This window comes from Heteronotia binoei, chromosome 2 (assembly GCF_032191835.1).
Source record: "Heteronotia binoei isolate CCM8104 ecotype False Entrance Well chromosome 2, APGP_CSIRO_Hbin_v1, whole genome shotgun sequence".
NCBI lineage: Eukaryota > Metazoa > Chordata > Lepidosauria > Squamata > Gekkonidae > Heteronotia > Heteronotia binoei.
This window is the reverse complement of record NC_083224.1, coordinates 144715093-144848896: the sequence shown is the minus strand read 5'-3', so window position 1 is coordinate 144848896 and position 133804 is coordinate 144715093. Positions and strand designations below refer to the sequence as shown.

General features: G+C 39.9%; 2 protein-coding genes across 3 annotated transcripts; one reads left to right on the top strand and one right to left on the bottom strand.

Annotated features, from left to right (window-relative positions):
* The first annotated feature begins 2803 nt into the window (after window positions 1-2803).
* On the top strand, window positions 2804-33739 carry GTF2B (general transcription factor IIB). Its single transcript, XM_060232172.1, has 7 exons — window positions 2804-2954; window positions 9149-9255; window positions 21703-21836; window positions 25696-25842; window positions 25979-26108; window positions 31259-31540; window positions 33274-33739. The coding sequence occupies exons 1-7, from the start codon at window positions 2938-2940 to the stop codon at window positions 33405-33407; spliced, it is 951 nt and encodes a 316-aa protein (XP_060088155.1). The 5' UTR covers window positions 2804-2937; the 3' UTR covers window positions 33408-33739.
* Window positions 33740-45772: 12033 nt separating this feature from the next.
* On the bottom strand, window positions 45773-107782 carry PKN2 (protein kinase N2). Of its 2 annotated transcripts, none has more exons than XM_060232159.1 (22): window positions 107420-107782; window positions 80115-80415; window positions 71610-71761; window positions 69647-69764; window positions 68760-68905; window positions 68443-68656; window positions 66708-66893; window positions 64256-64365; window positions 59667-59810; window positions 59492-59567; window positions 59023-59197; window positions 58705-58834; window positions 57346-57503; window positions 57180-57255; window positions 56823-56914; window positions 54695-54871; window positions 53720-53782; window positions 52788-52864; window positions 49910-50052; window positions 48839-48946; window positions 48263-48343; window positions 45773-48184 (listed from the first exon to the last, which is right to left on the bottom strand). In XM_060232159.1, the coding sequence occupies exons 1-22, from the start codon at window positions 107468-107470 to the stop codon at window positions 47981-47983; spliced, it is 2982 nt and encodes a 993-aa protein (XP_060088142.1). In that variant the 5' UTR covers window positions 107471-107782; the 3' UTR covers window positions 45773-47980. The 2 variants fall into 2 exon arrangements, with proteins under 2 accessions (XP_060088142.1, XP_060088143.1); XM_060232160.1 differs by having other exon boundaries at window positions 57346-57476.
* Window positions 107783-133804: the final 26022 nt, after the last annotated feature.

The following is a 133804-nucleotide window of genomic DNA, read 5'->3' as shown; positions in this document are numbered from 1 at the left end:
GTATGGCAGCTTTTGTAACATGTAGATGGGCAGCCCAATCCAGATATAAGTCGTGGCTGGCCATGGCGTAGCTGCTGTGCCGCTAGTAGACTTCCTGAGAACTTCGGCACGCTGGAGCATGGGGAGGGGAGAGGTGTAGCTTGCCATGAGGGAGATGGTCGCCATGACAACGCTGCTGGCGTAGGCACGCAAGGGAGGTGGAGGCAGCCGAAGGGGAGGGCCAGCCCACCCCCCCCATTGGTCAGTCCTGGTGCATGCACCATGGCTCATGACAGGAATGGGGAGAGGCTGATAGCCATCCCCAACCTGCCCCCAAACAGAACGGAGCCAATGATGGGCAGACCCTCAAAGGCAAAGGAGAGACATCCCACCAACAGGAATGAGGCTGGGTATGTGCGCACAAGAAGCCTGGCTTGGTGGTGAGGTGGGGGCGGGGGCGAGACAGGCCCGCACAGGACCACGGAGAAGTTGTCAATCCCCTCACACCCTCCCGCTGTCAGAGACTCTGCCGATGGCAGGCAGACAAGCAGGAACTACCATGTACAGGAGTTTGTTGTCATAGACAGCAGTTGGAATGTGTGTCTGGGAGTGAGCAGCCCAGCAGCAGACACCCTCCCCCAGCAAGAGACCCCCTGTGTTGCCCTGACGCCCCCTGCCATATGCATGGAACACCTCCCTCAGGGGCTGCAGAACTCAAGAGTGCTAGTGCATCAGCCACAGAACTCTGAGTCCACTTCATCAGCCCCCCCTTAGTTCCCTGCGCACAACAGCCCTGTGGGGTCAAGTAGGCTGTCAGCCCGGGCAGGCTGAGGGGCAGCACTCCCCTCCCCTGTCCAGCCACTCGGGGCAGCGTGGCAGCTCATAGACTGTCCCCCCCTCATAAACAACGTCTGCCCACCCTCCCAGGCATTCCCTTGGAGAGGCCACTGATGGGGGGGGGGGTTGCCCAGGGAATGTGCAGCAGATGCCAAGCAGAAGAGACAACAGAGGGCACAGCTCAGACTTTATTTTTCCGAAACAGAGTGCAACAGTCTCTCTGGCGCGCGCTGGGTAGTCTCACCGTGGGCGGGGCTCCATTATGAGTGGCGGGCAGAAACAGCTGAGGGAGTGGGGGGGCGGTGGAGTGACACACGTGGAAGCCTCTGTGTTGGAGTCCCACCTGCAAAACGGAGATAGAGATCAAGAGCGTCTGCAGGAGTGGCGGCTGGAAGAGCAGGCTGCGTTTCAGCTGGGCGTTCTCTTAAAGGGATAGTCTCTGACCCACCTCCCCACAATGGGACAGCTGTCACACACACACACCGTGCCCTGCCAGGGGTTGGGAACGCGGCAGAGGGCAGACCAAGGGAAGGGAGCAGGCAGCAGCACAGGGGAGCGCGGTCAGCAAATGCCCCCTGCTGGAGCCCAATGCCTGGTTCAAGTGCCAGAGATGCTCACACACCAAGTGGTCGAGAGCGAGGGGAGGGGGAAGCTGGGGAGGGCAGTGGAACTTACCCAGCCATGGGTGACAGTCCTCGCATGCAGAGCCTCCGCGAGCCTGGAACCTGTGGAAAGCTGGAAACGAGCAGTTAGCCCCAGGGGAGAGACCTCTCTCTCCGCCTCGCAAGTCAAAAGATACTGTCAAAGTAACTGCAGTGCAAAACCCGTCACCAACATGCCTGCCTGTCTCTCACTCTAAGTTTGTCTGGCCAAGAGCTCGCTGGCAGAACTTCCTGCCACGCGCTCCTGTCTCTAACAACTGAGTTGTGCGAGGCCAGAGCAGAAATATTTCTAGGAGGGGGGAGACTGTGATTGGGTGCTGGGGAAGGGGCTCATCAGCCCGAGGCGCGAAGGGATTGGCGAGGCAATCACGCCGCTCCCTAAGGGGTTTGCAAGCTTCTGCAGCGTTGGAGGTGACCTTTGTTTTTGGTTTCAATGAGTGCCTATGGGACATGCTGCTATTTTTGCCGGTGTAATGTTGCGCCTCTTGGTGGGGGGTGTGTCATGGGCTAAACTGCTCAGGAAGCTGCCTAAGCCTGGTCGTGCCCCCAACTCCACCCCCTCCTCCGCCTGAACGCCACGCTCCACCTCACTTCTGTCCACACCTGGGCACAGCCCTCAGGCGCCACTGCCCTTGGGCGGAATGGCACTCGGGTGCCCCCCCGCCCACGTAACTCCCTTCCGCTGTGGTGGTGCCAGTCGTATGTTGGTGCAAACCCTTCCTGCACCCATGTAGCGGCTCGTCTGCTCCCAAAAGACTTTCCGCCTCCCCCCCTCCGGATTGTGCTATTGGAATGCCCCTGCTAAATAACTGTCAATTAGCTAGAGATTAAAGGTAAAAAGCAGTTCCCTGTGCAAGCACCACTCGTTTTCGACTCTGGGGCAAGGTCGCACCATGACGTTTTTACGGCAGACTTTTTACAAGTCTGTATGTTCAGCTCCTATTTAGCTCTGCATAGCACAGCAAACGATACGGAACCGGCCAATTATATTTATGGGAGGCAGAACACAAAGACCCCTGTTGTACACACAATATCCATCCAGTTATATCACTTCGTGTATTGAGAATGGGTGCAACTTTAGGCGACCTAGCTTTATTTTGAAGCATCCATCCAAGTTTAAAATTAAGACGCGACCAGGAACAAACAACTGATCAGCTCTTGATGACACCTATGCAATGCAACCCTACAGCGGTGCAATCTAAGACATTACCCCAGCGTCTCACGGCCTACCACGTGCCTTTCTTTCTACAAACTGCGCAGAACTATCGGCCACAACAGGAAATAGTCACGCCCGTGGACGAAAAGAGGAAGTGTCGTTCTATTTACGCCGTTTTGGCCTGTTTCTCTCGCCGTAGCGGAGCTCTGCTAAGTCCCTCCCACTAGAGCATAAGGCATAAAAGGGAGTGAGCGTGCGCGGGGGCCTAACCCTGAGCAGACGCCACTGCGAAGAGGAAGAAAGATGGCGTCGACGAGCCGGTCAGTAGGCGGTTGGGAAACGCTTATGTGTGCGGGGATTTCTCAGACCGGGCATAGCAGGTTTCTGGGGCGAGGCAGAGAGGCCGCTGGGGAAGCTGTTTCTTCCTTCCCTTAAGGCTCCAGCCTTTCCGAGCGCCTCTGCATATCTCCCTAACAACATCCTCGCCCGTTTGTGGCTGCTGCCTACCCTGGACCCACTTCCGTTTACCTTCCGGCGGTCTCCTTGTCCCCCTTCTTCGACTGGACCGCGTCTTTGTAGCTCCGTTTCCCCAATCGTTGTCCCCCTTCGCTCGGCCTTACGTCACCTCTCTGGCGCTTGGTAGGATCGTGATGACATCTCCCAGTAGGCTGAAAAAGCCTGTGTTTGCTGGATCGCACCTCCTTCCCTTTTAAGCCAAAGTAATACGAATTCTGGAACACCGTGTTCGCGTTCTGTGTCGGTCATCTTGTGTTCTAGTTCTGTCCCGTGTATATATTGTAAATACAGGGTTTCGAAAGCTTTCTTTTTGCCAGAAACGGTGTGTCGTAAAGTTGCTTCATTGGTCGATACGTGGCTCCTCTGGGCCTTCTCACCATGGGCCACCTTAGTTGTGGAATAATTTTCTCACAGCTATTAATCCATCATGCAAGTTCTATGCTTTTAATGCAAAATAGGACCATTTGCGGTTATCCAGAAATTAGAGTGTTTTCCTCCACACCCACGCTTTGTTTCTTTATATTTTTCATGATTTTTTTAAATATACTTTTAAAATTTTGCTAATTTTATAAATATATATCTTGGCTCTATATATTTTAATTTTTTCTTGTTAGCTGTCTAGTGAGCCTTTGGGGAGAAGGTTAGGATGCTCATCTTTTAAATAAGTAAATAAAAAGGGCTGTGCAGGGGAGTCCTGGGAGGATGACTAGGACTGAGTAGAAAGTGCCTTTGGTTGTCAGTTGACCAGAAAAAAAATAACCAGCCTATCCTGCTGTTCTGGTTTAAACAGCATCTTGATGGGTAGAAGTCATAGGTCAATTGGACAGCTGGCAACTCTGAGTCTGTTCAGTCCTTTTGGTGCTTCCTGCTCCTAGAGCAGTGCTGTGGGTTGCTGCACTGGTTGTTCTGCCATAGGTATGACCCTGTTGTGTGAGGGGAAATCATTTGTTTTGCTGAAGAGTTCTTTGGCAGAGCTATAAAGAACTGGCTCTGGAGTTGTGGAGTTTTAAATGTCATATTATAGGAAGGAGCAGTTGATTTGTGTGATGCTTTGCATTTGGCCAGCTTTGGCACTGGAATAAGGGTAGGGAAACCATTTTAGCCCACAACTGTATTCTGTAGGTCAGAGCACTCTCCTGTGTCACATCTTGTTTATAATTTATGTAATTAAGGTATTATGGTAGAGAAGATGTTCATACATGCTGTAAACATGCAATATTGCGATTTTTAAAGAGACCAGACAGTTTGGTGGTTGGGGAAAATGTGGCTGTGTTCAGTTGAAATGAAGAAAGGGAGACTGAATGATATTAGATGGATGACATTAATTCAGCTCATATTGATTTCTGTAAAATAAATCTATTAAGCCTGACAAAATAGAAAAAGGAATATACATATAAACAACGTGTTTTCATGATGACATGAAGACAAAAGGCTGTGTTCATCTTTCAAGTGAAGCTTCAGTTAACACCGATTTGCTACAGTGGTCATGAATGGGACCTTTTTATTGTATCCATTCTCTCCATTGTCCTTCCTTATGAAAACAAACTCCAAGTGCCTGTGACACTAGCGTGCAGGCACATGTGTACATTAGAGCTTTGTTGCTGCTACAAGCTGGGGTTCTAAATTGTTGTTTAATCCTGGCAGGGGAGGGGCAAACAAACTAAAGCTATCCTGGGAACCTGCATCCTGGCGTTATGGGTGATGGGAGTTTTTCATGCAAAAAGAGAGAAGGGGGCATGACAAACAAGCTGGGATCATGCCTTATGATGTCATACTGTGGCTTAATTATGGCTTCATGTGATCACTGAATACAGCAAAAGTTAAACTAGGTAAACAGAATTCAGATTTACAGCACTTAATATGCTGAGGGATTAATTAGTAATTTTTGTAAGAGAATTTATATGTATGGTACATACTCAAGTTCTTCAATGAGGTAATTCTTAGAAGATTACCACCTTAAATAATACAGATAGCTAAATATAAGGATCTTTTAATCTTTCTGTTCTGTGAAAACAAAACTCCACACCCACTCTTCTTAATTTTATCCTTACAGTAAGCACCCACTGAGGCAGGTTAGGCTGAGAGAGTGTGACTAGTCCAAAGTCACGCAGGGAACTTCGATGGCAGAGTTGTCTGACACTCTAACCACTACACCACACTAACAGAAGATCTTAAAAAAATAGTTCATATAAAGTTCATGTTTAAGGATCTTTTGAAGAGCAACTGTAGAAACAAAAGTGGTGAATTGATGAGGAAGCTCCCCAGTTCAAATCTTGCCTCTGCTGTGAACTCACAAAGTGGCATTAGGCAAGCAAGCCACCCTATCACAGTCTTAAATTACCACCATCTCCAACATGAAGAAAGGATTGGTTGTCTTCCATAGGTATTATAACAGCTATGTGTGTGAAATACTTTTAAGTGCTGAAAGCACTATATAAATATTAAATTTAGTAACGTGCAAACAATATATTAATGCTAATTAAAAGAGAAATAATTTAATACATAGATGACTTCATAAATGTCATAATACACTGTTGATAAATGTCATTTTTTCTTTGGCATAATTAAACTGGTTGAGCTAAAATTGTGTGTATTTTATATTAAATTACAAAAAAAAGGTGATGTAATGTTGCTGCTTTTTAACTACGGTATTTGGAATAGGAGTGAGTTGGTGAAACTGAAAATTTGGCAGTGATGGAGGATACTATGAGATCTTTAGTCTGAAATATTTAAATCTCTTCAGTTAAATTTTTATATATTTTTTTGCCTTCAGCAGATTTATGTTTGGTTTTAGATGCAGTATATCCTGCTATACTGGTTTACTCTAACAAGATTGTTTTTCCCTTAAACTACCATTCTTCCCTGTTAAAGATCTTGTATGCTTCTGGAAAACCAAAAAGGCAAATAAGTTTAGATGATGGCCATGAGAGAAGTAGTACACTGTTTAAGATTTTAGAGGAATTACTTTTAAGTAAGAGTGAATAGAATTCACAGCCTGGAAGAGGTTCAGTCTGCTTGGATGAGACACTATATATTTGTGGTGGAAGTGGAGAACTTCAGCCTTTTCCTTTAAAAATATGTCATGCTGATCAAGTCAGTAAAGCCAAGTTTGAGCCCAGGGCACATTTAAGACCAACAAAGTTTTAGTCTGGCCATAAGCTTTCTGTGCGCATGCTAATGGAGAATGCATTAAAAGTTAAAACTGCTTTCTTTCCACCTCCCTCCCCCCATCTATTTGCCTTCTTTCCTTCTGGCTCTGAAACATCTGACGTTTATTCTATGTGGCTCTTACGTTAAGCAAGTTTGGTTACCCCTGGTTATTATTTTAGCTATTTAAATCCTGCCTTTTCATCAAAGGCAGTTTACAACAGATATGCAGATAAACATAACAGAATTGCATTTATCAGTGAAAACTACCAAAATGAACAACATGGCCCCTTCAGTGTAAGTCGTTACAGTAAGCCCTTCAGTATCTGAAACAAAACTTGTCGAGTTGATCGACACAATATCCTCTCTGAAGTAGAACTGCTGTTCATTTCTTGCTAAAAGGCTAGTAATAATGACATCCTCTTGAACTCCTTGGGCAGGCCATTTTGCAAAGCCAGAGTTGCAACTGAAAGTGCCCAGACCTGGGCTGAAGAAGAGTGAACATTTTTAGCTGGTGCCATGGTGGGAACTGCCAGGAGGTATGCAATTAGTGTATGGAGAGAGATGGTCCTTCATATAATATCACACAAGCAATCTATAATCCTTAGCCCCATGTGGCAACAAATAGGAGAAAATCCTCTCAAAAGAGTTAGGCACTGTCTGAAATGCTAATTCTTTTATGAGATGCACAGAACTAAAGATCCCTTGGCAGGAATCTATTTACAGGTTTGACTTTGCAAGAGAAAATTAAATTACAACAAGCAATGTACTTTATTCAGCATCCATTTAGTTGCTGTACAGTATTTGTATTGCTTAGCCACAGCCATTACAAAACAATATACAGAACAAACATACATTACAGTGAACCAGGGTACACATATATTAGTTAGAATAGTTTTTAAATCAAAGCTAATCTAATTTAAATCCCAGTGACTTCACTGCATTGTAGTGGCAAGTTGAAGTAGGAAGCTCCCATCATGCCCACTTGCATCTTCATAATTTTTAAAAAGAAAAGTAGCATATTTCTTTCATGCTTTGCATACAAATAAAATACCTTTGAAACTCAGCAATAGCAAAGTGAGATGTGAGGTTACTGTTTAAACAGAAATATCCCACAGGAAATGCCCCATTGGGTATGTTATAATGCTCTAGACTGAATATATATTTTGTAATTTGAGTTGTGTTACTTTACCATTATGGGTACGTGTGTGTGCTTTAATTTTTAGGCTGTCGGGGCATTAGTTGTATGTGTTAGAGCAGGGCTGTGGAATTCATTTGTTACGAGGGCTGGATCTGACACAAATGTTACTTTGTTGGACTGGGCCATGTGTGCCATAAGATTTAACGTGAGGTACCAGGGATATAAACTTTATAAAGATTATTTAACATGGTGAATGACAATAGCAGGATTGATTGGATTAGGTCTGATATGCAGAGGGGCAGAAGGCATGGTGATATCAGTATTGGTAATGAGTCAGGAAACCTAGGTCTCAGTTTAATACAGGAGGATGCAAAGAATAAGTGAAAATAAGTCATAATTCAGTTGCTGACCTAAGAGTAGCAGTTGTTTTACAAAGGAATTTCAAAGGGAGATTAGAAAGAGAATGCTGAATTGCAGCTGACAGTGAGGCTCAAGGCAATGGACTGAATTGAAACTTAGGCTTCTTCTCTCATTACCAATGCCTGCTATTGTCATTTGGCATCTGAAATCACTTCACTTTCCAAGATATAAGGACAGATGGACTCACATTCTAGCTATATCTGAAGAAGTGAACAGTGACTCATGAAATCTCATGCCCTGCCACAAATTTCATTAGTCATTAAGATGATGCTGAGCTCTTCCACTAACAAAGAATGCAAGATATGCTGTTAGACTTCTCCCCCCCTCCCATCTGTAAGAAATGGAAAAGGAGGGGGGTCTCTCTCTGGCTTGCTCTCTTTGGCTCTTTCCTCCCCGCCCCCCCAAGAAGAAGTGTACTTGCACACAAAAGCTAATACCTGGAATGGAATCTAGGTTTGCTGTCATGGGACATCATTTTTTCTCTCTCTCTTTCATGTTCTTTTCCTCCCCCCCTCCCCGGGGAGGAAGGGGGAGGAGCCCTAGCCAGTCCAGGGAAGGGTTTCTTTCTCTCTACAAAGTAGGAAATAGAAGAGACTGGGCAAAAGGAGCTGTGATGCAAGAAACAGGAAGTAGGAAGCAGCAGAGGCCCAGAACATTAACAATAAGTAGATCTCAGCAGGTAGATGAGGGTATCGTCTCCTTAAATAAAAGTTTTTATCATTCTTCACAATAGCATCTGCTGGGCTATTAGTTTTTGATTACTTACATTTCCCATATTTCTTATATTTTCTTTCTGAATTTAATGAAATATATATGTGGTAGTACTGGCTCTATAGCCATGAACTTTATGCTTACAGATTTTGTTATGAAAAGTATTTCATCAGATCATGTTATGCAGTTCTTTAACTGAATGTGTGCTTTACTTTTTAGGATGTTTTTTAAAAAAAACATATAATTGGGAAATTTTCTTATATCATGTAGGATCTTATATTAAAGAACTAAGTTGTGCCATGTTAATTTTATGTTTATTAAGCTGAAATTATATGTTTATTAAACTGAAATTAGGAGGAAGGGCTCATTCAAGTGTTTTTAATGCAGTATATGCAAAAGGGAGCACTGGTGCGAGCAGAAAGTGTTTTCTGAAATAATGCATGTTTAGGAATGGAAATTTTCTGCAGGAAAGTAGTTGTGGATTTTCCCCCAGAAAATTATCAATTCCAAAAATCTACCATAAATCACTGCTATATGATTTGATATACAGAATTAAAATATTTAAATTTATTTTCAAAGCTTGGATGTGCTTCCAAGAGTGACATGTCCAAACCATCCGGATTCCATTTTGGTGGAAGATTACAGAGCTGGAGATATGATCTGCCCAGAATGTGGGTTAGTAGTAGGTGAGTAACTTTACAATGCTTCCAAAATGAAGATAGATCTTTTTGAGTTTCTCTTAAATTCAAAATAATCACTTTTAACAGTTTTATTCATCACTTGTATTTTTACTGCTATAAATAATTACCATTTTGACAGCCTTTAGCCTTTGAGCTATTATCCTACAGGTATTCATACTGTTAACTATGTGGTCATATTTACTCCATTATACTGAAAGCATGAAGGGAGATATGCTAAACTTTGGTTGCAAAAAAGAAGGCTGGGTTGTCCTTCCTGAAAGCTCCTTCTCCCCCGTTCCATCTTGTTTATGGTTTTTGAAGCCAGCCAAGTAGTAGCTGATTTATATATTTACTTTATTTCTGGTCTGTCTTTCTCAATGAAACTTGAGATGGGTTAGAAAATGTAAAGGCAATGAAATAGGAACAGTATAAGACACACAATAAGAGATGTAGTAAGATTGGATTACAAAATTGAAGAATAGTGCAGTAAAAGTGTAAGGCATGTTATACCATAATCCGTGCAAAACTTGGTTGCTGAAAATCAACAGCAGTGTAGCAATAAGAAAATAATATATGCAATAAGTTGCATCCCTAGTCTCGTTATAAAAATGATCTCCTGAACACTTTTTTTACACATTCTGCAGAATTATAGATGTGTGAGAACCTTTTGACCACCTCAGGCGCAGGCAGTTCTGCAAATTGTAAACCACAGCAGAGAATTCTTGGGAACCAGCAGCTGCTGATCATATCCATTTGTAGGGTGACAGCTTCAAAAGCGTTTGCTCAGATGAACACAGCTCTTGCAGTGGGGCATATCAGGAGAGATGGTTCTCTGTGTCATCAGTACCTTGATTTGAATCCAAAACTTCTTGGCAGCTAACGGAGTGACTACAAAATAGGGATGGGCATGAACCAGAAAAATGCAGTTGGTGTCACTTTGTGGTTCATGGCTGAAGCATGGGCTGAACTGGGAGGTTTGTTTATTCCTTGAAGAAACATTGCATATCTTTCAGAGCTCCAAGTGAGCATCCCAGCCCCAGTATAAAGACTGTTCTAGGGAAGCTTACAAATCAGAAATAAATTAATTCAGCTGTTCAGAATTCTTTCTTGTCTTCAATTAGCCTAATAGCTTATAAGAGGTCTTCCATTCTAGATTGGGCCTATTTGACCACATGGATCCAAGCCAAGATACATTCTAAGCTGCAGTGTTGTAATGCGCTCTACATGGGTCTGTCCTTGAGGTCAACCTGGAAACTCCAGCTGGTCCAGAACACCACAGCTCAATTAATATAGTAAGCAAGGCAGAGTATACATATTATACCTGCTCTGCAGGAGAGAGAGGCACAAACCAAACCATGAAGCAAAATTCATTACAAATTTTGCCGTGTTCATTGTTTGTGAACCCGAAGTTCATAACATGTCTACCATCACAAACTTCCACAGATTTTTAAAGCTGTTTGTGACAGTTTCTGGATAGAGCAAAAAGCAGTTTAAAGGGATTCCACATCCCTTTAAACCCCTGCTTTCTGTTTCCTGCAAAAGCTGGAAGAACAGCTGAGTGGCGGGAAGCTCCTGCATGCCACTCAGCTGGGTTTTTTTGGACTTTCTTCAGTTTCTTTAAAGTGACTGCACAAGAAAGCAAAACCCCTGAGTGGTGCGAACGCCTTGCCACTGCTCAGCTGTTTTTTGGGCTTACTGTGTAAACCCCATTTGAAGGGACTGCAGTCCCTTTCAATGGGGCTTGGCGGGGGGGGGGGGCACGAACCAGCTCAGTTTGCAGAGCTCGCTAACAGCTTCTAGAGAATCTTTTGACCAGCCCCATTATCCCAAGAGAACTCTGAATAGGAATATTAATCTGTATGCTATCTTCACTTACAGTTGGCTGTTTTTTTTTTTAATGACTGAGGAATAGGGTGGGGCTGATGGCTGACCGATGAAGATGGTTTTGGAAAAACGTTGAAGTTTTTAAAAAGAGAGTGTTGTGACCAGCATAAGAAGATACTGTGAACGAAATAATTGTATCCTCTTAATCTTTAACAACTTTCCCATTTACTGGTACAAATTTTCTAGTAGCTCATTCTCCAACTAACCAGTCAGAAAATAGGCCACCCATGTTTACCCAAATCAAGATAACAATTTTGGACCTTTTTGGCCAGTTATTTGTTTGTTTTGGAATCATCTGTGTAACACAGAGTTGCTTCCAGTCTTCAGTATGCAGAATTTAAAAATGGACATAGTTTAGAGCTTTTATGCTAATGAGCTGTCTGAACTGTTATTGTAGCAGACAAAGCATTTTAGCTGATCTTTAGCAAGTTGTACATGATTACGTACTTTAATGTGAAGAGAGAGAGATTCTATAATTTGACTGATAAGTACACCGTTCTCATTTTCTGGTCAGATGTAATAGTTTCAGGCAGGGGTCGTTTATAGAAAAATAGGTGGTGGAGCTCATCCAGGGATTGTTATGCAGCTGCAATACTATTCAATGGACAAGGAGATGGAACTCTCAGAAGGAGGAGGTGGAACTCTCAGAAAGGTTCAAGAGCTCTGCTTCTGTGAGCTCCTACTGAATCTGAGGCCTGGTTTCAGGTTGTCTAAAAGGTAGCCCAAATTCCTCCCTTTCTGAAAGAGACTCATATATACTTCAGGCCAGTGTTGAACAGATCAAAATGGATCCTGAATCCATTTTATAAAATAATTCTTGAAATTAGCTTTAAGTGTCAAATGGTGCCAGCTATCACATTTAGCTTTGTTTGTTTATTACTGAACAGTAGCAAAAGATCCCTTGACGCTTATGACTAGTGAGTATTTTGTATAGTTGAAAGTGAAATCGGGCTGTGCTGTACAGAGCAGACTACAACCATGACTAAATTAATATTAACCTGTTTTATGTGATGGCAGTGTAGGAAGGCCTCCATTGGCTGTTTCCCCTCTTCCTATACATTATATGGTGCAGTTGTGCCATTAGTGTAAACACTGGACTGATGCGGTATATCTTGTGTAGGTGTGGTGTCTTAGACTGATGTGTTTTTATTAGAATTCTCAGCCATGAATAAAAGTGGTTGAATCTAATTTGCATGTGGAACACGTTCATTATATTTAGATTTAAACAGTATTACAGTGGCGGAGAGTGGGGTAGGTAGCTTAGGCAAACCTCTCTGTGCAATGCTCGCAGTAAGACACTGCTGGCCTACCTTATGTGGCTGTTGTAAGAGTTACTCAGGATTTATGTGAAGGGCTTTGTTCAGGATATGAATGTGCATATTGTAAATTTGTGAAATTGCCATTATTTTTTTTTTTGCATTTTCTTATTTTATTAAAGGAAGAATTTAAAATTTAACAACTCCAACAAAAACTTTTACACTATACAAACTTAATATCACATAAACATTATATCTTCATGTTTTTTTCATCTTCATCTTCTTCCTTCATTCTTCTCTCAAAGATTAAATAATAAGATTTATAAAATCCACCAGTTAATCTTAGCTCCTTATATTAGCTTTACATTATATATTTCAAATCAAGTTTGAGCTAAGTTATTCTACAAATAATATAATATAGCTTAGCCCTGGGAGACCTTAAAAATTAAGGACTGAAGGAGAACAAAACTCCACCTTCCATGGGCTGATTATACCTTGGGGGAACATGCCCAGACACTTACAACAGTCCCACCACTCTAATATCCGTGAGTTATGCTTCCATTATAAATTGTACTCAAAACCTCGTTTATTAAAAGGAGTCAACACTTTCCTCAAAATCTCCATGATTTTCAGAAGTGCATACCCAACTTGCTTTAACTGGAGTAGGAGGAGAGCGCTCCGTCCTCTTGTTTGCTCTCGATGCAGGGGGGGAGGGATTTAAAGCAGTCAGCAATAATTCACCAGAGGTAGAGTCATGAGCAGTATAATAAGTTGAGCCTTGTTGCACACAAAGTTTGCCTGTTTGGAGTCAACGATATCTTATTCCTAAGTCCCGCAGTTTAGCTGTTGTTCCTTTAAGATCTCTTCTGATCTTTAAGAACTCAGGAGGGAGATGAGGATACACCTGGATCTTTAACCCCTGATAGTCCAAACCGCCCCTCTCTCTGGCCTCTGCAAAAATTCTGCGTCGTGTTTGAAAATCCTTGAATTCTGCCAATATATTTCTGTTATATGATAATGAAGTGGATTCCTCACATACCTTGCCAATGCGATAAGCTCGCTGCTGGAGGGGTGCAATTTCAGCTTCAAGACCCAGCGTAGCTGCAAACCGGTTTGCCATAAATATAATCAGCTCTGTTCCAGCCTCAGAGTTTGATGTGAACCCCCTGAACTTTAGTCACAACTCACGGCTTCGATAGTCCAAAGTAAGAATACGTTGCCTCACCCAAGTATCTGAAGTTGTCTCATATTTTTTTCTCGAGCTCAGTAACTTTCTGAAAAGCTGTCTCTGCTTTTTGGCATGTCTGTTTATGAAGCTCTTCTAATTCATCCAGGCGTTGCGTCACAGGTTATAGCAGTTCTATTATATCATTTCTCAGTTCTTGCCTCTGTTTGGTTAGTGCCTGCATTAAAAAAATTGCAGTGAGAGGAGTCTCTTCAGCCATTGACTCACCCCTCCCCAGCATTGTGGAGAAGGTGGATGGTATGTCTGGAGCTGGAAAAAGGTCTGTTAAACACTGCATTTTTCTTCTTTGTTTTTGTCTCTTTCCTCCCCTTGGAGCCATCTTTTAAACTTTAAATTTTGGTTTTATAGGGGATAAAAATATTTATTTTTTAAGCAGGCTGAGTAAGAGCTGGGCAATGGTTCCCAATCCGGAAATGGGTCAAAGCCAATCCCCCCAAATTGCTGTTATAATTGATTTGATTTTGATGTATGTTTTAACTGAGAAGCAATCTTTGGTGAGGCTTTTCTTAACAATTATCTGTTTGTAAAAAAATTATTGACTGCTTCTTTAGGACTAGCTCAGTACTTTTCATATTTAAATGTCATTCCCATTTTCAGCATCTGTTCTGTTCATTATCAAAATGAGAACTAAGGGTGCCAAATAATACTACTAATCCTGGCCCAAAATTAATGACTGATGACATATTCTGACTGATATTTACCCATGCCTGATAAGATAAGATGTGTAGAGCAAATAGTGTAGGGGAGGTGCAAAAGTTCTGCAGAAAAAGACATTCTTTGCACATAGGAGGTCTTCCAATTCCTGGCATTGCCTGTTAACAGAAGAGTTGAAGATTAAAAGTTAAGACTACATGTCTCATCGGGTCCCATTATTTAATATCTTGAGTTTAATACAGTAGAGAAAGATTTTAAATCTTTCTTAAACCTGTTTTCCAGAATAGAGGGAATGGAGCATTTCTCTTCTCCAAGGAATATTACAATACAGAACTGATGATTAAGTACTGGCTGGGAAATAGCATCTCTTCCCTGGTTGCTTATTCTGAGTAATAAATAAATAAGTGCTTTCTATGAACTACAGGAATCTTTTTAGGCATTTGATAAACAGAAATGACCTAGATGTGTATGAGGTCTCAGTTGAGGACTCTAAACCTACTGTATTTTGAAAAGAATCAACAACTTTGACACCCTGTTTAGCTGCTGAGAACATCAGTGCATCTCAGAACTCGGCATAACTTAATATGGTGCCATTTTTTGGGTATCACTGCAAACTCTTGGCTTTTTATATGCATTTTATATCACTTACTGATTTATTATTTCTGGTATTATCTATTTTCTGCTTGTTAATTTTTATTTATTTTAGGTTTTACTCTTCATTGTTTTATACTATTGAACTCACTGAGTGCTTTCTAAGAAAGGCAGAGCTTAATGTTCTTAAGTCACAGGTGGAAGCATTCGCCATTGGATGAAGCTTACAGTTTGAGTATCTAATTTGTATACAGCAAATCAGCTTTCCAGTCCATGTACCTATTCTTGATGACAGCTTTACAAAGTGCATCTTTTTTCTTATATGATGAAATAGCCCTTGACAGAATGCCGTCAGTCCTCAAAATCTCTTAGTTTTTTACTATAATAAGAACAATTTTTAAATAGGATAGCAACTATAGAATGTCTTCTTACCAGTTGCGTTGTGTTGCTCTATTCCTTAATATCTGTATGGTAACCAAGATGTTCGTGAAAAAATGCTAGCAGTTTCTCAACTCAAAATGTGTTACTGTATGTTCGTGTGGGTGTGTGACTCTTTTAAGTCAAATTCTTTAAGACACCTTCATGAAATTTGTTTTTAAAAGTTTTCTCTGTCAAATTCTTTGACAGAGGATGTTCCTGTGATGGCCACCCATGTTATGAATGGTTGCAATTATTGTAAATTTAAAAAATGTTAATTTGATGTCTGCATCAAGCTTGTTTTGCATGCAGTAAGCTCCTTGTAGGGGAGGGTGAGGAGCAGTCTGAGGCCCTTCCACTATGCCTGGATCTCGATCATCTGTGAATCATCCTCCCCATGGAAAAGTTGTAGATAATGCTGCTTCTTTTGTGGGCTTTTTAAAGAGTGAGTTTTGCTGTAAAGTAGGAGGAGTAAATAAAATGTCAGTAGTATATGGCAGAACTGAAGCTACTGTTTAGAATTCTCACCTCTCTGTCTCTTGGAAGAAAACTTACTGCTAGAAAACAAAATGATGCTGTGATTTCATTTTATTCTTGTCTCCCTTTGTACAGTTAGTGTCATAATCTTTTGAAAGAGAAATGATAATTTGATCAGTCACTAGATGGCAGCACATTCCCTAATTAACTGTTCAAAGAAATGTGAAGCTTTGGGCTTCTTTCTAACAAACCTAGAATTTAGTTCTGCTTTTGTACAGATAGGAGTAAAATGCTATCACAGAAATCCACAGTGTAAGACTTTGACCTGCTGGCTTGAGCATGTGCTATATTTCTAGGGTGCTGTATTTCATTGTATGTGCTGTTACCAGAAAAGTAATTGATGGTCTGAGGTTTCCTCTCCTGGATAACATTTCTGTTTAGTGCTAAATAACAGAGTTGTGTTCTGTTAATTAAGCCTTAGAGATTGTGTGTATTGAAGGCACAACTATGGGTACTCTGCCTCTAGCTAGCTCTAATTGATTTCAGTACTGTAAGAAGGTGACTGAAAGGGCAAATACCCTCTTTGAAAACAGCACTTTCTCTTGGACAACATTCCATCAAAAAGTAAATCAAAGTCTTGATTTAAAACTGCCACTGACATTTCAGCCTGAATGATGGAGCAATACTTCAAGCTCAACATGCTTAAAAATAGAAGGTCTCGGCTATCCTCCCAAACTGCCTCATTCTCTATCCCTAGGAATGCTGTACACAATGTTGCTCAGGAGTTTGTCTTCTTTGCCCTCCCCCCCAAAATGAATTCATTCCAGGATCTTCACTCTTTCTTCTCAATTATATGAATGTCTATTTGTATTTGTAATATTCTATTTCAAGTGTTTTGCTTTGTTTGCATCGACCATTATTACTTATTGTTTTGTGGCCTCTTTTATCACACTTAGATTCACTTCACTCTCTAAGAGTACATCTAGAATTATCTGGCTTGCTTCTTGCACCATCAGATTTCTCTTTAACTTCATTTGAGTCAGTACAGACAGGTTGTCCTCCAAGTTTTGTTGTACTCTTGTTCTTTTATTTAATATTTTGTTTCTTTTAAATTAAGCATATCTTTTTTATCTCCCCAAATCTTCATTTAAACTGTTGTCACAAATTTCTCGTATAATGTGGGAGGCCATAAATTGGATGTGGTAATATGCAGCCCATGTATTTTCTGAGGGCTATGAATAACAACAAAAAATATTCTAGGGGAGCCTTGAGAATTTGATGACAAATGGTGATTCCCCATATTCACATTTTTCCAGTTGCTGACAGTGTCTATGTTTAAAAAACAGTTATGCTTGTTTTAAATATTGTTGTCCTCAAGAGTTGGATCTATCTATTTATGTCCTGCCTGCAGTGGTGTACTTTACCAGTGTATAAAAGAGATGATTCTTGTTGATTTCTGATAGTTATTTCCCTGTTCCCCCCAAAACAGCATTTCATGGAGGACAGTAGATTGTGGTGGAAGCAGGGAAGCAGAAAATGTTCCATGTGCTGACCTCCACTCACTGTACTGTTCTCCATTTTAGTACCTTCTTTGTTCATGAAAGTATGCTAATCAGGTTAAGTATACACAGTTAATATATGTAAAAATGTTCAACTGCCTGCACATAGCGCACATAGTCTGAAGATACAAAACAAGTTCCCTACCTCTGCTTTTTAGCTCTTCTCCCTGTCTCCTCCTTTGTCATACAGCTAAGGTAACCATGTAACAGCTTTCTTCTGAAAGTGTTGACAGAAATTGACTGATCAGAAATTGATCAGTCCCCAACTTACCTTTCTTCCAGTAGCACCCTGTGACCTCTAAAAAGCTGGTGTTAGGAGTTTGCAGTACAGATGAGAAATCAAGATTCTTAAAGGTTTAGTGTGGTACCTCAAGTCAAGAAGGGGGAAAAAACCCTGTACTTCCCCAGGTGACAGAAAGGAAGCTGTTCAATGGATGACTTTAGAGCTGAAAGCCAGAAAATAGAATGACAAGATAATAGACTACATAGTATTTTTGTGATCATGAGAACGTAAGTGCTTCTGTTTTCTAAGTCTGCTACTGGGAGAACTAGGGTTGTGTGTAATTGGTAGGTATAATTCTACTTAATCAACTGGACATGTTCTCTGGAATCTACCAGTGATGGTCTCTTACTGAATTTTGTCGTTGACACCCTTGTTTAATAGAGTACATCTACCATGTCTGCTTGCTTCTAGAATGTTATTTTCCCATGATAAACAGTGGAGCAAAGTAATCCATTCTGAATAAGTATATTCGGAGTATTACACGGACTGCTTATTTTAGTCAGTGTCTTCTTTTGGCATCTCACAGCCACAATTTTTGCCAGTGTTGTCAGTGATAGGCCACTCTTTTCATTAGAGCAAGGATTCACAATCACATAATTCACAAGAGGGCAGATCCTTGTGAGTCATATAGGACATTCCCACTTGTGTGGAAAAATATGACGACATTGCTGTGCTCAGTGTTCTATTTATAGGCCAGCAAGAATTTCAAGTACGTTTTGCTTTTTTTAGATGCAGTGAACAGAAACGGGAGTTTGCCTTCAAGTGAAGTTACTGCTAGGCCTTAGAAGGAACAATACTTAATCAAATATTTACACAAAAGGCCAGAAGCCAGAGGGGGAGCATGCTGTCTCCAGATTTAAATTTGCAAGGGAATGATAGGATGTGGAGGATGATCCCCTGCTCTCATTGGCATTTACAGTGTGGGCTCCTAGGGAGAAAATCTTCCTTCTTTGTAAAGCTTTAAAATACAACAATGATTCAACCACAGGAACAAATGAAACAAAATAAAATTATGTCAAATGGGATTTCAGTGGTTGCAGTGTCTCCACCATTCCACTTCCTCATTTGACTCCCCCTTAATTGCTGTAATCCTGCTTCGGAGTAAAAAAAAATTAACCTACACTTTTGTCAATAAAATATGTCTGTTTAATTTATGGTCTCAAATATTTGCAGCCAGTACCCATCTTGAATCCTACAGCTGTTGAACATTTTGGTATTTCATTGTATACAATTTTAAGTCTTAATACCATTGTCTATATACCATAGGTCTAAATATTATCTGTTTTATTTATGTAAGGAGCAACTTCAAAGGTAGGGTGTATTCATATGAATACCCAAATCAAACCCTGGGACTGTTGAGAAACCCCTTGGCCATTATTTTTTGGGTTAGCAACCCGGTATTGAACAAAGCTTATAAAGAGGTACATTTTCCATTTAAGGCTCACTGTAATGTCCAGCATGATCAGTCCTTACTGTATTAATTGTTTCTTGACTGATCTCTTAGGGGGGAAGCCTTTCTGAGTCATAATTGGAAAAATAGCTGCTACATCGTAATGCCAGTATCTTTGGCATACTTGTGGCGTATGAAATCACAGCTATATCTGGATTCTTTTCTAATGACTGATTATTTCCTTTTGCTACAGTCTTGATAACAAGCCAGCGGCTGTATATCTGAGTGCACTTCATTAGCAGCAAATCAGTCTTCACAGTTTATGCTAAGCAGATTATTTTATACTAGGGATTTGTTGGGCAACCAGAACTTTCTCTGTTATTCTGCATAAATAGTTTCTCAACTTAAAATGCTTTTAGGAAGGTCATTATTGCAGAATTATATTTCTGTGAATTTTAACTTGCTGTTAAAATCAATTTTGTTTAAAAAATCCTCAGATTGCTATAGCAACAAAACGGCTAAGTGAACAAGTTTATGGACAATTATAGTGTAACAGTTAGAGTCATAACTCAAATATCTTCCCTTAGTCAAAAGGTGTATTTCAAAGGTCTTCAGGTTCTGAACTTGCAGTGAGAAGTTCGTATGATTATTTTTAAAAAGCTGTGAAATTTGTGTATTTTATAATCCACCTTTCTCCTAAAGATTCAAGACTGATTTTAAAAATTGATTTTATTAACAATCTATCTTTTAAACAGACTGATTAAATGAAATTTACATTTTAGGTTGCTGATTTCTGAATAGGAACAGTGGTGCGGTATATTAACAGTATGTCCATCATTTGCAACTGGCCATCTGTCAGGGCTCTGTGAAAACTGCATGCCAGCTTTTGTGGTATGTGCAACTGAAATAGGCAAATTATAAAGTTTCAGAAGTCAGTGATATATTTTAAAGGTGTTCCTGGGTGCCTAACAGTATTCCATTGTTAATAGGCTACTATATTATCTAAAAAGCAACAATTACAGATGAACTTGACTCAGAGCTCCACATGCACTTGAACAGCCCATTGCTGTCTGTGACACAACTTCATAAGCACAAAGACACTCTGTCCCCTGCCATAGCAAGTATGGGGAAAGTATCACAGGGAAGGTCTCAGACCTGCTTTTGCATTGCATTATGAAATAATGGTTTTTAGTGGTTGAGAGGTGTTAGGTTATTAGTATTGTGGTGGTAATTAACAGTTACCAAAAAACCTTCCTAAAATAAGTCTTTTATCCTATAGACTTGGAAAGTGACACAGATCTCCCAGAATGAAGACTTCAGATTGCCTGCAGACAGGCTACAAATATTAAGACTTTGAAATTATCTACTGCTTTTGGAAGATGAGTAGTGGTTGTGAATTCTTGCTCTGGGAGCTCTGCAAGCAGCTCATGAAGGCAAACTTTTCTCTTCTTAGGGTCAAGGCTTAGAATAGTGAAGTAGAAGAAAAGGATCTGATATTGCAAGTAATAGTTTCTATACTCACCTCACCTGGCTAAAAGATGTCTGGCTCTGACTTGGGATGATGAGTTGTGGAAACTGAACTCAAAGTTTGAGAAATATTTGTTGAGTCCTGTGGTGACACTGTTTTGGCAACTGTTGGGTTCTGGGTATGAGATAGTACAGAATATATTGGTATAATTACTGGGTCCTGGGTAGGAGTGTGCAAAAAAGTATTTTTTGGGGATATTGGGAAATACCAAAAACAAAAAACTGGTATTTCCCAATATCCCCAAATCCAAATACTGGTATGGTATTTAAATTTGGTAAATATTCAGGATTGTCAATTTTTTTGGCTCCATTATACCTACGGGGGACCATTATAGATTATGTATTTCCATAGGGTATAATGTAAAATCAGTCTGGGGGTATCTGGGGCATTGTAGGGGCTGTTTTTTGAGGTAGAGGCACCAAATTTGTGGCATAGCTGCTGGTGGCTCTCCTTAAACCCTCCCATTAGTTTCAAAAAGATTGGACTAGGATGTCCAATTTTGTGGGCCCCAGGAGAAGATGCCCCCCTCCTCCATTGTTTCCAACAGAAGGGGGGAAAGGCATTTAAAGGGTATGTGGTCCCTTTAAATGCATTTTGCAAGCCACATCTGAATCCAAAGGCATTAAAAGGGCTCACAGTCCCTTTCAATGCCTTTTCCAAGACAGGGCTTCACTCAGAAGGTGTTTAAAGGGACTGCAGTCTCTTTAAAACCCTTTAATGCCAGCTATCTGGCAGTTCCAAAAAATCCCCGATATTTTCAGGATTTTTGGACGCAGTCATTTTTGGATAGCCGGATAAATACCCTGACTGATATCCAGCTGTGAAAATACCTGAAAAATACTGGAAAAAGCATTTTGGTGGTTTTTTTTCCTGGCTTGGTTAAATTGAATGTACACCCCTAGTCCTGAGTATGATACTGTAGAATACAATATCCTCATTTGCTTGACTCAATTGTGTACTAATAACCTGCCAAGTGCCATCAGGATTGCTACCATATATTCTCTCTCTCTCTGGAATTCTTTTATATGTTATTTTCCCTACACTTCCTAAATTGTAATTATATCCTTGTGTCATTAAGTGGTTGCTGCTGAAGATTATGGAGTATTAATATTGGTTTATGCCTGAGATTTCAAAAGTCAGGAATGATATAAGCTTTTTATGTATTCAGGTGACAGAGTCATAGATGTAGGGTCAGAATGGCGAACGTTCAGCAATGATAAAGCAACGAAAGACCCATCTCGAGTTGGAGATACCCAGAATCCTCTCTTAAGTGATGGAGATTTGACTACAATGATTGGCAAGGTAATATTTAATCGTAAAATGTAATGTTTTAGTGCAATGAAAACATGTATATATCAGGTCCTATAAAATGCAAATTAAATAACCTTTAAAAGGTCATTTTATTACATCAGCAGACTATGCATAATAGCTGTTTCATGATGACTTCTTCATGTTCTTGGCATCTTTTGTGCATACAGACTAGGAGACAGCATTCATTGATCTTCCTTGATATTTTTGTGGTTCCTTTCTCAAATACTCAATAAATTGTGTAGCCTAGAATTGGAGGCTCCCCTTCCCGAAAAATAAAAAATATAACATGTAGGGAAATTAGGGTGCAGCTTTGCATTTCTTTACCTGCTGCTTTGTAGGGCATCCCAAAGCCCCACTGAGCTACTTAGGCAAATGCTTTCCTGACATTCTTTCTGGCACAAGTACTAGAGATTAACATTTGCAAGGACCATACTGTTTCCTTACAGTGCTTTATGTATCCACCTTTGGTTCTCAAATATTTATGAAAATTGATGCAACTGTATTGAACATACTGGGTGAAAGGAAAGGAGAAGTACTGCTAGATTTGGGCACATTTGGTCACTAAAGCTATTTTCAGCACTGGTGACAAGTTTTCCTTCTAGAACTAGTTAGTTTCCATAACTGGAAGAATATTATGGTTAGGTGTGTATAAAGCTGAGCTGCTGTTGAATCCATTTTGTATGTGTGTCACAGTTTAATTTTTCCTTAGTGTCTTAAACAACGTATTATTCTTTCTAAACAAGAGTTGATATATGCTCATACTAGTTTAATTGTTATTAAGACATTGTCAGATTAAATAACAATCAGAAATAAATAGGTGTACATTCTAGTACAATGTTGGATTTCATTTTTTCCAGGGATGTGTTCTCTTATTCTTAAAATGATGTGGGAACTTTTGCCTACTAGGTCAGCATAGAAGAGTTGGGTCCAATAAACAGTGGAGTGTTGTCTGTTGACTATTTTATGAAGCCAGAAATACCCTTCTGTAGGTGGTAGCCAACCTTTAAATTGCATTGCAGTATTATCTGATAAAAACTGGGGCAAACCGCCTTGGTTCACAGACTTTGCTGCTGTCCAGCGCAGAAAGGCAAACTTAACAGCTGAGTTCTGTCAGATGGCAGGATTTATAATGTTCTGGTATTTCAAAGTGAAGAGCTGTCCCAAATATCTGCTAATGAGAAAAGCAAGTTGTAAAATTTCTAGAACTTTTAAACTGCAGAAAAATTGGCTTTTTTCTTCCCCTGGGAAAACCCTCCAGAAATTTTGGGAAAATTTGGAATAAGTGCAATGCTTAACTTGCCTGTCAAACCAGGACAATTTTTACTGATTTGGCAACATAAAATGTATCATAAATAACTTAGAAAATAAAATTGTACTGTTTGTTATTGTGGAGTAACCAGGATTTTTTAAGGTTTGGGGGGGGGGGGGGCGCTTAAATTTTTAAAAAGCTCCCAAACCTAAAAAGTCAGGTCCGGCAGGCTGGGTCCTCCTGCTTCTTGCAGCCAGTGCTCTGCCAAAAGCATGGAAATCATTCCTTCACCTCTAACTTTCCTTTCCTGCTTGCTGAGCAGGAGGGGAGAAAGAGGCAGGGTCAGTAGGCCCGGTCTTCCTGCTGCTTGTAACCAGTGAGCTGCAAGAATCATGGAGTCTCTATCTCTTGCTGTCCTGTCCTGCTTGGCCAAGCAGGATGGAGGAGAGAGAGACAGGGCTTGCTCTGGAGTGCTGAGTTGATAAGGTCTCTGCTAGAGGTTGGGGGCGGGGCCCTCAGAGGGGGGATCTCCACAGCTATGGGACTGTTTGATATACTTACAAAATGTAATAGTAAAAAAAGCCAAAAACATTCTTGTAAGAGAAATTACCAGTATACCCAGTACTTGAAAAAGAGTTGGAAACTGCTGCACCCTATTCTGCCATAGTATACATATCTTTATTTTTGTCATAATTTTTGTTACATGGTACTTGATGTCCACTATAGCGATGTAGAATATGTGTTCTTAGTAATGGTCAATATTTGAACAAGTGAACTGAATAGTCATTATGTTCATGTAGTAAAATCAGTCCATGGCATCAGTGCAAATCAATTTTTGAAATGTTTTGTTTGCCATAAGTTCCATAATTTTGGCCACAAGCCATATTGCTCATTAAGCAAAACATGTATTTAAACTGAAATGCCTGCTGCTATGCCAGTCGGGGAGTACAGGACAGCTAATGCTCTATATTCCTAAATTGCTCATCTTTACCTACTTTGGTATGTGTGGTTCCCTATATGAACACTTTCTTGAATACATTAGGAGTTAAGGGGATTTTCTTCATATCTCACTGGATAACCTGTTGTCTAAGCAAATATATAATGGCACATTTTCTTACCAGAAATACAAAGTTTAATGCATCAGAAGGAAAACACTGAGTGGGTATACATAGAACATGTTCTAAGCTTGCCTATCTAGAAATCAACTGTTCGGGAACATAGTAAATAATTTCTTCCTTTTAAGGGAATTGTTGAAGGAACAGATCCACTTTAGTGAGATGAATATCAAAAATATTGTGGTGTCCTGCAATATACAACACAGTGCCAGGAGTTAAATGGAGTTCCTGCTAGTGTCCTAAGAACATGGATAGAGTAGGCAAGCAGGACTGGAGGTCTTCCCACCCACCCAGAGATGATTCACTGCTTTTATACATTCTATTATTGAATACCTCTTTTGCTGGTTTAGGTAAAATGGCTTGCTGTAAATTTTCCTTGTGTAATAGTGATGGGAAGGCAGCAAACCACACTCCGTTTGCGCACTGCAAGCTTCCTTGGAGCAGTTCTTTTGCATGCTCTGTTGGATGCTTAGCTATATCAGGTCCTCCTGAGCTTTCTCTTACTCCTTGGTGGTTCTCTTTCATTGACTAGTCTTAAGGGCAGCTTAACTGCCAAGAATTCTACAGGTTCTAAAAACCTGATCACACTTCGCCAGCTTGTCCTTCTATCACTAATACAGAAGACATATTCACAAGTCCATTTTCTTTTTAAGGAGCAGATGCTCTGACCAGTACCATAAAGGGAATCACAACTAATCTTGATTGGTGTGCTTCATTTAATGGCATTGTACTAAAGTCATACAGGTATCTCTGTCTCATGTAAAAGCCTAGTGCAAAAACAGATAAACTGTCCCTACTTCACTGAAGTAAGTGGAGAACTTTTTTTGGGTGTGGGGGGCGGGGGAGATTGGAAGGGATCTATCAGCTTCCTTCTTGTAAGCAAGAAGTCTTTTTCCACAGAAGCAAGGCATTCTTGTAAGTCTTTCTCCTTGCCAGCTTGGCTTTTCTATAAGGCAGAGACTTTGCCTTGTTGCTTCCTGTAAAAGACTATCATGACCAAAGCAAGCAGCCCTTTCATCCTCTTAAGTGCTTTCCGTACTGATGTGGGAGTTTCCCATGCAAGCAGGCTATTCTGGTAATGTGTAGTCACATGAAGGCTGGGGTGGAGAGTCTTGTAGCAGCCTCCCTTTAAATAGGGGAATAATCACGGGCTAGAAGATCTCAAGTATAAATGAAATGAAAATTTCTAAAAGCGTCATCATGTACAAAGTGCTTTACAAATGTTAAAATTTTAAAAATACCAACTACTAGAGAATGCAATAGTCTCATTATGAACAGCTTATTTAGCTTCTTCCAGGTGGAAACAGGTAAAACAATGATAGCTCCCTGCTGCAGAGTAAAGGCTATATAAACAATCCATTTTCTTAATTGCTAGGAAACTGTAAGAAAGTGCTGCCTATTGCAAGTAGTGAATTGTTCATTCCTCCCCTGCTCTGAATATTCTTAATACATACCAGAAGTATGATCATAAACCTTTCTTCTGCAGGGCACAGGTGCAGCCAGTTTTGACGAATTTGGGAATTCCAAGTATCAGAATCGCAGGACAATGAGCAGCTCTGACCGTGCAATGATGAATGCTTTTAAAGAAATCGCTAGCATGGCAGACAGAATCAACCTCCCCCGAAATATAGTTGTAAGTTCGTGTCTCCTTCTCTTAAATTGTTCTGGCATTTACTTAGTTAGCATAATATAATGAGTGCATGAATTTTTGATATTATTGCTAATTAAATGGCCCAGAGTTAATTAAATTTTGTCTGCTTGCTTTGAAGGATCGAACAAATAATTTATTCAAGCAAGTGTATGAGCAGAAGAGCCTAAAGGGAAGAAGTAACGATGCCATTGCTTCTGCTTGTCTCTATATTGCCTGCAGACAAGAGGGTGTTCCACGCACATTTAAAGGTAAACATCTAGCAGCACATGCTTCAGCTGCTGTTGGATGACCTCTGGCTAGAGTAGACCCACCTTGTGGTGTAGTATTCAGGAGTAAAATGAAGCTTCTAATTCCAGGTATCTTGTATGGGATTTTCCCCTTTTTCTGGTATGGATTATCTCTGGGCAAGGCTTAGATTGACTTAAATATAAATGTTGCAGAAGGTGAAGCAATTATTGGTCATGCTTAAAAGCTGTTGTGTGATATGAAGATGGCTGACTGTTTCATATCAGCAGGAATTCACTACATGGTCAAACCCACAGCAGTGCAATTTGGATTGTGCTACTTTCAAAGCAGAATAAACTGGGCAAAGTGATAAATTTTGACTCATACTTGTCCAGTAAAAGGCCTCTCGAAGCATATTTAGAATACAGGGTTGCCTCTTTCTGGAAAGTCAGGGAAATAGAAATTGATCTGAAGTCAGGGAAATTGTGATTAAAATATATTCAAGCAGTGGATTTTTGACCTGCTGCAAGAGCATGATTGTTTTTGTGGTAACTGGAATAGAGAAGTAGCAGAATACAAGTAAAACTTAATGATGCCCTTTCCCAGCTCCACCTTTTTCTCAGCTCCACCCCCAGCAACCAGCCTAATGTGTTTGTTTAGCTCTGTCTCTGCATGATTTCCAAGGTCTGCCTGTAGCATTTGCAAAGTAAGGCTAGTTTAAACATTTAGTGATATACAGACTTTAACCATCAGACTGTTTTCATCCCTACCTGCTAGTACTGCATTTAACTTACTTATAAAGATAAGCATGTTTTTGGGTCATGCTTGTGTATAGAATGCATGTTTTGTCTCCTGCTAAACCCAGCACAGAGTTGCAAATGAGTTTTGCCACTGTTCGATTTCACAGACAACTAGCACTTTCTACTCTGCACCATGCAGAGTAAATTTTGTGAATGTGATTGCTTGTTCCTGCTGGAGTTTACAGAGTACCAGCTCTCACCCTTTTTCCTGACTTCTCCCATGCATAAAGGTTGCAAATGAGGGTTGTCTGCTTCTCTAGATTGCAGAAACTCCCATCTCCTTTCTTGCTGCTTATCTGCTCATTACACTTTCAAGAACCTTTCCCAGTTTTGGAAAGTTCCTACTTGCCAGAAACAAAGGTGCTAACATCTTGGTGTCAGGCAGGTGGTCCTGTGTACAGCTGTATCTGAAACCACATTTTGAAGATGGCTTCTAAGAGGACAGTTTTTAATATGCAGTGGCTGGATTTCAAACTTCATCCTGACTTCGTTCCATGGCTATCACCAGTTGCGGGAGACAAATGCAAAGGTTATTGTAAAGTGCCAAAAAATCTTTGAACTAAATAATATGGGAATTAGAACTGTGGAGTCTCATGCACAAGGACCATTACATCAGAAGAACCTGAAAATTAAATCAAGTAAACAGTCCATCGCAATATGTTTAAGTTCAAAGTCATGTACAATTTCATATAGTAAAACCAGAGAGGGTGAAGGGACAGCCCCTGCAAAGACTGGAAAACTTGATCAGAGTGATTAAAATGGCAAAGAATTACCCACCACACAAACTAGTATAGCTGCCTATGTAATCAAGGACTGTCAGGATAGTAGAGTCCCTATGGGCTTTGCAACTGGTGATGAAGATGATGTCATTTAACTCTTGTAACAACATCAGTGAGTTATTCAAGCGAATGTTCTCAGCCAGATAGCTCAACAGTTTCATCTTGGAAGAACAAAACAATATATGTTGTTGCTTTTGGCTTGGCACCATATTTCTCTGATCTTTTACTGGAAGAGCTGAAACAATGCCAAACATTTGTTATCTGTTTTGATGAAACTTTGAATAAGGTGCTTCAATAGGAACAGATGGATTTAGTAGTTCGTTTTTGGGATGATTACTGTCATAAAGTTTCCACATGGTATCCAACCAGTCAGTGTTTTTCTTCAAACTGCTACTGCTGAAAACCTTCGGAAGTTTCAAGAAGGCATGTCTTCTTTATCAATTGCAAAATTATTACAAGTATCTGTGGATGGGCCAAATGTAAATCACCTTTTTCTGAGAAAACTAAAAGAAGAAATTTAGACCAACCTTGACTGTAAAGAAGAAGGAAAAGAACTGATTAACTTTGGAACTTGTAGCCTTTATGTTGTACATGGGTCTTTTAAAACAGGATTGCAAGCAGTGAAATGGGACTTGAATTCAGTCTTGCGCAACATGTACTCAGATTCCCCAGCTAGGAGGGCATCATACACTGATATGACTGGAAGCACACTATTTCCCCTGAAGTTTTGCACTACTAGGTGATTGAAAAATGTTGTGCCTTTATAGAGCTATGACTGTTTTGGACAACATCAAGAAATATGTGGAAGAAGCAAAACTCCCCCACAGTAAACTTGCAATTTGTATAAAAGCTGCAATGCAAGTTCCACTCATGAAGTGCAAAATGGCTTTCATGAAAACAATTGCTGGGGTTTGTGAGCCATTTCTACAAAGGTTTCAAAACCACAAACCATTGGCATCTTTTTTTGTACGAAGAACTTTGTAAACTAATCAAGAAGGTAATGAGTTGTTGCATAAAATCAGAAACACTGCAAAATGTGTCTTCTGGTTCCCAGTTGTTAACAGTTGATGTGAAATTGTCTGAGAACTTGCTGAGAAGGAGGTTGATATTGGCTTTGTAGCAAAGAAGCAGTTGAAAGAAACTAAACTGAGTGAACGTCAAGTGATCGAGTTTTGCCTAGGGTTGAAAAGTTGATTGAGAGAAGTTCTTTGAAGTTCAAGATGGTGAATGGCCTATCAGCATTAGATCCTACTATCACTTTATACAAGCCAAATCTTGGAATCACCAGAATAAGGGCTGTTCTTGAAGCTCTACATGCAGCAAATCAGATCAATGACACAGTAGTGGAAAAATCAAAAGCAACAATACACTACTTTAACCACAGCTGCCCACAATGAGTTCAAGGCTCAGTTTCAAGCATATGTTGCAAAACAAATGATTAAGTTGGACTGGATACGTTTTACAGTGGTATTTTGTAGTCAAAGAAAAGTTTCTTAGACATGTGGACTGTTGTCAAAATGTGCCTTATTCTGTGTCATGGTAATGCTTCTGTTGAAAGTGAATTTTCAGTTAATAAGTCAATGTTAATTGAGAACTTGAATGAAGAAACTGTTGTCTGTCAACGTCAAGTTTACGATGCTGTCTTGAACTGTGGACTTGAATCTATTGCAGTCAGTCATGCATGCTTATGCATGCTACACAGAGCACTTGGAGGATAAGCACCATAAGCAACAAGAAGAAATTCAGAAGAAAGAAAAAACTTGGACAAATTAAACGTCTTGAAAATGCCAAAAAAAAAGACTGAGAGAAGAAGCCAAAACGGAAGAGGAAACAATTGATGAGAAACTAAGTTACAAAATAATAAGAGAAAACTGTAGAAGTGATAGTTTTATATCTTAAATATTCATTCTTTAAAAACAGATTACTTGTATTCTAATTTCTAACTTACTACTGCAATTTCAAAACTATAAGTTTTGTAATGTGGCTTCACCATTTTAGTAAGAATGCCTACATAATTTTTGTGTACCTCTGAAGCAATAACAAAAATGTTATGTCATTTGTTAGCATTCAGAGTTTACTTGAGTTGAAATTTGTATTGGTGTAATTTTTGGTGCAATTGCAAAACAGAGGTTGCTGCAGTTAATGTTGAAAGAAGCTGATATTAAATCTCTTACTTTGACAAATATTTTTGCAGTTGAGACTTGTGTAGTCATAGAGTGGAACATTTCATTAAACCTTGCATTAATGCAACACAACCTATTCATTTTTTTAACTTGTGATTATAATGTTGGTCAGGGAAATTGACAAATGTTGGTCAGGGAAATAAAATTTTTTAGTGGCAACCCTGGAATATCTGGCTTTAGGGTGTGAGTGTATCTGAATTCATCATCTACCTCTCCCTGCTGTATCACAGGGCCTAATTGAAATATGTACTATTGGTAGAAACAGTTGACCCAGGAATGTAACTTGTAAGGTATACAGCTGTGATTGCCTCAAGTGGTACCAAATATATCTTCCTGGCTTCATAGAGAGCCCACTACTACCATGTATCTCTCTTTCTGATTTTGGGGCAGCAGTGTATGTGAAGGGGCAATTTGGGTCATGTGCCAGGTGTTCAGAAGCCACAATGGACTGCCTGTCCAGAAAGTGAAAATCTGACACATGGTTTTTAAGTTACTCTTGGTTGATTTAAGTCAGACTTTCTATCCAAGATGGTCTTGTTCTCTCTGTTGGCTGGTGCCAACCTTAAAGGGGAGCCACTGTGGTGTAGTGTTAAGACAGTTGGTCAAAAGACCCAGGTTCATATCCCAAGTCCTGCAATGGAAGCTTACTGGATGACTTTGGGCCAGTCACACACTCTCAGCCTAACCTCCCTTCAGGGTTGTTGTGAGATTAAAACAGAGGAGAATGGTATAAGCCACTTTGGGTCCTAGTCAGTGAATAAATGAGTTCAATAATAAAAAAGGTCATCACTGCTGTTTTGTTAATTATCAGTGGACCAAAATGTCTACATACAGTGTGTTGCTTTGATCTTGTGGGCAGGTTAGTGCTGGAGAGCATTATGGAGGATTTGATTAACCTTTCTTCTCATTGAGTCTCAAATACATACCTGTTCGTCAGATGAAGCAAAATAACAAGCTCGCCTCATGCATTCATTGTTCTGGCTAGCTGTGTTATTACTGTCCCTATTCAAGGCACAGTTGCAGGGAGTTGAGTTCCATAAGGAAGAACCGACATAATCTAGTCTTTTGTGCTTTCAGAAGGAGCAAATGAATTCTGTCTGTTCTGGGGAGCTGTCTAATTTTTGCCTTTATATATGGTGGTAGACAGACTCTGGTTCCGTAAACTTGAACAGCTGAAACAGTTGCTTTTGGATTGATGATTATTCCTCTGAGGTGTCTTCCAATGGAATGTTTCTTAAAGTGGATCTGAGTTCATTTGGTATGTAGACTGAATTATGGGACCTTGCTGTGAAATTTTAAGATGCTGATAGCACAGTAAGAAATTAGTAGTTTCAAAATTAAGATTTAATTTGCAGTGAGGACTAAAAGCATTGCCCTTATGTTAACATGTGAACATCTTGATTGTTTTTAGAAATATGTGCTGTATCCAGAATTTCCAAAAAAGAAATAGGCCGATGCTTCAAGCTTATTTTGAAGGCTCTGGAAACAAGTGTGGATTTGATCACAACTGGAGATTTCATGTCCAGGTTTTGTTCAAACCTTGGTCTTCCTAAGCAAGTTCAGATGGCAGCAACACACATTGCACGTAAAGCTGTGGAATTAGACTTGGTCCCTGGGAGGAGTCCCATTTCAGTCGCAGCTGCAGCAATTTATATGGCTTCACAAGCTTCTGCAGAGAAGAGGACCCAGAAAGGTAACCTTCCTTTTTTTTGCTAAATTTGATCTTTGTATCTGCAGGAGTAGTAATTCTTCTGAAATGAGGAGAGGCATTTATACAGATGCTTTTATTTTGGTCTTAGATGCATCTCTTCTTCAGTATAGTCACTGTGTCTTTCTTTGTCCTTTTGGGTTAATTTCTTGAGTGATGAAACTGCGCCACATTTTCCATACAATAATCACATGCAGTGAGTGTTCTGAACCTATATATGCTCATGCAGAATTAAGACTATAGTGTTTCAAGTGATCTGTTATAGTCCTATGCATTAGCAAGAGTGCCTCTTTAACTAAGACGCCAGACTGCATGTATCATTGGTTTTCTGAATCACCGTATATCTGTATGGCTTGGTTAGCATAAATTAGAATTTGCCCTAGTCTTGTGTTATAAGTTAGTCCTTATTAGGACTCCATTCTAATATTACAGTCTAGTTTATCTCTATGTAGCCAAGGAATTGGGTGGTACTTAGTTTGGCATTAATGAAATCTGTCTCCTTCAAAGGAGGCAGGGAGATGTTTTGTTTCTAACTAGGGAAAAAGAGTTGCCTATAACTGTAATCCAGAAAGATTAGCAGCACTGACTTCCTTTTCTGGCTAGGGGGATGCAGGCTGGGAAATATCCTCAGAATGAAGAGCTGCCTTCTACATAAAGACCTGGAAATATATTGATGTTACAGATCTTTTAAAAGATGTGTTGCAGCTATGCTTACAATTTATCATGTGATATTTGCCTAAGCCCACAAGGCAGGACCTATGAAACTCGTTTGGGAATCAAGGTCTTTCAGAAGGGAATAAACTTTGACAGAGATCACTAGTAAGAGACCACTCTTCTAGCTGCAGTTTACTAAGTAGGAAGGCTTTGCCTCCCTCACCCCTTTCTAGAGGGTACTGTCTATGTCCTGCACAATTGCAGCCCCCTATGTAGGACTGCACAAAATTCTGGAAGAGTTATCTCACTAGGAATCTTTAAATAGCTTCGAACTCCTCGTGTACTTTTTAGAAGAAATAAAGAATTTGTGCTGGCCAAAATGAAGTTTTCATAAAGCCTGGCTTCCTCTGCTAGTAGTCTTGCCTCTGTGTGGTGCAGTCTGAACTTTACAGCCTCACCCTAACGCCAGCACTTTGAGTTGACCTAGAAACTGACTAAATATAGGTACAATATGTTTTTATTGGTCACCACAACAAAATCTTCAAACTTACAGATTCCTGAGTTGATGTATTTCTTAAGAAATCTCCTGCTCAATGTATCTTTAATAGTCAGAAGTAGAACACCAAGAGAGCATGGGGCAAGTTTATAAGCTGTAAGGCCATAGTTGTGTTTTGAAAACTTCTTGTGTTGAAAGAATATTTCCTAGCACCCTGTTATTCATTCTCTGACCCCCCTCTTGAAGGTAGGGGTTGACCCTTGTGTATGCAAAACACATTACAGTATAAGGGGCCAGTGGAAGAGGGAACAGGAAGCGATTTTGCTCATTTTCCTCTCCTCGCTGCAGCATGTTTGCAGGGGTTCCTCCTGCCTTCAGAGGCTTTTTTTGATATAATGGTAGAATGCTGGGGGAAAGGGCAGCATGTGGTTCTTTTCCCATCTTCCAACTTTCTCTGAGTTTTTTGGCTATATCCAGCTCTTTAAAATTTGTAGGTGTACTTGTAACTTTAAGGATAGGTCTTCTAGTAGATACAACCTAATCTTGTCTGACTTGGTTTTTGTTTCAGAAATTGGCGACATTGCTGGTGTAGCTGATGTTACCATAAGGCAGTCATATAGACTGATCTACCCCAGAGCTCCAGATTTGTTCCCAGCAGATTTCAAATTCGACACCCCAGTGGATAAATTGCCACAGCTGTAAAACTCCAAAGGCTGCTTCTAGATCGTACAAGAGTTTGATTTTGACTTACAAAAGAGGTGTATAAGGAATTATTACTGAGCCTTCAAGTTGCAGAACTGGTTAAAGGATGTGAAAAATGCCTAGCAAAGGAAGGAGCAAACATTCCAGGTGTAAACAAGATCATTTTGTGGTATCTTTTTCTGTATATATTAGTGAAAGTAATTATTTATCAACCATTGCAACAAGCTTAATTTCCTATTATATGTACTTTGATTTCTTTCATAGAGATCTAGTAAAATGTATTTTGGAAAATATTCCAAATTCTGACTCCTGAATAAACTTTTCCAAAAACATTTACTGTCTTGGTTTCAGGGTTTTTTTCCCTTTTTTTTAGTTCAAAAATACTTTTATTAAGAAATTTCAAAAGAATACAGAGTAAAAAAGAGTCACCACATAAACTATTACAGCAACGATATGCAGGATCAACTATAGTTGCAAATATAAGCATAACAATCTAATTTATAATGCAGATGTAAGCATAACAATCTAATCATAACTGCATAATGTGGATTGAACTTACAGCAAACAATATTGCATAAAGGATACTGTTTAAAATGGAGGCTCTAAATGATGTATGAGACAGAAAAGCTTTAAAAATAATATAAATAAAGAAAAAGTAAATAATTACATAACTACAAAGACATAACTAAATCAACCACTCCTGTGCCCCAGAGAACAGAAGAAAGAAGTCAAGAGAAGTTAGAAGTACACTAGAGCAGGGGTGGCCAACGGTAGCTCTCCAGCTGTTTTTTGCCTACAACTCCCATTAGCCCCAGCCATTGGCCATGCTGGCTGGGGCTGATGGGAGTTGTAGGCAAAAAACATCTGGAGAGCTACCGTTGGGCACCCCTTCACTAGAGACATTTGTGAGGGTTTATATGGAGGAATTTCTTGGCATGTTGCATAACTCACAAAAGGAAACCACTTAGCAGAAAAATTGGAGGAATTAGATTGTTGAAGATTGGAATTGATTTTGACCATTATGAAGTACTCCCACATTTTGGAAAGCCAAGTGGTGATAGTTGGGAGCAGAGTTTTTCTGATTTTATTCTAAATAAATACAAACCTGGTGCAAGCAACTCTTTAAAAAAATACACCTCTTCCATTTCCTATTTAGCTGGATCCTGCCCATGGGATGTTTGTATTATTTCCTTCAAATTTTATTAAAGTATGGACAGCTGATGCAGAGAAATTACAGGTTGCTGCAGTGCTCTCTGACCATCAAAGGAAATAAGTCAGCTGTGTCAAGGATATGGCAATTCTTTTATAATCTTTTTTTCAGAAATTCATAAACAAATAGAGAACCTTCCAAGGACCAGGTATTGTTCAATAATAGTATTCACTTAATCAGAGCTAATCTAACTACCAAAGCAAAAAGCAGAAAGATGGATCTCTTGAGATCTGTGGAAGATAGAATTTACCTTTGGTCAAACGGTTAGATTGCCTCTTGGTGTCCCCTTATCCTTCTAGAAGATACAGCTTAGAATTGATGGAAAGCGTTCCAAGCTCTAACATCCTTATTGCCGAAATGATGACCACCAGGTATAGTTTTCATCCTCAGCCACTTCAATGGAATCTCTGATTGGCTCAAAGGGAGGCTTTGTGAGAGATGAAAGCACGGTATGTAATTTCCAGGTTGGAAATCTATGCATCCATTGAGGATCTTTTAGAGTTGTTCCCTTTATGAAGTATATGTGTAGATGCCTTGACTGACACCTTCAACTTGAGGTAACACTATAGGCAGCACTGCAACTTGAAATCTGAGTGTTACAGCTCTTAAATCTGTCAGTGCCTTGAAGGAAGTCTAGAAGTGACTTGAGTTGCAGGTTTAGGGTATCAACTCTCTTCCTCCAACACCATTGAACAAATACTCTCCAAGTAGTGTTATACTGTTGGTTTATTGCCTCCTAGAGGAAAGAATATCCCTGACTATAATGCTGTACTCTGGTTGGAAGATGTTAATCCTGCTCAAAATGGTCAAATTAAACCATTCCAGTTGTGGTTGCGAGATTGGTCCGTGCTGTAGCATGTCGAGTCTCATATGTGGATTGGTAGACATATGAAATAGTGTCAAGAACCATGGATGACGAGGCCAAAAGAGAACCACTAGGATGTTGATGTTTTGGATCAGTTTTGGTAGTATTGGGACCAGGGGGAAGGCATATAGCAAACCTCTGCCAGCTTGATGTTAAGGCATCTGTTCTTTCAGCCTGAGGATGATGGAACCTGGGGAAGAACTGATCTAATGGTTCATTGAGGATGCAGAGAGATCTACCAGTAGGGGGGCAAAGTGGATCAAAATTGAACAAATCCTTGTTGAGGGCCCATTTTTCCTCTTGGATTGCTTGTCTGCCGAGCCAGTCTGCTTAGAATTTTGCTGTTCCCTTGATGTGTGCCATAATAGAGGACATGTGCTTCTCTGCTTACATTAGGATCCTGGCCAGGGCTTTTTCTGCAGCAGCCAGGATCAGGGCTTTTTTATAGCAGGAACTCCTTTGCATATTAGGCCAGCCCCCCCAATGTTGCCAATCCTCCAGGAGCCTGTAGTAGGCCTGTAAGCTCTTGGAACATTGGCTACATCTGGGGTGTGTGACCTAATATACAAAGGAGTTCCTGCTATTAAAAAAGCCCTGATCCTGGCTGCTTCCCTGTGAAACACTGTGGACCTGGATCCCCTGTTTGAGGTAAGTTTTTGCCGCTATATTGTCTGTGCTTATCAAGATGTCAGACTGAGCTATTTTGATTCTAAAATAGAGAACAACTAGATGGATGGCCTGAAGCTCTAGCAGGTTGATTGGTTGGGTTGCTTCTTTCTTGTTCCACCAATGTTGTACTGGTTACTTGTCCAGATGGATTGGTGTCTGTGAATATGTTTTATTTATAGGATCCAAAAGCCCCGTAGAAGGTTGGACAGGTGAGACTGGACCTAACCCATAGTGGAATATGGATCAATAATCCTTCCTTCCTTAAGATCTGAACTTGAAAAGGTCTCAAGAGCTGTTGCAGATACCTGGAATGAAATCTGCCCCACTGTATCACATCTGTGCTTGAAACTGATAGAACTATCGACTTGATGAGGGTCATTAGCATTTTCCTTGCCTTCTTGTGTGAGAAAGGGACAGTTGGACATGGCGTCTATGAGTATAGCTAGGTGTTTCAAACCCTGTGTCAGTTCCAGGGAGATCTTGTGAAGGTTCACAAAGGAATCCATGGCCTAGTAAAGCACCAAATAGTTTTCTCTGTCCTTCCTTGACTTATGTTGGGAACTGGATCTGATTAGTAGGTTGTCCAGCTAAGGGTGGATGTGAACTCCCTTGTTCTCTTAACTTTATGACTCAATTGATCAGCAATTTTGAGAAAACCCTTGGGGGTTGTAGAGAGGTGAAAGAAGATCTCTGAACTGAAGATGGTTCTTTCTGACACAGAAGTGCAGAAATCTCCAGTGACCTTGAAAAATGGGTATGTGAAGGTAAGCCTCCATCAAATCTATCAATGTGAGGTAGTCTTCCAGTTGTAGGGATTTGGTGATTGACCATAGTGTTGTCATTCTGAAATGCCTCAATTTCACAAATACATTGTGGTATTTCAGATCGAGAATTCTTTTTTTTGGAATTGTAAAGAAAATAGAGTATGCTTCATATCTTGTTTCTTAGTGAGGGACAGGCTCTGGCTTGAATGCTGAAATTTTTGATTGCTTTTATGGTTTTGAGCTGTTTTTGTGAGTCCTGTTAAGGTTAATGCCTGCCTGCTCTGAGGACTTTCCTGCTATGAGCAGAGCCTCCAACTCTGCTCAGAGAGGAGACCATTGTTGTGCTCCCCATGGCTTGAGTGGCTAAAAGATGTACTATGCAAGTGGACAATTCAGATTGCTCCTTTAAGCTTCACTCTCTTCCTGAGCCAGGGAGCTGAAAAAGGAAAGAAGAGCCAGTAGGAAATAAGATTCAGTAAAGCTAAGAAGAGTTAAAAGTCTGAGTAGAGGTAAGCAAAATTAGAAGAGAAAGTAGAAGTAGGGACAGCCTGCTCTCTAACTGCTCTGCCTGAAGGGGCAGGAAAAGAACCGAAGGGTATGTGACTCCTACAAGAGATACAGGAAGGAGAAAAAAGTTGTTCTTGTCTCCCTGAATGGATGGTGGGAATCACTTACCAAGATGCCCACCTCAGGGAGAACCTGTAATAGTTATTCCTTTTACCAACTTGAGGCTGGATTTTAAAACAAGTTTTTTTCCTCTTGAAACTTTTTTGCTGCTCTCAAGAGTCCAAGACCACTTTCCTGGAATCAGTTGTACCTTATGAGGTTCCAGATTTACATACCTTTGAAACAACAAAGGAAATGATTAATTGCCTGAAATGTAAATATGATATGACCCCCATCAGCACAATTCATGATTTAAAGGGTGATATATTTGCTTTCCAAATTAGAGATGAGTGTGTGAGAAAGCGGTTGAAGGGGCTCATTAGCATGCAAGCCCAATTGAGGGAACTTGGGAAAAACATACCAGATGCAGATATGATTACAACAATTTTAAAAGGTTTACCACCAAGTTATAGACCTTTAAGAATGGTTTTAAGGTTGCAAGCAGATTTAAGTCTAGATGGTCTCTTAACGGCCATAAGGGAGGAAGCTGCATCTTGTGATACAAAGAAAGATGAATTGACTGATCCTATGTGTTAAGCTTGAAATCAGAAAGTAAAGGCAAGAAAGGAAATAACCTGTTTTAACTGTGGGGAAAAAAAATCATTAGCAAGATTTCGCTCAGTTAAGAATGCCAGACAACGGAATAGCTTTTCTGAAACACATTTAAACAATGAGGGAACAAGAGCTAACAAAAAGCCTTTAGAAGTTTTTTATGCAGGAAAAGTAAAACTTCAGTTACTTAGTACTAAACGAGATTTGATGACTCTAAGACTGGAGAATGTAACTTATGTACCTGAATCAGTTGAGAATTTGCTTTCAAGTTACGTGCTTATAAGGAATAAGCATGCAGTGTTTTTTATGAAGGAGATGTTAGCAAAATTATTGGGAAAAATTCTGGAATTAGTTTCAAAGTGACTGAGAGAAATGGAGCTCATTATATTGTGGATTTAAGTGAAAAGTCAGATGCTGTTGATGTTGTGGAAGAGACTGTTTACCAAAGAGCAGCAAGTGTGAGCGTAAGAGATGTGTTTACGCATGGCATGTAAAGTTAGCACACAGAAACATGTAAAGTGTTGAAAAGTTACCAAGGAATGTGGACTTGATGTTGTACATTGTGAGAAATCTAAAGAAAAATGTGATGTATGCCTTAAAGCTAAGGGAATTGCTATAGTGGGAAGTCCAATTGGCATGAGAAATTTTTTGAAAAAGTATACCTATGGTTGGGCCTATGCCACTCTCAATTGGCAAAAGTAAATTTTTTGTCACCTTCATAGGAAAAACAAAATACAGCACCATCTACATGGCTTAAAACAAAAGATGAGACTCTTGACAAGTTTTAAAAATACGTTGCCTTAGTTAAAACAGGTTTGGGCATGCACCACAAAGCCTATTGACAGATGGATGTGAGTTTTGCTATGCTGATTTTAAAGATTTTCTGAAGGCAGAAGGGATTGAGCATAAAGTGACTGTTCTATATATTCCACAGCAGAATGGGAGTTCAGAGTGACTTAACCGTACGTTGCAGGAAATTACAAGAGCAATATTGATGCATTCTGGACTATGGGCTGAGGCTTTAGATTCAGCAGTCTATATTCACAATAGAATACCTTCAAAAGTAACAAGTGTCATTCCATTTCAAGCATAGTTTGGCAACCTGGATTCCAGCACATTAAAACTTTTGGTTCTAAAGCTTATGCACATGTTCCTAGAGAAAATAGAGGAAAGCTTGATGCAAGAGCTAAAGTTGGATTCATAGTTGGATATCCCTCTGGGGGAAAAGGCTACAGAATCTATGATCCAAAATTGCATAGAACCAAACACTGTAGTGTTGTATTTGTCGATGACAGAAATTTGTCAAGTGCGCTCTAAATCTGATTATGGTTACTGAGGAAGCTTCTGAAGATTGGTTTGCTTGGTTACCTGCAGCGACTACCAGGAAACCAGCAGGCCTACCTTTTGAAGACTCTACTGAACCAGAAGGGGAAGTGGGGACTACATCACAGGAAGCAACAGAACCTTCACCCACTCTAAGACAATCAGAAAGGAGCACAAAAGGGCAACCACCACAGAAATATGGATATTGTGAGGCTGTGAAATCTATGGAAAATATGAAACCTATAGAGTAGGGTTTCCCAAACTTTCCCCCCTGTGGCCCATTTATTTTTAGACTTCTCCTTCGTGGCCCACTAAAATTTGGGGGTGGAGCTGGGAGACGGGAATTATGTAATTTCCCATGGTGTCACTTCCAGGTCAAGAGCCAAGTGATGTCACTTCCGGGGCACACTGAACCAAAACTCCCTCTTCCTGTGATGTCACTTCCAGGGTACTCCCCCAAATCTACCTTTTCTTCTGAAGTAACTTTGTTTTCAGAAAAATCTCATGCTGAGCCAAAATGGGGGTAAAAAGTGGGTGGTTGCAGCTTTTTTCATACATGCCCAGGGTCCTCTCTTTCCACCCCCACACCTGCATGTGTGTTCTTCTCTGGCTTGCAAACTCTCCTAATGCCCATGCTACATGCCCATGTTCAATTGCCTGCACCACTTACATACCCCTTCCTCAACAGCACTGATCAATGTATGCAGTTGGGAGTGATGTTGTCATTGCCATCAGGAATGCCAGCACTGTGTACCACCCACACTGGGCCCTGGCAGCTGCTCTACCTCAAAACACATTTAGTAGGCCCTTCCTTCAGCTGCTACTACTGGAACCCTGCCTCAAGCTACAACCAAGCTTGCTTGGTTTCAAGAAAACCTTTTGACGGCTATTTTTCATACTTTTCCTTGGCTGAAAAATTGAGAAACTGCTGTGAAAGGTAGCAGAGAATTGTAGTGGAATTAATGAATTAATTTAAAGTTATATGAAGTTCATACAAGCTTTTCTGCAGTTATCCCAAAAAGGATATTTATGAGGTGCTTGCAGCTTTTTACTGTGTTTCCTATGCCTTTAAAAGCAACCCGTTGTGCAGATATTTAGCCAGTGAACTTCTTTCATCCTTTTTAATATCTACAGAAGGAGTTTAATTTTGGTGTCAGACAGCTAGTAAAAGCAGTACCAGTAAAATGGTGCCAAGTTCATAGTACCATTACTTCCAGTGCTGTTGAGATATATGGCAGTAATCTCCAATGATCTTTCTGCTGCACACCTCACACTCGCACTCACACAGAGATCTCATAGAAAGGCCAGCTGGCTACAACTTGGGGTGCCAACTTTTCATTGGCAGAGCTCCTATGTCTGCAACAACAGTATGATGAACAGAAAAGTTTAATCCAGTAAAAACGGAAGGAAAGAAAGAAAAAGGGAAAGAATGAAATGGAAAGGAAAGGAAAAGAAAAGAAAAGAAAGACATAGAAAGACAGAACATAAGAGAAGCCATGTTGGATCAGCCCAGTGGACTATCCAGTCCAAAATTCTCTCACACAGTGCCCCAAAAGCACCAGAATGTCCACCAGTGGGGCCAGGGCACTAGAAGCCCTCCCATTGTTGCTCCCTCGCCCCCAGAATACAGACAGAGCATCACTTGCAGGGGAAAAAAGAAAAGGGGGAACAAAGAAAAAAAACCTTATTCACCATCAGATAACCCCAGCCGGCAACAATTCTGCCCAGGGGTCGCTTGGTTAAAAAAAAAAACACTACTGGAATGCTTCCCCCCCGCCCTTCTCAGCTGAAAAAACATCCCCCCCTTCTTTGCCACCCGGGCCTCTCAGGGAAATCTCGCCAAAAAACATACTACAAGGCACATGAACATTCATACCTTGAAGAAGACTTCATGGGTCTAAAGCACCAGTGGACTCCAGCTTTTCTCTCAAACATTGGGAGAAGGAAGGACAGGCAGCCCAGCTTCTCTCTGCACAACAAAGATGTTGGGAGATTGAAGGAAGGAAAACAGAGCTCAGGCTTTCAGCCTGTGTCAGACTTCAAGCCTAGATTTTTTCTGCACAACAGAGATGGGAGAGGAAGCAGAGCTCATGCTTTTCTGGGGCCTGGCTAGCTTTGGCTTTTCGTGTGACCCAGTATTGAGGCTTCCGTGGCCCAGTACCAGGTCATGACCCTGCAAATGGGAAACGCTGCTATAGAGGTACCCAAAACCTGGAAACAAGTATGTGATCTACCTAATGAGGAGAAGCAGAAATGGACTGAAACAATGGTACGGAAAATACTATCCATTTATGAAAAGGATGTATGGACTCTTACGAAGTTACTTGCAGATAGAAAACCTGTTCGATGCAAATGGGTGTTCAAGATAAAGTACAAAGCTGACAGGACTATAGACTTGTATAAAGCAAGGCTAGTAGCCAAAGGATGTTCACAAGAATTTGGAACTGACTATTCAGAGACTTTTGCGCCAGTTATCAATAGTACAATACTTAAATACTAAGTGTGGCAGCATCTCGAAACATGCTTGTAGAGTACCTAGACATTAGGACAGCATTCCTTAATGGTGAATTATCAGAAGAAAATCTACATGGGAAGTACCTAAAGGTTTTCAAGCAAAGAGAACCGTTTTCAAACTCAACAAAGGATTGTACGGCCTGAAACAGGCTGCAAAGAGTTGGTACAACAAAATCACTGGATTTCTGCAGAAGCAAGGATTTGAGCAAGGGTAGGCTGAACCCTGCTTTTACACCAGACTCAAAGACGGAGAATATAAATACATTCTGGTATATGTTGATGATTTGGTCGTGAGTTGCAAGAACAAAGAGGACATCAAAGACATTGTTGACAAGCTGAACAAAGAGATGGAAGTCAAAAGATTTAGACATATTAAGCACTATCTAGGGATACAAATAGAAAGACTTGAGAATGGAACTTCTCAACTGTGCCAAAAATGAAAGATTATGGACTTTATAGATTCTGTTGGCATGAGAGACTGCAAAGAATCCAAGATACCTCTTGAACCTGCATACCTGAAAGCTGAAGGTGGTCAACTACTCAAATACATTGGAGAATACAGAGGCAATACGAAAACTCCTGTACATAAGTAAAACTACCAGACCTGACATTACGGCTGCTGTTGAAATACTGAGCAGAAAAGTAAGCTCACCAAATCACCATGATTGGAATGCAGTGAAGAAACTTGCCAGATACTTAAAGGGAACCATGGACTTGAGACTGAGAATTGAGCCTTCTGAGAATCCTAGACTAGTTGGATACATGGATGCCAACTATGGAGAACAACCATGCAAATATAGATCTACTAGTGAATACCTATTTTTATGGAAATGGACTAATAGAATAGACCAGCAGAAAACAGACTATAGTGGCACAATCTACAGCAGAAGCTGTGTGTCATCAGCTAGATTCTGTAGTGAACTTGGATTTTTGATTTACTGAAATACTTCCAAGATAAAAGAACCTGTACTTATTATTATGTTTGAAGATAATCAAGCATGTATTGCTATATGTAAAGGGGAAAGTACAACAGCCAGAAGTAGATCTATTGTTATTAAATGTGAGCTAGTGAAAGATCTACATCAAAAGGGGCTGATTAAAATAGAATATTGTTGTACAGAGGGAATGGTGGCTGATATACTTACCAAGCCATTACCACATGCAAGATTTGAATGTTTACATGAAATGCTGAACCTAGTCGATGTAACTGTAACAGTGAACAGTAAGTAATGACTATTAAATGTATAATGACTTGCACATTAGGCACTGAGAAGGGGTGTTGGAATTCTGTATCTATCCTGCATGTCTTTAGCAATGTTCTAAGTTCCAGTCATTATAGGGTTAAAAGAAAGGTAATTCAAATTATGTAGCACAATATTTTTTAAAATTAAAAAATAGTTTGAGTTGAGGAATTCCTTGATAAAAATACCCATTGGAACCAATTTAATTTTAAAATATCACTAATCTATTTTGGGTAGGGATATCTGATTTGAAGAGAGATATGGAAAATCATTAAACTTAAGACAAAACCATACAAAATATACTAACTTGAAATAGCATAAATGTGTCCATGTTTAGTAATAATAATTTGGTTATATTTGCTGCATTTTGCCTTCCATTTACTGTGCAACCCCCCCCCCCCCTTAGAAATGCTTCGTCGTCCTGGAATCCAAGGTAGTCATCTCATTACTGCAGTTCTGAATGTTTAAGTGATGAAGGCCAAATATGAGGTTCTGACTGCTTTTAATAGCTTAGGTTTATTAAATATGTATTATTATTTATTAGATTTTAAATTCCCCTGCCTTGTAAAAGCAGGACTCAGGGCCATGTACAACATAAGGCAGAACAAAATGAATAAATAAAGATGCTAAAAATAATCAATTGTGTCACTGAGTTACAGGGGAGGCAGGGAGTAAGGAGAGTGGCAGTATATGAAACCAAGTGCCAGTGGATGGAACCATATAAAAAAGTGCAGAATTGATCACTCCATACTGTGGGAACTGATAGAAGAAAACAAAAAGGAAAGGTATACTGCACTTCAAATTCCAAAGCACCTCTTTGTCCCTAGATACTATCGATCGCAGACTGGTGCCTGCTTAATTCACATCCATTATCCCAGGATCATTCTTAAGGCACCACGGTTGAGAGAAGAAAAGATGAAGTACAAGTTTATCTAAAGCTTGGGCCAGCATAGCAGAAGGCCTAACAATACACACTCAAATACCAGCCACCAGCTATTATTAAATGTATTTATACTCATGGAATCTTCACTCTTACAGGAGAATATCTAACCTTAGAGCCAGGTTGCGGGGATGCTGCCAAAGCCAGCATTTTAGTAGCAAGTTCTGCATTACATCTTAATATTGTAAGAGTGTTTATCCCCTACTCAGGCCTATTGAGTATCTGTACCACAAATCTGGCTGCCACTGTCAAACTCTATGCTCAAGGCCAGGGATAACACAATATCCCTGTGGCAAATGAACCCAGCTCCAATTCATTCTGCTGTGCTAATGTGCCAGTTTTTAGCCAAGTTGTTCTCAAGCACGTGCACTTAAGCCACCCTTCCTTCTTACTAGGTTAGCAAGTGTTTCATATAACATCTAGTTCCTTCCTATGAGGTTACTTAATATTTAAATGCCAAGCAAGGGATCCAAACCAGTAGTTTGAACTTAGTGGCTAGGGCTTGCTCATTAATCTTGGCCATTACCTTCACAATGCAGATCTAAGAAAGCTTTCAGTATCTTTCACCCTTTCCTTCTTGCCCCTCCTACAAACAGCAATATAAGCTTCAGTAAAGCCTTTCCTTTAGGGGCCTCAGTTGCCCACTGCCATTTGGCAATGGTCTTGGTTTGCATATAGGAGTGGGCAACTGATGTTCATAATAGGAAAACTCCAAATTTGTCACTGCATCTGTCCATCTAGATCAGGGACTCCATATGAGTCCAAATCCACCCCCTAAGTGGCTTTCCCACTAAAGCATCTGCAGGCAAATTTTTATGCATATGCTCTATTTGATGAAGGACCAAGAGGGACAACAAGCAAAGCTTATATATGTGTAAACACAAGAAGCACATACTAGGTGAGGTTGCTTCTGATTTAATCTCTGCCTATAAGTGCAGGCAAAAGGGGCAACTTGAACCTCTTTCATTACAATGCTGAAGAATTTACTAGATGACTTTCACATTGCTTTGTCGCCTACATACATTTATCATAAATTCTAGATAGGCAAGGATAGTATCATAAAAATTTCAAGCGAAGAACCTTCTGTCCTGTCACCCCTAAGCTGCCATTAAATGCAACTTCTTTAGCAGTGGGACTCAAATTATTTGGACAAAGATACTGAAAAAAATGTTTTAGAAACTGGCTTTCTGACCCCAGAAAGAAAGCATAATGCAACCAAGCTCTCTTTTCTTTCTTTTTTTTTTGCTGGAAGATTGTATAATTTTATTCAGAACGAACAGAGAACTGAGGCCCATTTCAATATTCACCTTCACTTCTCTGTTGAAATGCTTCTGCAAAGAAAGGAGGGAGGGAGAGATGGAGGGGAAAGGAGCAGAAAACTAACATCAGCTACAAGGAAATATTTCTTTGGTATTCTTACTTCCCCACCCCCAAACATGCTGTCAGTTTCAGGGTGCCCACACTCAGCTATGTTGCCAGTCACAACCAAGTTCTGAAGACATTTTACGCTAGAGACTTTCACACTGCTTTGTCTCTTATGTGACTGGATCTGAGGGAATAAATTCATCTAAGGATCTGAGGGAATAAATCCACACAATTACAAGATTCAGTCAGCAAATCATTTTCATATACAAATTTCACTATTTAAACTTTAATTTGTGATAACTGCGAGACAGTTTGTAGTATGACAATGTTAAAGGCACATTTCATTTAATGCATAGTGTACCATTCTAAAATATCCTAATTTCTTTACAAAGTGCTTCAGCAGCCACATACAAGTACAGCAAAATATATTTACAATCTAGAGTTTAAAATCTTAATTTGCCTAAATAGTTTTAAAACTAGATAAAAATAGTGCTTTCTTTCAGCTTAAATGTGTGAACATACCCTGCCTCTAATATTTTTAGAGATTTATTTAGATTACAAACATTTCTGTACAAGGTGTTCTTACAAAAGTTATTTTCTGTAGGATTTTAAATTTGAAGCACCTTTTTGGGACCCAGCCACCTGTAGATCTATCATTTGCAAACAAAAGGGCTAACAGAGTATACCTCAGTGTGTAGTGTTTTGTTTTGTAATTAGACTATAGCTACTATATCAAATAGGGAACAGCAAACCAGCATCTTGAAAAAGCTAAATGTTTTGAAGTTATATTCCTGATTATTTTTAAGACAGTCTCTTACCATTGTCCTTTTTGGACAAACTTGCATGTACATTATTTTAGTGGCCCTATTATACCTTATATTCCAGTACTCTCTTTAAAGAAGTTATTAGAAACCTAGCAGATCACATTTTACTGGACAAATCTCAGAATGTAACACTTTTTGTGTTGCATTGTCTCCACTCAAAATCAACATGATTTGGCAATTATTTTTAATCTTTTTATGGAATGAAACTGTAGAAAAAGCAATTAATTTGAGTGAATTCAAACTTCACTCAACAACACACTCTGACTGTGAGCGAGTGGGGGATGAGGCTGATCACAAATGCTGATAAACAAAAGTGGAATGTTATTTTCCACAATGAGTTAAAATACTTCTACAGAATACCGGAAAAAGTAACAAAATCTGCAAGGAGTGCGCACAGTGTCTGGTCAAAGATAAGTTAACGTTTTGAGGTACAACATAGTGTTATGAGACTTAAAATATACACGTTTTATCAAAAATATTTATACACATCTTAAAACATTATTGCTTTTTACCCCTTTTCTCAGTAATTGCCAATGAAGGTTGTGGAATTCAGTGGCCTTATATAAAAGAGTGTTTCTTTTCCAGTAAATCTGGTTTTAAAAATACATTCACATGGCCACTGAACAAAAACCAATGGGGAGTGGTGCTTGAAACAAAAGTACATACATTGTGACTTCTAAATATACATGTATATCACATGTATACACTGAAGTTTCTCATTCTATAAAAATGATATGGTAACACCAAGTTAGCACATACAAAGTGAATGATATTATTAGCAAATTGGGGAGGGGGGGGATCTATCCTTGTAGTTAGTGAGAAAAAGCATGACTGAAAGAGTGCATAGAACAGTGACTGGATCTGAGGGAATAAATCCATCTAGAAAGTTTCCTGGTTAAGACCAAAGAGACACATTCTTATTCATTACATTCTTCATCTCTGCTGGTTATTTCTGAACAGTGTTTAAAGAGATTAAAGGCAAACAATGTTTGGCAAGTGACTTTGGTACTCTCTGTATTTTAAAAATCAGAAGCACTTACTCTGCTTTCACATAGCTAAGGCTTTAAACACATCCCCCACCCTTAATAAATACCATAGAAAGGTTACAAAAAAAAAAGGCATATGTTCTTAATCCTCATTATTTCTTAAAAACTCAAGTCAACAGTGTGCTTAATCATCTTCACATCAACATATTTGGGGAGACTGCAGTAATGTTTTTTCCCATTTTTAAAAGGGCCAGCTTTTGCCTTCTTTCAATAAAATCTAGGTAGATGGTCGTCAGTCTGGTTGCTGTCCCACTTTTTAAGGCATGTAATTTGCAATGTTGTCTGCTGCAAAATATTAAAAGGTACAGAGGATGTGTGTGCTCATATGAAAGTGAACACAAACTGTACCCAACAATTCAGTTTAAAAGCTGCAAAGAACTGCTTTCCAGTGCTCAATATTTTTTTTAAAAAAAAGGTATACAAGAGGGCACTCCTTGGGTGTATTAAAAACGGTACTTAAAAAAAAATCTTCATGTGGTTTAAAATCAGAAGCTACAGGCAGTAGAGACCGCTCCAAAGGCTGGTATTCTTAAGGGGGAGGGGACGATGTTGTTCTCATGAGACAGTCTGCAGGATTTCACAGTATCTATGAAATTAACACCAATCAGCAATGTAGTCAAAGTCTCTGAACATTTCCTGCTCATCTTCTGAAAGTATCCGTGGCTCCCGGGGTGGAGTGAGAATAGGCGCTTCTGAGGTAAATTCATCGTCAAAATTGCTGACATCTTCCCTTCCTCTTATGACTGGTACAAAAGGAGGCTTCACTTTCTTGGCAAGTAAGGCGGTCCAATCTATCAACTAAAAGCAGAGAGCTTGTTAAGGTTCCCCACTTCCAACTGCTACTGGATTTCACACACTTTTCTAGCTGGTACTCACTCGAAAAAAGTGATGTTTTTTGACATCTTCTGCATCTTTCTCACCAGCACCAAGACGCCGCTCTGGATTTCTCCTCAGAAGCTAAAAACAGTATTAAGAACTTGTGAATTAAATTTCTGTGAAAATTTCCAGCAATAAAATTTCAATACAGTTCAGAGTAACAATTCAAAGTTAAAATTCTAGAGTTAAATTCCACAGCTACAGAGAACACAAGAGAAACATTATATACATACTATGAATGACCATGATACATTTAACTAAGAATCTGATCTGTTTTAATGAGAAAATGACTAGCTTTTCAAAACCTTTGTTCAACAGTAAACAGAAAAATTGTATTCTTTATGATACTTAATTACAATTGTGTAAATTAAGTTAGTCTTTAAGAGGAGCGCTATAATTCCACATGATTAGTGAATAGTCTGCAAAAAACCCAATGCTTAATATTACATGAATTTGAGATAAGATAATATAGATAGCTTTAATATTAATTGTTTCCCCATTATATGTGTAGTCATGGATTAGACATACATTTGGCACTAATAAAACAAGAATATATGCACTTTAGAATGATCTTACCCTTCTCATTATGGAGATGGCTTCTGTAGAAAGGAACCGAGGATATCTTACTTCATCATTTACAATACTGTCAAAAACCTCCTCTTCATCATCTCCAGGAAAGGGAGACTGAGGGGTGGGGGGAGAGTCACAAATATGAACAATTACCAGAAATCTGATGGGAGACTGCCAAGGAAGTACAAGGTTGCTACGCAGAGGCAGGCAATGGCAAACCACCTCTGAATGTCTCTTGCCTTGAAAGCCTTAGAGTCACCATAAATTGGCTGCAACTTGATGGTGCTTTCCTCCACCATCAGTTTAGTGAAAGAACTTTTCAATTCTTAACCAACTGCAGAATTAAACTAGACCATCTATTTTACAGCAATTGCAGAGAAGATCATTTAAGATCTGCCCTACAGAGAACATCAACCTGAAACTTAAGATTATAGCACCAAAATGTCATTTTTAAAATTTTTTTAACTGTTTTATGGTTTTTATGTCATACTATATGTCTATACTCATGTACTTGCATGACCATGTAAGCCGCCCTGAGCCCGCCTAGGCGGGGAGGGCGGGATAAAAATAGAAATAAATAAATCAACAAACTGAAGGGAACTTCTGCCAGCAAAGAGGAATTTTTACAAATTCCATCCTATATGAACATATTTAGCTGCCTTATACTGAATCAGACCCTCGGTCCATCAAAGTCAGTATTGTCTACTCAAGACTGGCAGTGGCTCTCCGGGGTCTCAAACTGAGGTTTTTCACGCATACTTGCCTGGACCCTTTTTAGTTGGAGATGCCAGGGATTGAACCTGGAATCTTCTGCTTACCAAGCAGATGCTCTACCACTGAGCCACCGTCCCTCTCCGATCACATTCAGCACCATTTAGGGAAGGGGTAGTATAGTGAAAACCAGAGGTAATGTTGTAGGCACAAGGCAGGAAATTTCTATTCCCTTCTGGATATAATCCATATTGTAAATACGGAGTTTGCCTCTCCCAAACATGTCCACCCTATCCCTCACCTTCCTTAGTTCCTAAGACCTCCTAGATCAATAAGGGTAATACCTTTATATTTTATTACACTTACCTCACCAACCAGCATTTCATAGATGAGCACACCAAGACCCCACCAGTCCACAGCTCTTGTATAAGATGTTTCTGTCAACACTTCTGGAGCAAGAAATTCTGGAGTGCCACAGAATGTACTTGTCCGGTCACCAAATCCCATGCCTGAAACAGATAATTTCAGAAAACTGAAGCTTGCACTTTTGTCTCAAGGTGCTTTATTTTTTTTAGGGACTCATATACTACAATGGGAAAAACTATACATCATTTCCTTTGTCAACCCCTAATGACATGTCATTTATACAACCCTTTTGATCTTGTGGGCACTTTTGGAATTCAGATAGAGTGTCATGAATCCAGCCACAAAATAGTTGCTGCAGCTTACAATCTTCAACCGCACAGTGAAGTTCCTAATGCCAAAGCAATGTTTTTAAAACTCTACATAAACAATGAAATCTCCAGTGGCCAATCAGAAGCCTTGCTGGGCAACAGCCTCATGCGGTGCTGCCCCCTTAAAGCAAGGTTTGAGCTATGGTGCACACAGGTACCATGCTGGGTATCCCATTTATTCAAACAACTCAATGAGGCTGGGAATTTCTTGTTTACTCAAAGGAGGCCAGATTCCTCCTTTGAAGAACTGTTTAAACTAAAGCTGCAAGGAAGAAGGAAAACTGAGTGTATTTACTAAGACACTTATTAAAAGTGTGGATGATTTTATTCAGCAACATCAAATGAGAAAAGGACTAGATATTTAGTCCTGCCTAAGCAGGTTAAGCAACTTTTTCCAAATTTAGAAATCTAATAATAGAGCTCTTTCTCCAAAGTTTGGTCTAGCTGAGGTAATTACTCATGCTGGAAGATACTTTTTATCACAGTGACATCAATTCACAAGGAATGGTAACATGCAAATTTTGTACCAAAATTTTACAAGAGCGAGGGGGCAAGAAGAACATGTTGACGAATTTTTAATTATGGGCTGTCAGTATACTTTCTTATTAACAAAGATTACTACCGTAAGTTTAATAAAACTATTATAGTAGTTATCAGTTCTATAATAATTACTGTTTAGCAGGTGGGCAGGAAGCTAATTTTGCAAGTGAGGAAACTGGAATGTGGTTTATATTTAGCTGCGGAATTTTAGCTCTTCTAATCAGATTCATAAAGTTTTATACTTTACTATTGGCACTCCAGACAAATCAAATGAGAACACACATACATGCATGTAAAATTTTACTCTTATCCCTTTAAAATATGGATGGATATAATCCTTCCCTGATTATTTAATTACTTAGATGTCCGACTTCTCCAAGGAAGTATCTACAAGCTACCTTATATTTAAAAAAACCTCTTCCAATAAAATTAAAGCAAGAATAGCAGCAAAACTAAGACAGAAATAGCAGACAAAACAATTTACAATATCAGACTGAGAACAGAAGATGATGATATTGGATTTATATCCTGCCCTATACTCTTGAGTCTCAGAGCGGTCACAATCTCCTTTTACCTTCCCCCCTGCAGCACCACATACACCCTGTGTGGTAGGTGAGGCTAAGAGAACTCTTGCAGCAGCTGCCCTTTCAAGGACAACTACAAGAGCTATGGGTGACGCAAGGCCATTCCAGCAGCTGCAAGTGGAGGAGTGGAGAATCAAACCCAGTTCTCCCAGATAAGAGTCCGCGTATTTAACCACTACACCGAACTGGCTCTCATAGAGATTCTATAATAACCAGTATAGAAACCAAAAGCAAGCCTTCTAAAAACAGCAATGAAATAAAAAGCAAGAGAACTTTTAACAATAAAACGGAAGACTATTGGTGCCAGATAAGCCTATGTGGAAATCAACTTCTAGAGCCTGGGTGCCACCACTGGGAAGACTGTCCCTCATGCCAGTTTCTAGAAGTGAAAAGCATACAAAGCAAGGCTTCTGATGATGGTCTTAATTGGCAAAAAAGCCTTATAAGGGATAAGATGCTCCCAGTCTGAGAAACCAGCACTCATGCCCAAAAATGAGTTGGCAGGCAGTACAGAGCATTTAAACTGGTGAGATGCCTGGTCATTGCATTCTGACTTAGATGAGCCTTCCAAACACTTCAAAGGCATTCATAATTAGGGATGGGTACAAACCTAAAAACCCAGGTTTGGTTTGGGATTCAGAGTGGTCCCTGAAACCTGAATTGAGCCCCCCCCCCTTTGCCACAGCCAGGAGGGGGGAGTCTCCCAGGATGGGTTATATGGCTGGCAGCCATTTCATGGGGGGAAGTTAAACAGACTGGATAAATGGTTCAAAGCCATTTCAACCTAACAGCTCAGCTGCAGACCCCTGTGCTGCTCAGCTGTTAAGCTTAAATGGCCTGGAACAGCCAAACTGGACAATAGTATGGTAAATGCTCAGGGAAGGCACTTTCCCTGAATGTTGATTTTGGAGCTTTGAACTGGCCCAAATCCATGCCAAATTTTGGATCATGACCCAGTTCATGCCTATCCCTCTTCATAGTCACTGTTTACCAGTATCTGAAAGAAACCAGTTTTTCCCCAATCCACTTTCCACTCGTGTGCATTTTGTACTCTGATGCCTACATCTGCAGTCAGTCTTGTTCACAAGATGGTACACTTAGCAAAGACCACCTGAGAAGACACTATTTCCTTCCTCTCACACAGGAGTAAAAGTGGTAGCCAGAATGGAAATGGATAAAGGTTTTCCCCATCAGTCTTTCCAATGTCATCTGGGAATGCGGCAGGGCATTGTTTCCTCATAAAATCTAATCAGTCATTTCTAGTCTGAACAGAGAAGAAATGTCTATCATCTCTGTTCACTGGGGTGGGGGAGATGTAACTCTTTATTTGAGGGTGTAATTCAAAATAGTAGGCTATCATGTTTGCCACTGCCTGAAAAGGCTTACCTTCCTTGCAGAGGCCAAAGTCAGCTATCTTCACAAAGCCTTCTGTGTCCAGCAACAAGTTATCTAATTTCAAATCTCTGCAAATACAGAGAAGAACTCATGCTCTAGGCAGATCCAAAGTACTCAGTGCAACCATTTACAAACACTTAATCTAGTTCTTTTTCATACTAATAATACTTGGAAACAGCCTGCAGATTTGTGCAAATATCTCATGGCAAGACCTTTTACTAGTAAAGAAAATGTAACATTTTTATTAATCTGATTATACATGGAGGTGGGATACTGCCCTCAACTTTATAACTGTTGTTTCTTTGGCTCTAAAGATGCAACTTACTTAGCAAAAAATTATGCTTATAATACACTGCATAAATTGGTCTACTCTGAATTCTACTAAGATGTATTCAATGGGGTTTACTCCCAGGAAAGTGCTCTCAAGATTGTACTGTAAATGTCTAACTGGTGGCACTGTAACTTACAAGACATGTCTCTTAAATGTATGCTTTGGGCCTGTCCAGTTTTGGGGAGAAAGTAATGACATGTACCAATTTTGTACAACAATATTCACTGATCTTTGTTGACACTTGTGCTTTTAAACCAATTGCCTGTCTCCTGTGTCCTTAACTGTTGCTAAAAGACATACTACAGCAGAAAAATGCCCATTTCTTGTAATCAATGGATTTAAGACTTTACATCCTTATCAACATCTGAACGTATGGCATACAGATGACAACTGAGCATGGGCATATTTTGAGATATATTAAAACCTTTGCAGAAGCCTGTCTGTAGGTTTTCTACCACTGTTGTTACATTTTTTTTTTCAATTTCTTTTCTGTTTGAGGGTTGCAATTATTTAAAAACTGAAAAGTAATAAAAGGATATATAAGACGTAGGCAGCAGACAGAAATCCATACATTATGCTTTAATGTACTTACCTATAAACTATCTTATGCTCATGCAAATATTGCAGTCCAAGAACCACACAGGCAGCATAAAATCTGTGTAAAGATAACAGAATGTGTGAGTTCTCATTTTCCTTTATATTTCTACAAAAGGATAATTGCTGAAAACCAGATGAATAAAATAAAATCCCGAATACATCAGAGAGCCAAAGCTTAATATCACAGAAATAGCTCTGAGCATTTATTTAGAAGGTGGATTTACAGCCTATTAATCAAAACTATATGAGGGAGCTGAAGATACTCTTCTGCTTATGAAGGCATCTTCTGTTCATGGTGGAAGTGCTTTCAAGCACAGAAGATTATACTTGTGGTGCATGGGTCCTGTGGATACCACCCTATAAAACTGGCACCCTTAACTCCTAGATAGACACGTGGCTACTACTGATGCATACAGAAATATGTGCTGCCCCAACAAGAGCATGTGCCTTGAGCAGGCAAGGTGTGCTTTGCAATGTCTCATTACAGTACACAAGAAAGCCTAGACACAAGTTTGTGTTACAGTGCTCTAAATTCATCAAGATGATGCCCAGGTTCATCCCAATCACCACTTGGCTTGTCCAAAATTCTCCATCTCTACTGAAATCTCACAAGACAGTTGCACACAACTGCTCTTTTCCACATGGGGGAACACCATGGGTAGTTTTATAAAGTTGGCCAATGATGTCTCGCCTATCTCACAGGCTAGAATGCCACACTGCTGCAGTAATTATGTCTCATAAGTGCTTCTAAATCAGCCCAACATGAAAGAGTACATTTTTTCTTCCCAGTTTGTTACATTAAACATTGGTAGGGCTAATCGAGGTTTCCCTTAAATCAGGTTCTGAAACCTGAGGTGGAGCCAGTGTTATGCCTGGGCTGTTCCTTCACAAAACAGAAGCACCAAAACAAAGGTATTTATATTAATGACTACGTGTGTATTTTAAGCCAATATACAAGAACAACACTTACACTGCTCTTGGTTCAGAAAAGACATCGGTGTGAATATGCATCATGAGGTCTCCACCAGCAGCATACTCCATTACAAAGCACACATGATCTTTGGTTTGGAAACAAGCAAAGAGGTTGACCAGAAAGGGGTGCCTTACACTGTTCACAGTTTCAAAAATCCGCTTCTCACACATCAGACTGGAAAAAAGAAATGTTTTAGATCAATTGCAAGACAGCTAGAACTAATTTTAACCCAAATACAAGAGGTTCCAAAGAGTCCAATGTAACATTTCAAACCAACCTGCAGGGGAAAAAATTACTAATGTGATTGTGAAAAGTCACATGACAAACAACCCCTCAAAACCTTTCCAAAATTAATCAATATCCTGGTCCTAGGGTTGCCAGATTCCAGGTGGGGCCTAGAGGTCTCCCAGAATTGCAACTTATCTCCAGAGTACAGAGATCAGTTCTCTGGAGAAAATGGTTGATTTAGCATTACATTCTGGTGAGTTCCCTCTGCTCCCAAACCCCACCCTCTCCAGGTCCACACCCAAATCTCCAGGAATTTATCAGCCCAGAGTTGGCAACCCTTATGTATATGTTAAGTTTAGATGTGTTTTGTTTTTTTAAACATACTGCTTTCTTGCTATCTTAAAGGATTCCCCCCCACATCAAGTATGAGGAGTGTTAGCTTATAAACCTGTAGCACCATTCCAGTGGAAGCTGAAAAACTCATTTCCAAAAAATGTTCTATTAAACTGGAACCTTACAATATGATTCAGCTGAATAAAGTGTGACAAAGAAAGTCCATTTGTTCTGAAGTGCAAAGACACTCTCACAGTGCAAAGGAATTTGGAGGCCAGGATTTTCAAGTATGGGCACAGACTACTAGTTTGTTCGGATATTCCGGCAGACACATGGCATCTATCAAAGTCACATCCAATAGGAATATAAAGCAAACATTCACAATGCCATGGAGAAAATTAGCATGCCAAATTATCATAGAATTTATTAGGTGGAAAGCAAGAGATTCAACATGCCAATTAAAGGCAATATGCATTACAAACAGAACTGAATGTGGAAAGTGTACTATTTAAATGGGCCTTTATAAAACAGAATTTAAAACTTAGTCAACAAATACAATTAGACTACACTACTGAGGAACACTTTTTAAAATACTGTTATACAGAAGGGGGAAAGGATGACAATAGTCCCAGTTGCAAATGACAGCTGTATTAAAAAGCAGTAATTTTTCTCATGAGCTGTCTGGCAAGGAGCAGGAGTTGGGGCAGGAAGACAAAATCAGCCCTCCCTTCCCCCAGTTCTCACACAGGCATGGTTACTAATGTTTAAAGAGGGCTTCATATGCACTTTTCCAGCCACTAGACTGGGAGAATTGTTTTGGGCACAGTGTCCATTTGTGCAAGGCTGCTTGCTCATCCACTTGTGGTACACAGAAAGAGAGTTGCAACAGAGTTGTTGCAAATGCACCAAAAAGGCAGGATATAAGATGACATTTTTTGTTTAAAAAGACACAGCAGTTCTGAACTGTAAAACACCCTTGAACATGCCTATGTTCACGTGTTCAGGTATATGCACCAAACAAGCTGGAAGCCACACATTAATGGCAGGCAGATCACCACTATTCTATGCTAACAGAAGCTTATTTTACTTTATACTCTGAACCTACTTTTACTTCTAATTGATGCCTGTACTCAGATGTCACTAAAAAACAACACTGTTTTGTTAATCACAAGTATGAGCCTTGCTTATTCTTCAGCATGCATGTTCCTGTTCCTCTTGTACAGCCATGATTTCCTGAACCAGGAATTCTTCAACCTAAGCTGTTCATTATCACTCTGATTTGAAATGCTTTAACAAGTTGCAGTTTTTCTTGACTATGCATGAGGATTCTAAATAAGCAGTGTAGCAGAACAGCAGCCACATCCACACCCAATATGACATACTAGTTTTGAAGCTGTGGGAAATTTCAAGAGCAAGTCTGCAATATACCATTGTAGTTCGCTGCTCTGAGAGAAAAATATTCCACTGGATGCTTACAAGTCACTGGGTCTCCCTAAAGCAGTGTTTTACATCCCAGACCTCAAAAACTACGAGTATTCTGAATATTTCTCTTCTTCATACTGACCTGTCTACTTCATCACGAGCAACAATGTCTCCTTTCTTTAAGGCTTTAATAGCAAACATTTCGTTTGTATTTTTATACTCAGCCAAAAGGACCTGAAACAAAAAGACAACATTCAACGAGTGCGCTTTCCACTACATTGATGGACAAAATTCTATTATTCTGTGAACACCCCTGCTACTCAAATTTTTAAAAGCTGTTTTAGATTGATCAGCACACTGACTGAGCATCAGGAAACTGTTTTATCTTCTACAATCCAAGTTCCAAAATACAGCACGCTGCTGAAACGAAGAGAAGCTTAAGGCCAGGAAACAAAAAGATGGGGGAAAGAAGCAAATGTATTTTGTCCATACAACATACCTTTCCAAAGTGTCCTCTGCCCAGAACGACACAACATCGGAAGTCTTGTAAACTAAACTGAAATCTCTGTTGCATTCTGAAAGACAGCAATTTTTTTTTTTAAAGTGAGTAAGAATTTCTACTCAATATGAAGCCAGAGATGTAACGAAGTCAAAGGACAACGTACCTTCTATCTTCAGGTTCTCGTATAGTATACTCTATATCAGAGTTTGACATTTGAGTCTCACAAATAATTTCCGGCTGAAGTTTGGGGACAAAATTATTTCTGTCATGCTCAAACTCAAATGTTTCTGCATCCTGTGAAATGTGTAGAAGAAAAAAAATCTGAAGATTTAAAAAAATGAAAGTTGCTAGAAACTGGGAGGACTGAACTCTATCTAAAAGAATAATGCTATAGCAGTAGGTTTTTAATTTGAGATTATGGAATTCAGGATCTCATCTTGAAGCACTCGCAATTTTTTTAAAAAGAGCACTCTCATAATAAAGTGATTGAACAGGCTAAAAATTGTCAAAAGACTGCTTCTCCCATGTTGCACTCTCATCTCTCCTAGGCACATGCTTCTGATGAGGCCTGTACAAAATGCCCACTTTAAGAGAGATGAGAAAAGTGAAGGGACTGAATTTTTCTGTTGCTGGCCAAAGGTTCTGGAATGCTCTGCCTAAGGAGAAACATTAGGACATTTTCAGAAGGCTGTGTGAAGCTTTCTTGTTTTGGCAGGCTTTTCAGAGGATACAAGTGTTGTTGATAATTATGTCTTCACTGGTGATATGTAGTATTATTTTACCTTATTAGATTTTAACAGATTTTATTGCAACATGAATTTAAATTATGATTTAAAGAAGCAATCTACATGGCCAAATACCAAGTCAGACCACAGATCACCCAGGCTGAGTATCATTTTTGAAGACTGGCAGCAGTTCTTGGGGATCTCAGGGAGAGATCATGAAGAATATAAAGTTCTTCCAACAGCTGTATAAAACACACCACAGTCAAGACTATCAACCCTTAGACTGGAGTTGGATGGGAATATTCAGGACATTAAAGGTAGGGGTCCTAATACCTGTTCACCTGGTTCTATACAAAGAATGCTTTGAACTTTTATTTCTTGACAACATCTTCTCATGCTCTACCACAAAAGACTTTGGAAATGCAAATAAGCTGCAAACAGTCTGCAACCTGAAGCACGATACAAAAGTATGGCACATTTCCTATTCCAAGGAAAGTAGCAAAGAAGTTCCCTGTCTGAAGACAAAACCTCCAATTATTATTTGGATCATGGCCTAATTGTCTACTTTTAAAAAAATATATGAAGTGCTCCCCCCGCCTCCCTTTTGAAGTGGTCATACATTATGATCAGATCTTATAAACACTACTTATACATCTTGGCTGAGAGAACTGCACATAGAAAGCCTCACTAACAGTGAGCTCTATACAGAAGCCAAACAGAAGAAACATAATATTTAGGTGCAACATTTCTAACAACAAAGCAAAACCTATTCAGTTATTCTAAATGAGAAGCCTTGCCTGAGTGGGTGTAGCTGGAGCCTTCTGCTCAGGTGAAGGTTCACTTATTTCTCCGAGAGAAGAAGCACGCGGTGGAGTAAGTGGGGGCTCGGATTCAAGTTCAAATTCCAATTTGGCTACAGGGGAGTCGCTTAAAGAAAGCAATTTGCTTAGTGAGCATGGTGACAATTTTGGCAAACAACACTAGATATGCTAACGCACTCATTTACAATTACTATTCAAGGTAAGATAAAATAAGCTCATGCTTCCTTTTACATTACAGCAGTATCCACATCACTTTTACATGCAAAAGATGCTTAACATTTCTTTGCCATTTACCTAGCTGTTGATGCTAACTCCGAAATACGAGCATCAACCACTGGCACTGTGGCAGGCACAGAAGCTTGAGGGCTGAAAGTGCCAGTATGATTTACTGTAGGAATAGCTCTTCTCACCAGCCTTCCCCAAGTGGCAATATTAATATTCATTTGAGGAGCTCTGAGAAATGTTTTGCCTGTGGAGAAAGGAATCACAGTGCAAGTAATCTTGCTTATCACCAAAAGCGATAATTAAAAGAAAATTCATATTCATTAGTTTATTATTTTTGATGAATAAACTAAACATGTAACCTTCCACATTTTTCTTAAGTTTTAAAAACTGATTTTATTATTTGAATCTATAAATTGTAAATAAATATTTTACATGGACAGTGTAGATTAGCTTTCTATTCCGGTGGTTGGGCTCAGAAATACAAGTCCATTTCAATATTAATTTTATAACACAGTTAAATCCATAAAAATTGTGTTACCTTGCTGCTTTGAGAAAATTTTCTTCTGTCTTTGAAGTTTTGGTCTTCTTTCAATAACTGGATTAAAAAAAGTAACCTGCAGTTCAAACAAGTAATTTTAAAATTCATTTTCAAAGTACTGACTCTCACAACATTATTTATCTCTTAAAAATGCATGCTGTACTTGTGTCTTTACCTCAGCAAATAGAGTGCCCTGGGGCTCAAGATAGAGGCACATCCCATGTCGCTGGTTATCTAAGAAGTCTTCCAACCTTAGAAACTTCACTGCACACAGGGATCTCCAATCACGCCAGTAAACAGAAATTTCTAATTCTCGTGACTGAAAACACAATTTTTAATATTAAATACTGTGTAGTTACTAGATTTCTGAAAACTTTTTTTTTGGGGGGGGGGAGTTGAAGGCCAGTTTATAATCTATCATCACGGATCCACTTGAGCAGAACAACAACAAATAAATGACAAAATAATATGAAAGTGGAAAAAGATTACATTGGCAAGGCTTGTGATGTGGTTCCTCTCCTTGCCACTAATTGCACTCTGATGGTTTATAATTCTGGAATGTAAAAGTAGCTATATTGCTGTCCCTGCCTATGAGCCACTTCCTTGGACACCTCTGAAGCAGCTTGCAATGGCAGGTAAATTGTGAACTGGCCTTAAAGGTATGTCTACTAAGGCTTGGCACCCAAGTGGGAGGAGTTGCAGACGGAATCATAAGGAGCCACAGAGAGTATTTTCTCTTCCTCATTCACCCACGGTAACATTAACATTATGCTCAGGAAACTCCGTGTAACATATAATCTCTTCAGATGTTTTTACAAGTTCTTTTGTAAAGCTCAAGGAATATGTTCTTTGGCTATTTAAATCTGCTACTATAAAAACACACATATATAGATTCAATAACTTTTACTTTAAAGCAATTCATTTTATAAAAAGGTGAGTCATAAAAATACATGACTTTACAAGATAAATACAGCTTTAAAGAACCAGTTGTAGCAACTTCCAGAGAATCAGAAAAAACCAGCACAAGTACTCCAACCCGCAAAGGGCTGCCGGAACATCAAGAAGGCTTTAAGCACCAAGAAAGCTTGAAGCAAGCAATTTATCGTCTGCCTCTTCAATTGCAGATAAAAAAATAAACTATCATATGTTGATTTCAAAAGCAACTGTTATTCTATAGGCCAAGCTAAGATATGCATTTTTTATATCCTACTGTTGTTTCAAGCTTTCCTGGAGGATACTTCGACCCTCGATCCCTTCCAGTCTGGCTTCCACTCTGGACATGGGGTGGAGACTATTTTGGTCACTCTCACAGATGACCTTAGAAGGCATCTGGATCAAGGTGGGTCAGCGCTGCTATTGTTGTTAGATCTTTCAGCAGTATTTGACATGGTCGATTATGATCTAATGACCAATATTGGAGATCAGGGGGTAGCTTTACAGAGGCTCTCTTCCTTTCTCCATGGTCGGGGACAAAGTATGGCAATTGGTGAACAGACTTGAATGTGGTGTGCTGCAGGGAGCTATTCTCTCACCAATGATGCTTAACATCTATATGCGCCCCCTTGCCCAGATTGCCTGAGGTTTTGGGCTGGGCTGTCACCAATATGCAGATGACACTCAGCTCTATCTGTTGATGGATGGCCATCCAGATGCCGCCCCAGACCATCTGACCAGGGCATTAGAAGTTGTGGTGGGATGGTTGCAATTAAGCTGGCTGAAGCTTAATCCAGCTAAAACGGAGGTCCTGTACGGATTAGGATCAGGCATCCGACTTCCCACCCTAGATGGTGTCCCTTTGGTGCCAGCTCAAAAGGTGAAGAGTTTGGGGGTGATACTGAATGCCTCCCTATTCATGGAGGCCTAGGTCACAGCAGTTGCACGACCTGGCTTCTTCCGTCTTCGGCAGGACAAACAGCTGGTGCCCTATCTGACATCCCAGGACCTAGCTACAGTGATCCATGCAACCGTCACTTCAAGGTTGGACTACTGTAACTCGCTCTATGCAGGCTTGCCCTTGAGACTGATCCGGAAACTTCAACTGGTGCAAAATGCAGCAGCACGGCTCCTAATTGGATTGCCTGTACGGGCAAGCAGTCGTCCGATGCTGCACGCATTGCACTGGTTACCAGTTGAGTACTGGATCTGCTTCAGGGTTTTAGTATTGACATTTAAAGCCTTATGTGGCCTGGGACCGACATACCTGCGGGACCGCCTATCCCCATATGAGCCCCGAATGGTTGCTACAATCTGCCAACCAACATCTTCTGGTTATCCCTGGCCCAAAGGACGTCCATCTTGCCTTGACCAGGGCCCATACTGGTGGAATCAGCTTCCTGTGAAGATACAGGCCCTACGGGATTTGTTACCTTTCTATAGGGCCTGTAAGACGGAGCTGTTCCACCAGATGTTTGCTTGAGGCAAGCGGGCGTCCTTTTCCTTATGGCCTATACCATCAGCTATCCTCTCCCACAGTGGGCTGTCACCTGAACTATTTATTTGGGCCACTTATTACACTCCAACCTGCACTATGAACCCGCCCACCTTTGTTATACAGAGCTGTGTTGTATTGTTGTTTTAATGGTAATTTATTGGTTTTATTGTATGTGACTGGTTTTATCTGGATGTAATCCACCCTGAGCCCATCCGGGAAAGGGCAGAATATAAATTAACCAAAATAAATAAATTAAAAAGAAATTTCAAGTATAATTCTGGAATGGAAAGTAACTATATTGCTGTCCCACTACACAAAGAGAAAGCAATAATTATGTCCTGTCCACACAACACCCTCCCATCAAGAGGTTAAAATGGAAAAAACTACCGTATTTGCCGGTGTATAAGACGACCCCCCAACATTTCCACTCAAAATATAGTTTGTTATATACTTGCCGTATATGACCTCTCCGCACACCTTCCACACACCAAATAAAAGGTAAAAGAACATCCGGCCCGCCCCTTCATCTCCCTGTGACCGGCACTAGTGCGCAAGTGCGCATGTGCGAGCTCTGCGTAGACAAAGGGCGGGCCGGAGCGCCACTGCTTCCTGCCGAGCAGAACGGGCTGGTCACGCCGAAAAGGCTGGCACCTCTGTCTCGCTGCTGATGCTCGCCACAGCCACGCTGATGACCCGCCACGGCCACGCTGGATACCGCGTGATACTGGACGGTATGTAGAATGAGGTGGGCGGGCATCGGGAGGCCACTATGGGCACCGGGCGAGCATCAGAATGCCACTATGGCCAGCTATGTCTATCCCAACTGAAGTGCACCCGGCGTGTAAGACGACCCCCCCACTTGGAGGCATGTTTTTCAGGGCAAAAAAGTAGTCTTATACGCCAGCAAATACGGTAGGTATAACCTGCAGCCATTTCTATTATTACAGCAGCCATCTCCTTTTACCATTGAGATCATACTAAAACGTCTCCATGCAAATCTGTTCACATGCATTGGATAAAGAAAACCAAACCAGCAGGACTGATAACTTGCTGCATGTCTGAACAGATTCAACAGTCAGACTTTGCTCATGTCATGTATGCATTCCAAAGGAAGTTTCTAAAAATGAATAATCACAGAAATCTATGCAACCTGAGTTTCCAGTTCAGTGCTAAGGTACTTTAAAGTTAGTGAGATTTCTGTACATTTCCCATAATCCCATACAGGGCTTTTTTTTGTAGAAAAGGCCCATCAGGAACTCACTTGCATATTAGGCCACAACCCCTGGCATCACCATTGTTTCTCACAGGGCTTTTAAAAGAAACAGTACATCAGGAACTCATTTGCATATTAGGCCACACCTCCTGATGCCAAGCCAGCTGGAACTGTGTTCTGTGTGTTCTTGCTCAAAAAAAGCCGATCCCACACATGTGCTTCACAGAATACAATGTTATCTAAAAGGGAATCCCTAACCCTCCTTTGAACGAAGCATGCCAAAACGATTAGCTGGAATATTAACAACTTCCAATTTGTTTACATTTTGATCTTTTTCATTTAAAAAATCAACTAGCCTTAATTCAGACTAGGAATTTTTCAAAAAATCTGTCACATTTAACCTTGCCCTCTTATAGAACCCACCTGGAAAAATTATGAAAATAGAATTTTAAAATTTTTGGCTTTAAGCATATTAAGGTTAGCTTGAACCTTTTCAATTTCATAATTCCACCTGAACCTTTTCAATCTCATTATGCATGTATGAAATAAAAATGAAATGTATGAAAAATTTCATACATTTTTATTAAAGAAGGAAATACTTCCTCTCACTATGAATTCAAGCACAATAATATTGGCCTTCATAATCACATGTGCAATGAACACATCACAAGCCCTTCCTAAGTGTAATTCTGCCAAGCAGATGATCTGTATTGTAAAGTACTTCCACTTGTCTCCAGAAAGAGCTTATTTCTCAAAATCGTTGGTTTTAAATTTAATTTAGAACATGTCATATTGTAAGAGATTAAGTAACTCTCCCATGAGCTTTGCATTCAATTTACTATAGTTCACAAGAAACTGACACAAAAAAGAATACCAAAAGTTGTTGGTCAGTAGTTTGGAGTTCTGTGGCAAATGCAAATCATGTTTGGTTATTCTGAATTCAAATACAGCCCTGAATTAGTAAGAGATGGAGGGAAATCAAGACACATGAGGAGAGTAGGGAATGCATGAACAAGTCTCATTCATGTTAAAAGCCATGGTTTAGCATTACATATAAACTTCTTATACTGCACGTAAATTATTTAACTGGCAGTCACTGTTAAAATTAAAAGGTCCTTACTCTGTCTAGCTCCAGTGTAAACTTCTGATCCCATGACTGATTGGAAATAGGCTTCCAGCTAGTTTGATCAACCACAGTATTATCCAGTTTCAGAACAGCACAGACTTCATCTGTAAATAAATCCACAAACTCAGCTTAAAACTCTAAGAGGATTTTCCATACACAAAACATTTGAGTGTTAGAACTTCTCTCAAAAACACTGGCAAGGATCAATTATGTAATTGGATTTTTTTTTAAAAAAAATACCCAATACAACACTCAAGGATTTTTAACCACTGTTAAATATGAAGTCTATTTAAAATCATTCCAGCTCTCCAAACGCTACCATTGTTCTATAGCAACCTTATATATCGCTCCCACTGACATTTATATGCCTGGTTAGTTAACCTAACATCACCAGTGGCCTCTTTAATTACCTAGTCCTTGTTTATCTACCATTACTGATGGTGACAAATTCTGGAATGTCAGATGTGGCTTAAGAAACATGGCCACCATTTCAGAATACCCAAACTGAACTCCTCTTTGATTTTTGGTTCAAGCCTTCCCTACTACCAAAGCCACAGCTGCACCTTTCGCTTTCAAATTTACATAGCAAGGGAGAATGGCTGGCACTGGGGCTTCCATTATTTTATATAAAGGGTGGCCAAACGTGCGTAACATTAAGAACCACACAGAATAAACATCAGATAGGGAGGGAAGGCAGGCAGGCTTAGCTTGGAGAAGTGATTTAAAGAGACAAATACCTTCTCCATGTTGGCCGATGTGTTGGCAGGGGCTTCAAAACCACACAATGTGTGTGGAAGAGCCAAGCTGCACTCTGGCCACCCCTGTTCTATATAGGGTTACCACAGCAGCATCTCTGGGGAAATGTAATTTCCCCAGGTTCCCAAGTAATGCTGCATTACAGGGCAAAACAAAGTTCTGAAACCAGAACTCCAATCCCAAGAACACTTTCCTAAGAGTAAGCTCTACTCAGTAAACGTCATTAGAATTCTAGGCAGACTTGCTTAAGACTGCACTGCTAGTCTCCTTGTCATAAGATTACCTTATTGATGTTGCAAACCAGCAGAGAATTTCTGGAGAAAGGGAAGCACTAAGTTCTGTCATTTTCCCAGTTAGTCATTGAGAGTGTGATGGCACACAAACTTATTGTCAGAAATAATACCATTTATTTTACAATTTCTTTCTTTCTTTAATTAGTTTCAGCCAAACACGTTCCACATTTAGATGAGGGCCTTGAGCTTATGCATCACTAGTTACCATCAATGTTCCCACTAAGCTCCACAGTGTTGTGAGCAGAAATTCTACCTTAAGAATGAAAAGGCTAGTAGCATTAAAGTTGTGAGTGAGTCTATATTTAACTATCACATAAATTAGTTCTTTAGAAGATTACTTTCATAACCTTTTAAAGATCTCAGACTAAATTATTTTAAATTATGTTTAAACTATATTTTAAGAATAATTTAAACATTATAAGAGAAAACAGAATCAAGTCAAATTTCACCCTTTCCACTACATTGGTAGACCTGTCCTCTGGAAAACAGGTCTACCCATCCCAGCCACTATATTGGCAGGCCTGGCCTCCAGAGAACAGGTCTACCTGCCCCAGTCCATTATATTGGTAGATTTGGCCCTAAACCATCACCCTATGCTGAGCCTTAGAAAACATACCAGCATTTGGGGTGGGTGGGGGTGGGTTAACTCTTGCAGTCTTTCTTTTTTTTAAAGTAAAATATGACAACCAGAATTACAGGTCAAGTATAACAGGGCAGGAACAATCCCTGTCAGAACCCTGCCTACCCTAACAAATAGGAAATTGCTTTAATATTATCAACCTGCCCAAACTACTTCTTTATGCAAATATTTATATCCCACTTTTCCCTGTGACTCAAGGAAGCTTACAAATCATACTGAAAAGCATAAGAGGGTATGGAAAACAATAACATTTTTTCTGGCTCCATTATATGGGACCCATAGGCTATAATGGAGAATCAATCTGGGGGTATTTGGGGGGGGGGTATTTTGAGGTAGAGGCGCCAAATTTGCAGCACAGCTGCTAGTGCCTCTCCTCAAAATTTCTCCAATTTCAAAAAAATTGGACCACGGGATCTAATTTTAGGGGCAGCAGAAAGAGGGACCCTCATCCTCCATAGTTTCCAGTATTGTTGGCTAAAACAGAAATCACTGAGCTGCCTGTTAAAATTTTGTGCATGAGTGTCCCCTAGTGCAGCTAAGAGGGAACTTTGGTTACCATGACATCTAGGACCTTTTGCATCATTAAAACCTCTTACTACCACTTCCAGCAGCACTGTTCAAGCTGATCAATGCTGCAAAGTAGTCCAACATAAATATATGCATCTTTTCTGAAATTTTTACTGCATTTACTTTTACCAACATACTTCATAAAAGTCTTTCTGAGAATACATCCATTTTGAAAAAGGAAATACTCAACTGGACAGATCATCTGTTTTCAAAAGATTCCGGCTACTCCCGCTTTTGCTTTTACTGGTTCGGCTCATAAAAGATGATCTGGCTTCACTTGGACTCCATCCTGGAAGAGTAAGGGATGTGGCTTTTGATCGACCAGGTACGTTCTCCAAAATATCTTGGCATCCCATGAGTCTAACTTCCAATGTACCTGAAACAAGACAGCCTTAATTCAAATTCTTAGCAACTACAATCAATAAGAATACCAACTACAATCAATAAGAACACCTCATGAATGGTGGCAGTGCTGGCAGCTCAAAATCTTATAGAAGATGCTCTAAAACCCCTTACATGTACAAGCCTTACTTTTAACTAAAGAAGAAGGCTACAATGAAAGGGCTGCTTCACATATTATGAGACAAAGATTTTTTTTTAAACTGTATCATTTCCAAGAAACCCTATATCCTTTAAAAATATGAACCTGTGTCTCACACATTACCACTGCTAGCATTCATAGAGAAGAAATTAATTTAGTAACAATATGCAAATCCAGGATATGTGTACTGTAACTTGATGTATTCTATAAAATGTGAGGATGACAGAATGAGACCCTATATTTTTAGTGTGCTTGTGTAACCAACTAGTTTTGCCACAAGTTCAGTTTAAAAACTAAATTCATTTTGGAAGACACAAGCTAACAGCTGTGCTAGTGCTTCTAATTTGGTTGTTTATTAAATAATTTAGTAAACAACATATTAGGAACAGAGTTTTTATTCAACACCTGCTTCAAGTTAGCAAATAAAATCTGCAGGGATATATTTAAGATCTTCATTAAGCATATGAGATATCTTGGAACTTATTTCCTTTATGAAGTACTGCAATTACAGAAACATATACTGATTGTCAAGAGGAACGGCTGGACTATATAGTCTCAACTTTCACAACCCCTGTGCAGACGTTTATTCTTCTGGAATAGTGCCTCTTAATTTTTTGTATTTAATTACTTTAATCTAGAAAACTCATTAGCACAAGTAAATGGGAGATGCATTTTTATGCATTACTGCTACATGTAATTCTCTCTTCAGGCTATTAACAAGTCTTAATATTTTGTGGAAAGCTCTCCAGAAGTTTTTTTTTAAAAAAAACTTTCATCAAAACCCAGTAGCACTGAATGAAGATAACAGAGTTGTATGAATGCCGTATCTAATAGTTAAGTAGAAGGAACCCACTTATTCTAAGGAATAATGGCATTAATGTATTCAAAGCATTCTAAAAACTAAGTGCACTACATCAACTATTCCAAAATGTCAAGTCAGGACCCCCCAACAGATAATAGCAACTTGCTGACAGGACACTGAACTGCTAGTAGTTTTCAATTTGCAAACTGCACTGGAAGACAGACTTGGGGACATGATCTGTAAGTTATTCACTTGGTGGTTCTCAGTCTGAGTATGTTTGGGGACTGCTCAATTACAATCTTAAGACAGCCTCTTCTCAAAAACATTTTAAAATTAAAGTACATGGAAATCAACATTTAGGAACTTCAGATAGCAACTGAGACATGAATAATGGTACAATTAGTGCAAACAACAATTTCATCCCAAAATACACCCACATTGAGAAAATAAGTTAATTCAGTTTTGTTTTATTTCTATCCTTTTTCATGCTAGAAGATACTCAGCATAACCTACTGAATTATTCCCTTATGCTTTAAATAGAGAAGAGAAACACTTAAAGGTATATATATTATTCCAACAAACCTGTTAAAGCTGCTGGTTTGGATAATGTACTATACTGGTTCTGCGTAGATATCATGCTTTGCCGCGGACTTAATGTTGGTGATGACACAAGTGAAAGCTCTTCTATAATAATACTGCTTTTGGGATGGTTTTTAGGGAGTTCATTAAGTCTTTGTTCTAATGAATACTTTAAGAGGTCCAATTTCTGGCTTGATTCATTGAATCTTGCTTGAGCCTTGTTCAATAAAAAAGAAAAAACGAGTTAGGAAAAATACACTTAAAGACAATTGTTCAATTTATCTTAAAGTACTTAGATAGGGTTATCATTTTATAATTACTTCTGAGAGAGCTTTTCTGTCAGTAACTTTTCCTGATCCAAGTAGCTTCATAACATTTTTTGCTCCTTCTGCCACAGCGTACTCTATCCTAAAATGATGCCGCAGTTCCTCCATTCGAAGCTCAAGTGGGCTTATCACAGGCTTTGCTAGAAAAAAGGCACATAGATATTCAGTATGAATTGGTTCTTTTAACATTCAAAACTGTTAAAACAGAACATCATAGCACAATTATTGTCAGGCCTTGACAAATTAAAAATCAAGGAGCCCGTCTCATTTTTCAAGCCTTTGGTGTTTTATAGTTTAATGACCAAATTCTCTAATTATTGCTATTACAAAACCTAACCCTAACCTCTTCACAGAACCTGATCATTTTATCGTTATTACAATAACACTGTAGAATACTGATAAAAATTGGGCTAACCCTGGTTGTCACCATCACAACCCTCATTGTGTACAAGTTGTAGTGTTAAATAAAACAGTTTTAAAGACAGACTGATATTTTTACTGTATAAATGAATCTTTAAACTATCTGTGAGTTTTAGAAATGTACTACTTTGCAGTATTGGTTGTTTCTTTCCTTGCTTATATTGGGCAGTCATATAAGCCTTTAACATTTTCCTTACTAAAACTTGTAGCACTGAAATAGGACTAGCAAGATTTCCAATCTGCACTAAAGAAGCATGTGTCAAAAAGTTAAGTAAATTCTGAAGTGAAAATGACTCAAGTGTAAATATGACTAGAAATAATATCTGAGGAAAAAAATCTCTTATTTGTATGTACCCCCTTCCCCAGCATTCAATAATATTGAAACAAATAGATATATTCACACATACAATCCCATTCAAGACTATCCACAGTTTAGAGAAAACTCTATTCTAGTGCTTTACCGTTATCAAAAGCTAATTCGTTTGTCTGAGCCGCCTGAAGAATTTGCATCCTTATAACTTCAATCTTTGTTTTGCTGTCCTGCAGCATCTGTTGCGCTGTTGCAAGAAGCTTTCTATCCTAGAGAGAGAGAGAGAGAGAAAGAGAATTTTAAAAATGTGAATTCCTAAATAAGACCAAAGAAGCAGAAATCCAGGCTTTCTCTTGAGAACAAAAAAGTGAATTATGATATGAAAACTTCCAAGGGACATCACTTGTTGCCAACAAGCCTTGACTTTGGTTCATAGTTCTCCCCCCACCCCAATTATGACATGGAACCAGCTCTCTTCTCCGTATCTTTTGCACAGGCTGCTTAACTGTTTTGGATCTACTGCCACAAGAACAAGCAGACCAAGCAGGACCATGCTTAATTGCAGCACACTGAAGGAAACAGTTACTGGCTTTCCCAATACCAAGCTATCAGACCCACTAACATTGTGAACCCACATTTGCATTTCTCACAAACAGTGCAGAATGCCCAGTATTATACTTAAGGACTTCCTACTAAAGCCACATGCCACCAATCAAACAGTACTCCAAACACACACCCTGCCTTCCACCCCACCCCACCCCCAGTATTTTTGAAAAGGCAAAGTTTTAACAGAAAGATACAATCTATGTGGGAGCTCTCAATGTATTCCTGTTCTCCAGAGTAGTTCGTTTATTTATTTATTTATTTATTACTTTACATTTATATCCCGCCCTCTCCGCAAGCGGACTCAGGGCGGCTTACAGTATCATAAAAACAATCAATTCCATAAAACATATAAAACCATAAAACATTTATCAAGTTAAAAATTAGTACGCTATCTCAATCTAGTCTGGCGGTATTGGGTTCTGACTATGACCGCCAGTTCAAAAGTTCAGAGACTGAAAGTAAAATGGTAAACTATTGTATTTTAACACATTGTTTGTGACCAGAGCATCCTTGTGCTGATTTTTATGGCATGTGGTGCATATACACTCAAGGCTTAAATTCCAGCAAGTGCATTAAGTTATTAAACCCTTTAAGCGATTGCAGAAATCAGACAAAGTACAATTTATACCAGAATGTTATTTGCCGTTTTTGCAACCACTTAAAAGGAGAAGATAGCTTTTTAATATTTGAAGAAAGAAGACTGGAGGAAACAGCTCCCTCCCATGTCAGGAGTACTATATTAAGATCAACAGTGTAATTTAACATGTATAACTGAAACAGTTCCTCAAAAGTTACCAAATGAGTTTCAAAAAAGTCTGTGAGCCATCAGGAAACAATTCAAAATGCCAACTCTCAGTCTCTGCAACCCATTTGGCTCACTTGTAGCAATCTGTTTCTTTAGTCCTTTCTCCACATTCTAACTTCCATGTTCCAAATTATGGTTGTGGAGCGGTAATCTCTCTGGGTCTAATCCTTCCAAAATAAGCTTTCCTGATTAAGCATTCTGAGTGGCAATGTTGGGCACAGAATAATGTGGTTTTTTTTAAAACAAATAAGATGCAAACTAGTGTCATATGAATGATCTTATCTGACAGTTTCTTCTAAAAGATGAATGTACTTCATCAGTTCAAGTGCACTTTGTCAGTTGGCAACAAAAAGACATGTATAGGAGTACATTTTAATGTAGCATATTATAGAATCTCATACTGTAGTCATTCAAGACATTGTCAAACTACAGAAATCATCATCTTGTTAATAGCAGATGCTTTAAAAAGTACAAAACCATCACTCTGAACTGATTTATCAACATGTTCTGCAGATTTAGGATCAAACATGAATTATTCTTAATGGCTACACTATTCCAGATGCTGTACTTTGCAGAGGTACATATTTATTTTACATTGTTTGCCTTGCCAAATAAGCTTTCTTCACTCAAACAAAAAGCACAGTGTTGTTCATATGCAAGCTAGAAATGAAAAAGCATTTAACTAGATTTTCAAAAGTTGTACCTTTGAAGAACCATTTGAATACATCTGGATCATATTTTCTGCTCCTTGTTTCACTTTCAGTTCTATATCCAACTGTTTTTTTAAGGCCATCAACCTGTTATTTGTGGAAAAACGGGGATCACTGTTTGGTGTATCCGGAGTCCTGGGACAATCTGTGAATTACAGATAAATCAACTATGTGATGACAAGCCAACAACTAATTTTCTAACATGCGTGCACACACACACAAATATTAAAAAATGGAAAGAAAGAAAAAGACAGGCAAAATAAAATTCCTTTACTACACTGAGAGGCTGCTGAAGAAAGCATTAACACTTAATATCCTTGTCTGAGATTATAATTATGGCTGGTGTGATTATTTTTTCTTTTTTCAAATGGGGATTGTTACATACAAACTAGGCTGCCAGCTCCAGGTTGGAAAATTCCTGCAGAGTTAGAGGTGAAGCCTTGGGGAGGGGAGTGTGCTCAGCAGAGTATAATGCCATAGCATCCATCTTCCACGGCAGCCATTTTCTCCAGGGGACCTGCTTGCTATCATCTAGAGACCAGCTGTAATTCCAGGAGAGCTCCAGGTCCCACCTGGATGCTGGCAATCCTAATACAAACTGCAGCACACATGAAGATGTGGAGGCTTGTATGGGTTCTCTCTCACATCAAAAATGTAGTAATATGTAAATCATCCTTTTCTTTTGAGGACCGAAACTCACACATAGAAAATATTTCTTGGGTAATCAAAGCAAGATAAAGGGGTACTCATCATATTTCTGATATGAAATACTGGTGGAAATTCCCATTTCATTAATACTCTAAAAGATAAAAGCACTCCCAATATTTTAGGATTCCTGAAATTCAGCTCTCCCCCAATATCAGGAATGTTGGGATTGTTTCTATTTTTTTAATGGGCTGCAGACACAGAATTCAGAGACCAGGACTACTATTGTTGATACCCAATATTTCTGAAATCAAAATAATATTCCTGAAATAATATCTATACTCACAAAATTTTGTTAAAGCAATAATCATGCCCTTTCTGAAACTATAAAATGAAAACAAAAAATTTAGCACATCCCTAATGAGAGATCTTACCAAGAACAGAAAGAGATCTCAGAAAATGTCACTGTTACAGACCATCAAGGATTAATGCCTAACAGAGTATGATAACCTGAGTGATGCCTGTTCCAATGGAATTCTGCTCAGAGAGTGAGTTAAGGAATGACAGCTGGGAACTGACAGTTGAAGAAGAGTGAGTTAAGCACTGACTGTGGACTGGGAAGGAGGCTAAGAATGAGTGGATCAAGGAGGATTTTGGGAACTTTGTTGTATGTTACTGCCTTCTAAACTTTACATGTTGGTGAAACTCAGAAACCTATACTTGAATGTTTAAGCATGTAAAGAAAGCCTCTCTCCTCAGTGTTTTAAAGACCTTATTGAATAGCAGAAACACTTGCTGGCAACAAATTATCTGGTGCTTTTGTGAATACAAAATTACCTCAGTTTTATTATCTGTTTTATTATCTGTTCACCTCATGCATCCTACATCTGATTCCACCAGATCTTTTCTTCTTCAAGTTAAATAAAACAAATTTTGTTATTTTGAACTTTCAAAAGCCTCTCGTGTGCAATTTCAAACAGAGTATAAGAAGGTGATTTTGTCTTCCTGAGCTGGGCCAACATCTATCCATCCACTCACCCATCCACTAAAACAACTGGGTGGGACAGCCATAGACAAAAAGAAAACAGAGAAAAGGGGCTGCTCAGCAAGAAAGAAGACAGAAGGGATAATCCTGCATGAGAGGGAGGTAAGAGGGCAAGATCTTCACGGTCACCTACAAACATTTCACTTTGTTCAGTCTACCCTTTATGTGTTTTATGCTTACTGTGGGTTCTTGCTTGTACAAGACAAATACTAGATACCATTAAGTACTTGCTGCAGTTTTCAGCATCAAACACTTAAACCATTTGCTTATGTCAGGAGCACTGAGATAGCATTGGAGGATCATGCTTACTGCACTTCAAAGATGATGCTGTTAAGGTCACCTCCATGAGACAAATGGAGCAAATGGCAGGATCTCAATCACTCTCAGCATTCCACAATCAAGGATACATCTTTACAGAGAGCCAGTTTGGTGTAGGGGTTAAGTGTGTGGGCTCTTATCTGGGAGAACAGGGTTTGATTCCAGGTCCACCTGGACCTGCTGATGTGACCTTGAGTCAGTCACAAGTTCTCGCAGAGCTGTTCCTCTCAAGAGTAGTTTCTGTAAGAGCTCTCTCAGCTCCACTTACCTCAAAGGGTGTCTGTTGTAGTGAGGGAAGCGGAAAGGAGATTATAAGCTGCTCTGAGACTCCTTCAGGCAGTGAAGAATAGGGTGTAAATCCAATCTCCTCTTCTTCCATCCATCTCCAATTTTTATATATTTATTTCCTTCACTATGTTTTTCCTCAGAATTAAACCCAAACAAATGGTAACCATATAAGCTAAGCTTGTTATTCCTGTTTGGCCACTGAATCTGTTAAACATCTTCATTATGCTGTATGCTACTTTACTGCTCACCCTCTACCTATATGTATGAACTAATTTCCACTTCATTGTATCTGGAGAAGTGCGCATGCACACAAAATTTATGCCCTGAATAAACCTTTGTTGGTCTGAAAGGTGCCATGGGACTCAAACTTTGTTCTGTTGCTTCTGACCAACACGGCTCACCTGAATTGGCACCATTTTATGTAACAGTTAATTAATGGAATATATTGATTAATGTTAGCCAGCTAGCAAGAGAGGTATATGTACATACTGAAGTTCTAATTAAAGATACACATATATTTGTTAGTTAACATTATTGCCTTACACATTACTTTCAAGTCACTGAAGCAGAACAAGTTATGTGTTTCATATACTAAATATATAATATCTTCTATAAGGTGTCCAATAAACTATCCAATTCCTTTATAAGGTACTAGGTCCAGAAACATTTTTAGAAATTTACCGGTCTTTAATAACACCACATGAATAGCTTCACTGTTACTCCTTTGTATGGCAAGGGTTGGACCAGTTCTTTGATGATACCTGACTGCAGTGGAAATGTAAGAAGTCACTCAAGAAGGCGTTAAAGATATGAAATTCCAGCTCAGGGGCTAGAGTTGACATGACTACCTTAATTACATCAGGGACCTTGTTTAGAGAAACTCTTGGGCATTCAACTACCCACAACCAACAAGTGGGGTTACTTGTCTGCACACTTTGTTATTAATTTGAGTGCATTATATTTTCAAGATTCTTAAAAGGAAGATGGAATTCAGGTCAGTTTTTGAATTTTGATTTTCAGATGGCAAGACAGCATGATACAAAGCTTTCCAATAACCTGCAAACAAACTTTGCCAGTTAGTTAATCTTATTTATAATTATTATAATTATCTGATTGAATTAGTTGCATGCATGTTATGCCTGATGGAAGTGTCTGGAATACTCATAAGATTCTTCAGTAAATATTTTGAAGTTACATTGCTGGTTAACTTTCCCCAAGCTCTACTACTTTATTCCATTTCACTCATTAATTTTTCAAAGCAACATTACTACTGTTAACATTTATATTATAACTTATCTCCTTGCACTCAAATGACTAACACTGCAACACCAGTCCAATTAACCATTTTTTAATAAATGCAGATGAAAAACACATGGAATTATCACTTGATATATCACCATCAGCCCCATCTTCTGTTTCTTCTAAGTGGAATTCTCCCAGTTTCTTACCAGTTTTACTAGTATGCTCCTATTATTTTTAAACGCACATACACTTTTATACATACATAGATATTAAGCATATGAAATAAGAAATAAAACAAATAGTTTATTTCAAATACATTCCACTGTTGTATTTTTAGTTGCTTCAGTCGGATTTTTAGTTGTTTCACTCACTAAATGAAGCATGAAACAAATATTAATATCTCTTAGGAAGCATGTCTACATGTGAGTAATGTAGCAATATTAAACACAGAACGTAATCCTTAGAATTTAAAAAAATGTTTTAACTAATAAAGCCAGTTAACACTCCCCACATTTGTTGTAGCAATCTTTCTGATAAATGTTTAGCATTTATGAACTGGAGAGCCGCTGCCAGTCTGAGTAGACAGTACTGACTTTGATGGACCCAAAGTCTGATTCAGTATAAAGCCGATTAAAGTATGCATGTGTAAAAAGCATTTGGAGGTGTTTTTGGACCCAGCCCTGATATTGTAATGCAGGTCATTGCTGTTGCTCTTAGAGCCCTCTCCTTCAGTTACAGCTAACTTGTAAACTGTTTCTCAAATAGGGCTCTACTGACTTAACTTCACTTATCCATGCTACTGCAGCCCCTATACCGTACTACTATAATATGCTCTATATGGGGCTAACCTTATAAACAAGCAATCAGTTTCAATTATTATTTATTTTTATTTACTTCAACTATATCATAACTTCCTCCCTAATGGACCCAAGGCAGCTTATACTGCATACCTCTCCCCCATTTTATCCTCACAATAACCCAGTGAGGTAGGTAAAGTGCCCCAAGGTCCCTCAGCAAGCTTTTATGGCAGAGCAGGAATTTGAGCCAGGGTCCTCCAGATTTTAGTCCAATAACTGGCCCAAGGTCTCCTAGCAAGCATCCATGGCAGATAAGAATTTGATCACAATCCAACACTGTAGCTGCTAAGCTACACTGGCTCTCATACAGCAAGTCTGTTTGTTGAAACTCCTCTTCTCCTACACACCTCTCCCCCATTTTATCCTCACAACAATCCAGTTAAGTAGATTAACAGGCACAGGTCCCCCAGCAAGCTTTCATGGCAAAGCAGGTATCTGAACCAGGGTCCTGCAGATCAGTCCATTACACAACACTGGCTCTCATAGAGGTCTGTTAAAATTACTCCTCTTTGCAAACAACTACACCAGCTACCTACTTACCTATAAGGACCTTCATTTGATGGGATGCACATACAGAAAGGGTCAGATCACCCAATATGAACCCACACATGAATCAAGCTTCTGTGATTAGCTTCTGCTCACTTGCACTATAATTCTCTTGCATTATAATCCATTCTTCCTCCACTCAGGCTAGGTCTCCCCCCGCCCCAGCTGTAGAACCAATTCTTTGGAATGACCTCTTGGAGGCACTATGACTGCCCATTTTTAAGGAAGGCTTGCAAGACCAGGACTTGACAAATCCCAGGTGCCAGCTCAACATGGCACAAATTTCATTTTGGCACCTAGTATTTTCTGCAGTCTCTCTATGCAATCCTTAGTAGATGTACAATACTTGTTTATCATTTTACATCAGAATGTCTTTTGCTGTATGACATAAAATGCACATATATTTTTTTATCACTGCTTATCATTTCTTAGCCAGATGCTTTCTATATAGGCTCCAAGAGTAAATTAAACTGAGTTTTTTAAAGCACCAATAGAATGATAAGAAATAGGAGAGAAGTTAGGCTAGGGATAGGTTTTTGTTATTGTGATGACAGCCAGGGCTATTTTGACATTTACACACAACTCTTCTGTCATAGCTTTAATGAAATTATGAGGATAGGATTAGGCTCCATAATAACAATAGCTAAAAATATAACATTTGCAATTACTGCAATATAATCAGAAATTAAAAATATGGTCATTCAAATATGAAACTCTGAAGGCTGAAAAATAAACCATGCATGACTATTCTCTTTCAAAGGGATTTCTGCTCACGTTGTTTTTGTGATGCACTTTACAAGACAGCAATTATAATGGACTTCCTGCCCACAACTGGATTTACATGAATATGTGTGACTAATGTTCTTATGGCTTTACTGTATTTTCTGAGAACACTATCTGGTCCACCCATCCAAGTTGTATTATATCCTGGGAAGGGAAAAGAAAAGTACATGAATCTATGGTATCTTTCAGAATTTAAAGCCACTCAGTGGGACATTTTGATTGGAGTAACAGCTTGGTAAAGAAAAAAAGGAGTTACCCCTCCCCCAATCCCCCAAGCATACAGACCCAGTCCACACATACCCCCTCCATCTACAGTAGCTTTTAAGGAAACAACAGAACAGCTGGACTTCCTATAACAGAACTACAGTGTCACATGCAATTTGGCTCTCTTACATGGGGCCCAAAAAGCCAACTCTGCCACTTCAAAACTAGATCCAACAACACAAGCCTACTGTTTGACAGTAACTTTTATAATGGGATTCCAACAGACATGCGTCACAGCAGGATGAATCTGTCAAGCAAACCATGCAGACCACTGTTACAACTATGAACTACCAACAAGACGGAGTTGGCGTACTAATAACTGAAGTTAGATTTATCTAGACTAAACTTTTAAATTTTTTCAGGAAAAACAATGATGGTGGTGATAAGGAGGGTGACAGACAGCATCTCCATCCAACTCAGGCAATGGGAAAAAGGAAAAAAATGGCAAGCCTGAGGGAGGAGACAGACATCCCAAACCAGACACAGTCAGCAATATACTAATACAAGACACCATAAACTCCAATGGCAGTATTTGAGCACATTATCTCACTCTGACCAGCAAGTGTATTACCAGCACATGTATTGTAATCACATATGCTTGTTTAGAGCACAAAAGTCAGTTTGTCTTTTATTTATTCCCTATTTTGTCTGAATCTCTCTCCAGCACCTACTCCACGAGGGCTATCATTTGTCTCTCAGGTGTTAAGACCACTGACTTCTAACTAAAAAAGAGAAAAGGCAGCAATTCCTCTGCTAGTCCTAGAAAAACAAGCTCAGCCTTCTCACAGTATGTCAGGCTGTCTTAGCTACCAAAAGTGCTACCATACCTTTGAATAGAAAGTAAAAAAAACCACTCCCTGTTTAAGATGTACAATTTTAGTATTCTTTTTATAGATACCTGAATGGTATGCAACATTTATACAAACTTTTCTTAGCACAATTGTAATTATCATGCCCATTGTTTTTCATCAGCATTTCACAATACTCCTGGCAGCATTTGCTTTTGCACAGCTCCAAATCTGAACTAATGGGCAATTTCCACCAACTCTCCTTTCCTGCTGCAGCTCCTCATATCAATCCAGAGGGCTGAGGGACCCTCAGCAACAGTTTTTCAAAAGTTGCAACCAGGATGCAGAAGACAAAAGCCCTGTACTGTCTGCAGAATTTCTCTTGCAGTACAATGGAGTCAAGTTAATCACAATATTCCATTTTAAAAACAAGATGTAATGTCTTATTTCATTATACTAGTAGCAATGCAATAATAGCAGCAGTGCAGAACACAAAACATCAAACTATAACACAGCTTACATTACTACTAACTGTGGTACTTGTACACAGAAATCTGTAAACAGGTTACTACTGTTTTTGTTGCACAATCTGTTCTACTTTCTAAATAAGCCTCAAATATATGTTCCAACTATTTGAAGCATTAAAAAGTAGTATCGTAACTTATTGTGTTGTACTGTTGTGCCATTGTATTGGTGCAGGCCACTTTAACACAATAGGATAAACTGATGCTACTTCAGTACAAAACAGGGATAATACAAAACCAAATGTTTTCAATCTATGCAAAATTTCAGTGTTCTTTCCAAATGTCTGTGCTATTCTATTCCTACTTGATCTCTACTTCATTTTCCAAACAATCATCAGGAAACGGGAAATATCTCCTCAGAGTAGCAGCATTCCATTTCCATTACATTTTATCAGAAATGCAGCAATACAGACAACCCATTTTATAACAGACTTCTCATTTTCTGCCCTTTTGTTCAAAGGACAGCACTGCAGGATTAAGGTCCCTTTCCCTGAAAAATCACTAGGACCTGAGGGATAATCCCTTAAATACAGTCCAAGTATCTCTTTCATCATCTTCCAGAGGAGGAAGAGCTACTATTGTTAGACACAGGAAAGAATAGGTGGGCTAGAATGAGGATGCACTTGCCTACATGCCATTTGGGTCACTAACACACCATATAATTGGTTACAAAATGAAGATTACGACACAGCACAGCAAGAGGAATTTCTATTACTTGCCTCCCTTATGTTAATGCAATGGAACAACTAAGCATATTTTCCATGACCTGTAAACACAAATAAATTTATTTCCAAGTTACTCTCCAATATCTTAAAACAATATCTTAAAACAAAAAGCTATAGAAATATTAACGATGCAAATGAACAGACCACCTGAAATTCCTAGCATTGCTTTTCTACATGTTAGAAAATAGAGATGTTCTTTTCAGACACAGGCTAAAATACCTGTGAATTACACTTTCAGAAAATTAAAAATTGCAAGCCTAATTGTTAAGGAAGGCCTATATACTATGGGTTGCATCCAAAATTATTTTCCACAATGTACCTACGGTTCCCCAATCCCTGGGGAAAGCTTGGGGAGGGGGAGTTAGGTGGACGGAAAAGCAGTCAAGTTCCATTCTTCAAGAGTAATTCCACTCAAAGTACTCTTAATTTAACAAGAAAACCCACAAAATGTCAGTAACCTCGATGGACTTTACCTGTAACATCTTCAGGTTCTGTTACAACAATATGTGCATTTAATTCCTGTAATTTATGATGTAATTCTTCTAGTTTCTTATTTGATTTCTTCAAAATGTCATCCACATAAGCCAAGTTTTTTTTATCTGTAGTGACCTTCCTAAGGTTTTCTGCTCCTTCCTTGATTTTAAGTTCCTTCCTTATTTCCCGTTTAATTTGGTCCTTTACTTCATCCAACTTCTGCTGTACCATTATGTCTGAATAGTCCAGTTTTTGTCCAATGCTCACGCTGTCAGAGACAAGGATATTTCGCACATCTACCTATGGTAAGGGGAAAAAAGAGATTAAAAAAAATAAGAGATTTTATCCAAGCTAAAATTCATATACATTATGAGACCACTTTTACTAACCATTTGTCTGCATTGTAATGGATTAGACGGAGAGCTTTACCTATCGATTAACACTCACAAGTAACAGGTTTAAGTTAGTGACGCCTTTGCTATGCCTATTTTTAAACAGTGAGAGATTTAAGTTCCATTGGATTTGTCACACATATGGACTTTGCTCCGATATGCCTGGGAAATAACTGCCCACAATGATAGCTTTCACTTAGCTAAAAAGTGGAGCTAGACAGCTATACTTTGGCCACCAAATGAGAAGGGAGCACTCCCTGGAGAAGATCCTGATGCTAGGAAAGACAGAAGGCAAAAGAAGAAGGGGACTGCAAAAGATGAGATGGCTGGACAGTGTAACTGATGTAACAAACAGGAATCTGGGCAGACTTCGGAGGATGGTGGAAGACGGGAGGGCCTGGCGTGACTTTGTCCATGGGGTCGCGAAGAATCGGACTCAACTGTGCGACTGAACAACAAGACAGCTATGTTTAATACATACTTGTTAGTGACATTTCTGCATACTAACACATGTGTACCATGATGGGACACTAATACACTGAAAGTTATGTTAATATTTTCATGAATTTCGATCACAGGGATATTTAAAGCTCTGACTTAGATTATCATCTTGAATTGGCAATTCTTCTTAACACTGAGGAACCACAGTGCATTTCAGCCAGAATAACTCACATTTCCACACTCTATTTTACCGTCATGAGATTTTTACACATTCCAGTTCCCCTCTATATACCATTTTACATCTCTGCTGTTATTTAAAAACAGCAACAATTTATTCTAAAGTGACAGTTATTTTTTAGCCCAGTTATGGAGACATAGAATGGTATCATACACCCTGATCTTGTCAGATCTTGGAAGCTAAGTTGGGTCGGTACTTGGATGGGAGATCACCAAGGAAGACTTTGCAGAGGAAGACAATGGCAAACCACCTCTGCTTAATCACTTGCCTTTAAGAAGATGAAGAAGAAGATATTGGATTTATATCCCGCCCTCCACTCCGAAGAATTTCAGAGTGGCTCACAATCTCCTTTACCTTCCTCCCCCACAACAGACACCCTGTGAGGTGGGTGGGGTTGGAGAGGGCGCTCACAGCAGCTGCCCTTTCAAGGACAACCTCTGCCAGAGCTATGGCTGACCCAAGGCCATGCCAGCAGGTGCAAGTGGAGGAGTGGGGAATCAAACCCAGTTCTCTCAGATAAGAGTCCGTACACTTAACCACTACACCAAACTGGCTCTCCTTAAAACCCAAGAGGTCACTAAAAGTCAGCTGTACACACGCTATCAACACTAGATAAATGCTATCATAGCTTCTATAAAGATACTTTCAGAAATTATGTATTTATTTTTCTCTCAGTGCTCAAACAGCATCATAAACACAATAATTTAACTGTTAAACAGAAAGCAGCAATTCTAACTCCTATTTGAACAAAAACAAAAGTATAGATATAATTATGAATAACAGTAGGTGGGAGATTGAAAAGATAAAAGTATTTACTTGAGTAACCTTATATTACCTTAACTTTTACATTACCAACACATACAAAGCTACTATAACCTTAATTATTAGGGGAAATGATGAACTTTTTATATGGGGACATGACATTTTTTTGAGAGTTCTGTTGAATTCTGTATGTGACCATTATAAATTAGCAACGTGTTTTGCATGATATGAAGCAGAAAAAGGCTTATAAACTGCAAAAAGAAGATTAAAGAAGAGAAAAAAGAAAAGAAATATATGTTTAAGAACACATTTACCAAGATTAATGGGGTTCTTATGCCCTGAATATGGTCAAAAAGAAAAAAATTAACGGTTTTTATACCAAATGCTTTATTTCTAATGTTTAGATATTACATTTTTCCTTGGTATAAAAAGAATGGACAAAAAGGCAAAAAAGAACAGGGTGAAGAAGTTACTATAACTGTGTAAAATGAGCACTACAGACATGTATTTATTAATTAGACTTTTATAACACCATCCCCACACGCAGGTTTGGAAGAGAAGAAATTAATAAAAATAAACAGAATGGGGCATTACCAAATTTTTGGAAGCCAATTTTGATAGACAGACAGAAAAAAAATCAGGATAATGAAAAAGGGTCCAGAAATTGTGGCTCAGCATGGTAGTCAGCTGTATTTTGTCTTAAGCAGCTTAAATCCAATTTCAACAATACAATAATTCATATACTAATCAGATCTTATATTATCTATATTACTAAAAGTAAAACAATTCTTCAAACAATTAAACTCACTATCTTTAGTGCTTACTGTCTTCAATATTGCATAAATTATTTTTAAAATTAAATTTGATCAATTTTCCTTTTCAATTTGTCAACAAATACATATTTTACAACTAACTCAACTGCAATATTGTATGTACATTTTCGGATGAATAAAATTTCTTCCACATAATTTTTTCCATTGTCTGTATAGTATTTGGGACTGTATAAACACTACACATTTGCTGAAACAGGAACAGGCCAATGCTTTGTTTAAATTATTGTCAAAAAATGTATCACAAAAGTGAAGAGTACTGTTAAGTACAGAGAGTTCTGGATCAATTTAATATTAAGTCAAAAAAATAAAATATTTAAATACTAAGTATTTAATGGCTGGCCGCCATAGCACTAAACCGGAAGTGGAGAGCGATGGAGCAACACTAGGGGTCTGTGCCGTTGTAAATGGCACTTACACTGGTGTACCTTGGACTTATGCCCACATACAGGTCAGCTGGCTCCCAGAGCGCTTTTCAGCCCCCTTCCTTTTCAGCATTGTCCATTGGGTATTTATGAACTGGGCACAGATGTGGAACTTTCCTCACTTTCTCCCAGCAGCTCCAACCTTCCAGAAAGGCCAGTCCTAGATGTTTTATACAAAATGTCACCAGGCACAGAGAGATTGGGCTGCAATACCCACCACACACCAGAAGAGTAAGATACAGTGATTCCCATTCTTTACTACAGTCCCCTGTGGCTCATGGCTTTTTGACCAAAAGGTACCCTTGCCCTCCACCCATTAGCTTTTTGGAGAGTTGTAGTGGACTGCCAGAGGAAGGTGAAGGCATGGAAAGATCTCTGAATCCATCCCAATTACGCAAATAGCAAGAGTATGAACAAAATCTTGGTTCAAAAGACATTTTTATTACTGCATTGCTGGGCATCACAACTCTCACTGCTTTATGTCTGCTATCTTAAACAGTTTTCTTAGTCAGATTCAGAATGGACTTGTGCTTCACATACTGAAGAATAATGGCAATCTCCTACAGATACAACATTATATAGCCTTTCCAAAAACATTAAGGAAAAAAGAAAGGTCCCTGTGCAAGCACCAGTCGTTTCCGACTATGGGGTGACGTTGCTTTCACAACATTTTCATGGCAGACTTTTTACTGGGTGGTTTGCCATTGCCTTCCCCAGTCATCTACACTTCCTGGGTACTCATTTTACCGACCTCGGAAAGATGGAAGGCTGAGTCAACCTCGAGCCAGCTACCTGAAAACCCAGCTACCGCCAGGGATCAAACTCAGGTTGTGAGCAGAGTTTAGGACTGCAGTACTGCAGCTTTAACACTCTGCACCACAGGGCTCTTAAATACATTAAACCTCCTGTTTAAAAAGAATGTTGAAGCTATTTATTTTTTCCCTGAACCATATAAATACACCATCCACCAGCTGAGACAACTGAATTTTGTAGCTAATATGTAGCACAAAATGCATGAGGAGGGGTGGGAGACAGATCAAAGTCTAAGGTATTTCCCCTGCTGGAGAGAGATTAACATTGCGTTGAAAGCATCAGGATTCCAGTACCACAGCAGTAAACTGAATCAAGCTCTGTTTAAATCAGAGTCTCAAATTTCCACTTGCTGACAATACTACATAAACCTTGCATTCCTAGACTGCTCCTGGAGAATACAGCAGGGCTACTGTCTTGATAACTTGTTTATATCTAATATGATCAACACAGGGAACAGTCTAACAGAAATTATATATCTAAATTAATTTTTTTTAAATTCAGAGAAATAGTGTGAATTACGGAAGATATACTTACATTTTAACATTTCTAACTGTATAAACAGTTACTTTGCTATAGAATCTAGAGCAGGGGTAGTCAAACTGCAACTCAGGAGCCACAAGCAGCTCTTTCAAACATACTGTGTGGCTCTCGAAGCCCCCACCATCCTGTTGGCCAGCTTGGAGAATGCATTTGAAGTTGCTTTGTTTCTAGGTCTCCCTCCCCCCATATATTTCCTTCCTTCCTTCCTTCCCTCCTTACTTCTCTCAAACATCTGACTTTCATATCTTGCAGCTCTCAAGCATCTGATGTTTATTTTATGTGGCTCAAAAGTTTGGCCACCCCTGATCTAGAGCCTGGGTATGCTAGTGGTAACAGCTTTCCTCCTCTCCATTTTAAGTCCCTTTGAAAGATCGCCTTTCTGAGCCTTCGGTACACTTGCTTGCCAAGTCGTTCCCCTCATCTCCCTGACCCATTCTCTATCCCCATGCCATGGACTAGAGAAGAGGTGGCCAAACTTGCTTAACGTAAGAGCCACACAGAATAAACTTCAGATGTTTGAGAGCTGCAAGACATGAATGTTAGATGTTTGACAGCCACAAGACAGGCAGGCAGGCAGATAAATGGTGGGAGAGAGGGATGGAAAGAAAACAACTTTAACTAAATGCATTTTCCAAGTTGTCAGCTGGCTTGGCTTAGATATGTGATTTAAAGAAACTTTAAATGCTTTCTCTGCTGACCAGTGGGGTAGGAGGGGCTTTGAGAGCCACACAATATATGTGAAAGAGCCACATGTGGCTCCCAAGCTACAGTTTGGCCACCCCTGGACTAGAGTGCATACCATACCTCACACAGGCATTTGGAACAGAGGTGATTAAACACTGATGAATCCCATAATCCATGATTTCAAGGAGCTCAAAGGTTTGTCTTCCTTGCCTTCCTCTCCCCTCAGCAGCTCCCTGTAGCCTCTATATTTATTTATTAACATATTTATATCTTGTCTTTTCTCATGACTCAAGGCAGTCATCAGTCATTGTTAAAACATCACGATTAAAAATTATTACAATAAAACTCCAGACCCTTATCCACAAAAGCTTATCCATGAGGATTTCCATGAGAACCATCATGGACAAAAAAAAAATGTAGCAGTGGGAAGGGGGGGCTGAGGTAAGAAGAGGTAACTGGATAAAATTGTCCCTTTCCTCTTGAACTAGGAGGAGGAGGAGGAGATTTCTCTAACCCCTCCTACCTACATTATTCATTTGTCAGGCATTTACTCCTCCTTGGAGGTCCCAGAGAATAGCTGAGGAAGAAGGAAGATCCACCTCTGTGAATCTCTACTTGAGAACAACAGGATTCAACCCAATGACTTAAAAAAAACATTAAAACATAAAATACTTTTGAAGAATAAAGGTACAAACAATAATAGGAATTATGCCCTTCTACATCTATCTGTCTATATATGGGAGGAGTGGGACACAGACACTGAAATTAGAGTAGTTCTAGAAGGTACAATCCTGCTTTATTTATAGACTAAAAATGGACAGCTGCCAGATTCTACATTATTCTTTAGTCTTAATTTCAAATGCACTGGGAGACTTTATACACTGACAGATAATCATGACCTGTAAATGCCCTGCAATGAGTAAAACTCAAAATTAAAAGCTTCTAATTGGCCTAATGTTTTTTAAAGGGGAAGTTATATTTTAATTAACTTTTTAAAACTCTTTTAAAAAAATCAAGCACACCAAGGTAACTACATGACTGACCAACGTAATTTCAACATTACAAGACGTTAGACTGAAGTTTTAAGAACTGCAGCCCACAAAATGTATCCGTGTGAATATTACAACTACAAACATCTCGAAGCAAACAAGACATGGAAGAGATTAACTGTTCAATTAACCCATAATTCTATGGGCAAAGATTACAGTGCAGCCTAGCACTGCTTCTCTTTAGGTTTTGAAATCATAGAATCATAGAGCTTGAAGTGACTTCCAGCATCTAGTCCAACTCCCTGCACAATGCAGGAAATTCACAAATACCTCCCCCCCACCCCGCCTGCAGTGACACCTGCATCATGCCCGGAAGGTGACAAACAAACAAAAAACCTCTCCAGGATTCCTGGAAAAACTAGCCTGGATAAAAATTGCTTCCTGACCCCAAAGTGCTGAACAGCATTTCCATGGGTGTGTAAGAAAGGGCCACGAGAACTAAGCACGGATGCAAACCTTCCTGCCTTCCCTCTCATGACCTGCCTAAGTTCACAGAATCAGCATTGCTGTCAGGTGGCCATCTAACCTCTGTTAAAAAATGTTCAAAGGAGAGCCCCCCCCCCCCAAGGAAGCCTGTTCCATTGAGGAGCCACTACGTCAGGAAGTTTTTTTTTCTGATGTTTAGCCAAACACTCTTCTGATTTAATTTCAACCCATTGGTTCTGGTCTGACCTTCTGGAGCAACATATATCATAATCTATATGATAGCCCTTCAAGTACTTGAAGATGGTTATCATGCCACCTCTCACAGTTGTCTCCTTTCCAGACTAAACATACCCAACTCCTTCAACCTTTCCTCATAGGACTTTGTCTCCAGACCCCTCACCATCTTTGTTGCCCTCCTCTGGACATGTTCCAGCTTGTCTATATCCTTAAATTGCGGTGCCAAAAACTGAACACAATACTCTATGTGAGGTCTAACCAGAGGGAAGTAAAGTGATACCATCAATCACTTTGCGTGATCCGGACACTATACTTCTGTTGATACAGCTCTAAATTATATTTGCCTTTTTAGTTACTGCATCACACTGCTGATTCATGCATACACATACCACTGGCAATGTTTCCCTTTTAAAGCTGCCAGGGGAGATTTAATCACAGATCTTCCCACATGTTGTTTAGTTTGGTTGCCCTGACCTGGATAGCCCAGGTTAGCCCAATCCTGTCAGATCTCGGAAGCTAAACAGGGTCAGGGTCAGCCTGGCTAGTATTTAGATGGGATACCTCCAGAGAATCCCAGGGGCACGACGCAGGGACAGACAATGCCAAACCACCTCTGAAATGTCTCTTGCATAAAAACAAGCCTAGCTTGCCACCTAGTGGTGCCTAATGCTAAAAGAGCTAGTATTTCTGGCTGACAGACGATCTTAGGATCTCCTGGCTATACTACATATACTACCACACGATAATTAATTTAATTAAGTAATTTAGTCCATTTTTCACAGCTACCATGAACACTGAATACCTCAATATTTTCAAGTAGCAGAAAGTTATGCTATCATTGGCCCCACCTAATGGTAAGAACTTTTCCATTCCTTTCAAACAGTACGATGTGTGGAATATCACCCATGAATATTTCTACCTTCCCACTCCAAATTTAAAATTATAAAAATAAACGAAGTATTCAAAACAAAGTTGTGTGTGCTGGGACATCACATATAGTTATGTAGTAAAAAGTCTGCTATACACTAGTAAGATACTTCTAAATGATACTGCTTGAATCCAACAAGATCTACAGTCACTAATATTACATTCCACCCACACTGGATCATTCAGACAGAAAATGTTAAATCAAAGCCTGTAACATGGTCCAAAAGCAGTGCTGTTCTGCTTCCAAAAGTTGGAAATGTATTGCATTTTACAGTATCTCCTAAAATAAACAAGAATGCTTGAAAATCATCTCTAAATTGCCCCCCCCCGCAATTCCTGCAGTATGAAAATGTTACATTTTCCAATCTGAAAAAAACCCAGCCTTCCTTTATTCGTAGCCAATTCCCAACTTTAAAGGAATGATCTTGAGAAAGTAAAACAGTCACAATGGCTGTTACTAACAGAGCTATCACAATTTATACTCCCTCTGAAGCTTAGAGATTCAGCAGCTCCTAATTCTTTACATCCTGAAAAATATCTCTAGCTTCAATTACAATATGAAGCCAAATAACACACACCCTTATAAACACATGAAACTGCCTTATACTGAATCAGACCATTGGTCCACCAAAGTCAGCACTGTCTATTCAGACTGGCAGTGGTTCTCCGAGGTCTCAGGCAGAGATCTTTCATTTCATCTACTATGTGATCCTTTTAATTGGAGATGCCAGGGATTGAACCTGGGACTTTTGACATGCCAAGCAGATGCTCTACCATTGAGTTACAGTTCCTCCCCCGCAGTTTTATCTCCCTATTTGTGACAACATACAGGCTGATGGCGGCTGGACAGCTCTTTCTATATGGCTTCCCCTGTACCTCAGAAGCTTTGTTGGCAGCATTCCAGAGGTACCCCAGAAAAAGGTACCCCAGAGGTACCCCAGAAAATGTTGTCTACGAAGTACTGTTATCTAATATCTGGAATATATTTCCCCAGGTACCTGAAGTGTACTTAGCTGAAATAGTACCTACAGGGGAGGGGGGGTTGACACTGCTGAGTAAGCCACAGCTGCTGTTAGCCACAGCAGCTATTGTGACAATGCCACCACAAATTGAGGAAGGAAAGGAAAACTGGGGGAGAGGGGCAGGAGGCCAGACCTTCCAGATTCAATTCCAAACACAGCTCAGAAGCCCTCAGGAATTCCCTCCAATCCTTAATTTAAAAAAAAAAAACACACCAAGAGAAAGAAAAGAATTCTAAAATAAAGGTTGTTATGATGCTGATCTAGTTCATCTGCTGGAAGATCTTAGTATGCTGGAGATTTAGATTTATTTATTTGCAAGGAGGAAGCATTATTTGCATTGGTGGTAGAGCTAGTTCAGCTAGTTTACAAAAGAAAAAAAAGTGTGCATGATCCTGACCAATATTTATGCCATTATGAATACCACAGAAAATCTAATACAACAGTTTAGGTGTCTTAATGGCAGGAATGCAAAAACAGCATGTGGCAGAGGAAGCCCAAGCTAAAACACAAGTAGTCAATACTTGTGAACTGCCCTACAGTCAGGTTTCTAGTGGATTTTTTTTTTTTTAAATTCAGACCTGAGAACTGGGGTTCTTGTTTTTTATAGCAATGAGTGGATGCTCTATGCCAGGGGTGGCCAAACTGTGGCTCAGGAGACATATGTGGTTCTTTCACACATTGTATGGTTCTTGAAGCCCCCACTGCCCTGTTGGCCAGCTTGAAGAATGCACTTAAAGTTGCTTTCTTTCCATTTCTTCCTCCCCACTCCTTTCCCCATCTATTTGCTTTCTCTCCTTTCTTACCACCTTCCTTCCTTCCTTGTGGCTCTCAAACATCTGATGTTTATTCTATGTGGCTTATGTTAAGAAAGTCTGACCACCACTACTCTATGCTTAATCTGACACTGTTTCCATTTTTGAAAGCTTCCTTGTCAAAAACATCAGTTTTCTTTTCTGGTTCATATTTAACAGAATGGTAGGAAAATGCACGCATGTGAAGCTCAAAGCACCAGAGATGTAGAGTGGAAAGTTTTTTGGCTCTTTATTTTTCCATGGAAAATTATCCATTTCTAAAACATTGTTTTGTAAAATTAAAAACATGAAATATTAGGCACACTTTGCAATTTCAAGGCTGTAATTAATGTTTTTAAGGTGATTCCCCCTAGGAGCTGTGTGTGCATATATTCACTGATTTATAAATAACAAATTGGAAGGTAGGAATAAAACCACAAATTTATGCAATATAAATAATCAAGTTATAAATTCACCTGATTAGTTATGTAGATCAATCAAAACCAAAGGTATAATTCTTATTTAAATTACTTCCATCACATGATAGAAGGAATATTGTAATGATCAGGCATTATGTAACTGACAAATAATTCAAGTGATAAGATGTCCCAATGACCTCCATGGACAAGAGTTACATTCTGTTTAAACAGATTAGAGTACAACCATGCCTCCAACATATCACATCTGGTTCTCTAGGGAGCTAAAATTATTGTGTTAACAGTTGTTACATGCTTTTCTTAAATTTAAACAATGTAAGGAAAGTGCAGGCTATATTGTCTTTAATTTTTTACAAATATTATTCTAATAAAAATAAGTTCCATATAAAGCTTTGAATGTGTTTGAATATTTCCCCTAATAATCTAATAAAGCCAGTTTGGTGTAGTGGTTAAGTGCGTGGACTCTTATCTGGGAGAACCGGGTTTGATTCCCCACTTCTCCACTTCACCTGCTGGAATGGCCTTGGGTTAGCCATTAGCCCTGGCAGAGGTTGTCCTTGAAAGGGCAGCTGCTGTTAGAGCCCTCTCAGCCCCACCCCACCTCACAGGGTGTCTGTTGTGGGGGGAGAAGATATAGGAGATTGTAAGCCGCTCTGAGTCTCTGGTTCAGAGAGAAGGGCGGGGTATAAAGCTGCAATTCTTCTTCTACTTCTTCTTTATTTCCCCTAATAATCTATTTGCTACTTTCAGGACATAATGAATGCCAGTGTGGTTTAGTGACTAGAATGCCAGGTTCAAATCCCCACTCTCTCACAAAAGCTTGTTGGATGACTTGGGGCAGTTACAAACTCACAGCCTAAACTACTTCATAGGGTAGCTGTGAGGATTAAATGGAGAAGAGGATAATAATGTAAGTCACTTTGGCTTTCTATCCGGGAGAAAAGTGCAGTATAGTAGAAGTAAAATTAACATGAGAAATCAAACCATGGACTATTCAGGGCTTTGAATAATTTTATGGAAAGCTTTCCAGTTTTGATCTATCTGGAAAATACACCTCATTGCATAGCAGCACTATTTTTAATAGATACTTTAGGAAGAATAATTGTTTGGGAGGTGTAAACAGTATATTGTATGAACGGTACAGACATCTGCGGGAACTTTTTTTCCCAGCTGAAGAAAGACAACCAATGATTCTTTTAAATTGGATTAAAAAAAAAAGAACATATCCTAATAGTTCAATCCTATGTTAGGAAAAATATTTCTAAATTCTAAGCGCCAGCATGAAGCATTTCACCACTGTTATTTGTAATATTTCACATCCTGCCTCAGAATTTAGCAAACAGGATAAACTCTGTGGTATCTTTGATATCTTTGGTTACTGTGGTCAAAAGGAACAGATTATTAGATGGTCAAACCTGCTTAACAAGAGTCTGTTTTCCAGGCTGCACTTGTATTAGTGTTTTAAAACGAACAGTGACAAAATGTTTCCTAAATCAAGCATAAGAGGATCTACTTTTCTGCAAATTGTTTTGAGGAAAGCTAAAGACTTTTTTTGAAGTAAACCTCTTATACATTTGAGGCAGCTAACAACAATGATTTTAAAATGATGTTAAAAGGTAAATTAGTTGGACAGGAAAAACTTCTGGGAAAGAAATGCCTTGTTTTTGACCCAGGTTTATTAGCAATAGAATAATTAACAGGCATTCTCACATTCTGACATGTTACTATTTTATGATTTCCCACACTAATTATACCCAGATCAAAGGTTTTCTGAATTTGTTAATTTTACTATTCTGCTATTGGTTTTAACTTTGTACCACCTGGCATTCCAAACCCCACCAGCTATATGTGGTTCTGCTTACTGTACCTCATTTCTCGTCTGAGAAGTGTGCATGCACACGAAAGCTTATGTTCTGAATAAAACTAAGTTGGTCTTAAAGGTGAAACTGACTCCTATTTTGTTCTTAAACTACCAGCGTTTAATATTGTAAATATAACAAAGTCAGACTAAAAGCACCTTTACTGACCTACTGTGTCACACAAAAACATGAACTAAGGAGTAGATCTTTTAATATACAGATGACTATACTAGTGAAGGTAATGAAGAATATTCTATTGCCATGTCAGCAGCTCAGAGAACAAAGTTCATCATGGCAAGAATTGGAAGATATGTCTGGGGTAATAGCCAACAAATCTGAAGTACAAGTTCCCAAGCTAGAGATATTGTTAGCTGATTGCAAGGCAAACAGATTACTTTGGAGTAGGTTGGTGAAGTATACCCAGTCCTCTTTCAAAATCTACCAAAAGAGATTCCCTTATTACTTCTCTTCCACAGTCTTTTCATCTGAACTTAAAGGAGGGCATGCCTCCAGCTACCATCTGTCATGGTATGCTCTTCAAGCCACTATTATCATCCTGCAATGACAGAAGGGCATGCTGCCTGTTTTAAGGCATGAATTACTTCCTAGTTGTTCCTTTATCTCTGTGAAACATGCTCTATGCAGCTAACTAAGAGTCTCTAACATTATCATGCCTACCACCTCACCACAACAGGCATCAATGGCATAAACTTGAAATACATCTTATAGCTCTTCAGCCATGCCAGTTGGTTTTCAGTGTATGTGCAACAGTATAGCACTCCACCCCCTTAAAAATAAAGACATTGAAAAACAAAATCTGAGTACATATTCAGCTCCTTGATTTACCTGGAGAAAATTCTTTCAAAACTAATCTCAAAAAGACACATTGTTGAGCACCATATAGCTACATTTTTGTAATCCTAGAGATAGAACAGTGATTTCATTCACGTTTTTCTAAGTTGCTTACATCACATTATATTTGTAACATAACACCATAACAATGGTTTAGTGTAAAGAAAGAAGATTCCCTTGTTTGTTTCATGAAAGAACAACAATGGGACTGAAAGGCTGCAATGGATTATGTTCCTTGGACTACATCAATTGTTGCCTAAAAGGTGTACACTTAAGTTTGATATCAATAATCAGCCCCTAATTAGTGCTGATTTAGCAAAAGATTTTTTTTAAAGTCAGATGATTCCACTAGTAAAGCTGAGATCCAAAAAGCAGTTGAGAGAGAGGGATTCTGAAAATTACAACAGCAGAAGAAACTGAAATAATGTCCCCTCTCAAAAAACAGCAGTGAATTTGGAGCAATTAAGTGACTTTAACAGATATATTTTAATTGGTGAAAACAAATAATTTGCTCAATGGCTTTTTGAGAATTTGAGAATTAGCAGGGGTGTTATTTTGTATTATTTACTCAGAAAATGTATATGCCACCTCTTTAGATTATCCATTTTCCTCATCTTAGTCACAAAATCCATCCCTGAGTTGGTAAGTATGGTTTATATATTTTATCATTTTTAATTCAAATTGCTGGTTCTTACCTTTAAGGCCCTAAGTAGCTTAGGGTCAGGATACATGAAGAAAGGTCTCCTCCCATATAGTCTAACTCACCTACTAAAAACTTTCTTACAAGCCCTGATCTCCGTGTCCCCAACTTTCAGAAATGAGGTCAGGATGGTGGTGACCAGAGACTAGCTTTTTCAGTGGTGGCACTTCACTCTTGTAGCTCACTCAGCACCTACCATACTCTCTTTCAGGTGCTACCTGCCGCTCCCCCCACCCGGCCTGTTCTTAAAAATTGTTTTTACAATTTGTTTCTAGATTGAGAATTGTTTTATGAGACTGTTTTAAAACTGTTTTATGCTCTAGTTAGGTTCTTCATGTTCGATTTTAATTGTTAATAACTTTTATTATTTCTAGATTTTGGGGTTTTACCATGTAAGCTACCCCAAGCAGGTTCTCTGGAAGACAGTGTAGAATTTTTCTAAATAAATAAATATGACGGATTCTGTGATATGAATTGTTTTTACTTTTGTAAGCCACCTTGAACACATGATATATATTATTTAAGTAAACAAAGTTACATTAGCCACCATAATATTTAAAGATAAGAAAACCTTACGTCTCTCAAATTTCCAGCGATTGAGTAAGCAGCAGACAAGTATCAGTTTTACTAAAATATCTTCAAATAGAACCTTAAAATAGTATAATATTACTACTCTTTTAACAGTCATTCTACATTTCACAGGAGTTCTTGAAAGGTGGTGACCTTATTTGGCTTACAGAGGACTGACACCCACCTGGCTGTACAGTTCTCACCAATGATAGGGTAGTATTCACAGACTTCTCCAATGAGAGTTTCAAGAAGCCACATTAAATATTTCTTTAAAAGTGTTAATGCTCATTCAAATCTATATACTTAAAAATAGCTCAGCAACAATGCCTGACTTAAAACAAAAAATGAACTCAGTTGATGAAATCATAAGATAGTAAGAGAACTAAATCTGACTTGGCAATTTCAAAATTACAAAATTAGAAGAGGGAATTACCATTTTGGGGCTAAAATTCAGACTACCAAACAAACAAACTTGCTATCAAAAAAAACATGTCTCCATTAAAGGAGATTACAGAGCTCTAAATGGGCAACAGTTCAAGAATGCTACAGCAGTAGTCAGGCATGCTTGATTTACACTACTCTTACTTTTCCAGTGCTGCTTCTAACTTTAGAACATATCAAAAGCCAGTGCAAGTTTTAAAATATCAGTTAATTTATAATGAGCATTGTCATGAAGTTAAATTAGTTGCATAAGCAACTAAATATGTTTGTGCTATCCACAACCTTAAACTTTTCTATAATGTAACTTATATGTTCATTTAACTAAAATGAACATAAGCCACATTACAGAAAAGTTAAAGGTTGTGGATTGTGCAAACATGTTTAGTTCCTGCATTAAATAAATGTAGAAACATGACAACTCTCAAAATTACTTTTTCCCTTCTACATTAAGTTAATTTTTTCCAGCATACCTATCTTTTCTTTTATTCTTTAACAACAAAAAAGTACTTATATTTTTCACATTGTGATTGTGTGCTAGACAAGAAACTTTCAGTCTTTTAAGCCTCCCCTTTGTAGTATTGACAGATGTGGTCCACGTGAAGCCTGCATCTCATATTTAATACCATTTCCACAGACTTACTGTCTGGTACCTAATTCAAAATACTGCTTCTGAGTTTTTAAAATTTATATGGTTTGGGATGAAGTTATTTTCATTTTTTAAAACAAACAAACAAAACTTTTTAACTAGAGATTATCTAGTTTGGTGCAGTGGTTAAGTGTGTAGACTCTTATTTGGGAGAACCGGGTTTGATTCCCCACTCCTCCACTTGCAGCTTCTGGAATGGCCTTGAATCAGCCATAGCTCTCACAAGAGTTGTCCTTGAAAGGGCAGCTTCTGGGAGAGCTCTCTCAGCCCCACCCACATCACAGGGTGTCTTTTGTGGGGGGGAGGAAGATAAAGGAGATTGTGAGTCGCTCTGAGACTCTGAGATTTGGAGTGGAGGGCAGGATATAAATCCAATACCACTAATAATAATAATAATAATAATAATATCTTCTTCATGACACATTTTCTTTTTCATATGAACTTATATGCCCACTTAGTTTACTTACAAAGGGCCTTCTTCATGTCTCTTCCACCCGGTCTAAAATCCCCATGCTAGGGCATTTTCCCTAGTAATAGTTAGATTATTGGATTGTCCAAGGCAGGTCCACCTTTCCTCATTGTGACTAGCTTTATTAATTACAATTGATACCCCACCTTACTTCATCAAAGTACCCAAAGTTCTCAAGGTTCTCCATCCAATACTGACCATACTCATTGAACTTCAGCAAATTTGTGGCATTCTGTGCCTTCCAATCATACCCTAAGGCAGAAACCTTAAAGGCTCTCCCCCCCCCCCCCAAGCACAAAACTAAATTCTTGTTTGGGGGATTTTGGGACAGCGACTTGTATGTGATACTGTTAGCACATTTTAAATTTGCTGATTGTGTGAGGTTTTTTAAGTAGTTGTTTTAAATTTTGAATTCTTTCACTCCATGCCATTTGAGAAAGGGCAGAATACAAATGTCTTAGATATAATATTCAGCCCTAATCAGTCCTCACCTTTAAATTTCTGCTGTTCATATCAGTCACTATCTCTTCAATTTCCTCTAATTCTTTTTGCTGTAAAAATTAAAACCCTTCACAACAACAAAGAAGACAATGGTGGTGACTCAAGCTGGATCCTGACCATCAACTGAGAAACAAATTTGTCCCAGTGCAAAGCACCCAAAAAACCACTGAAAATTATGGACAGTACTGAAGATATGAAGCCACTTCCTATTGCCTAGTTACAGAAGTCAGCTTCCCTGTTTATGATCAGCTGCTCATGTTAGATTATGCTGGGTGCAGAGTTGCATATTCCCTCCAAGCAGCAACAAACTCCAGAGAAAGATTTCACTGTTGCACTGAATACTGTCCAAGGCCACAGATTAAAGGCATATCATGTACTGGATCCCAAAAGTAGACAATATGCAGCTTGTGTAACCATATTTTTCCAATATATACATTTTGACCAAAACTCTTCAGATGTTTACTGCATTCTCTGTTGCAATAGCCTTGACATCAACATCATATTTTAAGAAGCAGTAATACTCTGATGTGCTCCCTACATGACCTCAGGGAAGCTCCTGATGAAACCATTTTAGCTTTTATGGCCGCTAGAATTTAAGTGTAAGCTTAATCTTCTATAGCATCATCATACAACTCCTGTTTACTCCAGTTAACTAAAGAACAGTGAGCACTGACCAGGATGTTAACACACACATAAGCTTTTCTTATCAAACACAGAAACTTGAGTACTGAAGAATCAAAAGGGTAACACACTGTTTTGAAGTATCAGTTCCTATCAAGTCTTCATTCTGTTTAAAATTAACTTATATTCTCACTGGAAATGCCACATTAAGGATATACCAGATTTTATTTTTATGTGTAACCAGGTATCAGGGCTGGTTTGCCTATCACAGCTAGTTAGAGGTTAAGACCCAGTTTTCTAGCACCTGATGACTCCTTGGACCTGAGTACTGCCTTCAATTAAGGAAGAACCATGAAGTATCCTCCCTAACTTCAATGAAACTGGCCTTTTATGCCTGCTATTCATGCTCATTCCCCATGACACACAGACTCCAAGCCTTCCCATTCTTGTACCTCAGACTTGTTTGACAATTGCTCAGGAGACAGAGCTAATGTTCTTCACATGGTTGTACCAGAGATATGTGCACTCTTCTCTATTGAGTTGCTTGGATAGGGCTCATGCACATATATCAGATAAGACAAATGACCACATTACAGAAATAAAACCAGACAACTTTTGATAGTCACTGTTCTGTTAACAGCCTACATAAGGTGAGGTAGACCCTGGAAATGTACCTGCTACCATGTCTGGCAAATCATATGAGATATGGATATCTACACACATGGATATGTGGTGTTCCTGCTGTAAAGATCTTCCTTCCTGAGAAGGGAGAATGAAAGCAAAAATCAAAAGAATTGCACATACAACTTCCCTTGCATGGTGACCAGGGGTCCTGTTCTTTATAACCTAATATATGTATCTGGACAGGGTCAGCATCAGCTAAGATGGGGCCAGGGACTATGGCTTCTGGCAGGGCCTACAACCACTGCTCTCCCATCCATGCCACCTGCCTGCACATCATCCCTCTTCCTAACCAGCCATTCACATGCTATCCCACCACCCATGATACAGGCCACAAACACAGCACAGAATCACCATGGGAAAGACATTACCATGGTGCCTGCAGATGGGAGAGTTTGCAAGCAAAAAACTGGGTGAGAAGAACAGCATGGGTAGGTACTGGGCAAGAAGCATGCTGGTGGGTGACCATTAACTCAGTTGAAAATAGGGAAGATGATGGTGGGCAGAGGAAGTGGGCCAAGGTATCCTGGTCAGAGACCCCAGGCACTTTTAGCTTGCCCCCCCACACCAGCCATGCACCTAAACATTAATTAACTACCAAAAGGACCGTAGCCCTAAAATTATTTTTAACCCATTCAAACACCAAAACTATTATATTAGCATATGTTCACATATTCAGAATTTTATCCTTCAAGTCCAAAGTGACTTGGACCAATTCCCCACTTTGCTTGTTCTGACATTGGAGCTCCCCCCCCCAACATGCTTCTGTCCAATTTCACACAAGCTGCTGCAGGGCTGTGACTCATTTCACCTCTTTCTCGCAGCAAGCAGAAACTGGTTTTCAGAGGATCTTGCTTGCCACGGGAAAGAGGCAGAGTGAATTGCAGCCCCAAGGCAGCTTGTGTGAAATCAGCCAGAAGCACTGGGGGAAAAAGAGGTCCGACACCAGAACAAGCCTAGTGGGGAATTGGTCTTGGTCTTTAAGTCAGCAATCTCCTGGACTGTAAAATTCAGTAGAACAAAGCTGGAGTACAGTAGCACCTTTAAGACCAACAAAGTTTTGTAGAGAATGTGAGCCTTCATGTGCTAAAAGTGCACTTCATCAGACAACAGTAAATTCCATCACACACTAGGGTCTGATGAAGTGTGTTTTTTGCACACAAAGCTTACATTCTCAATAGAACTTTGTTGGTCTTAAAGGTGCTACTGGACTCCAACTTTGTTCTAGTCATGCCTCAGACCAACACGGCTGCCCACCTGGATCTATGTAAAATGCAGTGTTATTAGATCAGTGGACAGATTTACCGTACTGGGGTATGCATGTGGAAAAAGCTGATTCACATGTTTTGCACTCCTAATAAGCTGTTTTATTGCAAAGGAACTTCAGGAACAGACTAGAAAGCAAGATTGCTGAGTTACAAGTTAATTACAACACTAAGAACAACGGAACTCCTAGGACTTAGCAGGAATACTGGTTTCTTAGCTCACCACATGTGCTAACCTCATTCAGTCCTTACATCTGTATTTCCATCAATCTGAGAGGAACTAAATTGTCTTTATTTTATTTCTTATTTGGAATAGTCGATTAGAATAGTAAATTGTAATATAAAGAATAGTAGAATGCAAGCCTGCTTCAGTGGGAGAGTGGGATACAAATCTAGTAAAATAAACAAACAAACAATGTAATCTGGAACAAAAGAATGGAATGTATTTCTCCGGTCTAGGGACAGAGGAGATATACTGCACAACCAATCACCCCAACTCAAAGAAACAGATGCTATGAGGTTGCCTCCACACTTGAGAGGAAATGGGTGGAACATGATAGCAGGGTCTCAGATAATTACTCTCAGCATTCCATAATTAAGAAGGGCACATCTGCCCATCAATCTCTGATTTATTTCCTTCACTATATTTCCCCCCAGAATTAAACCCAAACAAAAATGACCATATAAACAAAGCTTGTTATTCCAGTTTGGTTCTTCCATCTGTCAAAAAAACCCATATTAAGCTGTATCCTCATTTGCTGCTCACTCTCTGCCTATATGTATGGACTGGCAACTTCCATTTCAATGTATTTGACATGTGTGTGCCCATAAAAGCTTATACTCTGAATAAAACTTTGCTGATCTTAAAGGTGTCACTGGACTTGAACTTTTTTCTACTGCTTCATACAAATACAGCTATCCACCTTAATAAGGATGTACTTGTTAAGATCCTGGCATGTAACTAGTTTCAGTTAAGGTCAATTCAGAAAGGACTGTAAAATGGTCTAATATCTGATTAGTCCAATGTAAGCCAAGATGCAGGCAAAAGTTTCTTCTTCCTCACAGCTAGCAGAAGCAACCAAGGCATTGCAGTTCTACCCTTTAAAGGAATCCCATTTGCCTTTTACATAACAGGAAGCAGCTACCATTCATGAGCAGAAAGCTCTGACTAAGCCTTTCCTCCTGTTCAAACTGGGAAAGACAGGAGGTTGAAGAGCATAATAGTGCTGTAGATCAGGGTAATTCTATGGGGTGGATGGGAAGCAAAGACATTTGGGGGGCTGCATTTAGTCCCCAGTTTCCTTCCCCTGCACTAAGATGACACGAATATTATTTTGCTCTAGAATTTGATTCCAAGCCAACACTTATCTTGATTGCTGAAGGAAGCAAGCCCTGCCTTCCTCCAGCAATCAAGATAAGCAGCACCTGCAGCTTTTCTATGCATTCTCTTAAATGACACTAAACCATCCTTAAGATATTCACCTTATCTAATAATTCAGTGGATCGGAGCAACTGATTTCTTCATTACCACTGATTTATTCCTGTTAATTTAATATTTGCACCAACAGCATTATACATACAAGTATGTGGCCATAATTTTTGCAGTGCTGCACAGGGAACAAGTTACAACTGTGTTCCCAATATTTAATTGTTGCCAATAAAAGCCACAGTATCACACCTGGTCGAAAGGATAGATGAGTTATGCCAATGGATGTGGTCAGTAAATATAGGGGAAGAAGGTTTTTTAGCAGGTGGCAATGACGCATCTAACTCAGAGGTGTCAAACATGCACTTTGGGGGCCGAATCAGGCCCCCAGAGGGCTCCTAACTGGCCCCTGAGCAACTGGCTGTCGTCTTCTTCCTTCTCCCTCTCTCTTACTTCCTTCTGCATCACAGCTTGCTTTGCAAGGCTTTTCTATCACAAAGGAACTACAGAGCAAAGTCTCTATTTTCTCCACTGGCTGAGACTCCCCCCTTGGGGAGGAATAGTTTGCTTTGCCAGGCTCTCTCAATTACACGGCTGTAAAATACAAGAAAAGCCCCAGGGTAACACTAGACTTAAACACTTAACAACACTTAAAAGTATTAAACATGTATAATTGAGAACAATATGGGAAATAGCAAAGCCCACTCTAACAAGGGAAATTCTACTTACAAATAATACAACAAAGTAATACAATATAACACAGTGCGATAATCAATACAAAAGCAGATTGCTCTTGAGAAGTAAATATCAAGCCAGTCCAAAAGTGCTGCTCAGACAACAATGTTCTTCTCTGGCCACTTGAGACTTGACCACTTGAAGAAGCAAAGCTGTAGCAGTGATCGATTATATCCGGTTTCAAGTAGCCTTAAACTTCAGCTTGCATAAATCACAGAGCAATGTCCCCATTCCTGAAATACATTCCAAAGGGGGAAAAATGTATCCTAGCTGTTGGGATGTCTATTGCCTTCCTCTGGATTGAAATATGATCCTTCTATTCCTAGGTTCAGGGTCCCTAGGAATAGAGTCTAGGAATAGAAAGACATATTTTGAAGGATATATTGTGCTTAATACACTGGTACCTATGCTATAGTATCTCTTCCTTCCGTTGGCTGAGGCTCCCCACCCCCAGTCCCCTGGGAAGGGAGGAAAGAGCCAGAGTTTCCTTTGCCCAGTTTCCTGGATCCAATGGGAAAGAAAGCACCTTTAAGACCAAAGAGCACTAACGTTTTAAGCATGTTTTAAGTTTAAAAATATATATATTTGTGTTGTCTGTGTTCTTTATAAAATTTATATTTCTGCTACATAATTTTAAATAAGGCCTGGTCCGACATGGCTCAGTCCAATCTGACATGGCCCGGCCCAACAAGGTCTCATTTAAGTCAGATCCGGCCCTCATAACAAATGAGTTTGACACCCATGATCTAACTAGTAGTAAAACAAGATGAACTGGAGCTGAAGGGAAGGACTCAGACTCATCAGTTTATATGTGATTATTTTATAAGGCTACCCTGGACAATGTATTGAGAATAGCAGTTGATGAACAAGAACAGAATTCTGAAAAATTTCATTGGAGAAAAAGGCGAAGGAGAACTTCCTCCAGTGAAAATGCTGAGTAACTGGTCTAACAGGTGAGAAGAAAACCAAGTCTCAATAACACGTATATGGAATCAAGGAGAAAAGGATGGTCATCCAGAAAGCCAAATTACCTTTTTTACTGTCTTACTGACAAGAGTTATTCTGTTAAGTAATATAGACACAAAATATAAAGAAAAGCATATTTTAGTAACTTTAATTCCATACTGATCTTGTGCCATGAGATAATAAAGAATAAAGAGCAATAAGATTTTGTAATATTAGCAATAATCTTGTGTAAGGTCAAGCAACTCGCAATCATATGAAGGACCAGCTTGCCTACAGTGTAAATGTATCCTTAAAAAAGGACAAACAAAATATCTGATTAATTGCAAGAAATATATAATCTAAAATGGGTACATTGTTCTTTAAAACCACATACCAAGATAATAAAAATATTTAATTAACAGCAGGTCAGTGTTCTAGAACAGAAGTTTCCATACCTGAATCAATACCATCACAAATGAGGCTCTCCCTCTTTCTGAGTGCTTTTAAACTAATCTTTATATATTAAAAAGATGTAGCAACAGTTCAAGATATTACTAATCTCTGATTCAGTATTATATGAATTGAAATAAATGGCATATTTGAGCCATTAAAAGTTCTCCAAAGTATGTGTGATCACACAAAAGCCAACTCGTTATAAGCTCCTAGCAATAAGGTCTGTTGTGGGAAGATACAATGGGCTCCAGAAAGAGCCTGTGGGCATGTGCCCTGGCCTTGGTGGGGGAATTGGGAGCTGGAAAGAAGAGAGAGACACAGACACAGATAGAGGTAGCCGGACCAAAATGTAGGTTGGTGGAGAGATGATACAGAGAAATGATAGGCCAAGACATAAAGAAGGAAAGAAAGATAGATGGGCAGACACAGATCCTCTAGATAGTCAGGCAAAGACACTTGTGAAACCACCAACAGCCCCTGAAAGAAAGAACCAGGTGTGACTAGGACAGTCCTCCAGGCAAGGAGAGTCCCAGTCAGCAAGGGTTCTTGTGGGCAGCAGTGGCCCAAGGGGGGCATGCTTGCAGGGCACATGGACTGCTCCATGGCCTGGATCTCCCAGGCCAGGGCAAGCAGCAGTGGTGGCACTGACACCCCCTGCATGGCCGAGTCTCCCATCTCCCCTCGAGGAGACTCACTGCTTCTAGAAGCAGCCTGGCAGGGGCTGGCTAACCTTTTTTGGGTTAAAGGGGGGATTGTGAGGGAGGCCAACATATCAGCTGCAGGATGCACTGACATGAGGAAAGCAGCAGCAGCATCGATGTTCACTGACTGGCCGAACCCTGTGGCTCCTTTTCCTCCCAAGCAGACCAGCAGGATGCTGGAGAAAGAGGCTGCAGCAGCCGCCTCCTCCTCTGGTTCCTCCTCCTCCAGGCCCTGTGGCAGATAGAGCTGTGCTCCTTTGCTGCTCACCACACCCTATCTGGCTCGGGAGAATAGTGGGTTTGCAAGGTGTGTGAGTGCTGGGTCTGGCGTCTCTTGAGGCCCTCTCAAAGGGTTGGGAGGTGGGGGCAGACTGTTGTGCACAGCGGTCTCAAGGCCTGTAGGAGGCCTGGGGCTTTAACAGGAGAGCTCAATTGGGCTGAGGAGGGGGAGCTCCGTGGGCAGCGGGGTCTCTCTGCTCCTGTGTGAGGGTTCTGAAGGCGGCAGGAGAGTGATGGGAGGGGGTACCAGCAGGCCAGGTGTGTGTGTGCTGTCAGGAAAGCACCAGAATGTTGCTGGCGGTGTCTCTGAGGCCCTTGTGGAGGCTGTGGTAGGGGGACATTGGAGGCCATGTGAGGGAGAAGAGAAAGTGAAGCATTGACAAAGGCATTGTAGCATGCTTTGAAACGTTCTCAATCCAGCAGTAGGCAGAGTAGCCAGTGAATATGAGGCATGAGGTGTAGATTGATGTGTGATGGGCCAATAGTTTATGGAGCATACCCCGCAGTCAATGGAAGTACCAGATTTGCCAAACCACTACACTTTTATTATAAAGGATTCTATCTCTTGGTAGCTTTTCATAATTTACTTCATTTATATCCCACTTTTTTCCCAACAGGACTCAAAGTACAATGTTATCCCCTTCTCCATTTTATCCTCAAAACAACTCTCTGGTAAGCTAGGCTGAACACATGTGACTGGTCCAAGGTCACCCACTGAGATGTCATGGCAGAGTGGGGATTTGAGCCTGGATCTCCTAGACCTTAATAATAATAATAATAAATTTATTTTTGTATCCCGCCCTCCCCTGCCAAAGGCAGGCCAACACTCTAACCCAGGGGTGTCAAATGTCCATCCCACAGGCCAGGACTTTAATCAGGCCTGTGGGGCTCTTTTCTCCCCCCTCCTGTCCTCACCCTCTGAAGCTCCAAGGCCGCCAAAATTCCCAGCTCCTTCATCCTTGGCTTTGCAGGCTGAAGTAGGAAGCAATTCTGGGCTTGCAAAGCTGCAAAGAAAATGCAGAATGGTCTCTGTACCGAGACAGACTAGGAGTAGCCTATCTGGACACAGAGACCTTCATGGAAAATCCATTCCGTGTTTTCCTTGCAGTTTTGTCTGTGCTGAAATGTATTTTAATGTGGTGGAGCTCAGTTTCACTTTTCCGTGTTTATATGGCCATTTAGAAGCTGCTCCTTGCTGGAGTTGTGTGACCTTGCAAAGAAATGGTTGATGCTTTGAGCCAGCATGTTTCTGCTGAATGGACCTTGGAACTTGTGCCAAAGGGGGATATTACACTGAAGAGCCATTGCCAATTTGAGTAGACCTGAGGGCAGGGGGGAGAAGCCTGCAATGTCCAGCCATTTGATGTTTTCCTAAGCCCAGAGCATTTTACATTTTTGGTTTATATTTTTAGTTTCTGCTGCAATCCCTGTGTTTTTTCTTGTTTTAGTTTTAAAATCGCATTGCTAAATCCCACTATTCCACACCTTTCAATTTTAAACAAAAACATAATAAGAGTTTTATGCATGTTTGTATTTTAAGTTTTTAAAACATCTTGAATTATGTTTCTCCGTATCCTTTATAAAGTTTATATTTCTGCTATCTGGCATTATATTTTGTGATACACATGGCTTGGCCCCACAAAATCCATCCCTTGTAACAAATGAGTTTGACACCCCTGCTCTAACCACTTTATCATTCGCCTCTTGGGCTGGAAAAAAAAGCAAGCTATATTCAGTTCTGCTAAGCTTACAATATACACAGAAAAACACAAGGATCTATTTCACAATCTGACTATCACTGCTCAGCAAAACAAACAAACAAACAACAATAGGGTGGAATGTTATTTCCTGCAAATTTTGAATTGTGTCCACATGCAGGACATCATGTAATACATGTTTAACACTGTTGAGGGTTCAGCATAAATATATAAAAAAGAATGTTATACTTAATTTATCGTTATGCTTACATTAAGATATATTACACTGGTTATTCATTTTAAGAATGTAACATGCTCACAGAACTGCACAGCCTTGATTCCAGTGACTTCTCTACAATCCTCAACATAACAAATCCATACATTACACTCAGTAAGTATATACAGATAGCTATGTTGACTGTATTTGTGGCTGATAAAATGCTGGTACAGATACATCCCTGGCTACACATGTAGCTCAAGAACGAGAGAGAAATGCCCAAAGAATAGGCTATGAGGAGTAAGTGAACACACAGGATGTTCCCAGTCTCCCAACTATTGTTAAGGAAACCATACTTCATTACACCTGCCTTGCTGTTTACATGGATCAACATTTCCTGCTCCTAATATCTACAGCAGCAAAAATGTCTCTAAGTGATACATATATGGTGATTGACAAGGTAGAAAAACACACTGCAAGACTCCCAGGCCAAGGCAGACTTTTAAAAAAAGGCACCAATAACTCAAGAAACACTAGAAGAATGTTCTACATAATTATTGTTCTTTTTCTGGAAAGGGCTATTTCAAATTAGGCTACTGCTAAATTTTGTAGAGCCTGGATTAATGTAAGTAGAACATCTTACAATTCTGCTTCTGGCTTTTTTGTTTTCACCCCTTCTCTTTCTGCCTTCTGTGCAATATCATATTTTGGAAACAGATAATGTATAAAATACACAATATGCTTCATTTTGTAACACCATGTGTTAGCAAGAAAGCTGGCATAGAATTCCCACACCAAATATTTTGACTTTTCTCAGGAAAATAAAACAAAACAAAAAGGGAAAGGCACAATTACAAAGGAAAGATACCAAGGAGGGCTTACTGGAACATAATATTCTATAAGGTGCACTATAAATCTCAGAATATATATATATATAAACTGAATATATAATCAAAATTATTTAATTATAGATACTATAACCTATTGTTACAGCATCCATAAAACCCGGCAATGGTTTAAAATAGATCTGACAGTTTACATAAGACCACAATTTCTCTACACTGAATATGTTCCTGATTAAACTTCAGTTCTCAGGCTATGCTTTCCCCTCCAGTCACTTTCCCATTATATGGTGTACTTAAGTAGGGAAGAACACTTGACCTTAACCTTTTATACATCCAATATGACAGTAGCAAATATATGGTTACACTTACCACTTATTATGTTACACCAGCTTATTATATGCACACACAGGAAATTGATGTATTCCAACCTGTGTAGTTGGCTTTTCATTTTCCACTTGCTTGTGGGAAATAATGTTTCAAAATGGGTGCATCTTTATTATGACAGATAACATCAGGTACAATTTGAAACATTAATCATAGTGTTAATACAAGTCAAAGATCATGGTAGAGTTTTGTAAAATTCATACTTCCCAAACCAGGGATTTGCTTTGAGAAGAAACCAAACATCATCAATATTTTGAATAGATGTCAATTATTAGCTTTTGATACATACTGCTGGCTTATGAGCCTCAGAAGCAGTATTATCCCTAAAGTGCATGTGTTTTAAGTACTACCTTCCAATATGGAACTTGAACCTTAAGCCTCTTTTGGGGGTGGGGGGGGATGTTTTGCTACCCTATATTCTATGCTCCAAAGAGACTGATAGAAATAAACTTTGTGAGAAATAGAGACAGGGGATTCTCTACAGTGAACATCTCAATCCTGTAAAGATTTTGGCACACCTAAATTCACTGATTTTAAAGGTCTCAAATAAGGAAAAAAAGTTACTGTGCCTCGATAGTTTTGTTCCTTTCCATAAGCAATGAATACAACTTTGACCTGAGCCCAATGGTCTAATATACCAAGAGAAAGAAAAAACATTCTAAGCAGGCAAGAGTCATTCCTGCTTGCCTACTTAACACACAGGCATAGATTCTCAGCATTCATATCTCAAGGACTTCCTTTACATCCCAGTTTTCTGTCCTATTTTCACGTAAAGAAACTGAGAAAGCAGGATGTGGAGCCCACCCGCCCCTTCCAAGGCAACTTAATCAGGGGAGGGGGAAAAGAAGCTTAATCTGGAGAGTGGGGAGGGACTCAGCCAAGCGAGGAAGGGGGCCTGGAGGGGGCAGCTCCACCTCCTCCGTAGGAAGGCCTGAAAAGATGAGGGAGGGAAGGACGAAGGAGCCAGGAAGTTAACAGCCACCACTTTTTTTTTCCTTGTTACCTGCTGCAGGTCTGTGAGGAAAATCTCCCTTTCCGCCGCGTTGGACGCCATTGCTCTTGGGTCTGGACCTCGCACCTGGGCGCTGCTTTCGCCGCCGCCAGTGGGGAGGCCGGTCCGGACCAAGGGGGGCGCTCTCGCTCTCTCCTCCTCCTCCTCCGGCGGCGGCGGCGGCAGCTGCCCCCTCCGCTCACATTCACATGAGGGGGGGGGGGTGTTCCGCCGCGTCGTGCTCGCTCCCGTGCGCGCCTCCTCCCGTTCCCCTCTCCGCCCGCCAGTCCCTCCGCCCGCCACCTTTCGCGGGTCCCGCCTCCTTCGCCGCCGCTCCTTGTCGCACCCTTTGGCTGTCACCCTGTCGCAAAAGCGGACCTGCTTTGCGGCTCCGCGAGCACGTGACTTGGGCAGGGCGGTGACTGGGGCTAAAGGGGGTCGAGATGCAATTCCCCCCCCCCCACCTTTGGAAGCGGCTGGGGGCGGGTGGATGGTGGAGAGGCCGGCCTCTTTCATGTCGAGCGCCGGGTTGTTGCGTTAGTTTGCTGCTGCAAAATTAAACAACCCAAATGGCACTTTACAGGGTGGAGGAAACTGATACCAGACTAAGCGTTCGTGAGTCAGAAAGCGAGGTCTGACTCATAAAAATTTATGTCGGCATAAATTATGTGAGTCTTTAGGGTGCTACTGGACTCCTTAAAGTGCTCAGAGAAGTTTATATACCTTGAATAAAACGTTGGTTTTAAAGGTGCCACTGACTGTAATTTCTGCTTACGCGTTTGTGGCGGCATTGAGTACTCTTTGCATCTAGTCCACTGTAGCCCACGGACTCGTATGGGGACTAATTAATTTTTAAAACTGCCGCCAGACTCCTCTTTCTTGAAGCCAGTAATATGTTGACTATAACATGACAATCCAGCTATAAAATAATCCCCTGAACATGTTTTAATCCTATTTTTTTTTTAAATAAAGGTATAGTTCAACCAGCCAGTTAAGATACAAGTTCTCACAAGCCCTGCTGTTTGTGCTCACCTGCAAAGGTCAGGGAGGTGGTGAGCAAAGATAGCTTCTTTCATTGGTGGCACCTCAGCTACTGAATAACTTTCCCCTTGAGGCTTACCTGGCACCTGCCCTTTGCCAAGCCAAAACATTTCCTTTTACGTAGGCTTTCAATTAAGATTTCATTTTTTAAAATTGTTTTATAGCCTCCTTTTAGCCTGAAAACTGTTTTTGAGACTCATGTGTTATGCTACTAAATGCCCTGGCTTTTTTATGCTTTTAAAAGTAGTTTAATAATTGGTGGGCTAGGTTTGGGGTTTCTTTTGCTGTTTTATTTCTTATTGTGTTTTACATTATAAGTTGCCTTCTGCAGGTTAAGCAGCACATAAATTTCCTTAATAAAAAAGTACTTTCTTTGGGAAGGCTTCTTTTGGTATTATTCTTTGAAAAGAATTGTCCTGTATACAGCCAAGAAAAACCCAGACAGAATTTAGGCTGCAATCTTGTGCATATTTACTTGGGAGCAAGTCTCCTAGAAGGCAGACATTTTTCTTAGCATAGGTCATGCTGCACTCATATGTATTTATTATGTACAGTGCTATCAGAAGCAGAGTTATGTTGCTCTAAGGTGGTTGAATGGGCTTAGAAGGATGTAACTCTGCTTAGGATCGCACTGCATATCTATTTGTTGCAATTTGAATGACCTACTTGTGAATCTTAGAGGGCTTAATAATTGCATCTTCTGTGGAAAAGACTCCCAGAAATTAGCTGCAATTATATTACTGTGGACTATCTTTGTGCTCCTTAGCCCTACTGAAATACAGTATGTTTGTGAAAGATGAAGGTGCAGTGCATTCAGTCTTTAGATTTTTTCTTATAATGCCATTTTCTTCCTTGCCCCAATCCAGTCAAGTAGATTCCAGAGGCAGAGTTCAATTGCATATCCTCTCATGTTCCAATCCTACAGAGGTCTCAAACAGCCTTTTTAAACCTTATCATCAGGTTTATCAGGTCAAACTATATACCTGACCTTAATCAATCTGATTAAGTGTATTCCATCCCACCTTCTTTCTTTTTATGTGATAAGTAACCTCAAAGGACCAGAGATTGATTCTTCATTTTAATGGAAGAGTATCTGGGATCTGCTGGCTTTAGACTCAAGTAAAACATTTTGTTGTTAGCTGTCCCTGAAACACTACTGATAATCTTCAGCAGGATTGTCTCTTTATATTATGGTATACAATTTGTTTACAGAGGGGATTTTTCTTCTGTGCTGTTTCTGCTTACAAAATTTCTGTGCTGTTCCTTGCCATGCAGTGTTGTATTCATGGTTCTTTTTCTGGATATAATAACGTAGTCCAGTGCTGCTGAACATTCTCTTGTGGAAAGAGGTGGCATAATAGTCCCAAGTGCCCCCCCCCCCGAAAAAGCAACATCTATCTGTGAAGATAGTGGTATGCCAGCAAACAAAAGGGGTGAGGCATGGATTGTACTTAGCCAGACACACTGGGAGCAAGTCAGGTGATACTGCCAGTTCCTTGGGGGTCTCACCTTGAATCCAGCAGGCAGCTGCATAAATCTGAGAGGTAATGATGGGCATAAAGAAAAACTGGGCTGCATTCAGCAATGCGCCAACAGAACAAAAAAGAAAAATGACAGGTGATAGATGACTGATTTATTATAGAAAGTTCTTACCCATTTTGCTATGCAGGTTTAATCAGGGGGAATTGGACCATTCACCTAGTGCTGGAACTGCCCACAATTAAATTTGTTCTGATGATGAACATAGCTATCAACTTAGCCCACTGCTGGTCCTAGTGGCACAGGGGTTTGACTGTTGTGAGGCCGCTAGCTCTGTGTGGTAAGCAAAATTCTTAGGCATGTCACTTGACACTCATCCTGGAGATTAGAAATCCTACAACACATGAGCACTGGGTGGGGGAGAAAATCCTCCCCCTTCCTTTCCATCACTTATTTTAGAGCTTTGTTAAATGGGACACTTAAGATTTTTTTAAAAAGATACTTGAAAAACCAACAACTGATAGAATGTTATCTAGTGAAGAACATTTAACTTTACCTTGAGATAAATTAAGTGTTTATTCCTTCTGGAAGTTCCTCGATTCCAAAGGCATCCTTCAGCAGCCTTCACTCCCATGGTGTCTCCTCAGGAGCTGGCTTGTGCTGAACAGCTTCAGTTTAAAATCAGTCAGTTGGAGCATGCTCGCTAAGGATGGAAAACAGGGTGGAGAATGTTGACTCAGCACCATGTTTTTTCCCCTCAGAATTTTTTTTTCTTAATTTAACTTAGTTTAAGGAGAGTGTGAGGCAAATGTTGATCTGGAAATATTTTGAAAGGAGAATGTGTTCTGGGAAGTTGTAGAGTTTTTCTAGATTTTGAAACTCTGGTATACGTTCAATCAAAAACACTATAAGAGCCTTTTTAGGTTGAAAAATTTAGGTCCTTTTGTAAAATAATTCAGTCTGATTATTGCTAGATTTTCTTCTTTTGAAGAAGAGGCTTTTAAAAGATGCATTTGAAACAAGGAATAAATTAAAGGAGCGCTTTCAGTTGCTTCTTTAACATTAGGAGGACTCTTATGTGTACAAAGTGTTTTCAGATGAAGGCAGTGGGCAAAACTGTGGCAGTGCTGAGCCAATGGAAATTTGGCACTCAGATGAGTTAAACCAGGAAGCTCTAATAGGTTGGAAACTGAACAGCAGCCTTTGTGAAACTTGTTTTGGTGAAATTGAGGAGAAACGATTGCAGAGCATCCCTAGAGCTGTTATCACTGAAATTGTAAAATAAAGTGTATTCAGATTATTTGGAATAAATACATCTTGAGTCCCTCCTTGTGGGTAAATGTTTAGCTTACTGGCTTCTGATTGGGCTGGATAGCCTTCTATTGCAATTCAGCATTTAAGGCAAGTAGAAATTTGACAAAAATATGCAGGCCTAATGGAAGAGGAACTTCCTACTCACACTAGAACCACTTTTTCCATTCTATTCAGTTTCTTGCATCTCCAAATTATTCTGGGGACTGGGCTAAGAAAAAGTGTGCCCAAGGGAGTGCTTGTATAGCAACAGATATATTGATAAACAAGGTGATAGTGTTAAATATAGTGTAAAGAGGGAGGCTACATATTGCACTCCTTTGCAGGTTGTTCCAGGGACTTATTTCAAAAGCCATTAAAGAAATGTGCTTAATGCATAGCTAAACTAAGACTGATATGTGGGGTTACCTGGAAGTTTCTCACATTGGGAAAGTCCGCCTGAGGGACTGGGCTCTAAACCAAATTATTTATGTTCCCTTGATGAATGCAACTGTGAAAGCAGTGGGTACCATGAAATATATATATATATATTTACAGAGGGGGTGTGTTTTTTAGAAAACAAAAATTCAATCTGATTTAGGGAGGTAGGAAGAAAAAACTTAAAAGGAACTGTTAGAGAAGCAGTGTGGTGAATAGGAAATATAATATGGCTTTGTATATTTTTAAAGTTATCTTTAACTCTGTTTTTATAATTGTTTTCATGATGTGTGTTTGGGGGCTGATTTTAATGGTTTTAAAATGTAATTTTCTTGTGCATGTTTTAGGTTGTTAGCTACTTTGGTGGCCCTTGGAAGGATGGAAAGGTGAAATACAAATTAAGTAAAAAATAAGTAAATGCATGTGGTATCCAATTCAGATCAGGACCACAGTGTGTGTGGAGAAGGGCCTTCACCTTTAAACCCCTATATGATCTTCCTGACCTAAAATATATTTGGGGAAACCCATGTGTATCTTGGGGAATATGTAGGTTTTCCCAGTTGGCCAAACTGGCTGTAGGTAAACATGCATAGGGTTGTTTTAGATATAACTTCAGCCTCTTCATGTTCAATCAAAATCTAGGCCTCAATGGTGGGGGTTTCAAGACCAACTTCACACCTCTAGCAGGACCAGTTTCAGGTTGCTTAAAGCTACTAGCTTTTGTACCTGAAGCAGGAATGACCCTCTCCTCTTCTCATTTTAATAGTGCACATCACTTATATTGAGGGTGCTGAATAGACAGTGGGGGTGTATCTGAAATACATGATGCAGGGAGATTGGACTCTTAAAGCTTATAACCTGGAAATCTTGTTGGTGTTTTAGATGCTATTGGGCTTGCATCGTGGTCTTGTACTGCAGATCAACATGGCTGCCCACCAGAAACTGCTTTTCAGCCAAAAGATATCTAGAGTTTGTCAGGGATGCGCAAATCCTTAGATATGCTCAAACGTGTTTCCTTGATTTTGACCCTATTGTAAAATTTCAACCCAAAGTGCTATTATTTTGAAATTTAATTTAAAGATAACCGGTATGTGTTCTTTGAAATATTCTTCTGTGGTCTTCCATTGGATTCCAAGGCACAAACAAGGAATCCAAAAAAGCAGTGAACATATTTTTCATAAATGTTTGTGGCTGTTTATTTGTATTCCCCTTCCTTTGATCATTCTTTGAATGGTCTGCATTTGAGATTAAGGCTATTTGGTGCTGCCTTATTCTTTTATTCTCAAACAAGTTAAGCTACCTCTACATTACCCACAGAACTAAAATTTGGTATATGTGAGCACCAAACAACCTAATTTAATACAGGGCATAGTTTATCTCATGATTGAAGCCAACTCCAGCTCAGAGCAAATAAAACGTTGAAACTTTACAGACAAGTGTGTTTGGACTTATTGGAACTCATTATGACAAGAAAAACTTTTGCAGAGCAGAAACTTTTTGAAATGTCACTGGTGGAGTTAATCAGAGAAGTACAATGTAACTTGAAAAAATTCTCTCCATTGCTTTAATGATTTCTGCAGAAATTAGTTCTTGTGTGCAAGTTCTCTCATTATATGTAATAAGGGTGTATGACATAGGCGAGAGTGGTTTGTAGTATTAATATTTTACTGGTTTTATTGTATACATGACTGTAATAAAGGTAGATTGAAAAACTGCACACAGGACATTGGACTACTGGGATTCCACTGAATCTTCATTGGCTTGCTGAGATTTTCTAAGCAGAATTACATCCTTCTAAACCCATTGACTTCAGTAGATTTGGAAGGGTATAACCTTTAGGACTACACTGTTGAGAGGATTTCCAAAAGCAGCTATGAACATGCATTTCTGCTTCTGGAAAACAATCCAAATTGATGAGCAATTTATATAGGCCAGTGGCTACAGTGGGCTATGTGTAGACTCCCCTTGCATGAATGGACCATGCTTCCTTAGAGATCAGCTCAAAGAACTTATAAGGATGTACAAAGTTTGCTGTCTTTGGAACACTTTTCAGATATTATCTGATGTATATAACACAAAGAAATGGGTCTTTGAAATATTAGTGGCCCATAGGTTTGATTCATTCACCTTCTTTTTTCGGTGATGCTTCTACTTGAGAACAACATAATTGTTATGAAAACTTGTCTGAGACTAGATGGTCAGTATTTGAACAACACTGTTAGAATATGGCTCCTTCCTTCCTTCCTTCCTTCCTTCCTTCCTTCCTTCCTTGTCTTTTATGCCGCCCTTTCCTGCAAGCAGGGCTCAGGGCAGCTTACACTAGAATAAAATATAACAATATTAAATCAGCATTAAAACACAGTAGAGTTTAGTATAAAACAAAGCCAAGGTGGTGACTAATTTGGATAGAAATAAAGCTGCCACCTAAAGCAGCACAACATACAAAATCATGACCTTCTCATTTCCCATTTGGTTTGAAAAAAGAGAAACTTCAGAGGAGTGTCAAAAAGAGTAGGGCTACATGCATATGGCACATGTTAATACACTGATAGTGATTAAAACAGAATTGTATAGCCTGAATTTCAGTGAGTAAACACAAGCACATATAACATTTCTGGAAAATAGACAGTAAATTTCATGAAGCCATTACAGCACTGAAACTTATATCCTCTTTTACAATCTTTAGACGTGTAACTCTGTATAGAATTGTACTGTTAGTAACTGCAAAAAAACCCCCTCAGCGTTAATAATAATTGATTTCCCCCCCTTCCAACTCCTGTATCCAAAAACAATCTATATAAAATAGATAACCTCTTGCTGTCTGATCTCTTGCTGTCTGGTGCTCTAAAGACAGAAATTGCCTTAAATTCAATGACTAAAAAGGGGGAAATTATTTTTTCTGGAAATATAGAATTCTGAAATAGAATTGCTCCATCTAGTGGCTAGCTGGAATATTTTACTCTAGTTTAATAATAATAACAGACACAAAAATTAAATGCACCCGTAATTCTCATGGATCGTTTGTATTCTGAGATTTCTGATGGTAGTAATAATTTTAGTCTAGTTAATGAAAAATTATAATGGATTGAATTTCATATTTTTGTCAAGGCATTATCACTCTAAACATAATTCAGTCAAACTGTCTGTTAGTTCCCTATATTATTATTTAGCTATTTACAGTCCACCTTTCTCCTTGAGACTCAATGTGGCTGGATTATGTCCGTATTTTCTTTTTAAAATAAGTATTTTTATTCCAATGGGGAAATAAGTATGTACTTAAATCTCTTAGGGTGAAATCACAGTAATTGATTTTGCATAGTCAATGCTTCAGTCTTTATTAAGACTTCTGCCTCTGAATGCCAGTTGCTGGGGAAGTCTTTGGCCTCCACAATCTGCTTGTACATCTTCCAGGGCATCCATGGGTCACTGTGGGGAAACAGGATCCTGGGGTTAAATGGACCACTTTAAGAACATGAGAAGAGGGACTCTTCCTAAGCAGGAAACTTGTCAAGAGAGCAAAACTACTCCACCATAGAGAAGGCGTGTCTCACCATTGTGTGGATGACAGAGACACTCCTTCCTTACTTGTTGGAACATGCTTTTGCAGACAGATCTTTTGCCTCTTCTTGAGCGGTTGAATTGCACCCAACACTGAAAATTGACAAGATGGGCTACTGACGTACAAGATTTTGAGTTTGAGACTTGGCTCTTTCTGGGGAGGGAGAATGTGTTGCTAGACTATTTTCAAGAATGTACCTATATACTGTGGAACCAAAGGAGTTGACTTTGATGTATGTAACCCTTTAATGTCTGAATATAAATGAACTTGGAGAAGGCTTGTTTTTTCATGTTACTTGTCTTATGGTATAGCAAGAATTCTAGCCAGAAAAAAATATACTGTAATACATAAAACTGTAATACATAGTGGGCTGGAACCAGACAGGTTTTTCTCTCAATATTTCCTAAATTCTTTCTTTACTATAGGCCCTGTCCCATGTGGCTTTTGTACACACTGGTCCAGTAATCTCCAGTATAGACTTTTGTGTGTGTGTTTTCATAGGGGATCCCTCCTCCTTTTGTTACCTAAAAAAAATCTAAGCAGATGCAGTTACTAGTCACAATGGAAACTGAAGTTTAGAATAATATCTAGGCAACAGTGAACTTATTTAATTAGAAACCAATATTTTAAAATGATGTGACTATATTAAAAATAAAATCCTATCAAGAAACAAGATACAAGTCTACTAGTGCTTATACTGTAAAGTAGCAATCATTGCCTTCAAATCTTACTTGCTGGATATGGATAGACTGACCATAATTTGTTAAGTTAAAAGTTGGCATCCCAAAGGAGTAATCATACTTTAATCAATAGCAGTCCATGATAATAGAAACAGGGTTTATTTACCCTCAAGGGTCTCATCTGATTCCTTACTAATTTCAAAAGATGTTTGCTTTGAACTCCTCTTGTGGAGGGCAAAGAACTTCAGCCTTTGATTTTGTTTTTCTCTTTGGGATGCAAATCAGATGCTAAAATAACCACTGCTAGCAAAAGCTGTATTCACTGCAGCAGAACCCATTCAGGACACATTTTAACTTTGCTGGGCTTTTCTGTATGGCTTTGTGACGGAACCGGCCCGATTCTGCCTTCAGACCCGGTCCCGTCAGCTCCCTATTGAGTCGCCAACTCCTGGAGGGAGCTATTTCTCCTCCTGCCCCTTGGGCTCGCTGCCACCACCTGCTCAGTCCCGGGGTTCAGATTGAGAGGAACAGGACTCCCAATCCCCCTCTCCAGCTGTGAGGCTAGGCCTCCAGGTCCTCTGCCACCCTGCACTTGGGTTTCACAGAGACCTCAGCACTTCTTTGGGGCACCCCTGGAGGATTGGCACCTTATCCAACTGCATGCCTTCCCCCTTCCCCGGGGCCCCCGTTATAACACAGTGTGGTCTAAAGCGGTCTGGGGATCTATGTGGTACAGAGATTGACTGCCAGTATTTAAAACAGAAAAAAACATTTATTCAAAAAGAGAAAAAGATAGGAAAAGAATAACAACCCAAAAACAGTTGCATTTACAAAATTAGCACAGCACAGCAAACAGCATAACAAAATAAAGTTGATTATAAACGCATCCGGCTGGCCCTGATCTAAACTTGCCCTGTCTTGTGAATTACTTACTTAGTCTGCCTGCCTTGGCCCTCCCAGGCAGGAGCCTCCATTGCTCACCACATGCTCGCTCGAGCCCCAGTTCAAATCTGCCTTCTCTTCCTGCCTAACACATGCAAGGAACAACAGCACTTCCTGCCTCTCTAGGAGATTTTCCCCCTAGCGTTGTTGGTTTGGCTCTGGAAGGGAGGGGGGGGAGTGAGGGGAAGGCTACAAAGCCAGCTGAGGGATTTACTGACCCCTGCCAAATGAAGCCCCACCACTGCCTAAAATGGCGTTTCTCCACAGGCTTTTTAGAAATGTGGTTAGTTCTGGTCCCATACAGCTTTGGTTTATCCAGTTCCCATGTGCATTTTTGTACCTTTAGTTTTCTCTTCACTTTTTTGTCCACCCTTCCTCCCCCCCCCCCCCCGCGGTTTTTCCCATTTCTTTTGAGAACACTTTTACCCCAGACTTCTTATGGAAGCTGTTTTTGAGTTGGCTTTTCTTTATGCTAAACATTTCTCTTGGTTTTCTTTGTTCTGCCTACTCCCACCCACCTCCATCCCACTTTTTAGTGATTGGATTGCCATGATCAAACCACTCCCTCTCCTACCTCCCACCTTAAAGATGAGTGACTTCATTTTCTTTTTTAAAAATTCAAAAATATTGATAAATTGCTAAAGCATTATAACAATATGCTTAGCAGGTCCTCTGAATTCCCAACATTATTTTTTTAAAAAATGAGGAGGGAGATATAAAGGAAAAGGCATATTTCCATGAGGGAAAGGGATAGAGACTTACTTATTTCTTTTAATTAAATCTGGGAATTCAGAGAACCTGCTAAGCCTATTGTTTAATTGCTGTAGCAAAATATTGATATTGTAGAAACCTTTTTACAAAAGAGGGTGCTGTGATGCAACCAACGATACTGCCTATGACAACAGTATACTCCCTTGAAAATCCTCACTATTGAAGGCACGTTTGGTAGAAAATAAACTGGTAGAAAATAAACTGACTTCACAACTGTGAAAATATAGGGGGAGGGCAGACCTGCAGAAGAGTCATGCCCAATCCCAATGCTTATGGATTGTCTGCCAAGAAAATCAGGAGTAGGTTGAGTGTGTGTTAAAGCCCATGATGATCAGTGTGAGGAAAAGCCCCCTACTTTTCATACATGTGGACATCGTGATCGCCAGTGTGGTTGCCAGGGTGCCTGGAGATTTGACTCTCACACATCTGCTCTAAGAAGTGGACTTTGCTTGCAGTTTCTAAGGCTTATATGGCAGCTTTGCATTCTACATCTCTGAAGAGTGTTAGCCAGAACTACAGACATGCTCCAGCTGCTCCTTGTGTGCCCAGTCTTGGCCACTGCAGTGGAAGAAGCCAGGCCACCATGTTTCCAGCCTGGCTCCATGGACCTAAAGCTAACAACAGCAGAATCCATCTTGCTTTCCTGATCCAAGCATATCCTGCCAGGCTGAACTCATTCCTTCTTAGTGGGAAAGTCACACGTACACACCCTGAGCCTGCAAGCAACCCATCTGTTTTATGAATGGATTAATAGCTCCACTGTTGATCCTAATTGCTCAGCAATACCAGAACAATAAATCTTGCCCAGCAGAAGATGAGAAAGAGGAAGGACATCTCCTGTCTCCATCAAGTCTTTTGTCTACACCGGGTGGTACCTAGGCCAGCATTTGATTCCCTATTGTCACCTTCCCAGCTAATCCCATTTAATCTTAAGTATCCAGCCATTTCCATTCTCACCCTAGTCTAATACCTTGGAGCCGCCCCAGGCAGCATCGCAGCTTGGAAATTTCCAGCTTCACCAGACTAAGGTGAAGTTCATTGGTCAAAACTGGCATCCAATTAGGTGTCAGCAAGGGATGTCCAGCCTCCTTGGTCATCATAGAGCCTCCCCCTGCTCCTCCCCAAGTCCTCCCAGTCCCTTAGGGTCTGAGGAAGCCTATTTAACCTCTGACCCAACTCCACTCATGTGTGCTTCTATTCAGCAACCCACCTTCCGCTGTCTAGATCCATCCCCAATTCTAGCCACAGTTTTGGGTCCATTTCCCCTGTCCTCTCATGTCGCCATTGGAACCTTCCTGGAAGAACTACGATGGTAAATATCGCCCTGTATGTCTACCCTGATATGTGTCCCTATCAATCTATCTATTTTTCCTAGACCTGTATGAATGTGTGAATGTTTTGTATTTTTACCTGGTATGAAAGAACTATTATTCTGAATAAATTACAATTGGTTTTTACTAAATTAGAGTCCTTTATTGAGCATTGACTCTCTGATCGGTTGAGCCTGGTATACACAGATAATAAAAGATTCCTTTTTAGGGTCAGCTGTCTCTCAATCTAATTCCCCAATCTCATTTTGAGAGCAGTTTCCCTAACAGAAATTGGTGGAGAAAGCTTGGGCATTATCCTGTTTGTGTGAACGCACGCGAGTCGACACGCGTGTCTTCATACAGACAGACGTAAGGTTGCACCGTTCAGAAAGTCTTGCTAGCGAGGCTATTGCGTGAGTGATTGAGTGAATGAGTTCTGTGTGAAAGGCTCTAGCGAGCATCTCTATCATTGTGGGTTGGGCTGCCCCCATTTCTATCATTCAACTGGACTTCTCAGCCGCACCTAGGAGGCCAGACACCTCGAAAGAGGACTGAGCCCGATAGAACGCAAGGGGGAAGTCCCGTGAAGTCTGGCCGCCGTCCCGAGGCCTTCTAAACGCGTCTATCGTGGGAGGGAATGTCAGGACAGGCTAGGATTGTTTAAGACCTGGAAAGAGCGCCCTTCCCTTCTCCCTTTTTTTTTTTTTTAGAGCTTAGTGCACACACGCACACACACTACATACACACTCAGACACCTACACACACACACACCCAAGTCCTTACACGAGTCTGGGCCAAGGCTAGTCTAAGGCACCCGACAGTCAAGAAGGCAGGCGGGCCAGTGGACCGATGCAATGTGACTGACGGGCAACATTTTGGGTCGAGGCGCAGCCGGCGGCTGGCTCGTTCCCCTAACTGTAGTTGAGGCGCAGCCGGCAGCTGGCTCACTACCCTTTCTTTGGATCGAGGCGCAGCCGGCGGCTGGCTCGTTCCCTTTAACTGTAGGTGAGGCGCAGCCGGCGGCTGGCTCACTACCCTTTCTTTGGATCGAGGCGCAGCCGGCGGCTGGCTCGTTCCCTTAACTGTAGTTGAGGCGCAGCCGGCGGCTGGCTCACTACCCTTTCTTTGGTCAAGGCGCAGCCGGCGGCTGGCTTGACATTTAAACCCCTAACCAAAGTCAAACAAAGAAAACTAACTAACATACGCCGCCATGCAACGCTTGGCCGAGACAGAAGAAATCCCCAAGCTAGAAAAGTGGCTGATAAAGAAAGGAGATAACCCTTGGAAGAAGGGAGCCTTTGGCGAAGGCCCAGACCCCCTTCAGACCCTCCGAGAGACCTTAGACGAATTAAGCAAAGACAAAAAGATCAGCTCTGGAAAAAAAGATCTTTTTGCCACGTGGGGCTTGTTTGAAGCCCTACGAGATAGCACTACCCTGAATAGACAACTCAGGGAACAGCTTACACAAAGGGAAAAGCAAATAGAACAGCAAGAGGTGCAGATAGAAAAGAAGGAACAAGAATTAGAGGCAAGCCTTAAGAAACATGCAGAGGTGCTGGAGGATGAGTTCCGGAAGCATACCGCGGAAAAGGAACTCTTACTCCAGACCCATGCAGCAGAGATAGATACAAGTAGACAAAACCATGAGGTAGAAAAAGCAGAATTAGGTAGAAAACACGCCGCAGAGATAAATAGACTGGCGGCGGAAAATAATAGCTTGGACCTCGACTGGCAACATGCAAGTCGAACCATAGAAGAGATTAGAGCAGAGAAACACACCTTAAATTTAGTACACCAAGACACCATGTCTGCTCTAAATAAGGCTCAATCGCAAATAAAGGCGTTGGGAAAAGAGTTGGAGCAAACAAAAGACCGAAATAATAAGTTGCAACATGCCTTTGAGATCACCACAGAAGCGGTGAGAAAATCCAAAGAAGCAGCCAATCATGAGGCATGTAAAAAGGAGATTGCCTTACTGCATCAAAAGCTAGACCGTAAAAACGCTCTTATAGCGACGGTCTCTCCATCCACCCTTTATGCTTTTTCGGATGGGGAAAGTGAGGATGAAGAGGTGGTAGAAGGAAATAAAAACAGCTCAGCCCCAGTCCGTCCTGTGGTCACTAAAAAGACCACAGCCAGAAAACAGCATGAAGCTGAATCTGTAAAAATAATGAGGGAAGCCTTTGGAAAACTGGGAGAATGGTTGGCAAATAAAGGACCAAACCCTTGGTACCCAGAGTTCTTCCAGGGAATGGATATCCTGGAGGGACTTAAGAATTTCTTTGACAACCACTGTGAAGATATAGGATCCGAACTGGACAGGTTTGTTGCATGGGGCTTGTTCACAGCATTGCAAGCCTCAGTGGAACATACCAAAGATGCCCAAAAGCTCTATGGGGAAACCTACCAAAACTTAGAAAAGTCAGAAGCTAAGCTAAAAGAATGCCAGGAACAGCAGAAACAGGTATCCTCTAAGCTTAGGAAGACAGAAGCTTGGTTAAAAACTTATGAGAAGGAGGTAGAAAGGTTCAGGGATGAGAGATATGAGTACCTAATAGACAAACAAAATTTAACCCACTCTCTCCATGAGGTCAAATGGAGACTGGAGAATGCTTTAAAGCATGCCCAAGTCTCTGAACAAAAGGTTGCTGTTTTAGAAACACAGCTCACTCAGGCACAATTTAATAGCAGAAGCCAGCACCCTGCTTACTGGAATCGGGGACAAGATGGGCATGGAAGAGAAAGCCAGAACTGGAAGTTCCAAAACACTGGCTTTGGTTCCAGCTCTTCTTGCCATCCCCAGCTGGCCCCAAGGGTTCCCCTCTACAAGCAGGCTTATGCTCCTAGGCGACGCTGTCCTCACTCAGCCCAGTGGGCCCCTCGAGACAAAGTCAGAATGGTAGCTTGGTCCCAGCTTAGAGCCACTGGAGCAGACATGAGGCAGTTTGATAAGCAGCCCACACATGTGCTACTTGCTGCCCTTTCAGATGCCATGAAGCCACCAGGGCACATGGCTCCCAGAGCCACAGAGTGTGCAGAAAATGGAGATAGCTTCCCCAAGGCTACTGCTGTGGAAGACTTCCCTAATAAGGAAAGGGTAGGGAAACTTACAAATCCTACTCATGAAAAGGATTTAGAAATCCAACAGCTTGCTGAGAAAAATCAGGAACTTCAGAAAAGGTTAGAAGCTAGGAAAGAAAAGGAAACTGCCAGTCTCCTGCAACATGTCCTGGAATCTTGCAGGGCCACAGAGAGGAGACTGGAAATTCTGGAAGTGCAGGATAAAAGGAAATATGGCGGGGCAAACCCAGCTGTGCAGCCCCAGACTTCTTTCCCCCATGAAAATGAGAGAACAGTCCCTGTTTCAGTTATCTTACCCCAGAATCATGAAGGAAATGTGGTCTCTGAGCCTATGCGGAGTTCCACAATCATGGCACAAGGTATTCATTTTAGCAAGGACTTGCTCCAGACACTCCTACATGAGCAAGTCTCAGCCCTTCTGGCTAGAAATTTACTGTCTTTACCTCATCCCATTTGGGGAATTTGAAAGCCAGAAATCTGTGGAACTTCAGAGAATGGTAGTCCCACATGGGCAAGCAAGGTTCCTTTGTCTCTGAACCTCCCCCCACCCAAAGGAAAATCTAACATCTAGACTTGAATGTCTCTTAAAACAGAGAGATCTGGCTTTATTAGGTTTAAAGGTAACAAGGGCGCCTTTCCCTTGACTAAATAAGAAAACATACAAGCAATGACTTGGACTACAATTAGACCAGGCCATTTCTCCAGGTGAGGCCTGGAGATCTCCTGGAATCCCAGCAAGGGTTCCAGCCTGCAGAGTTAGTTTTCTCTGCAGGGTAATGGGAGCTTGATGTAATATATATTTAGTTTAACCCTTTAAAGATGCCAGCATCAAGCACCTGAGAAAGAGAGGTTGAACTAATTTTTGTTAATTCAAAGCATTCAGAGCAGAATGTAAGAAACTGACTGTTTTAGCTTTCAAATTGGCTGAATGAAAATCTGTGAAACTCCCAAGTTCATCTTCCTCTCTCTTGCTTATAAAGTCAGAAAATATTTATTTCCTCAGTTCTGTGAATTTAAATGGTATAGCCTCTGAGCTTGTACAGAGTGCCTGCAGATTAGCCCAAATAGAACTGGCTAAAGTATTGCAAATGCTCAGCACTCCTGCCATCAGGAAGAAATGCTAATTGTTCTCCCTCTTGCTCAATGGAAATCTGTAGCAGTAAAGATTTGATAAGTAACTAAGGCAAAGGAATAGAATTTTAAATGCCTTGCCCTGAGAAATTAAATTTTTGTTTATCTCAGGTCTCCTTCTCAAAGGTCACAGCAACACAAGACAGCTAACCTCAAATGGGCAAATCTGTCATTTAAATTTGAAAGTACAGAAAGTAGAACCTCCAGCTGCAGGAGCAGCAACAACTAATGTAGTACTGATTGGCAAATCTCATGCAGACCCTCTTGAAATAAACTCAGCCAAATCCAGCTTGAGTTAAAGAAACTGGAAAGAGTTACAATTTTGAGCCCCACCCAGGCAGAAAGCTCATCATTTTCCTCTTCTTCACCTTTCTTTGTAAAAATTTATCAGGATTAGATAAGAGTACTGGCCAAATCCATTGTGTCTGTTTTAGCCTTTTGTTAAAGCTAAGCATTCACTTAATCCAAGAGGGAAGGAATTTTGGTTTGTCTGTTCAAACCTTCCCCTCCTTTCACATCTAGAGGGGGAGGGTGGAAATAGTGTGGAAATGTTTTGTGCTGTTTTGAATTCTCATCTCCTGATTTTGGGTCTAAAAAGATATAATTTCACCAAACTTTTTTTTAATATTGCAGTCTCTCACAGAGACAGCCTCTTCCCAGCCAGAGAAATACCTGGATGGAAGATGTGCAGACTGCTTTGTTTTTTTTGTAAGGTTGCCTGTCTCCAGGTGGGACCTGGAGGTCTCTCCCAAAATCATAGCCTTTTCCCCAGTGCGGTGAGGCTAGTGCCTCTGGAGGAAGTAAGTGTCCAAGGAAATGGACTGCATGCCTTGTGATTTCCAAATTTGACCCAAAATTTCAGGAATCTCCAGCCTGGAGCTGGCATCCCAAAGCTCTACTTACAGCCAATCCTTATCTGCTAGAGAAAATCCCCTGCCTGTAAACTGCCCTAATACTAAGAGTTCTCTTAGATTAGAAGCTTTCTTTCTGTTATTTATTTTTACTGTACCTTTTAAGTCTTAAAATAGTTTTCTAGTGACTGGTACCAATCTCTCCTATACTTAGGTTTTGTAGCTTTGATTTTAAGGGAAACACTTTTAAGAAATTGCTCCTCAAAGTCTATTGGGCATTCCCAGTGCTTTGCTTTGCAATCTGTGGGCCCTTTGCTGGGCATTGGAGCTCAGAAAATTTTATCTCACAAATTTTGGTTCCTACAAGAAGTATAGGACATCTGTACACTTCCTTGGGGTAAAATTACCCTCTCCCTGTGCTTTTTCTCTCTTAAGCCTCAAGAACTGATACTCTTGTTTTGGCAGAATTCCTGAAAGTTCTTGGTCTCCATTAGAAATCTGGATTCCTCAAATGTACTTCAACTATTGATATCTTCATTTTCTCTCTGAATGCCATTTGCATCATCAACCTTCCCTTTTAGCTATTTGGTGAAGCTTGAGTTTTAATTTTAGTTTAATCCAGTCTGCCTGTGGAAAGAGGTATCCGCATGTTCTTAAAAGGCCCCACCTTGTGGGCTCAGTATCTTTGTTTGGTCTTAAGCAATATAATGACCACTGAATGGTTCTGCCTCCACCTATATCTTGTTAGAGCTAGACTTTTTCTGAGTGAAAACCCTTTTCTATTTTTCCCATGTTCTCAAGGAAATGAGCAATAACCTGTTAGATTCTTAATGTAGATTCCTCAGGGTTCATTTCTGATCATGATTTTCTTCTTGCTACTAAATGCCTTTTGTGTTATTGTTGCACCTATCAAGGCTCCCCAAATTAAGTCTTGTTGTATTATGCTCAAATTTTGGTCTATGTGGTATTTCTGACAGCATGTTGCCTTCCAGCAACACATTCTTTGCACTCTGTGTATGCACAGAGGAAAATCGTTCTCTGGCACAAGCCTTAAACCTGGAGCATTGTGCCATCATCCTAGTTTTGCCTTTTACTCCATAAAAGGCTTCTTCTTCAGGGGATATGCTTTCGTGCTTCAAGTCTTTCTTTTGACTTGTCCTTGCAACAACTAAGCATTTTCTCTTGGTACTACAAATGCCCTGCTACAACTTTTCTCTTTTTATGAATTGTTTAATGTGTTTGTCAAGGTGAATTAACCAGAATTTGATTTCTAGGATTTGTTTTGTAACTGTTTTGTTAAGTTTGTTCATCTTTTCTTTCAATATAGATGTGCAGGGAATCTGGACCTGCAAGTCAAGTCTAATGCATGCTCAGTAGTTCTAAGAGTTGTTGATAGTCCTGTTAAGAATTGTTTTATGTATGTGTAACCATTATGTTGCTTTTCAGAATTCTTGTTTTGTTAAGTTTTTGTTGAAATCTGTGCTCACATGTGAGATCATTTTAGCTGAACTAGCCTAGAGAAAAACTGGATTTAGTGGGACCTGATCACCTCACTTATGTCCAGGTTTTTAATTTCTCTGCTCTAGCTCACCTGCCATTTTGGGTATGATCCCTCTCATATAAAGCTAGCTAGCATTGTTCTATTGAGGCCTCAGTTTTTGTTTTTGAAGTTTTTCTATTGTTTTGACAATTTATTATATTCCAAAGCTATAGCAAAGGTTTTCTTTTGTCTCTTCTTTGTGGAACTATTTTCATCATATGGGGGACGCCCCAACTATGGTCAGTTTCCTGGAGCTCCAACCTTGCGCACAATGTTTTATTTTAAGTTTTATGTTGCAACAAAGTATATTTGGGGTTGTGTTTTCTGAATTGTGTATGTTACTTCCCTTCCTTGACAAGGAAAAAGCCTCCTAAAGTCCTGAATGATTAGTGTAATAGGCAAACCTGCCCAATGCAGGCCCCTAACATGACGTATGTAAGCTTGTGACGTAAAAGCTCACTGGTCACCATACTCTGGACAGGAGGACACTTCACTAATAGCTTTTTAAAACTCCTTTCTTCATGGTTGAATGTATGCATTTTTGATCTGCTGTCACTGCTCCCTACTCTGGTACAGAATCATCCCCCATGTGGTCATGTGTAAATGTTTTTGGTTCCTTTTTGGTTCTTTCCTCAAAGCCCACTGTTGCTCTATGGACCATCAGTGATACAGGCAGAAAAGCACCATTGCCAATTCCATGATGGGTTACAGGAAGAATTCCCTTTTAGCAACAATAAAGACAGATATCGCTGGGTGCTAGGGGGGGTGGGAAGACTCTTTATTTCACCCTCCACTAGGACTTTCACATACCCAATAGGTACATGGAAGAAGATCCTCTTCAAACCCCAGTATAAGAAGCTTATCAAGGGGGGGAGAAGAAGAAAAGAAGACTCAAGATTAAGATATGGATTCACTTGTAACCATGAACTCTAATGTACCTGTGTGTTTTCCTAATCAATTATTGTCATGATTGTGTGTGATTTATAGATCAATTCTTGTTATTTATCTGGTTTAAATGGCAGTAATGATTTTATGAACTCAACTTTTATTTCAATGATTGTAACCCTGTGTTTTAATACTGTATGCCCTACAATATTGCCAATGCCTGTTACCCCTGCATCATAGTATTCAAAGGAAGGAACCTTTGGCCTATTGGAATATTTTTCCAAATTAATTTTTGAGTAGTTGAGATAGTGGCTCCAACCTTTTTAGATAGACGGTACACCCCGATAGACACCTGAAGCTACGTGGACTCGCCGCCTGTCAACTACAGATATGAACATTGTGTTATTGCAAGACCTCGCCACCAGATGGTGACGTAGGTCTTGAGGGGGGGAACTGTGAGGAAAAGCCCCCTACTTTTCATACATGTGGACATCGTGATCGCCAGTGTGGTTGCCAGGGTGCCTGGAGATTTGACTCTCACACATCTGCTCTAAGAAGTGGACTTTGCTTGCAGTTTCTAAGGCTTATATGGCAGCTTTGCATTCTACATCTCTGAAGAGTGTTAGCCAGAACTACAGACATGCTCCAGCTGCTCCTTGTGTGCCCAGTCTTGGCCACTGCAGTGGAAGAAGCCAGGCCACCATGTTTCCAGCCTGGCTCCATGGACCTAAAGCTAACAACAGCAGAATCCATCTTGCTTTCCTGATCCAAGCATATCCTGCCAGGCTGAACTCATTCCTTCTTAGTGGGAAAGTCACACGTACACACCCTGAGCCTGCAAGCAACCCATCTGTTTTATGAATGGATTAATAGCTCCACTGTTGATCCTAATTGCTCAGCAATACCAGAACAATAAATCTTGCCCAGCAGAAGATGAGAAAGAGGAAGGACATCTCCTGTCTCCATCAAGTCTTTTGTCTACACCGGGTGGTACCTAGGCCAGCATTTGATTCCCTATTGTCACCTTCCCAGCTAATCCCATTTAATCTTAAGTATCCAGCCATTTCCATTCTCACCCTAGTCTAATACCTTGGAGCCGCCCCAGGCAGCATCGCAGCTTGGAAATTTCCAGCTTCACCAGACTAAGGTGAAGTTCATTGGTCAAAACTGGCATCCAATTAGGTGTCAGCAAGGGATGTCCAGCCTCCTTGGTCATCATAGAGCCTCCCCCTGCTCCTCCCCAAGTCCTCCCAGTCCCTTAGGGTCTGAGGAAGCCTATTTAACCTCTGACCCAACTCCACTCATGTGTGCTTCTATTCAGCAACCCACCTTCCGCTGTCTAGATCCATCCCCAATTCTAGCCACAGTTTTGGGTCCATTTCCCCTGTCCTCTCATGTCGCCATTGGAACCTTCCTGGAAGAACTACGATGGTAAATATCGCCCTGTATGTCTACCCTGATATGTGTCCCTATCAATCTATCTATTTTTCCTAGACCTGTATGAATGTGTGAATGTTTTGTATTTTTACCTGGTATGAAAGAACTATTATTCTGAATAAATTACAATTGGTTTTTACTAAATTAGAGTCCTTTATTGAGCATTGACTCTCTGATCGGTTGAGCCTGGTATACACAGATAATAAAAGATTCCTTTTTAGGGTCAGCTGTCTCTCAATCTAATTCCCCAATCTCATTTTGAGAGCAGTTTCCCTAACATCAGACCTGATGTCCACTTTACAAATGCAACCTGCTTCATATTCTTGGTCCAAGAAAGCCGGGAAACTTTGGTTTCCAAACAGTGCAATCCTAAGCAGAGTTACACATCCTAAGTCTTGAGGTCAATGCTTCAGGACTGTGTTTAGGATTCTTAGCAGAGGGAGGTTTATAGCAGTAACACAAATTGTTTAAGGAAACATGTTTATTTAAGAAGCGTACATTATTGGATAGACAGCAATAGCATGCTGACTACATAGCTGGTGGGGAAAGGATTGCCAGGCTGCGTGTGGCAACCAGTAGGAGCTTTAGGGGCAGGGACATGGAGGACATTGTCTGCACCATAACATCACTGCTCATAACACACACCATAACATCTCAGAGAGGCCTGAGATGAATATATATGACATATATTTGGCCGCTGTGTGACACAGAATGTTGGACTGGATGGGCCATTGGCCTGATCTAACATGGCTTCTCTTATGTTCTTATGCTGGGAAAACTCAAAGTGATATTGAGTAGCTCTGAGACTTGCTGAAAACTCTGGTTTTCCCTGGAAATGATGTAATGGCATGGAGATACTATTGACTTTTCTTTTCTCTCCTGCCACTGCTTGGAGCAAGCAGCAGTCAACAAGGGCTGCCGGTGGGAGGCCTGACAGCCCTAGGTAGGGAGGAGAGAGCTATAGAACTTCCAAGAAAAAAGTGGATACAGCTTGTGGAGAAACACCATCTTAGAGTGCTGGTGCTTCATTGGCAGGGATCAGTAAATTCCTCAGCAGGCTTTGTAGCCTCCCTCCAACCCCCCCTCCCTTCCAGAGCCAAACCAACAACTCTAGGGGGAAAGTCTCCTAGAGAGGCAGGAAGTGCTTTTGTTTTTTTTGCATGTGTGTTAGCAGGAAGAGAAGGGAGTTGGAAGGCAGCGCTCGAGTGAGCATGTGGTGAGCAATGGAGGCTCCTGCCTGGGAGGCCCCCAGGCAGGCAGACTAAGTAAGTAATTCACAAGACAGGGCAAGTTTAGATCAGGGCCAGCAGGACGCGTTTATAACACATTTTGTTTGTCAGGCTGTTTGCTGTGCGTGTGCTGTGCTGTGCTAACTTTTTAAACGCAACTGTTTTTGTTTTGTTTTTCTTTCCCTATCTTTTTCTCTTTTAAATAAATGTTTTTTCTGTTTTAAATACTAGCAGTCAATCTCTGTACCACATAGATCCCCAGACCGCTTTAGACCACGCTGTGTTAAGAAGGGGGCCCCGGTGAAGGGGGGAAGGCATGCAGTTGGATAAGGTGCCAATCCTCCAGGGGTGCCCCAAAGAAGCGCTGAGGTCTCTGTGAAACCCAAGTGCAGGGTGGCAGAGGACCTGGAGGCCTAGCCTCATAGCTGGAGAGGGGGATTGGGAGTCCTGTTCCTCTCAATCTGAACCCCGGGACTGAGCAGGTGGTGGCAGCGCGCCCAAGGGGCAGGAGGAGAAATAGCTCCCTCCAGGAGTTGGCGACTCAATAGGGAGCTGACGGGACCGGGTCTGAAGGCAGAATCGGGCCGGTTCCGCCACACAGCTTGAAAATAATAGTGTGGGAGGTGACGAGGAAATGACACATAGCAGAGGAACAATGTAGAGACCCCACATTCCTACCTGGCTAGCTTTTTCTCTTCTTTCTTAGGCATCAGATATTGCATAGTCCAACAAGGATAGCATTGCAAATATACTAAGGTTTCCGTAAATGGATTCTCAGCACCTTCACAAACTAGATGTCTCAGCACATAGTCTTTCTGCTTTCAGCCAAGAAAGCCAGTGCAAAACTACCAATCTCTTAAGGTTTCCAGACAGTGCTTGGCAGCCTGGAATTGAGGGAGGATTGAGGGGAGCACAGTATAGTGAGAGAATTTTTTTTTTTAAAAAAATACAGCCTCATGTACCTACCAGAAGTTCTTACTGGAAGCAACAAAGAATGGCTTTAGGAATAACTGGAAATTCTGTGGTAAAATAAAATCCTTTGTCACGTTCGGTAAGAGCTTGCATCAAGAGCTCTAGGAATCACTGGAAACTCTGTGATAAAATCCTTTGTCATTTTCGGTAAGAACATGAGACTGTGCTTTAAAAAAAAAATCTCCCACCTCTGCTCCAAGCAGTGGTAGGCAATGGTACTTAGGGACATGAGATCTTCACCCCTGGGGGCTTGACAACCCCTACAAACCTCTTCCTGTTCTGTTTCTGTTGTTGGATATTTGGCTTAGAGGACGTTTTGAGCATTGTGTGTGATGGGCCAATCAAATGGGAGTGGGAGCATTTCTTGTTGTAGTGAAATTAATTAATTTGTATTGTTCCGGTACATTCTTGTTTACATAGTTATCTCTCAAAGGAACAGGAAGTTTTATCACACAAAAATGCTTGGTCATAATACTACTAAGCAGGACTACATCCTATAATATTTGGAGAAACTTTTGGATAATACAGAAGGCTCTTTGGGGGTCCTACATGTGACATGGCTGCAAAGAGTAGCTTCTGCGTCCATGTGTGCTGGGATCAGGCTGTGTCCAAAGTTTCTGCTCCTGATGGCTAAACCTCACTTTGAAGTAACCATTCACTCAGACTTGATGCCCTAAATAGTACACATCATACACAAGAAGAATTTTTTGAGTGTTATAAAGTACAATAAAGCTGACACCTGAATTTAAAAAAAAGCTATAGGAGGATGGAAGGAGTGAAGGGATTCCTAGCACCAGGTATTTTTCACTATAGTTGAGAAATGTGCACAGTACAATTGTATGTCATTGCTTTTCCCTTTTGATGGGTGTGATTAATTCTAGATTACGTAAATATTTAGGGTAGTAAATAAATGTATGTCACAATAGAAAGCTTTTGAAAACTGTGAAAATACACCTGGGTCCTTCACAGCACACTGTTTTTTGTTTGTTGCTTGATGTTAATTAACAATTGCTTGTCTATCATCTGTGAAATAGGAAATATTTTAGAGGGCTGGAAAATATTATTCCTGGACCTACAAAGGGTTAAAGATGGAAATGGTTTGATAGGGGTAAAATCAAGAGGCCCCCGCCAAATTACCTATTAATCAGTTCAACTCCAATTCCAGGGAAAGTACTTAGGCTACCTAATTAGAAGGTCAGTTGCTGACCACTAGCAAAGAACTGTGTGATAAGTAACACTGTGGGTTCATTCAATCATTCATGTCAAGCTGAGGATCAATTACATCAAGCTAATCTAATGGCATCCTTTGATAAGATAACGAATTGCCTAGCTATGGAGAATATGGAAGATGTCACAGTCTAGATGCTTGAAAGATCTTAGATATGATTCATTATTAGGTATAGTGACTTTCAAAAGTATGAAAACTGGAGTATTTTCTAGTGTATTGTCCTTTGATGCAGCAATATGAATATAATGGCATTATGAGCCAGCATGGTGAGGTTAAGACCGGTTGCCTCTAATCTGGAGAACCAGGTTTGATTCCCTACTCCTCAACATGAAGCCTGCTGGGTAATCTTATTTATTTATTTTATTTTATTGGAATTTCTATCCTGTCCATCCCACCCAGGCAGGCTCAGGCAGGTCACAACATAAAAACCTACTCCTCTTCTTCTTGACAAATAGAAGATATTAAAAGGTACTTCTGTTTTGACTACTCATTATTGTCTGCATGCTTTTTCATGGATTTCCAAGAGCATCAAAAAGCTGTCCATGTTATATAGACTGGCCAGAAGACCAGCCAGTTCCATATTTGATGCTCTCAAATGAAGAGTGAAATATGGCTTGCATTTTGGGTACCATAAAATGGCCACCAGCCTTTGTTCACTAAATTAGCTACAACTTATTGATGGTCTTGCATCAGCCACTCATAGCTCAAATTAAAAGTACTTTTAGATTTTAATGATTGTATGAAATATGAATTGATAAGGAAATCAGTTAAGATAGTATTTGCAAAAGCTTTCATACAAACTTGGATGAATGGGTGTCCATATCACTCCCAAAACAGCAGCAAATAAATCAGGACCTTGACCATATTGTACTTAAGCCAGCAATATAACCAGGGCTGTTTTTTTTCTGGAAAAAGAGGTGCTGGAACTTTCAAGAGGGAAATGACGGAAATAGTTGGTCTGCTTTTTCCTTCTTTAAAAGGAACTTGAAATGCCCCTCTCAAACTTTTAAATTTTTAAAAGAATTTTGTTTCCACAAAGAAGTTCTGGATCTTGATTCCACTGTGTTCCCTCAGAAAAAAGCCCTCTATATAATAATGCCTCTGTTGAGGTGGATAGGTCAGTCAGTCAATGCCAAATGAATACAATTGTTGCATGAAGACTGCATTGAAATTTAACATCATATATATATTGAAATGTACCTACAGCCAATTTTTGAAAAGTAATAACCCTTTAAAGTGGCAGGGTCACAGCCCTCTAAAAACTGTTCAGTGTAACATTTTCTGTAAAATATGCTTATTCTTGTTGACATAAAATGAAATATAGACTTCATCTTGAAATTTAAAATCTCTTTAAAAATGTATTGTGCATTGAGTCAGGGTTAATAGAAATGCAGCAGTAATTGATGGCTGAATATTTAGGAAATTTCCAAGTGTTCAGGAATCTCCACGCCCACTGTCTTCAGTATGCAAATAGACCCAGTAATGGATTTGGTAATAATGATTCACCTACTAGTGATCAGTTCACCCAGAATATTCCATTGTGGTATTCTCATTTACAAAAAATGTTTGTGGTGCCGAATTACTAAAAACATTCCAAATATACTTTTGGTAGGTTAGAATGCATCTAGTCACTCCAAGAAAAATCATCTTGATATTCCAGTTGGTTCTTTTTTAAATACATTTTTTATTCTTTCTTACTGTTAATACATTGCATTCTGCATACATTTCTGTACTTTTTAGATGTAAATTGCTTAGTTTAGCCATGGTATATAGAACAACACTGAGAGTTATGTGGTCCTGAATGTGTCAGACCTGAAAATGAATTCATTGACAGCATGTCTAGAAAACTGAACGATCTGATGGTTTTCGTTAAAGACAATGAAATGCTACCTACCCTAAGATAAAGTTATGGGGCAGTATTGTGGACCTTACCTCTCTTAACTCTGTGGGTTCTTTAAATATCTGCACTTCTGATGTGAATGGGCACCCCTTCCCCCGCACTGTTTTTACATAAGAGAAGAGAGAGACTTATTCTCATCTCACCCTGCCCCTCTGTGTGTGTGTGTTGTTTTTTACTTTGGTGGTAGGCTTACAACTTCCACTTTGCAAAACATTTTTGCCTATTTTGATTGGCGGTGGGGGTGGGGGGGGAGAAATGGACCAGAAAACTTTCACCTTTTGCTACCTCTTCCCCCAGCAGTGTGACAGCACCTCCTCCTCCTCCATCATCATCATTGTCGTCACCATTGCTTTTTTCTGGGGGAATGCAACAGAATGGGGTTCCAGAACCATTTTGTGGAAACAAAATTCTCAAAAAATGTTGAAAGTTTATGATAGGCACCCAGGTGTTTCTCCTTCATTTCCCTCTTGAGAGTTCTGGCACTTATTTTCCCAGAAAAAAAGTCCTGATTATGCTTAGATTCAATTAATGGGCTTCCTTTCCCTGTGAGCAGGGCTCAGGGTGGCTAACAATATAGTAAAAATATAATACATTAAAACAAAACAGTAAAAATACTCATCATATTACAGATGG

What these genes read in the sequence shown, in the direction of transcription:
- GTF2B (XM_060232172.1), top strand. An exon ending in ACCTCCCCCGAAATATAGTT is followed by an intron (nt 25,843 to 25,978) that starts GTAAGTTCGTGT and finishes CTTGCTTTGAAG; the next exon opens with GATCGAACAAATAATTTATT. An exon ending in AGAGAAGAGGACCCAGAAAG is followed by an intron (nt 31,541 to 33,273) that starts GTAACCTTCCTT and finishes TTTTTGTTTCAG; the next exon opens with AAATTGGCGACATTGCTGGT.
- PKN2 (XM_060232159.1), bottom strand. Translation starts at nt 107,470, where the DNA reads ATGGCGTCCAACGCGGCGGAAAGGGAGATTTTCCTCACAGACCTGCAG. An exon ending in CGAGAACCTGAAGATAGAAG is followed by an intron (nt 57,256 to 57,345) that starts GTACGTTGTCCT and finishes GCTGTCTTTCAG; the next exon opens with AATGCAACAGAGATTTCAGT. An exon ending in CTTTGGCCTCTGCAAGGAAG is followed by an intron (nt 50,053 to 52,787) that starts GTAAGCCTTTTC and finishes TATCTGTTTCAG; the next exon opens with GCATGGGATTTGGTGACCGG.